Source organism: Sander vitreus, chromosome 6 (genome assembly GCF_031162955.1).
Source record: "Sander vitreus isolate 19-12246 chromosome 6, sanVit1, whole genome shotgun sequence".
Lineage (NCBI taxonomy): Eukaryota > Metazoa > Chordata > Actinopteri > Perciformes > Percidae > Sander > Sander vitreus.
In genome coordinates, this window is record NC_135860.1 from 32,832,856 (window position 1) to 32,977,034 (window position 144,179).

Consider the following 144,179-nt stretch of genomic DNA (forward strand, 5'->3'; position numbering starts at 1 on the left):
GGTGATGTCTGAATAAGCACTACACCTCCCGGAAAAGCAACACTTTTTCTGTTTTTGGCGCTTTTTTTGACGTTTAACGCTTCTTTTCACTACCATGTATAAACACCACTAACACCAACTTATTATCGCTAGTTTTACACTTATTTTTGGATACTATTTCGAAACATTTAATTTTTTTTCTTCAAATGCTTAAAAATTGAATAAAATACCCAAAGTTCAATGAAAGTAGAGATCCAATCTTTTGTTGTACTTACATGTTTTTGTGTACTCAAAATTAGGTAGTTAAAAGGAAACCCATATTTCTGATATAGAAATTTTGAAAACGGGTAAAATTTGACCCGAAGACAACACAAGGGTTTCTCACACATGAGATTTTACTGGGGCACAGCAGATCAACAGTGGGGCACGTGGCCCAGTAAAAGGGGTCTAGCACAACGCTAATACGTAGCCCAGTAAAAGCGGTCTAGCACAACGCTAATACGTAGCCCAGTAAAAGCGGTCTAGCACTACGCTAATACGTAGCCCAGTAAAAGGGGTCTAGCACTACGCTAATACGTAGCCCAGTAAAAGGGGTCTAAGCACAACGCTAATACGTAGCCCAGTGAAAGGGGTTTAGCACTACGCTAATACGCAGCCCAGTGAAAGGGGTTTAGCACTACGCTAATACGCAGCCCAGTAAAAGGGGTCTAGCACAACGCTAATACGTAGCCCAGTAAAAGGGGTCTAGCACTACGCTAATACGTAGCCCAGTAAAAAGGGTCTAGCACTACGCTAATACGTAGCCCAGTAAAAGGGGTTTAGCACTACGCTAATACGTAGCCCAGTAAAAGGGGTTTAGCACTACGCTAATACGTAGCCCAGTAAAAGGGGTCTAAGCACAACGCTAATACGTAGCCCAGTGAAAGGGGTTTAGCACTACGCTAATACGCAGCCCAGTGAAAGGGGTTTAGCACTACGCTAATACGCAGCCCAGTAAAAGGGGTTTAGCACTACGCTAATACGTAGCCCAGTAAAAGGGGTCTAGCACTACGCTAATACGTAGCCCAGTAAAAGGGGTCTAGCACTACGCTAATACGCAGCCCAGTAAAAGGGGTCTAGCACTACGCTAATACGTAGCCCAGTAAAAGGGGTCTAGCACTACGCTAATACGTAGCCCAGTAAAAGGGGTCTAGCACTACGCTAATACGTAGCCCAGTAAAAGGGGTCTAGCACTACGCTAATACGTAGCCCAGTAAAAGGGGTCTAGCGACGCCTAAGCACTACGCTAATAATCCGTACAATAGGTGGAAGCTCAAAAGGCCATTAAACAGCCTAACACAAACACTCACACATGCATACACAAATAATAAAATGGACATTTCTACATGATAAAAAAGCACAACTTTGTAATGGTTCATGAAAAAGTTAAACCTTTATTATAAGGCCATACATAACATTGTATGGACAAAGAGATGATAATTACAAAAGTAAAAACGTGGCTGGTTGTCAGTCCAGACTTTAGCACAGTGATACAGTGTCTGTGGTTAATGACCAGTAGGTCCAAATGTATTGAAAATAGGTCCTTTGTATAAATGAAATCTCTGTGTATTAGCACGCTAGGAAAAGAAACTAATATAAAAATAAGAACCAAAACTAACTTACAGTGTAATGTAGACTTTAAATGTAGGTTCAGAGTCAAAATACTTTTGCACCACCATGACGGAAACGACAAGAGCGTAACGACACTGCACTTGGGATCATTTTCACATTGAGATGACCGCGTGAGACCGGTTACACTGCAAAAATACAATAGTGATGAGCCAAATCATTATAAAATATTACAGCAATGCATATAATTATACCATTAATACAATGACAAAGTGGGCGGATAAGAGCAGATTGTTGGCGTTATCATTTACAACGCCCAGTGCCAACTTACGTTTACCCCGATTCACTCAACAGACCCCTTCTAACAGCGTCAAAGAACTGTTAAATGATATGCAGTCATACCATTGCTTTATGAAAAGAGGAGTTAAGGGAAATTGTGTCACTGAAGGGTTTGCTATGAGTAGACTTGCAGTGCCCTCTCTGGTCAACTTTTTTTATCTTTTGCACATGAGAAAGTTACACAGTTGACATGAACTAGACACATTTCATGAATATCTGAGATCTCCTCAATAAAATGCACAATTCCAGTACCCGTGTAACCCGTGTTTTTGTTCGTATCAACAAAAACGGTAGACCTGTCTTGAAACTTTTTAAAATGATCCAGGCAAGGAAAAAAAAAAAAAAGTAAATCTGAATCTACTCAAAAGAACATTATTCAGTGGGAGTGGTTTTGAAAAAGTGTCTTTCCAATCTCAACATCCAAAGTCATTCTGTTAATTATAAGCCCAACCCTGGCACATCACATTAGTTTCAGTCAAAAATCCATAATGGGTTTCACAGTTCATTGGATTTGGATGCAGATGACTTCCAATGATCATCCCAGTGTTACAACTTTGTTCAGCTGAGCCAGTGCCAATTCAGAATGTCTTCCAAATTCAAAGCTTCAAAGTCTTGGGGAGCCCTGACATGGTGTAATGGTGGACATGCTGGTCTTTTTCATTTTTGAAATGATCAGATAGGAATATTGCATACAATCAGAGATAAAAACATACATGTTTGGCACAAGCCAAGAGAGGGTAGCTGTCTGTCGTGTACAGTATTGGACCCAGATCAAATTCTGGTTAGTGAAGGATAGCTTTGTAAAAGAAATTAAATAAAATAAAATACAATTTGGAAAAAAAGAAGGCAGGTAGTTCCAGTAACACCCCTGCATAAAAACAATCAATAACTAAATTAGGCAGCATGAGGATTAATTGAAGTTGTACTGAAGATATTTGATCTAAAACATTATAAAATGTATAAGCCTGTCCTGAATCAGCCCCACCTGTCTCACTGAAAGACAGGTGAATCTATTACGCCTCCACACTGACCAACTCCGGGGGCATGGAGGACTTAGGATGTTTGCTTTCAAAGTGCTGCTTAAAGGTCTTCGGGTCAGGCATTTGTGTCTGAGAAAGTGTGGGAAAGAAAAAAAAAAGTGAAAAATTAGAAAATATATTTCAAAAAGTATATGAAAAGCACACTAATAAAAATGTTATGCATCCAGCAGAGTTCAGACCACTTACAGTGTACCCTCATAAAATGATATGTTTGCCCACATACACCAAAGGCGCCACAAAAGGTGGATCTCTGGGCCCGTATTTACCAAGCCTCTGAGGATTACTCACAAGAGCACTGCTAAGAACTGACTTAAGAGTAAAAAAAATTCTTGCTTTGCCAGACCTTCCTCCACAACACTGAGCTGCAGAGGAGGGTCTGGCTAAATCCACCGGAGTTTAGAATTCCAACATAAAGGAAGCGTAAAAAAAAATAGGACACAACGGGGCAATCCTGGAAGTGGAAGGTTGTGGATATAGACTAGTTTTCAAGCATCTCAGTTGTAATTTAAATGAAGTGTAGGACTATATCTTAAGTGTCAGTCTTAAAGTCTATTTTGCTGTCTTTTGCCCTGGGCCCGTATTTATCAAGCTTCTCAAAGTGCCATTTTAGTCTTAAGTGCTAAGAAGTGCCGAGTCAATACTTAGAAGTGTTCTTGTGAGTAATTCTTAGAAGCTTGATAAATACTGGCTCAGGTCCTTCACCACAGGGTCACTGGTGGTTTAAAAGAGATGTAGTACACCGCGTTAAGAAATGCCAAAGTGTTCATACTCTTTCAGAGCTGCTACCTTCAAAGGTGATGGGAGAGGCTGGTTGTCAATAATCGCTAAGGACAACAGATTACTTAATCAAAAAAATCAAATATTGCATTTACAGGTGACATAAGGTAGCCACCTTTTCTGGTGAGATTAATTACTAAAATGTAAAAGAGGCAGTAAAGCAAGAGTTTGCATATCAGTTAATATCCGTCCCAGCTGTTAATATAGAACTTTGCTGGCAACGCACTGAGACAAACAGTGCAACTCAGACAGCGGCGGAGGTAGGAATAAGCAGAAATGTGCAGAGAAGACTTCATGAAGCACTTAGGAGTTCTGCACATTTTCATACCTGCAATGTGCATCTGGACAATCACTGAAGACGGTGTGACTGCCAGACAGTCTCGGAAAGATAGAAAATGTGGCCAGAGCCTCCTCAACCAACTTTCTGAGAGGGCTTTTTAACACTTTCAGAGTGTCTAAAAGAGCATATACAAGAATTGGTTATAGTCCCCCAAAGATGACACAGGCAGGGAGCGGGACTACATTTCATACTTACACTACAGTCTCTTCATACACACAAGTGTCATTGCTGAGAACAATTTAATGTATCTCAGAACTGTAAGGCATGTGGCTCCTTTGCCTGCCCCTCTGTCTACTAATATATATATATTCTGACTTCATGGTTAAATGATATCAAACTCATAAAAGAATCATTTGATGTTCTGTTCTCCGCCTAAGCACATACCCGACACACAGTGCACGTGTAAACTAAAGCAGCCTTAGCTGCTGCCTTCTGGTCATGGCCTTTGCTCTTCTTGATGTCTGCCTGCTTTTTGGCATTCTTCTGCTGGGACTGGAACTTCTGGTGCCCACGGGCCATATCTGACGCTAGACCTGAAGAAATGACAAAAGAATTGGATCAGCACAACACCATGATGAAGGTGATGATGAGCCATAAACTGAGACACACAATCAAACCTAAAACCTTTTGAGAAGGTGTTAGAAAGGGAAATGGAAAGGACAGACGGATTGAAAGACGCGCTAAATGAAAACACAAAGCAGTTACACCAGTTGAAGCAACCTTGATGATTAACAATGTAAGAACAGCTGTCTAACAGGATCAATAGGCTTCAAAATGTGCAAGGCAGCAGTGGCTGTGAAACATCTTTAAGAACTAGGTTAATTGCTGCTTTTTTTGGGTCACAAGGATAAGGCAATTACATTAGAAATGTCCCCAGAGAAAATCAGACTGCAGATTTTCAAAGTTATTATAGACAGAATACTAGAACTAGGTCAGTGATATGGTTAAATGAACTTTGTTTTGAACTGATACTGGTGGGGGAGGGGCTGTTATTCCATCAATACACTGGGGTCAATCAGAAATCCCCAAAAGCTGGGTGTGAAAAGGAGAAACGTTACCCCTGAATCTCTTCACTTTTCCATTCCAAATGTAATCCACCCATAGGCAGTGTGCGTGCCGTCTCCGCCATGCATTGCTCTCATATGGCTAACTAACCTTTAGCAAGAGACGGTTTAGTATATTATAGAGGATCATTTCTTTAGCTAACGCTGTTTCTTTGTTAATTCCCTCTGCTAGCAAACAACAGAAACACGTCTAAACGCTGCTGTGTGGTGGGATGCGCTGAAACAGGGTAAAGAACCCATAAAAACATTCCGCAGAATTCCACAGATTTTCAATCTGGATCACCGCAGAAAACTGCAGATTCCGTTTGGGTCTACCCATAATTAAGATTTTATAAGCTGCCAAACTGAAAACAGAGCTTTTAGGAAGACCAAAGTGGATAGTCAAACGTGAAGGATCAGAAGGAAGAATGGGAAAACTGTGGGATCATCTAGTAGTAATGTTAGCCAACTTTTGCTAGCTACCGAGCCCGACGGTTGCAAAGGGATGCTGTGGAAGACAGGTCGTCTTAAGGAACACAAAACTCACATCTGTAAATACAGTTATAGAAGAAATATGACAGAAATTTAATTTCCTACTAATTAAGAGAGGCACACATTCTGTTAGACGGTTGCTATCGCGGTTACGTTAACGTTATAGAATAGTTTTGAGGAACACTAGCTACTTGTTTACAGTCTACGGGAACACATAACGTTAACTTTACAGACAATAGGAATGTTGATAGCTATTAGGCATTAAAAGTCATAATACACATTTTGTAAATGCCTTACCAGTGTAAATAAATATATTACTGAAGATAGCCACCAAAATAAAATTCAAGAAACGCTATGTTAAATTGTCTGGACCTTCCACAGCTTCCACTGGGTTTTCCTCACTTTGCTGGTGCGCATGCCCACGCCCGGCCCCACACTATGCTGCCTTCAAGTGTTGTCAGTGGTGGCGACCAAAGCGTTCACCCTGTCGGTGTCTGGTCGGTGTAGTTATATGGGTTGGATTGGAACATTTCTGACGGCACGTAAAGGCAGCATCAGTTCCATCCTCTCTTGCAAAAGAAAAGGCGTAAGGCCACTTACAGCTGAAAAAAATAATAAAATAAAAACTCAAATACAAATGTAACAAAGTTTATGAGCGTAAAGCCGCCCTTTACCTATACAAAACACGTTTTTAAAATAACGCGCAAAGCCAACCACATTTGTGGGTTACATTTGTGATTAACATTTTCTGTTTGCATGGTGCAAAATAAAATGCCTACCACAAGGTGTCACGGTACAGGCAACAATAAGGCCAAGTTTACCCAGATCACTACACTTACTTTCCCCCAACTACATATTAACACCTGTATGATACAGATAATATATTGTCCGTGGCATATTAGTCTCTGTAGCCGAATACAAACCCTAAAACTATAGGCATTCTTTTTTATTTTTACTGTGTGGTTATATCAATCATACAGTCTCATCATCAACTAAAGAGGAGAGGGGTTACTGACAGTAAAAATCCCTTTACCTCTGATTCATCTGCCAATTTCAGTCAAAAAGTCTTAAACCATGGCCCAACTGAGCGAAAAGAATGAATGTTGACCGACATTCACTACTTTCTTTCTCACTGGAACTTTCTAGCAGTAAGAAAACAGTTGGTACCTTAAATGCACCAGTGTTGTAATTTTCGGCGTGTCCACCTTTCACGCATTTCAAGCCACGCCCTTCCCCTCCGAACACCAATTGGGAAACGACTGTCACCTGTGTAGAAACATCTATCCAATCAGCAAGGCACCTTTCGTTTCCTTGTTTACTCTCCCTCTTCGGATGCTGCAGTAGCATACCCATCTCTGTAATTTACCAACTTCCCTTAATAGGATACAAACCTTGCGCGTGCAAGAAATGTAGTTTATTTATGTATTTATTTTGTCAGCGTATGCGCACATTTTACCTGCTGACGTCAAAGACATTCGAATATATTTTAGTACGCGAGGTTACAGAGGATTTCATTGGTTATTTTGACTGAGAGGTTAAATAGAGCCAGCCTCTTGCACGCCTAGTTTTCTCAGCCTCCCACACAAACTCAGCTGCACTAACTAGAAAGTCCAGTTTCTCAAGCAAGTCCTAGAAACACCAGAGAGTCCTGGAGGCACCATGGACCTCGACAGGTAAGACAAAGTCATCCATATTGCGATTAATAACTTCTAACTAAACTTCTAATTTCTATAGTTTATGATTTGATGAGGGGGTGGGGGTTGTTTTAAGTAGTGGTACTACCCATAGGTAGGCTACTGCCATCGACTGTATAAAATAGGATACTACAGATAAAAGTCCCTAAATGCACCACAGACACTGCAGAAATGACCAAAATTAATGTAATGGTAATATTATAGTGATTGTGTATTAGGAAAACCTTACTATAATCGGAGATCTAGTTAAGCTTCACTGTTTTTATGTGTATATTAAAATATTGAAGTTCTCTGTGAATATTAAAGAGTGTAGGCCTACTACTGTGTGGACTGTGTAATGTGTGTCCTTCTTGGCAGCTTCTTTTTGAATGATTCGTTCTTTAGGAAATAACTCATGTCAGCTTGACATGTTCAGAACTGAATTACTACATCTTTTGTTAATTAAATGTGACATACAGAGGTGAACTTACGTAAACACCCATCACATGGAGCAGGCAGATCCATTGAAGTTTGGTGAGAAACAGCCTGGGGCAGATTTGGTGGCTTGGCAGACGTAGCTTCTGTTAATGACGGATGGGTTTTACAGTAACGACGTGGCTTGTCTCTTTTCCATTGTCCTGTTGTCTTCTCAGTAAACGGCTGGTGGTGGTGGTACCAAATGAAGGGCTGGTGCACTCTCGTCGAACGGTCAGCAGCGATGATGAGGCGTGGAGGAGCTACCTGGAGAACCCACTGACCGCTGCCACTAAGGCCATGATGAGTATCAATGGAGATGAAGACAGTGCAGCAGCACTGGGACTGCTCTACGACTGTTACAAGGTGTGGAAAGCTTAACATTACAGTAGGGATGTAAGGATGCATTAAGTTCACTATCTCAGCACTATCTAAGCTCAGTATCGTGAGCTCTTAAATCGTGAACCGTATGGAATCGTGAGTTGTTTGGACCCATACATCCCTCCATTACAGCCAATATAATAAGTTGACTTTGCCCTAACCCTGTCAGGTTCCCAGAGAGAGGAGACGGGCCTCCAGCGATGTTAAACCCACAGACCCCTCTGCTATGGGGCCTGAAACCTGCGGGAGCTTGGAGATACTAGATCATCACCTTCATGCTCTCAGATCCATGCCTGTCAACCTTTCCCTAAACAACAACAACACCACTACAGAACATCAGGGCTCCAAGTATGGAGCGATCTGCTTGGCAGAAGGTGGTAAAGGTGGAGGTGGGGCGGCTCCGGCTGTGGTCAAGACAGAGGGCCAGATGTCCATGGGAGTGTCCTGCTCTGGGAGATCCTACCAAGGAGAACCCGGCGATCAGATACGGATGGTTTACCAGCAGAGCCACTATGATGTGTCCCACGCTGGGTACTTGAAAGATAAACGGAGAAGCACCCCAGACAACACATATGAGGACGCTGTCGAAGAAGAGGTGAGACTTGTTACACGGGGGGGTGGTCTTACGTCCTGCTTTGTAAACCTGGATCACATTTGTAGGATAGTTTTGCTTCATTAGTGGCAGTATCCAGCATTTCTCCTCCTGAAACACACAGTATCTATTCTTCTTTAACAGATGTATCACAAAAGTCCCTCCCTGGGAGTTGATGAGTTCCACAGCCTACCAATGTAAGTTAAAATTCACTGATATGTGAAAGCAGACTCTGTTTTTTTATTTATTTTTTTCCAAATGTGTGCACAGGATGTTTATTAGGTTTTAAAGGATGAGGCTTGCAATATTCTATATTCTATCTTCTAGACCAGGGGTGTCAAACTCAATTGCGCTAAGGGCAAGTCTGGAAAAAGAGAATCACAACAAAGGCCAGACATGTGAGAGTTTGATGTGCTTTTATTTCATCGAAAAAGTAAAATATCTCGTGACTCAATTATTGCATGTCTCATATAGTCTTCTCACTGACAGTCTGGTCCACATAAAGCCCTAAAAAAGTCAGCAAAAAAGTTCCAAAGCCGTCCCAGAATTTAGCAAATCGAGCAAAACAATGATTACATTTTTCACATTTTTACGCTCTTTCACAGCCTGAATATGCAAACTCTCTGCTTCTGGGGGAATTTCTGATGCTCAAAGTAGGCAAATTTGCCAAATTCTGCTTTGGGTGTCACGTAATCGCACGTTGAAAAACAGTTTTGCATGTTTTTGGTTTGGCGCACAACTAGGTGGGCCAAAATGTAATTGTGAACCTAAATTGATATGCGGGCCGGATTTGGCCCGCAGGTCTTGAGTTTGACACGCGTGTTCTAGACCAAAACCAAGTCTGCCTCTCAGTACTTTATGACTCCCCCAGCCTTTCTGGGGCGCTCAGCCCCAAGCCTATTCATTCCTACTGAACAATAACTATCTCTTAACCTGGGACACAAATACATAGATACATTTGTTTTAAAGACCCAGTCATTTCCTAACATAGCTGGGCACTGTAGTTTTTAGCAAATGTTACTCACAGGAGGGGGGGGGGGGGTGTGTGTGTGTGTGTGTGTGTGTGTGTGTGTGTGTGTGTGTGTGTGTGTGTGTGTGTGTGTGTGTGTGTGTGTGTGTGTGTGTGTGTGTGTGTGTGTGTGTGTGTGTGTGTGTGTGTGTGTGTGTGTGTGTGTGTGTGTGTGTGTGTGTGTGTGTGTGTGTGTGTGTGTGTGTCATTCATGTGTTTTATAATCGTGTGTGGACAATAATGGAGCTCATACACAATATCATCATTTAAAGCTGTGCTGTTGCATTTGGGAGTACGTGATAAATTAAATGAATCTCTTTGTTTAGAGGCATAAGAGTGCCATAAGAACCACTTCTTGCTTCAACTTCTTCTCATGCTCAATTTACACTCAACTACTTAGTCCAGTCAGAAAACCAGATCAAAAATGTATTCTGATTTAGTTTTCTTTTAATCAAAATGTTGTATATTGTGATAAAGTTTGCCCCACACATGCTTGTGTTCTTCCAGGGGCAGCTTCCAGTACAGTCTGGAGGCCAGCATGTCCCTGCGGCCACGGCAGGTAGAAGGACCCATGGCTTACCTGAACCGGGGCCAGTTCTATGCTTTGACACTGTCGAAGGCCGGCTTCAGATCGTCCGTAGATCAGCCCAGAGGCAAAGTGCGGGTGAGTGGACCGATGCCGTCACACGGGCCTGATGGGCGCCCATCCAGTAATGAGCAATGCACCATGGGAGGCTCTGAGCTGCAGCGGGACAGTATTGTACAGGTGAGGGAGAGGAGATAGTTCATGGAGAGGACGCTAGTGCAAGAGGTTGAGGGTTTTACATTTAGCTTATTGTTGCGTAGCGTGAAATCTTGTTACACTTAGAAATGTCACATTTGTATTTGATTCATTTCTACCTTGTTTTGTTAGCCTGATTATATTGTAATATATCTTGTGTATCGTTGCTTCTACTTCAGAGTGTTATCATGGTCGTCTTTGGGGAAGACAAGTGCAGAGACGAGCAGCTGAAGAATTGGAAATACTGGCACTCCCGCCAGCACACTGCCAAACAGAGAGTCCTGGACATTGGTAAGATGATTATTGTCGACAGGCCTGCCTGATCCATTAATGGCTTGATGGGGTTTGTGAGTAGAACAGGAAGAGGCCCAAATAAAAAATAAAAAAATGGCAATAAATACAGATATTTTGACACCTTAGCTCCACAAAACCATAGACTTTAAAAGGAGAGCAAGCAGGTGGCAAACCTGCAGGAGTCTCCTGGAGGATCCCGTCGCACAGTTTGAATAATAATAATTTGTCAATCCTTGATTCCCACAAGCACTGTGAACAGACAGCCAATGTGTCTGCATTTGCATAAACGTTAACAGGAGAAATAGGCGGAGGCCTGGACTGAAGCCATATCTTGCACGATCAGCAGGAGACAGGCCTCAACCTGTGGTTGAACGTCTCAGTGGAATGAGGCAGAGATGTCAGACACGGTGGTGCTTTTCTCTGTGGCAAGTTAATGCCAGTACCATGGTGAAATCCATAACCCAATGTATGCGGGTGAAAATAAGCCCATGTGATGACAACTTGAGTGTTTTTGGAGGTAACAATGGCCTTATGAGAATTTTTATTGATTTGTTGCAAAATTGTTTCACAGGTAAAAAGATGCCTGAATATGTGAATGATATTGATACATTATGTAGGATAAATTAAAAAGTTAATTTAAAAACAATTTATAGTATTAAATAAGTATTTATAAGTTGTTAGCAATAGCAATCCCACCAGACTCTCAGGTTTCTTTTAATCAACTGAAGTGTTTAAGGACCATGAGGTTAAGGTGTCCAATATTTCACAAAAAAGCAAAGATCAGAGAAAAGTTAAAAAAAAAACCTGATTGTTTAAAGAAATGCCATTAAACCAGGACATGTTTTCCTCCCATCCCCAAATGCTGTGTGGAGTAGCCAGACTCTCCTTTAGCTCGCTTTGGAGGAGGGTCTGGCAAAGCGAGACTATTGCCATGGTGATGTTAGTGGCTTAGTCTCAGAGACCGAGACGTCATGACCCAATCAGGCAGTGAAAAGTCGGCGTCGGTGTTGCCAAAGGTCTCCGTTTGCGTCCGTTGAGACTGCAACACAACCCCGCAGATTCCAAACCAAAACGGGTCAGAAGTGTTTCTTGAATTTCTCTAGGTTTAGGGGCTCGGAAACGCCAGAGCAGTGTGAATGTGAGGCGTAAACGCAGCAAAAGCTATTCGTTTTTAAACCAAAATGTAGCAATGTAAATGTAGCCTAACACTCACTGAAACGGTTTCCTCTAATCTTCACTTTACATGCAGCCGACTTCAAGGAGAGCTTCAGCACGATCGGGAACGTGGAAGAAATTGCCTACAACGCTGTCTCTTTCACATGGGATGTCAGTGAAGAAGCTAAGGTAAAAAAGCAACAGAAGATTGGGGGGGGGCGGATGCACTGTTTGAGACAAAGCAAGAATCGATTGATCTACAAGTGAGACAAGACAAATGAAATGGCTTTCCCCATTTATTCTCTTACTTTCACTTTCACACCCATATTTTTCTTTTCTTTTTGTGCAAAACGAAAGATTGCTTATTAAACCACACTAGAGCTCAGCAGTGACCGCCCACTTTTGTAGTGGCTCTGGTTCCCTATGTGTTTTTCCCCATTCAATTGTTCCATTGACGTTTTAAAAATTGCTTATATAAAGAGCTTTTTTTTTCGTCTGAAACCGAGCCAACCAGCTTTTACAGGAGCAGAAACCTTTCTTTCACAGCCTCGGAGATCAGACCACGACATTATGGCTAGATAATCAAAATCCTTTATGGAGAAAATCAATGGGATTTTTACTTTCTTTACTTTCAGCAAGGCCAGGCCCCTCCATCCACCCCCACCTCTTTGTCCTCTTGCTTTCTGTTGTTGGGTCATTATTTTATTTTCTGCCTGGTAAACATCCACATCTTTTCATTAACAACTGTTGGATGGATTATGATAAGATAATATAGACTTTATTGATCCCACACTGGGGAATTTCCCTTGATACAGCAGTTTAACAAGAAAATCACAACGGAATAAGGAAAACTCTCATTAAATAGAAAGATTATGTAAACTATAGAAAAAAATAAGGATAAGAGTAATAATAAAAGTAACATGTACACACTATTAACTATTAAAAAAGAAACCTGTATCACACATGCATGCATGCATGCATGCATAGAGATGAGATAAGGTGCCTTACGAGGTCGGAGTTGAACCCCGCGGCCGCTGCACCGAGGAGTAAACCTCTATATGTGCGCCTGTTCTACCAACTGAGCTAACCCAGCCACTTTGGGTCCTATTTTAACGATCTGAGCGCACGGCGTGAAGCGTCTGGCGCAGGTGCGTTTAGGGCGTGTGTCCAAATCCACTTTTACTAGTTTGATGGCGGAAAAAAGGGTCCGTGTGCCGGGAGCATGGTTCAAAAGGGTTGTCCTTAGTGTCTTCATTAATCAGAGGTGTGTTTTGGACGTAACATGCAATAAACCAATCAGAGATCATCTCCCATTCCCTTTAAAAGCCAGGCGCGTTTGGACCTTGGAGCATTGCTATTATGATGGAGGATTTGCACCGTAATATTTTTATTTGTAATCTTCTGCATGTTTGCGTGCTGCTGTGCGTCCCTGTGTGTGTAACAAGCATAGTGTGTGTGCGCTGTGCACAAGCCTAGGAGCATTTTACTAATGCTCTGTTAAAATAACAATGAAATGCTGCGTTGTTGACTTTAGACCAGGTTTTTGTTGGTCAAAGGCGCGATCACTTCCTGCTGCCTCAAGATAGCAATACTCCCAGAGTGCACCTGAACACACCTCCCTGTAAGACCAGCACGCCCAGAATGCACCTGAACACACCTCCCTGTAAGACCAGCACGCCCAGAGTGCACCTGAACACACCTCCCTGTAAGACCAGCAAAGATGGGCGCAGGTGCATTTGCTGTTTAAACGACGCGGGCGGTGGACGGGAAATTGACAACTGCGTCGGTCTTAAACTAGCAAAGACTTTTGCGTCAGGTTTCGGGCTGCGCTGTGCCTGGTGCAGGATAGGGGCCTCAGGGTGCAACAGTCTGCTGCTGAAGGAGCTGCTCAGGGAAGCCACAGTCTCATGCAGTGGGTGAGAGGTGTCGCCCATGATTGATCCCAGGATAGCCAACACCCACAGTTGTCATGAAGGGGGAATTTAGCTATAGAGACTAAACCGTTTTTTTGTAGCAGGCTGGGAACATGTTTATTTCTGCAATTAAGTTGGGCATTTTAACATGGGGCTCTATGGGGATTGACTCCCTTTTTGGAGCACGTGGCCACTTTATGAACTGCAGTTTCTGGCATTTTTGCGTTGGCTTCTTTATTCAGCCCTGGAGGTTGCCGCTTCATACCTGCAAAAACCAACCTAATGCCATTCTCGTCAGGTTAACCTGTACTTTTTGCTTAGTACTCTTAAGCAAATGCTTGCATGCTAACACGGTGACCTAAAATGCTAAACATGTTTTTCTATGACCTGCTATATATCGCCATTGTGATCATGTTGACATTAGCATTTCACTCAAAGCACTACAGTGCCTTATTACAGCCGAACAGAGGCGCTAGCACAGCTGTAGGGATAGTTCAAAAAGTATTGAGCTGAGGACCAACATGTTGTTAGCTTGTAATTGTTATGGGGGGAATAATTGCTCTTCTAAATGCCCCCATCCCCTCAATACAGTCCCTTAGTTATGTTGTTTAGACATGCGAAACGTTTTACTGATGTAATACATACAAGTGGACAGCAGCTCATAACACTGAACATTAATTAGGTCATTCTCTAATTGGTCTATATCCACGACGTTCCACTTCCGGCTAGACTATCTGTCCAATGTGAGTTTTCTCTCGCACGACTAAAACTACTTTTGAACGTAAACCTGTTCCACCAAAACAAGCTCCTTCCTGAGGCCATTTTGCAAGCGGCACCATGGCTCCGTCCGACGCTCAGCACCGCCCAAGACGATTTGTGATTGGTTTAAAGAAATGCCAATAAACCAGAGCACGTTATCCTCCCATTCCGGAATGCTGTGTGGACTATAGCCAGACCCTCGTCCGGGCAGCGCTGTGGAGGAAGCTCTGGCAATGCGAGACTATTTTCTTATTAATATTGCAGTATAAATTTCATCCACAATGCACTCATCTTGTCACGCTTAAAGAACCTCATTTCCAAAATCTCTGTATTTCTCTCAAGCCAAAGGGTGAAACATTCACCAGAATATGAATTACAACCCGAGGATTGAGTGCTCGGTGGGGAGCAGGTTGACTCTGGTTCTGTTGATGTGTGGCTACGCTGTCAAATACAAACGAGATGATTATTATAATAATAATAACCATTTATATAGCACCTTTTTAAAAACAAAGATTACAAAGTGCTTTGACAGACAAGCAGCCTTGCTGCTGCACACTGACTGTGCCTCCACACAGGACTGCTGGAAACAAGGTGGAGGTGGTTGGGAAAGAACACTGTTATTGTGAGGAAGGCTGTGGGCTCAGATGTCCCTGCTTCTCTCTCTCTCTCTCTCTCTCTCTCTCTCTCTCTCTCTCTGCATTGTGCCACCTAGAACTTTCGGTTCACAAACATAATTGGATGTCCAATCAGGCTCCAACGGGCTGACATACCAAAAACGGTCTTTTTGGTGCAAATGGATCAGTTATTTATTTAATTTTTTTTTTCCGCATGGCTCTGCTGTTGCCAAGCAACTGTCCTCATCGGCATTGTAATAGGAGTGTGAAATGTGTTGGTAGGGTAGATGAGCTGCCTCCTTGCAGCACGACTGCTGTTTTTGTTTTTGTTTGTGCCTGGTTGAGCGGATGGCACTGAACAGCCACTTACCAGTGCCCACTTTTCTCTTTTTAGGAAGGTATTTGAAAGCCTCCTACACACACACAAACACAAACACACACGCGCACTAGCAGCAACACGTCCAGTGCTTCTGGAGAAATTAAAACAGCTTGGCTTTGTGGAGGTGTGTAGGAGGCTCATTTGTGCTTCAGGCCTTTCCAGCCCTCACCTCTGCAGGTTCAGGCACGGTGCTGCGTAGTGGGGAAATTTGCTGTTAAGTTACGGTGAGGAATCTTACCGTTATCCATCTCTGTCGACCTGTTGCTCAGGCTGTCGGACCTGTTTATCTGGAAAATGCATCATCAGTTTATGTTGGTTTAGATGGTTTGACATCATCGTTAATCATGGGAATCTGATAAATGTGTGAAGATAACAAAAAAAACGTTAACAGCGTACACTTCATGGTTTAAAAGAGTTCTAGGATAGTACTGCGATTTGGGTGAGATTTTGTAAATTTGGTTTCTCTCTCTCAGCTTTTAAAAGATTGAGCAGCTCTGCTACATTATTTAGTTCCAGGAAAAGGTTATGTTGGAGTGAAGCCTCGCATTTCTAAAAGCTGTGGCACAGAGAGGTCTAGAACAATAATAAACCACCAGTCATTCACAATTTCAGCACAGGATACACACTCTCTTCTAAATCAGTATCATTCTCCTAGATTGGAAGCGTATTTGTCAGCATATGAAACATTTAACATCAGGAGCCCTGACTGAATTATTAAGACACATTTGGCTGAGTGTAGTTTCTGGCCTGTGAACTGCAGCTGTTGTGACTCATGAGCCTGTAACCCTCTCACTCATCACTGCATTATATATCATCATATCATTATCAGGTTGAGGTTCACTAGGGAACAAAGATCTTCCCCAGATCTAACAAAAGGAATTCACAGAAATACTTTTTAAGGTGTGGAAACCATTTTTGATATTACTTGACGATTTTTGTGTTTGCTGCTCTATGCTACGCCCTTAATCTGCGTGCGTGCGTGCATGCGTGCGTGCAGTGTACGACAGTTGAGAGAACAGTTTTTTTTTTTTCTTCACTCTCCCCAAAAACCCTCCCTGTTTTTTTCCGTGACTGTTATGAGAAAAATAAAGTATATTTAAAAAAAAAAAAAGACTAGATCTCCACTGGATCTGACTGGCTATAAAACTAACTGAACTGAAGACAGGCGAGTGGGTTCCCCTTGCTAAAATAAAGTAATACCTTTTTATTATCATCTTTTAAGTTACCAGTTATTGTTGTGATGCATTTCCTTGATTCTTTGCATATAAACCATCCAGCTACAAAACATTCTATACAACTAGTGAGATGGTTTTAGTTTGTAGAAAGGTGTCCGCTTTTCAAATAAGACCGAAGGACATTTTCTCATTGATCAATGATCTGTGTAATTTTTGGGTTAAAAAGAAAATAAAGTTTTTCATATTGGAAAGCTCCTGTTCTGACGCCCAGAGCCCTGCCAGATGATCTCCAGTACCCTGACCCTTCATTTTTTTATTAATCACCAGCCAACATGGCTGGTACATTTTTAAATATAGCGGCCAATCAGATTTTCCACTAGCCCAACTGTTACTAATTTCAACACATTTGAATAACTCAAGCCCCCCTACATTTCATCTCAGCCCCCCTAAAAATTATAATTAAAAAAAACACATCTATTCCAGAGCTTCAAGTTAGAGTTTGCGAAGTTGTCTGTTAGTGACAGAGGACAAACAATTACAGGTTCAAAGAAACCGGTTTAATATCCAGTCAAGGAAAGGGTTAACAGAAACATCGTCTTGGCCAATCGGAGGAGGTTGTGCCAGACTCCCGCCTTTTGGCCTTTGGCTGAGTCTCTATCTGATCTGTCAGAGGGAGAGCAGGAGTTTGGTTGTGTAGTTTAACGTTGGTAGTCCCCAGAGAAGAGGTTGGTCATTTCATGGAGCAGATTAGAACCCAAATTGAAACGTAATGTTAGAACATTGTGTCAAACTGGTCGTTATTACTGAGACTTATAAAGTGTCAGGTTTAGTTCCATCATAGTGTCAAAAAAACCGTTAGCTGACGTTGTTGCTCAGAGATTATCGGCTAATGAAATTAATGATTTAGTGGGGGGGGGGGGGTGGTAACACTTTTACAAGGCACTGTATCCGTGTCACATTCTCATTAGGGGCTGAGCCCCCCCTAAAGGTCTGATCCTAGAATCGCCCCTGTGAGGATCTACCTGTGTAATTTTTTTTTTTTAACCAAATCATAATTAGATTTTTTTTCAATTGAGTTGAGCTACTCAACAATCTTTCCATGTTCTGCAGAAGTTCCCCGTGGTCGCAAGTCACTGATGTATGGTGACGGTTTCATAATTCTCTCTCTCTCTCTCTCTCTCTCTGCTTAATGTAGGTGACAAAACTCCATAACATTGTCCCTGTCTCGTCTTATTTCTGTCTCCTAGGTCTTTATCTCCGTGAACTGTCTGAGCACAGACTTCTCCTCGCAGAAGGGCGTGAAGGGGATGCCTCTGATAATCCAGATCGACACCTACAGCTACAACAGCTGCAGCAGCCGCCCGATCCACAGGGCCTTCGCTCAGATCAAGGTCTTCTGCGATAAGGTGAGGATGGCCTGACCATGAGCAGACTTGAACAATTTATTTTTTTTAATTTTTTTTTGCTTTACTTTTACTTTCTCTTAACATATTCTGTGGTTTCTGTCCCATCTACCCCCTGTGTGCAGGGTTTCCGTGGGGTCTTAAAAAGTCTAAAAAAAAAGTCCTTAAGGCCTTAAAAACGTTCTAAATTCACTACGTGACGGTCTTAAAAAGGTCTCAAAAAGTCTTAAATATGACTTGGTAAAACCTGCAGAAACCCTGTGTGTGTTTCGCAGGGCGCTGAGAGGAAGCTCCGTGATGAGGAGAAGAAGCAGCTCAGGAAGAGGATAAAAGGTCAAAACCGTTTTTATTCTTCTTCAGTTTGGCTGAATATGAATTACTAGGGCTGGGTATCGTTCAAAAATGTTGGTTACCAATAACGTGACTTCGATACCGGTTCCTAAACGATACTTTTTTTTTTCGATTTCCAGTTTTTATAAAACAAAAAGAAATTGCATTACACACATTTACGGCACTAATCTTTTTATTTATTTTTCCGTTCCTACTACGTGAGCTCATTCTCTGCGTAACGTGGAGTTTTTCCTGTGTGGTCTCTACAACGTGTAACATTAGACAGCCAATCACAAGCATTATTTGATCTTGGTAGAAGCATGCTGCATGCTCATTGGCTCACTGATGAGACTTACTCCTTTTTCGATATTCAATACTTTTAGAGGCAATTCGGTCGGTGCCTAAAAAGTATTGAACTGGGTACCCAGCCCTATGAATTAAATAGACTCTGTGAACAGAAACAAGGTTACAAAGCACTGTCCAGGACACCATAAAATGTAATAGAAGAGCTCGGCAGGAGACTGAAAAAGACCGTATCGACTCTGTACTTGGAATGGTTGCCTGGCAACAGATGTTGAGTTCAACCTCTCTCTGGATTAGGGAAAAATTGCAGCTCGGGGCAGACGCCTCCCTTTAAGAGGGCTGATAACACACTGTTCAAAACCATGATAGACCTGGACGTCCAGCCTGTGCTCTTCATTCCTGACGTCCACTTTGGAAACCTGCAGAGAGCCGGGCAGGTGATGGACCCCTCCCTGTCTCATTGTCTAAAATATACACACACACACACACACACACACACACACACACACACACACACACTCCCTCACTCACAGGAAATGTGCAGGCATTGTCCAGTCTTGCAGTGTACCTAGTGTTGCCTGTTTCCTCCACTTGCAGGTGTTTGCTTTCAACACTGAAGAGGTGGACAGAGATGGGTGAGTATCACACGGTTATTATACGTACCTCTAGTTCAGGGGTCTTCAATGGTTTTTAGGCCAAGGACCCCTTAGCTGAAAAAGAGACAGAGCAGGAACCCCTTACTATATATTTTGCATAAAAATGAGTTGCACATTAAACTGGACTTACAATAATGTGTAGGGCAGCCTAAAGCCTCTACACATACCTTTTGTATGGTGCATACAAGCTAAGCTATTAAAATAAAAACGTATACATGGTTTTAATGTTAAACTGTGTGTGTGTAGTATTCTGGTGAAAAGGAAGTCACGTGTTGCTGAGGAAGATGTCTGTGCACCTCAGCCCAAGAAGTCCAAAGTGGAACTGGAAAGGAAAGGTTTGTAAATGTTGCTTTTTTTTCCCTCATGTTGGGTCTCATACCTTATTATTTAACTGAATGAATGCCCTCTCTATTCCACGACTCATCAGTCCTGCTCTATGTGAGGAAGGAGTGTGATGAAGTGTTTGATGCCTTAATGCTGCACACCCCAACCCTAAAAGCATTGATGGAGGCAGTGAGTATTAATGAAGTATTATAATATTGTTATTGAGCTTCTTTAGGCCGACCAGTAAGACAAACCTATTGCATCCATTGCGCTAAACAGGATTAGTCAACACCAGATCATTCATACAATTCTTTTGAAAGAGTGATGATACAGGTGGGGCCTCATGCTGCTTCAATGTGTTGAAATGCAGTTTGGTCACTGTGCTTCACAGATCTCGGAGAAATATGCAGTGCCTGTTGACAAGATGGCCAAAGTTTTCCAAAAAAGCAAGAAAGGGTGAGTCAAACTATTGAGAGTATGACACACAGTGGTGCTAAATGCTGACGTCTACATTGAGCAGGCATAATGTTTACCATGTTCGCCATCTTACTTTCGTGTTAGCATGCTAACATTTGCTAATTAGCACTAAACACAATGGAGAGCGTATGCGTCATAGATATATGCTCCCAGGTTCCTTTATTATCGCCAGCTTAATATCCTCTTAATGTGACCCATTAGGAGACCTTTCAAAGGGTTTTATGTTCAATGTACGTTTCCCTGGGTCAGTGTGTTGAAATCACCCACCTACAGCTTAAAGCCTGCTGATACATTATACTGAACCTACGCCCTCAAATTTGCGTTCTTGACTTTAGACATTAATATTTCCACTGAGCGGATTTTTACTTTCCATGTCCTTTCGTTCTTTTACAAATGGAAAATGACCAATCTCTTAGTTTTATATCAAGAACACAAGAACATAGAACCCTGGGAACACAGGGATGACCCGAACACAAAGTACAGCTGAGGCTGATGGGAATGTCATTACTTTTGCAGGTATTTGGTTATAAACCGCAGATGAAAGGTAATATCTATTTCAAGTCACCCCAAACCAGGCTTCAGGCAGGGAGGGGCTGTGTAGTTCATGTTGTAAAGTGTATGTTTTGCATGTTGTTTCAAAAAACAATTAAAAAGTGTTAATCATAGTAACCAGGGCACTCTGGTGTGTTAATGTGTTTGTTGGTCCTCAGGGTCCTGGTGAACATGGACGACAACATCATCCAGCACTACTCCAACGAGGACACGTTCATCCTGGCTATCGAGAGCTCTGCACAGTCCTTACGTGTCACTCTGTCAGAAATCTGACGGTTGCTAGCCACAGCACTGTATCCACCACAGTCACCATATTGACGCTTTAGCCATGCCATGGGTAGCAATTGTGAACATTTTGCTGGCGGTATTAGATGGTGGCGGCACCAAAATGTGTTCCTTGAGGTCTATGTGTGGCCTAAATACAGTAGGAGTCTCTGTTGTTGTCCTACATGGATCATTGGCTAAACTCCATCCCCCCCCAGGCAACATCCACAGCCACCTCACCTGCTGCAGAACCTGTTTACTACACATCCTGCTGCGGGAGGATTTCTTGCATTAGGAACACAGGCTTCATTTTTGAAAATGTATGGAAGTGTCCATATTTGTGGATCAGCGGGGGAACATGTTTGATATTTCCCGGCCCACTACCACTACCTTGTGAAATTCTTGACTAGCTGATTAACCAAACTAACTAAATAAAATGAAATAATAATGAACTTGTTAATACTACACTACTACCAGGAAAGAGGTATTTATCCAAGTTCCCACAAAGCATCCAGCCAGCTTGCTGTGCTTTCACAGAATGAACACAACACAGCACAGTATACAGTATAGTCTTATGGGATTGACAGCAGGGACTGCTGTTAGAGTATTCCTGGTACCTCTTCTAGTAGTGGAAGCTTTTAGATTACTTGTTCAGATGTGTGGAAGGCTTTCGCTTCAAAGCAAGTCACGCAACATCTTTGGCTGGCACTCAACAGTTCAAGTTAAAAAAATAAAATAAAAATAAAAATAGTTCTCATTTAATGAATTGTCTAATCTTTCTTAGTTGTCCATCTGTTTTTTTTTTTTTAATTGAATTGTATTTGTTTTTTACTGCATACTAAATGTTTCCAATCGGTGCCAGTGAAATACCAGTTATCACAGATTGTGATTACACGCTGGTGTCTCACGGTCTATAATTGCATCAGAGACCATTATGGAACACGAAAGTAAGTCTCCAGGATGCTTGTGCATGTGTTTTATTGCTTTCACTGTAGAGACTGGAGTCATTAGTATTTAGGGCATTAGTCTGAGGCTACTGCAAACCAACAGAGTTTAACAGTCTAATCGCTCACTGCCTGTGTTTACACCTGATTCCCTGACAGCTTCAGTAGCCTTCATTTGCCTCATGCACCAAAATGTACAGTCTTTTTTTTTTAAATGACTTAAATGTTTTCAATAAATATAGTTTTATATGCAGTCACGTGTGTCGCATTTTATTTTACCACATTCCAATGAGGCACCCTTTATCCAGATTATTGCAGCCCTATTCCATAACCTTTTCCATAAGGTAAGTGGCCATATGGTCTATCAGTCATTTTCTTTTTTTTGTCACAACCTGGAAACCCGAAAAGTTGTTTTATAAAAAGGTAACTTGGACCCTATGTTCCTATGTTTTTGTGTCTAAGTGACGGGAACAACAATCTTTGACATTGGTCCAGTATTAACCAAGATCGCTGCAGTTGGCAGCGGAGAAACAAGCTACAATGTAAGTTAATAGGACAATTGTCCAGCTTGTATTTACCTAGTGTCTGACAACATTATGGAAAGGATTCCTTCAGAGATGGTCCTTTAAAACCTCTTTGAGGCCTTTCTGTTTAACCAGAAACAGCTCTGAACTCACCAGACTCCATTTAAAGGTGCTCTAAGCGATGTGACGCGTTTTTTAGGCTACAACATGTTTTTGTCACATACAGCAAACATCCTCACTACCCGCTAGCTGCCTGTCCCCTGAACACACTGTAAAAAAAACATCTCCTCACTATCTGCTAGCTGCCTGTCCCCTGAACACACTGTAAAAAAAACATCTCCTCACTATCCGCTAGCTGCCTGTCCCCTGAACACATACACATATTTTGGCTCTATACACGCTAAAAGTATGTTTTTTTTTAAATGGAACCTGGTGGGTTTAGCGCTAGTGACCTCAGAGCTGTTTCTGGTTAAACAGGTTTTAAATAGGTATCTCTGTAGGGATCCTTTGCATAATGTTGTCAGACACTTAATAAATATAATAATAATCTGAGCCTGTCAGCAGCAACAACAGAACTTTTAATGGATGTAAATTGATGATGCACACTAGCCCCATAGGGTTACATTGCAGCCCGGTCTGCAGCTGCCGCTGGACCAATTTCAAAGATCCTATGAGTCATTTTCACACAAAAAACATAGGAAAATAGGGTCCAGGTTGAAAAAAAAACGAAATTACCCTTTAAGACCATGTCTTTTATACATTTTACACATTCCACCCCTGATCTAAAGCATTATTATTAAATAATGAATTCAATCTTAATAAAACCATTAGTATAGAAAGTGATACCTTGCCTTAGGCCTGCAACTAACGATTATTTTCATTCAATTAATCTGTTGATTATTTTCTCAATGACTGAAAATTGTGAAAAATGTCGATCAGAGTTTTCCAAAGCCCAAGATGACGTCCTCAAATGTCTTGTTTGTCCACAACTCAAAGATATTCAGTTTACTGTCACAGAGGAATGAAGACACTAGAACAATATTCATATTTAAAGTGCTCATATTATGCTCATTTTCAGGTTCATAATTGTATTTAAAAATTGTACTAGAAAAGGTTAATTTGGTTTAATTTTCAAAAAACACCATATATTTGTTGTACTGCACATTTCTGCAGCTCCTCTTTTCACCCTGTGTGTTGAGCTCTCTGTTTTAGCTACAGAGTGAGACATCTCACTTCTGTTCCATCTTTGTTGGGAGTCGCACATGCTCAGTACCTAGGTAAGGACTACTAGCCAGTCAGAAGCAGAGTATGAGGGTGTGCCCTGACAGTACCTAGGTAAGGACTACTAACCAGTCAGAAGCAGAGTATGAGGGCGTGCCCTGACAGTACCTAGGTAAGACCTACTAGCCAGTCAGAAGCAGAGTATGAGGGCGTGCCACGCTAGCAGCTAGGCGAGCATTATAACGTGTGTTCCAAAGTGACCACGTTTGTCTCTGAAGTAAAGGCTGGACTACAATAGAGCTGTTTGGAGCAGTTTGTGAACAGTGTTTTCTGTTGGAGATGGTGAGTCCCTTTGGGGTGGACTTTGGGCTTTTTCACTTTGTAAACCTATTACATGTACAAAAAAGATATTTAACACAATAAAGGAAAGGAGAAAGCCAAAAAGCAGAATATGAGCAGTTTAAGAAGCTGGAATCAGAAAATGTTTACTTTTTTAAAAAATAAACAATGACTCAAACCAATTAATCCATTATCAAAACAGTTGGTGTTCAATTTAGCAGTTGACAACTAATCTTTGCAGCTCTGATTTTGCCTCAGCTGGAGCCTTAGTTTAGCTGTACAACAGTGCTTAAAGTGACATTGTACTGAGTGATATGGTTTGGTCTGACAGCTCAGAGTTTCAGCATCCCGTCACCTCCAGAAGAATGAAGTATCGAAGATGCATTAAGAAATTTGAGCTATATCAATTTTCAGTTTTCACCGTGTTTCTCTCTGTAATCGAGGACGAAAGTACTGTACACAGACTGCAGCACAGTGTGTCCGGTCACGCTGATCTCATTTCAGAAAGTTGAACTGACAATTCTTCATTTAACATTACAGCTGGGAAAAATTGCTCTGAAGATGGTTTTGCAATGTTGGTCCAGCTCTTTCGATCCCGACTGAAATATCTATAATAACTATTGGCAGGATTGAGATGGAATTTTGTGCAGAGATTCTTGGTCCCCAGAGGATGAATCTTTGAATCCTTACCTTTCCTCCAGCGCAACCACAAGCTGGACATTTTGGGTTCAGAGTGAAATATATATCGGTACAAGACATTCACGTTTTCTATTTTTCATGTGGCGCTGTTATTAGGTCAAGATTTACTTAGTCCAATACTTTAGATTATGACCAAATTCCTGAAAAGGTAATGGTATTCCCATCAGATTCAGCTGTATTTTGTGCTAATTATCATAATGAAATATACTAACATGTAAAACTATCAGCGTTTTATTTGCCTGATAACTGATCAAGTTAATGAATTAAAAAGTGTTGTACTTTGGCTCGGCTCCAGCTCTGTCTGTCCCTCTGCTTCGGTTTCACTCCCCACTGAGTCTGACTTAATGGACAGTTCAACTGGATGATTATTGTGGTAAAACTTTTCTAACTAACGTTACTTTCATTTATGACCATTTTGGAGTTATGCACCAGATTTTAGCATTACTAAAACTAGAACCAAAAGAACTGATTTTTGAGGCCAATAAGCACAACAATATTCAAAAGTTTGAAAAATCAGATATCTGCCAATATTCATCCTTTTTCAAACATGCTTAGTCTCATACATAAGAACTCCTTAAATTTGTTTTTTTTTAAGAATTGTGGCCTGGATACTGATTGGGACATTTTATAGTTGAAAAACAAACTAGGTCAGTGTTATTACTCATTATGAACTATGTTAAAGGTCCCATGGCATGAACATTTCACTTTTTTTAACATTACTAAAGTTCCCCCAGCCTGCCTATGGTCCCCCAGTGGCTAGAAATGGTGATAGGTGTAAACCGAGCCCTGGGTATCCTGCTCTGGCTTTGAGAAAATGAAAGCTCAGATGGGCTGATCTGGAATCTTGCTCCTTATGAGGTCATAAGGAGCAAGATTACCTCCCCTTTCTCTGCTTTGCCCGTTCAGAGAATTTGGGCCTAAGGTCTATATAAAAGAGACTTCAGATACAGTATCAGGGGACCACTAAGGCCTATATAAGAGACTTCAGATACAGTATTAGGGGACCACTAAGGTCTATATAAAAGAGACTTCAGATACAGTATTAGGGGACCACTAAGGTCTATATAAAAGAGACTTCAGATACAGTATCAGGGGACCACTAAGGCCTATATAAAAGAGACTTCAGATACAGTATTAGGGGGACCACTAAGGTCTATATAAAAGAGACTTCAGATACAGTATTAGGGGACCACTAAGGTCTATATAAAAGAGACTTCAGATACAGTATTAGGGGACCACTAAGGTCTATATAAAAGAGACTTCAGATACAGTATTAGGGGACCACTAAGGTCTATATAAAAGAGACTTCAGATACAGTATTAGGGGACCACTAAGGTCTATATAAAAGCATCCAGAAAGCAGCATGTCATAGGACCTTTAAAACAAACATTATCGTTAACATTTCTGTGTTGATATTTCTCATTACTTATAGGCCGACACATACACGATAGAATAGATCTGCAATAAGTTCATATAGACTGAACTTTATGTTTACGCTGTCACTGAAACCACAATATTACAATTAACCACACACCACATTAATGCTTGCACACAATACATTGTAAATTTAATTCTTGCCTTTTAAAGTTGACCAAAAAACAGAATCCTGTGTTCCAAAACTGCAGTCACTAAATACAGGATACCATACAAAACCTACAAAATGCAACAATTACAAACGTTTTGTTCAACAGATAACAATTGTACAGTATAAATTTATACAATACTGCTTTGTTTTTATTTGGCACTTGACCACAAGATGCTATTTTGTGTTTTAACAGAAATGTTACACCTGATGTAGCTTTAAAAAACAGAAAGAAAAATCAACAAAAGAAATAATAAAAAATACAATAAAAGCAACAGATGGTGACAGTATCATTGCAGTAGTAGTTGTGATTCTCGGTTTTGTTTGTCTGCATCCTTTATTCTTTTTCACCAAAAAACAGCAGTTATTGAGAAAAACGCTTTTCTAATTGGAAAGTAACGCAATAACTGAAACATCTTTGCTCTGGCCTGGTGAGGGCTCAGGTACATTCGGGGCAGGGTCATACTGGTCCTGAACTTGTTCAACTTTCTTAAAAAACCTCAGTGAGAGCTTTTTTCCCCCCCTTCTCTTTTCTTTGACAGCTAAGCGAAGGAAAGAAATAGGGAAAGACAAAATTGTGAATCAAATCCTTCCGTTTGAATGTAATGCGAGTGTTCTCATCAGTGGGATGCCAGCACTCATACTGATGTGTGACTAATAGCACGTCACTCATTTTACGTAATACTGTAAACTGTGTATATGCTAGTTGATTGAAAGTGTAGAATTGGGACTGTTGCTAAATAATCCAGTCCTCTCTGTGTTTGGCCCTGTTACAGATACAATTGGATGGCAATTTAATCATTGAACTCAACTGAAACAGAAAAAAAGGCTCTCAGCTCTGACTACCAGCATCCCCATTAAACAGTGTGTCTTTATATGTATAGATTGTTGTGTGTGGTGGTGTTTTCCTCCATGAAGTTATCCACGCAAACCGTTCCATGTGTCAGCTTTGGCAGTCCACATGCTGTCAATAACACAGACTATTGGGAGCACTAACCATGACAACACTTACATACAGAAGCGAGCTCAGAGCTGGATGGGCAACCGGCCGTTGGGCCACTGATATCCATAAACATAACGTAAAACACGCACATGCACATAAGTCACATGCATACATGTTATTTAGTCTATGCACCCCTGCACCCAACCGTTCAACATGCAGCATTTAAAAACATCTAAAAGTGAACGCGAAGAAGCGTGTCTCTCTTCTTCACATTGTAAAATGTCTAAGATAGAAAGTGGTTTGCATGCTCGACATCACCCAATAGCTTCAATAAACATTTTTTTTAATTATTATTATTTCACATTTGTTATGAACTGAGCAATCGGAACTACCGGAATTTGCTTTACAAATTTAGGTGCACTTTTATATATCTACACTGTACTCAAATACTTTAAAAGACTAGTTTTCTATTTTTCCTTAAGCTAGAGCGCAGTAATACACTGCCACTCCAAAATGTCTGTTAAATTCTTACCGATATGAAAAACCACTGGGACAGGTGGTAGATGAAGGGATGCGTTTCATTCTCCGTTACATCAGTGAGACTTCACAAAATCCAACTACTGATTAGGGCACATATGCATAGTAGCATACAATGACATGTCATTTTGTCCCAGCACAAAATATGAAACGAGGTCTATCAAGTTTCTTGCAAAACACACAAACACACGTACACATTCTCACAGTAGAAAAGAGGAAACTAAAAGCAGTACTCGCTCTGAGTGAAGGACAAACTTCACAAGTCCTCTCTGTAGATTAAATAGTCTCACCTACAGTATGTCCTGTTATTCAACACCATCATGTCTCTCTCTCTCTCCTGTTGTCTCATGCACACACTCTGTCCACAGTATGATACACATTAGAGTGACGGAGGCTCTGTGTCTCCTGGCTGGAGCCTCGACGGGCACAAAGAGCCAAGCAAAGACACTGATACAGAGACTCCAGTTTATACTGTTTATATACAACCTACTCTAGACCTGCCTTATACGCTGACGTGCCTATAGGAGAACTGAGGGATCCTGGTCAACAACAATCAGTTGGGAGAGGGGGGAACTGGATGAGGGTTTGGGAACGTTTTCAGTTTGAGTCTTTGTTGGGGTTCGGGGGGATAATTTGGCTCCTGTGCTCATCTTTGATGTCCTCAGTGCATGTTGAAGGCCTGTCTTCTTCATAGTCATCATCAGCTTGTCATTCTTCATCGTCAGTCCGCTCCATGGTGGAGAGTTAAGGGCATTTGGAGTCCCCCGAAGAAGCACTGTGAGGAGACGGATGAGGGCAAACGTGTTGGTCATTATTATCAACATGTTGCATTTCATGCTTTGCAATTATGATAGAATATAAAAGAGAACGGGTCAAGACCTACAACGTCATCTGATGTATTTGTAACTTTGATAACACTTTGATATTACTACAGAAATGCAGCACATTTGATGTTATATTCATCTATTAAACACGTAAACACTTTTCAGTAGAAATTATAAATATAATTATATAATATAAACTAAATGCTATATACACATAGTGATATCGTACATTTTCTGGTACATCTACTGAAACAGGTGATGGATAAACACAACAAAACAGAAATGTGTGTTTTTGGCATGTCTAATGAAATAAATCTGACAAATAAATAAATACATGAGTACATTAACATTGATGCATATGAAAATCCAATATTACCATAACACGGTCCTTTTCATTCATTCGCAACATTGGCCATAGTGGACTAATACAACCAGAGACCTTACAGGGAGATACCATTGGTCACAATCTCTGACAGTGAAAAAACTAATCTAAATATCATCAGATCACCAAAACGGGCCGTCCTCCTTAGTGGCACTTAAAAGCCAATGCGTTTACGAAGGAATCAAGGTGCTAGTGACGCAATGGCTCCTGAATAGCTTTAATAATCACCAAACAGATCACATGTCAAAGGTCACATGCTGGCAGTCAATGGTGAAGCTGTAATGCTTCTTTATAAAAGGGGACACACACACACATTAAACGTTATCAGGGAAAGAAAATAACACCTCTAAAAACTATGAAAAAATGGACCCCTCTCTCCTTTTCCTAATGATGCTACAATAACCGAGAATAAAAACAAAACAACCTTGTAACTACTTCTTATGCTCCTTCCTAAACGTCGAGTTTAAACAAGAAAAACCTTTGTTAAGAGCAGTCACTGTGTCGGATCTTCCCAGATGAGCCTACAGTGCAGGAGGAGGCCATGTTCCTTCTGGATGCCCATACACAAAGATTCAGAGAGACCAAAGACATCTGCCAGGCGGTTGTTTGCCACCTTCCCTTCTGCTTTTCTGCATCATATTTCCATCTTAACTCCCGATTGATTTTCTGAATCACTTACTGCTGACAACATGAAGCAGACGACACACTCCACCCTTTCTGCCTGTCAGTTTAGACTTACAGTCATAGCCCAGTGCTTACGAAGTTCATCAAGTGCTGCTGCAACCTAGAGTTTAGAGTCACGAAACTAAAAAAATGATTGTTGAATTCACAAGACAGTAAACCTCTAAAAGTGTCAAACACCCATGGAAAGGAAACACAAATCCCTGGGTTTAATCTGTAGCAAAGCCTTTTGCATTTTAGGAGAATACTGAGGCTCTTTACAAGAGGCCCAACAAAGCCAGTTCTTCAGGAATTGACAAATCCTCCACACGGGGGCTATAAAGTTATAGTGTGTAGTTACTGCCGCCCCCATGAGGAATTCTAAGTAATGACAACACAATTGTGGCAGCTGATAGTCTTAATTAGCTTTGTAGCAACTCATTTGGCAATGGCTTGAATATAACGGATGTTCATTAATATCAAAAAGTTACGTACTACAGCTTTAAAAATAAGAAGCTCCTTCAGAGCACCTTCAACAACTTCTCCAAAATAACAGGCCAGCTCCTACAAAGTCTCCAATATCTGTCCATGAACTAAGTCACATAGCCAGTGATATTGTGGATGAGCCATCCCACATCCTGTACAGTGCCCACCTCAGCCTTCCTACTAATGGCATTTTTTACTGAAACTGGCTGGAACTCCAGCACGCTTTCATTAACTCTCACCTCGTCGAACTTGCTCCACTTTGCCATTTTCAAAAAGGTTAACTGGAGCTTTTACTACGAGTTGCATTGCAGGTGAAGATGCTGAATGTGAGCCTTACAGGTTGTGTTGATGCCTCGGCTTTAGAACTGTCCGGCGCTGCTGGGGTCACACTGCAACAGGCGGACGATGGAGGGGTCGCTCTTCGCTCCTTTAATGAACTCCTCCAGAGACAGCTTACCTAAAACATATACAGCATGGGCACAAAATGAATGACCTGCTATTTTAACAACAAGCAGACGTGACACTGCATTCCAACACATTACTGGGAGACAATGTTTCCATCTAATTGTCAAGAGAATTTTTAGCAAACTTTTAAAATGTCGCAAAAAAATTAAATGCTAATTAGAAGCGTTTCCATCAACTGGTTTAGAGCGAATAAACTAGACTACACAAAGTGTAGTTTGGTCACAAGTTGACGTTGAGAGAGGAAGCATTGGACAAGTTGGCCACCAGTGCAGAATCTAGGCTTGCGGCAGACATTTGGTGTCAGTGAGACAACCGTTCACGGCTGTGTATACGCGGTGTGCAGGGCCATACCATTCAAGCTGTTGAACCAATTATTCAATATACCCGATGTATCTGAGGCACAGGCTACAGTGCACCGTACCTCCACTACGCACCTTCTGCCACAAGTGTACTGCGCCCTGGATGGGACCAGTATCCCGATCCTTCACCCATCCGATGGATACTGGGACTATAGTCATGTGAGTTACATGTTCGCTACGTCACAACTTATTCGGCAAAGCTGTTTCCATCTCCCATTTGGCGCATTGACTCTTTTTCGAAAAAGGCAAAAAACACCTCAAGCGAGCGTAAAAGCGTTTTTATTTTTAATTTTGCCGTTTCCATCCACACTTTCTAATGCAATACTTTAAAATGCGCATAAAAATACGTTGATGGAAACATGACTATTATTAGCTGGTTTGCTCATTCTGCTGTGAAATGTGACTTCTCTGTTTTATAGGCTAGTAGGGCTGGGGCCATATGCTTTTGTCCAGATGTGATCTTTCACGATACATGGGTGTATTGCGATTTTCCTTTCCTTCTTTAACAAAAACAAAAGTTGAAGAATAACACACTTCTAGAGACAATATATCATGAGACATTTCTAAAAACTAATTGTTTTTCTAAAAAAGAATGAAAATCACATGTCAAGTCAGTCAGTCTGACATTTATTTATTTTGTAAAGAAGTACATAACACGGATTTTCTGCATTCTCTGCTTTCGGTCCGTTTTGCTGGAAACGGATATGATGTAGTCGTTGTCGGCCGTACCGTATAAACAGAAAATATTTAGGTGAACCATTGGTAAAAATAAAGTTATAAAAAATATTGATTCTAGGATTCTTTTTAATTTTAAACATCTTCGCAAAATCATACGAGAATCAGTTTTTTTTGTTTAGTTAGTTAGTGCAACTCATTGGTGAGCCAAGAGGTAAGAGGCCTTTTAAATGCCAGTTATGGGTTTTGAAAGATTTTTAATAAGATGGTAGCAAAATACACATTTCAAAGGGAATCACTTATGATTCTTTGGGATTGTTCTCACAACCTGAATCAGTGCATCCAAATTGTGTTCCGTTTCTCACCATCAGGTGGCGGTGTCGAGACATCTCCTCTCACCCTCATAACAGACTGCCTCGAGATGCCTCTGAACCACTCGCTAGCACTCGTGATTCTCGTTAGAAGAAGCAAAAAGAAAGACGGCACACTTCCATGTCCAGGTCAGCACTCTCCCTCTCACTTTGTGTTGCTGTCACTGTTCTCCCAGTTCCTCTTCCCTCCTCCTCTCTCTCTTCTCCTCATCCTCCTCCTCCTCGTACCCACACTACTCACTGATTCCTCACTGTCCATCCCTCTGTTCCTCCCATCTTGTTACTCTGTCTCCTGTGCTCAGGATTATCACTGGAGGGTTTGTGCTGTATGAATGCACTCTCTGAGTATCTACGGTACAATTGTGTGTCAGAGCCTGGATCGGTCCGAGGTTTTTGTGAATTATTCAGTGTGGTCTAGACCTACTCTATCTGTAAAGTGTCTCGCGATAACTCTTGTTATGATTTGATGCTACGAACACAATTGAATAAAACTGAATGTGACTGAAGTTTGTGTAAAAAAATCACAGGTCGGGTGTGACGTCTGTTGTCAGTGAACTGCTGCTTCAGCCTGAAGGGCTTTTACGAGTGCCTGGTTTGTACAATGACAACAGATGTCCGCCAGCTAACCAGGTGGCAGGGAGGAGCTGTTCAATACATTTGCAATTGAAATGCCTGTTGTGTCCCATTTCACTGAAACCAATAAATAAATAATAAACCAATTTTATCAAAAATATATTTTGGAGTTATGGTGGAGAAGCAAAAGGTCACAAGTTAGAAAGTATATTCAAATACCTGCTGTTTTTTCTCATCAGCATAATCATTGTTGACTTCTGTACAGATGTTTTTGGTTTTGTTATAGGTACACGCAGGCAGGCAGGACACGCAGACACACACACACACACACACACACACACACACACACACACACACACACCCAGCCATTTTCTTGACTCAAAAAGACCAACAAGGTGTTCTGAAGTAAGTTGACCATTTTGTCTTTACCATCAATCTACTGTTAAAGCACACCTATGTGAAACTACCCCCATTCAAAACAGCAGCAGACGAGGATAGCCTACCGTCTCTGTTGGTGTCCATCTGCCTGAAGATCTTCTCTGTCCTCTTCTCAGGTGTCGACTCGTCCTCAGGCATCTTCATCACAGAGGACACCATCTTATAGATTGCCTATAAAAGGGAAACAAGGGAGGTCATATAATTAGGCAATATTACACGAGAGGGTTTGATTTAACGTCTTGCGCCGAGGTCCGTAAAAGTCACTGAAGTGCCAATAATATGACGTTAAATCAAACCCTTGAGTGTGATATTGGGATTATACAACAACGGTTGCCAATAAAATGAAATTATTCATATTGTGGGGGAAATTCGCTCTCAAAATTAAAACAAAAAGCAACAGAGAGAATCTTCTAGTCCCTCCCTGTTTAGTCAGCCAGTCAACTTAAGCTAAAGTTAACTGAATAATTACCGCAAATATAAACACCAAATTGCTGTGCTAGCTCTATCCTGTTATAACTAAGATATCTGCTTTTTTTTCATGGATAGATTTATATACTATATTCACCCAGACCATAGTATAATCAATGATTAATCCATGGATCTCAAAACTGTTTATTTTCTAAACTGCAGGTATTGTAGCTGTTGCCTCTAGGAACATCACAACTCTGCAGGTGAACATGGCTATCTGACTCTATGTAACTACAGATGGGATTTTGCTACCATTCATCTTTTATTTTTAAATGCTGGATCTTGAACTCATCGCTTTAATGAATGTTAACTGGATGGAGCACACTGAGGTCTGAGGAGGAAGATTCACATGGACATCTTTAAAGACATTCTCTATAAACATTTTGTCTACCTCTGTGAAAAGCTCTCTCCTTTTCTAACAGCTGATATACAAGACCATTTAGATGGATCATTTTTAAAGGCCCCGGAATTTTCATTTAACTTCTTGGTGCGCTTTCACATCTATAGTTCGGTGGACTCGATTCGGGGGTGAAGTTGCAACATTGTTGCATTTTTCATTTGGTTCAGTTTGCTTTCACACTGCACTTTGTCAAACGCACCAAACACTGGAAACACACGTCACGCGATCGATGTCACTTGTTTATTGGACAGAATATCCGAAACTCGCCGACACCTTTCTGGTCTCAGAAATAATGGAGCAACACCACATTTATAACGTCTTGGGTTTTCTGCTTCTGCTTTAGTGTTTCTAATATTTTAGCAGAAGGGGAACAATGTGAGCAGCTGACAGACAGCAAGTGAAGGAGAGAGAGATGATTATGATGTCACACAGACTAACCAGCGATGTGTGGTCAGAACAGCTTATGAATCTGAAAGTTATCATCCCTTAAATCATATATAAGTCCATAAATTGTGTGCAAGGTTTCTGGTTCATGTCCCTTATTTGGGTCGGATCGCGTTCTCATCTGAATGAACTGAACTCTGGTTCCCTTGGAAGCGAACTGAGACCCCCGTTTTTAAGTGGACCAGAGTTTGTTTGTTTGATCCGCACCAGAGTTGGGATGAGCTTTCACACCAGCCCAAACGAAACGGACTATCCGACCAAACGCTCCAGGGTTTGTTTTAAACGGACCAAACGAGGCAGGTGTGAAAGCAACCTTACTCAGCAATGGGAGTCCTCAATTAACACACACTTATCTACCAAAGTTAGATCAGTTGTGGTTATTTCACATAGGGCATTTTGTGTATTTTTTTGTTTTGTCTGTGCTCTTATTGCTGGTTTGAGGTGGGCGGGACCCAGTTGAAAAAAAGGTGATGTCACGTACTTCTGTGCACCAATCAGTTTAGCTTAATCTAATCAAATCATAGTCACACAGTCAGATGAAGCAGATTGCTTAGATAATGGTTTTGTAAACATTTGCAAGAAAAACTTCATTCTGCCTTCATGAAAAATGTTGGTAACGCAGAGCCCAGCGGACCCTTGCGCACGCGGACAGTATCATTTCGGTTTCCATATATTGTAACTGATTAGGGCTGCACAATAGAAGGAAAATATGCGATAACGTTGTTGAATATCGTGATAACATAATTGCTTGCGACAGATATTAGTGTACTCAGTTCTGCCAAATTGCTTGTTGAATACAAAACATTGTTCCAACACAAAAGGCACCAATAAAAAAAGAATGATAATTACTTTTTGAAGTGCAGTTTTCTACTGATACTCTTTCATCTAACTCAAAAAAAATCCTTGAGGACAATATCGCAGACTTTCGCAATGTGTTTATTGCATAAGATGACATCGAGATGGCGATAAAAAAAAAGTTCTATTGTTACATTTTATATTGGTCAAGAAACTGTATTTAATATGGACTGGTCATTACACGGCTGATACCCCATCAGCTTAATTAGGTCAGTAGTCTCGCATTGCCAGACCTTCCTCCACAGCGCTGCGGAGGAGGGTCTGGCTAGTCCACACAGCATTCTGCGACGGGAGAAAAACGTGTTCTGGTTCATTGGAAATCTTTCAACTAACTAAGCACCGGACGGAGCAATGGTGCCTCTGCTGAATAGTCTCGGGAAGGAACTTGTTTTGGTGGAACAACAGAAAACTCAGATTGGACAGATAGTCTAGCTAGCTGTCTGGATTTACCCTGCAGAGATCTGAGGAGCAGTTAACCATAGTCCTCACAAATCCACCAGAGGTTAGAACGCCAACACAAAGAAACAGGAAGGGGACGGACATCTAGCCTAAAATGAGAAACATCCGGGCGGATCCTCTGGCGGCACCTGAACAATCCGGTAAATGACACGTCGTCGATATAGACAATAAGGTCAGTATCTGTGCAGATACCGGGCCGTCGAAACCCGGTCCAGACTACAGAGACTGCTTCACCGTTGTGCGATTATATTTTCATGGTTTAGGTAGGCAGGGGTGGAGAGAAACATATGCACATACACAACCCCTTACAGACTATTTATCAGTGTTGCGTTTCCCCTGCTCTCGGTTGCATTGCAGGCTGTTTGGCAGTAAACAGTGAAATCCCAGCCCACTCTCTCTGTCTCTAATAAGGAGGCAGATTTGAGGGGAATGGGAGCCGACATGTGAACAGAGGAGGGCTGATTGTGATTACAGTGCATTGAGAGCTTTGAATAGGTGCTGGTTATGCCTCCTATTACACAATAGCAGGGCGGCTCAGCTCCTTGGTCGTCGTAGAGCTGAGGAACAAGCAGTAGCCATGGTTAATATTAATTTCATCATATTCGTCTGTTATTAATCAAAATCCTTCAAACGGTTGTGTGTTTTGTATATTTAACCAATATTACATGATGGGGATTTAGCTGTTGGTCTAATCTAGAGCAATGCAGTGAATAAGCTTACATTTCTAAATCCTAAAACTACAAGCAACCAATAAAAAGTGAAACGATCTGGAGCTTATAGCCCTCTCAATATTCCAGACTACGCACAGTGCTGTGAACACAGTTAGAGCCAAAGAGAGACAGAGGAATATACTTATTCCTTTGTGCCATATCAAAAACACATCAATGAGTCACACTGTTGCACTGGGCAACACCTTCCTTCATTACCATGAACACACACACACACACACACACACACACACACACACACACACACACACACACACACACACCCCTAAGGAATAACATAATTCTTCATCAAATTCTTATCTTTTTCAAACATTAATTGTATGTAAGAAGGAAATTACAAATAATTATGTATCCACTAAAATAGACACAATGCATGATCAGTTATATTTCAAATACAAATCATGCTATATTACAACTTTAAAAAACACTTTCTCTAGTAACGTTCTTTGTAAAACAGCTGGTTTCTGTTACTATTATTGATGTGTGTTTACCACAAAAGCAATATTTTGTACTATTGCAAACTGTTGCATCTGGGTCATCGTATTTAGTAGAGTTTGAGAGCAACATATGATGGATAGGCGCACAGGATAGTGGGATAGATATCATGTGACTCAAGAGAGAGTGATGATGAATGGCAGCCAAACATCTTTTCGCAATTATAACATGGTGGAACGGAGAGCTTCGCTTGGCAGCGCCTGGGGTCTGTTAGGTGGCAAATTTAATTGTGGATTAGCCGTGGTCAAAACAATCATACTAAAATAACTTAGTGTGTTGAACATTGTTTAGTCACGAAGCATTAGCTTAGTTTCCGGAAGTGCTAGTGCTAGTGTAGCTGGTAACTTAAGGGAAAGTTTACCAATTTTCTGTGTACTGCTGTACATGCAGATGAATGGCGCCAGTACCCAGAGGTCTGCGTTTACCCGCCGGTAAATCTCCGCTGGATGACTCGCTTAAGAGGGGTTGAAAATCAGGACTTTTCCTCTTTAGCGTTTAGCTTAGCACCATTGCAAACATAAACAACACTGGCTTGGCCATGTAATCCTCCTTAGCTCCAACCTCTCGTCCAACCATCGTCACGTCCGGTTTTTAAAAAAACCAAGATGGCAAGGCTTCAAAATGGCAGTCCACAAACCAATGGGTGACGTCACTGCTGGTACGTCCATTATTTTTTACAGTCTATGGGATAATGTAAGCACACAACTAAGCAAATATATATAACTATAGTTGTTTTTAGACATTGTAATGCAGAAACATTACATATTATATCTTTAACTATATATGTGTGACTCTTTTTTTTTTATTAAAGATTTATGTCTTCATTAGGAACCAATAGGCTTGGGTCTGAGTGCCACAGACAGGATTGGGAAGTCAGAAAGTATTGAGAAACGAACTAACACACTTTAGTCATTTCATGGGATTTGTTGATAGTTTAAAATAACACCAGTCTTATCCTTTACCACAGCTGGTCAGCTGGTGTATCCACTTGTTAGAATCAGAGTCAGGTTTACTGCCAAGTAGGTTTTCACATACAAGGACTTTGCCCTGGTGTTTTGGTGCATAATAATACATATACTAAGAGCAAACAAAAATGAAAGTACTGCAAAAGTCAAGAAACAAATATAAAATAGAAAGATGTTAAGACTTATTTGCACCGACAGAGCCAGCTGAGCACTGTTTGAGTCGCCCTGCAGTAATAAGCACACATACTGTACACAACATGTACACAGTGCCTCGCCTCACCCTCACACAAAAGATGAATACGTTTCCTACGGCGACCCTATCCGCCTGAGCAGTAATATCTTCATCTAACCTGCTATTCTGTTCAATCTCACTGAATTACCAGTATGAATGCTCTCCTTTTTTGTCCGTCGAGATGAACTTCCCTCTGTGCCAGTCTGCTCTGCTGATAGTACGCGATTTCAGATGAAAGGTAGACAGAGGTTAGATATCAACTATTGGTGAGTGCATGAGACACTTTTATCTTTCTCCCAGAGTTCAGATTTAGTCATTATCTGAAGAAGATGATCCATCTGGCTGTGATCCATCTCATTCAATTACTCCCATAGCAAGGCTAATTATGGGCATCACCAGCATTTACACACTCTCTGCAGGAGAGAACATTAGCTAGCTGGAGTGAGCCGCAGCTCTCACTCACTACATGGAGATTTGTGAATAGAGAACCTGAAGACCACTGTGGCGGGAATGACAGGATCTTGGGTGAAGCATTTAAAGGTGATGGTCACAATAATACCGATGTGGTGGACAATATCCCTTACAGAGAGAATAAATTGGATAATACTGACGCAATAAAAATGACGTCAAATCATGACCAAAAGAGCTATATGACACTTCTAAAGATTTGTTCATTCTTCAACACGGATGCAGGGGCAAACTCACACGTGTATCTATACATACTACAATCGGGGGTCTGTTCGCAGATGCATTCCAAATGTGAGCACTAAAGCAATATGGCATTCTCATAAAAGCAACAGAAACATCTTTACTGTATATTGTTTTATTTGGTAATAAGTAAAAGTCAAACACTGAAAATGGCTTGTGTGACCGCTTGATGATAATAGGACCAAGGATGGGGAAAACAGTACACACTAGGGTTTAGGGCTGCAGCTATGGATTATTTTAGTAATCGATTATTCTACCGATTATTCCATCGATTAATCGAGTAATCGAATAAGAAATACTTATAACTATATTTATATAGTAAATATTTATTATTGCTGTGTACTAAAAAAAAGGAAACCGGTACTCTAGGAAGCTCTGCTACTTCTGCTACTTGGGCGGTGTGATTTGCTTTGCAGCAAGCCTTTCTGAGAATATAGTTCCCGGTTTGTTTACGGTTAGAAGATGGCTGTGTCTGATGTTACGTTGTTTTTTGTACACGCTGTGACTCTATAAATCACAACGTGTAAATAGGAACATGTTGGCGTTATTTTGTCACTTACTGGGAGCAGTAGGCTAGTTGGAACCAGTTACCTGCAGGTTCTGTGCTAGACTAAGCTACTGGTGGAACCGTCAGACAGCGTTACAACGCGCACGGACACGAGAAGGGTATGTATCGACTTGTCTAACTCTGGGGGTTACGGTGAATAAGCTAAAGTCCCAATAAGTCAGCGTGTTCCTTTAACATCTGCGACATACACAGAAATATGCTAAACAATGACAAATGCACTTACACTCATTCCCTCATTAAGGCAGAACTATCAAGTTTTCAACACTCCTTTTATGACTTTTAACTAATGAGCCCGACATGAGCGACTGATTCATAGCTTTCTGTTCTTTTGTCCTTGGGAACTTTTAATGGAAAGTGGGCAGAGGGTTTATGTCGTCTAGTGACTCACTGCGGTCTTGAGGTAGGAAGGCTACTTTAAGTCAGGCTTTATAGATTCATATTAAGATTGGCCATAGCTACCATGAAATGAATCAGATAAATTGTCTTGATCAACTAAAATACAGATACTCTAGTCTATATCGACGTCGTTTCATTTCTGGGATTGTTCGGGTGCTGCTGGAAATTCCGCCATATGTCCCTAATTTTCAGGGGGGGAGGAATAAATAAATGTCAAAACTATACATAAATAAAACACAGTGAGATACATGCAGATTGCAAATGCAGGAGCACCCTCAATGTTTTTAGTGGTCACGTTCACTTGCTCAGACCAACTGGCATATGGCTACATTTATTGGTTTAAATTCATCTGACGCTGCACATAACTGACTTTGGGGCTTTTGTACACACAAATCGACCCAATTTCTTTTATTTGTTTGTTTGATAATATTCTGACATAAATACATAATTCATATTTTCAAACATGCAGAGGAGGAGATTCTGTGTGTGTGTGAAGACTCAACCCATTCCCACCCTGCCACCCACCCAAACACACCGGTCTGATCCCCAGTAAGGAGGAGACACTGTGGTGTTGAGTGACTGATGGAGGGTTGCATGAAACAGCTACGGAGTTTACGTTGCTATGGACGCAGTGTTCCAACCGTATAGGCGGAAATGGACTATATTTTTTAGCGGAAGCAATACAATAGTTGTTTCCGGTTTCTTGTAAAAGTTTCTCTGTTCACACAACTGAAGACTTTTAATGTGACATTTTCCAAAATGTTTTGTTGTGAAAAAACAACAACACATGTTTAAGATGATATTCATTGCATTAAATCAGGTACTGCCATCGCCCTAGAGTATTTGCTGCAACTTCATCAAGTGCAACACACGAAGAAGTCAGTCAACTTCCTGGTCAGACAAATCATGTTTTAAATTTCTGATTTTGGATTCCCAATTGAATATGAAAACACCAAATGATACACTGATAGAGCTTCCTCCCTGCATGGAGCACAGCTGTATGTCCTCCTGTTCTTAAAATGCCAGCAATGTTTTTCCTAGTCTCATAAAGAGTGTGTTATGGATACAGGGGCAAAACTGTTAATATAAATGTTAAACAATCCCTGCTCTGGCTAATATTACAGTTAGTGTGTGTTTGTGTGTGATGTGTCCAGAACTGACTGCCTCACAGTCATAGACGCTACCATGTGATACAGAAACTTTGTTCCTGTTAGTGGAAGTTTCTGTCCTGTTTTTGCATTTTACTGTGTTTTAGACACTGAGATATTTTATTAGACATAGATATGCAGTTTTAATATGTGGTATTTGTATATGAAGCTGAGCACGGTGTGTCCATCCGCCTCCATGCACACTCACCTGAACAATCTCCAGCATCTCAGATTTACTGATGTACCCATTTCCATCCAGGTCGTACATACTGAATGCCCATTTCAACTTCTGCTCCAGCTTGCCACGTGACGTCACACTTAGTGCGATGATAAACTCCCGAAAGTCTATTGTCCCGTCGCCGTTAGCGTCGAATGTGCGAAAGACATGCTCGGCAAACTTGGAAGCGTCTCCGTAGGGGAAGAAGTTACCGTAGATCTTCTTGAACTCCTCCATGGAGAGGTTCCCGCTGGGGCAGTCCCTCAGGAAGCCCTTGTACCACTCCTGGATCTCATGCTCGGTGAAGTCAGTGCTCTCCAGGAGGTCCTGCATCACCTCAGGACGGAGCTTGCTGTTCTGCTTCCCCATGTCTGTCGGTCCGCTCAATTACTCGGTTCACAGCTGGGAGAGAGAGGGAGGTGAGAAGGTTTGGTTTTAGGATAGGAGAAACACCAACAGACAATTTAAAGTTCAATGTAGTACCCAATTCAATACTTTTTAGGCACCGACCGAATTGCCTCTAAAAGTATCGAAAAACGCCTTGTCATTTAATACCCAATTTCAATCCCTAAGGCAGAGATCTTCAACAGGGGGTCCGGGACCCCAAGGGGGTCCTCAGAGTTACTGCAGGGGGGCCACCAAATTATTAATTTTCGCCGCCAGTTTTGTTGTTATTACTTAGAATTCCTCATGGTGGAGACAGAAACTATGCACTATATCTTTAAAAAACATTGAAGACCCCTGCCCCAAAGGAATAGATCTCATCTGAGTCAGTGAGCCAATAAGCATGCTTCTACAAAGATCTAACAATGTCTATGATTGGCTTTCTAACAATACTATATATATATATATATATATATATATATATATATATATATATATATACACACACACACACACACACAGACCACGCAGGAAAAACTCTACGTTACACAGAGATGGGGCTCATGTACTAGGAGCTGAAAAAGAAATGAAAAGATTTGTGCCGTAATGTGTAATTTCTTTTTGTTAAAATGGATTTTCATAAAATTGGTATCGGAAAAAAAGATACCAGAGCCCTGGATTTTTAAAAGGTAAACAACTCACGCTGTTACTGCTCGTTTATGACTATGTTAAATGAACAGTGCAAACGTTTGTCAGGCTCCATGATCAATGCTTATGTAATCAGTTTAACATGCATTTAGAGTTTCAGTGTGCACAGCTGGGTGACAGCTGATTAAGGTGGCAGACTGATGGCTCTGGGATGGAAAGTGCATCATCATACTGTTACTCTTACAATACTTCAGAGAAAAATCACCAACATGTATGCTGAGCCTCATTTTATGTTTCCCTGCAGTAAACGTTACTCAAAGTAGCAATGAAGGCATTTCATTAGATTTTTTTGTGGTTACAACTTATTACCATGGGTCGTACAGTCAGTCCTTTGAAAAACATGTTTTGTGTTACATAATGACTATTGAATTCTATTTTTTTTTAAAGGGGAGATCAGTAATTGGTTCCACTATGGGGTGTTGGTCTTTAAAGGCCTGAATCCAATGTATGCATCTACGGAAGAGGATTAGGGCCACGTGTGAACATTTTATTGAGACTTTAATCTCAGAATTCTGACTTTAAACTCACAACTCAAATACAGTTTTTCCACATGTGGCCCAAATCCTCTTCTGTATGCATCAGTTAAATAACCACCAGACTAAGCCAAAAACACAGCTGCTGTGTCCTCAAGTGGCTTCCGAGGTATGAACCAAAAATGTAATCAACCCTTCTTTTCAGACTTTAAACTTTACGTTTATCAGGACTAAAAATCACTCTCCTTTCACAAACTGTTGGAACTTTTCCATGGAAAACAGTGTACTGTGTGCCATATGCCCAACACGGGCTTAATTAGTCTCTCAACAAACATCATTCAGATTCATAAACTCTTGATAAACAATGTCTCGATTCTTTTCCTGGAAAAGTGTCATGTGTGTAGTGTAGATCTTTATGAACATGATAAAAGCGTTATAATCCCTGTTTGCAGACGATTTCAATGTTCATGTAATAAAACACCTTAATGAACAGATGTTACATTTACTGTATTTATGTTTGACTAGAAACTATTAAATGTTCCATAGAGCCATTGCTCTAGTTAGTTTATGACAGAAAGGACCGACATTGATGAGTAGTGTAATGAAATCATTCTAATCATATCTGTTTTTCAAATCTATGCTTCTAGAAGTAACAAGTAAAGCCTGATATGTATATGGACCCATCATGTTTAATTGATCCTAACTGTTATTATTTCACAAAGCCACTTTTACCCCATAGACTGTTTCATTTCATAATGCCTCTATTTTTTAATCACATCTTTGTTCACCAAGACAAACTGGCTGTTGCTTCAGGCTGAATAAGACAACAGCTGGTCATTTAGAAAAATAGTAATGTGAAATAAAAAAGGCTCTCGCAAGAGTTTGAAATAACACATTTTGAAATAAAACTGCTCAATTAAATAAAAATGTATATACGGTAATTAAAACCAGACTAAATAATATTTCATAATTCAAATGATATTGGGTTATTTCACAATGTCTTTAGTACATAAATTGTCTATTTATCTGCATGATTATTTATCTCTTATATATTTATTTAATAGTGGTCCACAGACATTATCTCTCCAGAGACAAAGACAGAGGTAGGAGATACATGAACAAACAGATGGAGTGTCAGAGTTAGATGGGGAAATAGTGGCAGTCGGGGAAAAAGTAGTCTCGCTTTGCCAGACCTTCCTCCACAGCGCTGTGGAGGAAGGTCTGGCGAGTCCACACAGCATTTTGGGATGGGAGAAAAACGTCCTCTGGTTTATTGGCATTTCATTAAACCAAATCACAATCATGTTGGGTGGCTCTAAGCATGTCGCTAAAAAATAGTCTCAGGAAGGAACTAGTTTTGGTGGAACGTGTACGTTTAAAAGTAGTTTTAGTCGTGCAACAGAAAACTCAGATTGGACAGATAGTCTAGCTAGCTGTCTGGATTTACCCTGCAGAGATCTGAGGAGCAGTTAACCATAGTCCTCAGAAATCCACCAGAGGTTAGAACGCCAACACAGAGACAGAGGAAGGTAACGGAACATCCAGCCGAAAAGTGTGACAGAAGTGGAACATCGTGGATATAGACTAGGCAAAAAGTGATGAGAGCCACAGTGGAAGAGTTCTGAGTCTATTTTATATCTTCCCCTTTGGTGACACAAACAGGAAGTGGCTTGCCCTGGTCTCAGTGAGATTGTGCTCATAATGCAGTAAACATGTTCTTTTTGTGTATCTGAGTATAAACTGTACATGCTAATATTTTAGCATGTGTCATAAGCCTTAATGCAAAATACAATTCTAAGAACCAAACATGTTGGAAATGATTTGTAATTTCCCTAACATACTTTATCTCGTATGTGTTAGATTGTATGTATCTATGTCCACTATGTATTCAGCCCGGTGCAATGCCCTGTTAGCCTTAATATGGCCTTCACTCTGAAAAGTCTCAGGAAATGAGTCACTTGTGTACTCAAAACTACCTAGCAAGGTCCTTGAATATAACTACGCTATAGGAAACCATAGGAAATGAAAACAACTGCTGAAGGCTTATTTCTCACATCCTTAGCAGGTTATCTACAGTGTCTGGTTGACTACTACAATCTCATAGAAAGAAATAAGAAAAAGAGTAAATCTACCAACATCAAGTCAAATCATGGCAGATACTAAAAAAGACCTCCTACACTCAAGGTTTAACCAAGGCTACTGAGTAGATATTCCACAATGTAAGCAAGGATATTTAAGAAGTGATAACTTATCAGAGTATTGAATTATCTACTGTCAGAGTGCCCTAAAACACTGTAATCACCAGTCAGGCGGTTAATGCTACAGAACAGCGTCTACATGTCTTTTGGTAAAAATTATGATCAAAATGGCTCTGATGTCTTGGTGGGACAGAATCATAATCAAGAGGAGCAATCGCTTCTTGAGTGGCACACAAATTAATGGGAGAATGATATTTGTAGGGAATTATGTTTGACATTCTCCTTTGTTTACACACTGAGCACAGCAAAGAACTGCTTAGCATTTAAACAGCAACATATTGAAACATGTGAGAAGGGAAGATAACACAGAAGTAGACAGCAAAATGTAACAAGCCGCACATATATCAATAAACACAAGCTAACCTGGAGACTAGAATCCAGAGTAACAGAAGGGAAAACAGTCTCAGGTCCATGTGGAGGTTAACCCAGATGATCACACACGGCAAGATGCTTACTGTAATCCTAACGTAAAACCTAGGATGTTTACAAAAGTTTAGCAAGGCTAACGCTGGGTTTTCACAGGCAGCTTTTTTTCAACCGTCCGATCGTTTATAGATCTTGACATTTCTGTTCGCACTTAAAGGCAGCTTCATTTCACTGAGAAAGAAAGAAAGAAGGAAAGAAAGAAAGAAAAAGAGACAGAGTTACTTTGTGCTGGAGCTTGTTGCAGGAACAGTCAGCTGTTAGGGAAACTCATGGTTGGTAAAGTGCTTGTGTTTCGTTTTTTACCCTCATAGTTTTTCTAAATGTTCTTGTGGCAGCGATAGAGGCAGTGAGGTTTACCGTTTACTGTATGGGACTCTCACACCGCCTCAAAATGGACTGACAATGGTATGAATTTAGCAGGCCTTTTAGTTGTTCAATGAATCTAATCTAATTTAAAAATGTAAAGAGTTAAAAGAGTAAAACACTTAAAACCACAAATGTCAACCTCATGGTGGCACTACTGGAAAACACAAGTGATTACTAAAGTCAGAGGGGTTCATCCTTTGGGGAACATAAATCTGTATAAACTTTCATGGCAATCCGTCTAATGGTTGTAGTTTTTTTTAGACCATAAATAACGTGGTAGACCGATCAATCCACGTTGACATGCAGCTAACACGGCTAAAAGCACAAACAATTTGCAAACCTAAATGTGGATGCAAAGCTTGTTCAGAATAAGAAACATTGTTTCCATGCACATAATATTCCGGTTTTTGCCATTATTCTGAAAAAGACGATATTCCGACTAAGCTGTTTACATGGCTAATGAAAGTGAATATTCCACTAATACTCCCGTTTACATGCAGCCGTGCAAAATATGATTTTTTCAAAGTTTACCAGCAGTGGTGAACTTGTTGGACTGTACGAACACAGTGTCCCTCTTTCATTCCTTCAACCAGCTTCTTAAAGATAATTTTTGGGGCATTTTAGGCTTTATTTGACAGGACAACTGAAGACATGAAAGGGGAGAGAGGGGAGAATGACATGCAGCAAAGGGCCGCAGGTCGGAGTCAAACCCGGACCCGCTGCGTCGAGGAGTAAACCTCTGTATATGTGCGCCCGCTCTACCAACTGAGCAATCCGGGCGCCCCTTCAGCCAGCTTCTTGAAAAGGTCGGTGTAGTGATGTGTGCGCATATCCAAAAACCTGTTGATATCCAACTTTGATAATGTTTAAAAGTAGCTGTGGTTCTCCTTCTTATCAGGTCTGCAGCCTTGCAAACTGTTGGCTGGACAGCAACCATAGCAACGCAGCCTGCGGTAAAAACCCAGATTGAGACACATATTCCGAATGCGCTGCAGAAGAATGCCTCTAAAACCTGAATAATGCTGGAATATCTAGTCTCACAACACGATATCGATATAATATCGATATATTGCCCAGCTCTAATTAATTCAAAGACCTTTGGGTGAGTTTGTTTTGGGCACGAGTAGTCCTCTGTCTTATAACACTACATAACGGAAGGTTTGGTTTTGAAAGTTTAAAAAACTCTGACTTTATGCCAATTACCGCATTGACTACCGTTTAAAGTGCTACTACAGCAACTGACCCTCAGAGTGATTACACTTCAGTCTGTCACCAGGCTCCTCACTAAGGGAATCCATAGCCATGACCCTGTCTCAGGCAACTAAGGATGCTGCTGGCAACCCACTTATGGGATGACATGGATTTTTGTTTAGCAGCTCTCAAGGCTGCTGCACGCTTCAGTGTGCTGTTCAGAATGTCAGATAGTGTTGGAAGGCTGCTTTCTCACAGCTGGGCTGGGAGGAGTGGTAAATCTAAACATTTACTCTCCAAAAACTGACAGTCTCTGCTCACTTTCCACATCAACGGGCCAGGTAGGATCAGATGAGATAATAGGAGAAGTGTCAACTGGTTCACAAATTTAGTTCTGTTTATTCACACAGCTACTTTGACCACCATATCAATCACTTTTATCCAAATTTAGCTGGGAACTCCAAGTCTGAAGAGGGGGTTTTGAGGGCCTTTTTGAATGCTGACAGTGTGGTTGGTTAGGAAGTGAGTTCCACAGAGAGGGGACGGTGACTGAAAACGACCTGTCACCCCAGGTTCTGCACTTGGTCCTGGAGATTTGCAGAAGGTTGTTATCAGCAGACCGGAGGCTTGGCCCAGACCTCTCCAGTCGCCTCTCTGTCAGCTCCACAAAATGTATGCTGAATTGTCTATTTCAGGGGTCTTCAACGTTTGTCAGACCAAGGACCCCTCAGTTAAAAAAGAGATGGAGTAAGGACCCCTTACAACATATTTTGTATAAATATATGAGTGTAAAATATAAATTGCATATTAAACTGGGCCTACAATAACGTGTAGGGCTAAAGCCTTTATACATACCTTTTTACGGTGCATACAACACTAAGCTATTAAAATAATAATAGTTGATATATTTATAGCCTACATCACGTTTCAATGTTAAAATGTGGCAAAGTGAATCCTTAACTGTATCTGTGGATGGCTACCTTATGGCTATCTACCTATAAGCACGTAACCTATCATCAATGTTGTGTAAATAAATAAAACAATTATCTTTACAAATAATATGTTGGATTCAAATAATTTTTTTTAAACTAGCTTACAATAATTTGGTGCCCCCCCTGCAGCAACTCTGAGGACCCCCTTTTTTTGTTGAAGATCTCTGGTCTATTTTACAAATATTAGTTGTGCTTGAGGTTGACGTTGGACGGCATGTGGCTATGAGTTGCTCATCAAGATAGGGAAATAAAATTGCCAACTGGCCGGTCAAGGTTTTCAAATGTAGACTATCAGCTACGACCTATGGCTACGATCCCGACTACGTGGACAAGCAAGACCATCACCATCTCTACATCAGAGGGGGCACTGAGGAAAGAGTATTTGAACGTCCACTGGGATCTTCTCTACTGGCTAACCAGTGTGCAGGCGTTATACGGTGAACACAAAGTAAAGCGGAGGCTGATGGGAATGTCATTGCAATCCATCCAACAGCTGTCAAGACGTTTCAATCAAAACCGAAAATGTCAACCTTAGTGGCATCCTCTGATCACAAATGTCTGTACAAAATGTCATGGCAATCCATCCAACAGTAGTTGAGATACTTCGGTCAGGAACAAAGTGGTGGACGGACTGACCGACATTTCCATCCATGGACACACACACAGCTAGCGTGGATTTAAAAAAGACATGAAAGGTGGAGGTAACTCTGAAAGCCCTTTACTATGAAGTAGCTACTGGAAGTGCTGCAAAGGAGAAAATCAAGAGACTTTAACGTGTCAGTCTGTTACATATAAATGGTAAGGAAAAGGAAAGTCTATGGCAATGGAGAAACAGAGGCACTTATCTATCTAACAAATAGTAACAACAGTTGAGATATAACATTCCCAGTGACCGCTATGTTCTACAACTTTAATAACTAAATAAAGTTATGAATAAAGAATTTACTCATTTGCGTGACTTTGTGTTCATAATCCCACACCAGCTTTTTGTGCAACCTCAAATTTCAGCTATAGTTCAGAAAAGGTAAGAGCAACTGGGCTGTGCAATGTGATTGGCCGATTGATTCGTAAAAAGTAGTTTGTTTGAAGCAGGCAGATGCTTCCACTGTTCCCGTCTCTCATCCACTCACATTTCCTCCCTTGAAGCCAGCTGCAGAACCATTTGGATGCTGATTATCATTCAAATCAAACGTGCGGACAGAAGCGGATGGGGATTCAGATTCAAATAGAGCTTGTTCAAATAGAGTTTCCATTGCTCGGGTTCACATTCAGATTATGAGAAGCTAACCACTTCACACACACAGGCTCACCAGTTAAGCTGCTGGACAAAACAATATCTATGCAAAACACATAGGCTCTCTATGATGAAAGGCTGTGAAGACTGTGATGATGTTAATTCTGTATAAATACATTTATGAGAAGGCTCTGACACTATTAGGAGAGAGGTATGGAGACTGAAGCAGTGAGAGAGGCGGACGAGACATGAATCAGGATGAAAACAGAAAGAGACAGTATATCTCCATTTTAACCTATTCAAGTTATACATACTCCTTGTTTCGTATTCTCTCCGACACGTCATCTTTTCCCGTCTTCATGCTTTTCAGCTGCCGTTCATCCGTCCCACTTACAAGTCAACGAATATTTCCGTCTTTCTACTATCCTATTCATAAACTCTTTGTCTCTCTTCCACTTTGCCCGTACCTTATTTCCATACTCTTCATCCTGTTTTATGTCACCCTACACATGAATAATTTACTCTCTTATGAAGCAATTTCACTGCAGTTACCATAGTAATAGGGCTGCACAATATTGTTTTTTTTTTATCGTCATTGCAATATCAACTTGCGCAATATACATATCGCAAAAGGCTAAAACGTATCGCAACAGACACTCAGATTTTTTGTGCGAGTTGAAAGAAAATATCAGCCGAAAACTGCACATAAAAATGTAACTGTCATTCTTTTTTAAAGTGGTGCCTTTTATGTTCAATTTGTTCAATGAAAAAATGTTGGAAATGATTTCCTTTATTTGTTTTAAATTCAACAAGCGATTGTTGCAATTAGCAGAATACTAAGAACAGCAGAAATGCAGAATTGAGCACACTTTAATACCCGTTTATTTATCGCAAGTAATATCGTTATCGTGATATTCAACAACGTCATCGCATATCGCATATTTTCCTCGTATCGTGCAGCCCTACATAGTAACATTCAGCAAAATCTTACAGCCATTGATGAGCTTTCTGGCTGAGTGCGCTGCATACATATACGCATTGGGACAGAGGCTACCAACAGTCAAATACACAGAGTCGTTGACTGCAGGATGTGTGTGCCCATGTGTGTATTTGTGGTTTGTGTGGGTGCAGGTATGTGGGGTTAGTAGCAAGCAGCCAACTTTGATCAACAGTTATATAAACTCAAAGATATCAAAAATCCTTTCTATGAACCAGGGTGTCAAATAATGATAATAATGTAGACTTAAAACCTTACAGCAGTCTAGTCTGCATGTATCCTTCATTTGAAGCAGCTACTCCAGACCATTCTTTTTACATCGATAAATTAAATTAATACTTATCAAAAAAAGACACCTGCCACCGGGCCGAACAACTTTTCTGGGGGAAACCCTGGAGACGGAATGGGGTGACAGAGTTTTTCTGCTGTTAAGCTGGCAGCGGATGTAGTAACAGAGCCGAACCGACATTTGTGTGAAAAGGATAGCCGGCATTTGCGCCGTTATTCCCACTCGCCATTCTGTATAAAAGGTTTGGAGATGGAATGGCTAGACAGAGTTGTTCTGCCATTAAGCTGAGACCTCATTCAAAGGTTCTTTCAAACACAGCTGGGAAGTGAAGTATTCTTACAGTTACTGAGAAATGGAAGTTATATGAATGTATATACAATTAGCATAATAAATATATCTTTGCTTCCATCCGTAAAGCGTAAACTCTGGTAACATGAAACTAGCACTTCTGACTTGACCAATGATCCACCTTTGTGTGGTAAATCCTCACTTTGGAAAGCTCCCTTTCAATTCCTGGAGTACTTTGCATTACAGGGTGCTAATATATAATTTGGCACGGCTTTGCATCAAAATGTTGACAGCCAATATATCCATACATGGCACTTATTAATTTGGTTCATCTCTCTACTCACTACAAATATTTTTTTAATGGAAACCCAAATTCGTTTTGGGATGAAACCCCCAAATAATATACAGTAAGTGCTAAGCACACAAAGGGACTGTGATGTGAGAAATGGGAAGGGGGACTGTCTTTTTGTGTGTAAAGAAACATTTGTACATTTGGTTTTTCTTAGTGCAAGGCAGCAGCTTGAGTCTCCAAAACAATGGACAGCAGGAACAGCAGAACAATAGAGATGGGAGTGGGAATGTGAGACAGAGGAGGACAAAGACATAGACACAAAAATAGAAATTAAAATAAGAAAACGCCTACATCTACCTACATCCTACTACTACTAAGAGACACCACTCTGTTCTCTCTTTTCCTGTCAGAGCAGGAAAACCTAAAGACAATTCAAGCCATTTGTTTAAGGCTAATTAACCAACAATTTACCTGTTTTATGCTTTCTTTCTTTTTGGTAATAGTGCAGTCTGACTGAAGCACAATAAGGGCTTTTTCCCATCCACATTTTAAGCTAAAATCAGTCTGGTTCTAAAAAGGAGAAACCTCTCCCCTCAAATGTCCTGACACTGACACTGGAAGGCGAGGTGGGAAAACACAAAGACAGGCATTGGCAGAAGGCCAGGCAGCAGCTGGATAAAGGGTGATCCAAGTGGGGGGCAGATGAGTTTGTACTTGGGCTAAAGCTAACTTTTCTAGGATCTGACTCGAGTCTTCCCTTGTTCTTTTGTAGCCAAGCTGACCATACATGTGCAAGCTCTTTGCCATCAAATCAACACCATACCTGGTGAGACAGTGAGACAGCACATAAGCAGCATTTGAATTCTTGTCGGATTGATTAGGGTTGCTAGCTGGTTAGCTTGATGCTGCCCACATTCCATATTTTCAGCCCTTATACGTTTAAATGGCCTCTTTAGCCTTCACTAGGTTGCTATGGTAACATACCTGGTAGGAGGAAAGGGAGGAGGCAACAACCACACATTGTGCCTATTGATTCAGGAGAAAAAGAGTGAACCAATGACTTCCCCAAGTCACTTTCATAATCAACTTAAGGGTTATGTAATTTCATCTATGTAGCCACAGTGCAGAGATCTGTCACTGTGCCTGTACAACTATGTGTTATTATCGACATCAGAGGTATTGAATAAGGATATAACAGCTTTACTGTTTATTCTGGCTTGCTTATAAGTATTATATATGTAAATGTGTAAAGATCATGGATAACAGTGGATGAAGCAACTTCTCAGCTGAGTCAGATTGGACAACAGTTTTTAGTGGACTGTTATGAGAATCAGCTTGGATTGCATGCCTGTAAGGAATCTGTTCTTTTTTACTTCCCTTTTCGTCCAACAGAAAAGGAGGTTGTGTCTAATTTGTTTGGTTCCCTGTCTGTGGTGCCCTGGTGGGAGTTCTCTGTCTGGATCATTGGACCTGGTTAATTGGCTGGATGACTAACTCATGGGTTTCAACGGGGGGAGGGGGGAGGAGGAGATGTCTGTCTGCCTGGTATTAAAGTTATTATGGTTCTGTGCTAACTTTAAAAGCTTCAGGATAAACCCCAGGGGTGATGACGGTATGAAACTGCTTGCCTAGCAGTGCCTAGCAGTGCCTAACAGTGCCTAGCAGTGCCTAACAGTGCCTAGCAGTGCCTAGCAGTGCCTAGCAGTGCGTAACAGTGCCTAGCAGTGCGTAACAGTGCGTGACAGTGCCTAGCAGTGCCTAGCAGTGCGTAACAGTGCCTAGCAGTGCCTAGCAGTGCGTAACAGTGCGTAACAGTGCGTAACAGTGCCTAGCAGTGCCTAGCAGTGCGTAACGGTACCTAACGGTACCTAACAGTGCCTAGCAGTACCTAACAGTGCCTAGCAGTACCTAACAGTGCCTAGCAGTGCCTAGCAGTGCCTGACTTTTTGCTAGAAGCTAACAATGTAGCTATGGCTGAACTTTGGCCTACTTTAGAATATACAAATGTTCTCACTAAGAACCTGTGAACCACAGTCCAAAACTGGCAGTTTGATTTTCTGTGTACTGAACTTTTACCTAAAGTAAACTTCTTTGACTTTTATGCACATCGTGTCTTTTTTTAAATATTAGTTTTTCTAAAATTATACTTAAAAGAAAATCCCAATATATCGAAATATATTGCAATATATTGAATCGTGACCCATGTATCGTGATACGTATCGTATCGCCAGATTCTTGCCAATACACAGCCCTAATAAACCCTGCATAGTCCGACTACTGCTTAAATGTCATGCAAGCCCAGCCCCCATTATTGCATTTGTGCTGTACCTATCCAGTCTACAATGGCAAATTATAAATTACCACTCAAAATGATACTACATCACCGCCTCGTGTCGGAAAGACCTTGATCTGGCTAGCGGGTGTTGGAAGCGAGTAAAAGAAAAGACTCAACTTATTTTAAATTAATATTATTCTGTTTTAAACACAGCTGTTTGCAAAATGCATACTGACGAGGTAATGCATCCATTTGTGGGTAAGTAGGATTAATAACTGTAATATGATGATGGTAAAACAAGGTAAACTTGGTTTTAGCTAACGTAAATTTATATATTGATGTACAACCACGTCGCACATTTTATTTCATAAATACAATGAATATTATTCGTACCTGTATAGGTGGAAGAGGGCCAATTTAGGATCGGTTGAATGGCCGACCAAGGTTGACTCATATTTTCGCCTGTGCTCTATCACTTTCCTTGTTTAGCTTTTTTTTGGTTCTTCGGTCAATTCTACCGTTTTTCTCTTTGAAAAAAGTACATTTTACAAAAATCTCCTCCTGCTTTCTTTTAACTTGCTAACCTACTACTCAATACATAAACATAGTCTATTCCGCTCTCCATGTCTGTTTTCTCAGGGATCAGACCTGGGGACAGGCATTAAGAAAACCTATAAAGAGATAGGCAATCTTCTCGCTGATGGTCTTGTTTGCTTATATAGGTCATATAAAGGCATCTTTCATAACCAGTTAAAAACATCTGTGTAGCTGCTTTAAATGCTTAATACACAAACTGCTGCTTGTTTCGGTTGTGCTTTGTTTGTTCAAAGTGAATTTTCCATAAAACCGATGATAAAAAATAACTGCTTTCTACGTACAAATTTCAATTAGCATGTAAAAGGTGAAGTGGGATGGCTGTAAAATGTGCTGAACTATAACTGATAAAACTGTTTGCAGAGCAACTATAAGAGCAGCTGGAGAATGTACTGTTACAGAATAAGGGCGAGGTATATCATGTCCAACAGTGTATGCATTATGAGAGACAGAGTAGTAAGACAGTAAGAACGGTGAAAAAAAGAGAAAAGGGAAAGACAAAAATTTGACTCCGGCAGCGCTTGAGATGGTTCTGACTGAAGAATGCCCCTGGGGATGCAACAAAGCTCGCTCTGCTTCCTGTGGTCAAACAAATAAATATAGAAACAGGATAGAACATCACAGAAAATAAGTTCTATCACAGTGGAGGTCAGGGGTCAGGATGAACCCCAGAAACTAGGAAGTGTCGAACAGTAAAAATGTTTTGGAGTGTTAGGATGACTCAGTATATATAGACTGGTAAGCAGTTTGAATCATTTTATGTGTTGTACAAAGGAAAGTCAGAATCTGCAACTGATTAATGTAAATATAATTAGGTTTAGAATAAGAATAGAATTAGATTAGCTTAATTCCATACAACTGTAATTCGATCTATAGCCAAGTCTGTACACTTCTTCTCTCACAGAAACAATCAAACCACGCTAAAGCCAATAGAGAAGTAGTTTTGGCCAATCAGCTTTTTCTGCCAGAGCCTCCCACGATTGGAACACCACCTTAAGAAACATAGAAACTGTGTCAACTACCAGTCCTTCTCAATAACATTAGGAGCCTGGTTTATTAGAAACCAAACTTGTGAACACTAGAACAGTAAGGTGTTATTTGTTGTCTTAATTGTCATTATTATGCTTAATATAGTCTATAGCGATGAGGTTTCATTTCCGGCATTGGAACTTGTTTGGTGGAACATGTGTACGTTCAAAAGTAGTTTTAGTCGTGCAACAGAAAACTCAGATTGGACAGATAGTCTAGCTAGCTGTCTGGATTTACCCTGCAGAGATCTGAGGAGCAGTTAACCATAGTCCTCACAAATCCACCAGAGTTTAGAACGCCAACACAAAGGAAGGAGGAAGGTAAAGGACATCCGGCCAAAAGAAGAACATACGGCTGAATTTCCGGCAGCACAGGAGCAATCCTGGAAATGGAACGTTGTGGATATAGACTACTGTGTAGATAACTAATCTAAGAGTATGAAAGCATTTTTAAACAGTGAAGTTCTAACACAGCATTTGCCACGTGTGCAACAGATATTCAAAACCAGGGAAGCACTTATCTGTGTGGGATTAAAGTATCTCTATCTGTGTGAACAGCTGCCACAACATACAAGCATACAACACCATATCCCGTCTCTACGTTAGCATATTCATTTCTGACAGATCACAATAAATGCACAGCTTCAGAAAGCAATTTCCATGCAGATATTGCATTTGAGTCATTTCTTAGTGACAATTTAGTGATAGCCCTCTCCTCCTATTGCCTCACACACCCCGTAAGGCATGCACCTTGACTGACCAAAATCTGTGCAGGCACTGAGGAATAAGGAGAAGTATCTGTGATATATCCACTCCTAGCTGCCACACTGTCATTTGCAACACTTCCTTTGGGAAATAATTCACATGCTATATTGTGAATAATTCAAGAGCTTCCATATTGGCTGAGAGCTGCTTCTGTGCTCCATGTGAATAGTAGAAAGAACAGCTACTTTCAAAATAATGTCATCAGCAGTTGGACATTTTCAAGTATCAAATCAGAATTCTTATGAAACACATTTCATCATTCCCGGTGTCTTCTATGTACTGACCCAAAAGCATTATTTAATACCAAGGCATGCTATTTTTGCTCAACTATAAATTTTCTATTAGTTATTCCCAAAAGTGATCCAATTTGATATTGGAATAAGTTAGGCGTGAATAATTAAACTATTAAAGCCGTAATCTATGATGAGTGTACAGTGTCCAGCGCCAAATGTCCCTTCATAAAGTTCATGGTCTACATCTGGACAGTGATCCTCGACTGGGCTTGGACAAGCACCAAACACGTCCAGGCCCAGTGAGTACACATACTAAATGGTTTTGCAAAAGGATTCTTTATACAATGCAACGTCATCTCGCAACAGACTGCGCTGACAATATAGGCAAGTGCTTAATTTCTACTGCTTACCTTAAAATTGTTAAGACGCAGGATTACACGATTCATTGTAAAATCCTTCCTCATATTATCATAAATCACTGCACAGTGTTTTAATAAGCCTTTACACTAGAGCTGGGTGATATGGAGAAAATCAAATATCCCGATATGTTCTGACCAAATACATCGATGTTGATATTGCGGCGATATTGTGGGGTGGACTACTGGTGCTTTCACAACATATTTACACAGTGAGATTTGACAAATAATAATCAGTAATATATAATGGATATAATGACTAGGGTGGGTAAAGGCAAATACAGCTACAACAGTCTGGTAATTTCAGAAAATGACATCACTGTACTGTACTGCAGCCTTTAAAAAACAGAAAAAGACATGTCATATTACGATATCCAAAGAGATATCTAGATATAGTCTCATATATGGTCTCTCATATATGGATATTTTTATGAAAAATGATTTATTACCCAGCCCTACTTCAAACTCATGGATAGCAGCCACTTGCAGCTTCGAACACAGAGCTGCCTGTTTTCAGTCAAAATGCCCACTAAGGAGCCTTTGATAAATGCCATTACATTTACAAGAGTTCTTTCACTAAACATTATTAAGCATAATGTTGTTTTTGACAAATAGATCTAAAGTGTGCATTTTAAATTAAATTTGGAAAAGAATAATGTGGTTGTGGCTATATATCTGTATACCACTACAGAGTCCAAAGTACTGTAATGGCTGACAATGAAATCAGATGTGGGTGACTTCCTGCTTCCTGTAAAACGTTTAAAGAATCATGTTAATATTCTCTCATTTCCGAAACACATTACTACAACCACTGAAATATCTTGAATACTGTGGTATCATATTTCACTAACAAACAACAGCAGAGACACGGCAACAAATGAAAGTTGCAACACATAGCTGAATTTCTACTTTGTTTAAATTGGATAAATATCCAGCTTCCTTTTATCTGTGTAGCCAGGTAAAAAAGTAGTATTAAAAGTATTAAAATCACTAAGATATTGACTATCATTCGGATCTATCTCATTTTTATTGTCCAACAACATTATCACAAGTGAGTGAACTGCAATTATAAAGTGTCTGTCTAATTAAAATTAAAAAAAAAAGCTAATAAAGTAAACCTTGTTACGTTGTTGTAACAATCTTGATGATCCTTTGATTCACAAACTGTGAGTAGTGACGTGTGGTTTTCTGACTCAAAAAACTCCTTTGTGTAAAGACAGAAACATTCTCAGTGATGGCAGCTTTTTTTTTTTTGCAGTACAAAGTACCACCAACAAGTACACTCTAGAAAGTAACAGCTTACTGAAAAAAGAACTCCTGCTTTTTGTCTCTTGTGCCCAGCATGACATGACAACGTGTGTGAATTCCTTTCTGTGGGTAAAAATAGAACATCTGTTTCCCATAGTTCCCCTAAACCGATGCTATGGGAGCTTATAGGCCAAGGCTATACTTTAGGTCGGGGCAATCTCTAAAAGCATTCTGCACCTCATTGGGGATGGTTTTCAGTTGAATGACCTATGGCTGCTTTCTAAAGAAGCCTATTAGAGAATGACAAGAGTGCGGCTGACCAGCTGTCCCTCGAAACCACCACTTAAATGTGTCTGTCTGCAAGCTCTCACTCCGCTTGTAAGTCACAGAGACGAATGCTTTCACAGGGGATGAAGAGTGACATCATTTATGCTGTGCTGCTCTGGGTAACACTTGTTTAAAGTTATTGCTATTTTATGGTATATTCTATAATAGGGCTGCACGATATGAGAAACATATCTTATTGCGATTATTTTGACTGATATTGTGAGTGATATATATGATTCAAGATGATGAGTTTTGTATCATTAATCCCCTTTTTTATTGACAAATATTAAAATAAAATAAAATACTGATTATATCAAGGATATGTACAAAACAAAGACTTTTTTCTTACGTCTGTAGGATTGGATTTGTAGGCCGGGACGTCTCTGCAGCACCACAATACTTCATTCAGAATGGTTTGACACATATTTTGCCTTTGATAAATATTATTGGGAGTGACATAGATATAAAACATATATATCTATGGGGAGTGAGGTGGAGACTGCAAGATCAAAGAGTGGTCAGCATAAACTGCTTCTGTGTGTTTTATCCCATGTCTCCATTGCTGTGTTTGCTGGATGGATGACATGGTGAAGGCGGGAAAAGTCATGTCTTCCTTTACAGCAATTGGGATTGGGCATCGAGAATCGGTTCCAACTTGGAATCGTTTCAAAAATTGCAATACCAATGGAATCGTTTGGAAAATTTGGTTTAGAATCCGATCATCATTTAACGTGCAAGTTTCGGTTTCCGTAGCGGCCATCGTACTTCCAGGCGCTTGTTGTGTTGCAGCCACGGAGCACAGGAAGCTGCGCTCTAAAGTGTGGCTTTATTTTATTTTTAAAAAGCCCGGTAAAACTGTAAATCACTAGCCTGGTTAACACCAGACCCACTCTCAGTTGTAACTGAGAGTGGGTCTGGGAAAGGTTCATTGACAGTTCATTTCCAAAAGGGGCGTCACCAACGGACGCCGCTCAAATGCCTCTTAGCGCATTGGATAGTCCAACCAATCAGACCAACGATCCGGGTGACGCTGCGCTTCGGTAGCCTTCATGTTGAATGTAAACAAAAAGCTGCTCGCCGTCGCTGCTGTGATTGGTGTAAAGTCCGCCTCGGCGGTTGTGATTGGTGCCTCGATTTTGGGGACATTGGAAATGGGCTTGAATGGGCTCTTCGCCAGACTGACTTGCAGAGCAAATCGCAAATTGGCCGGAAGTTCGTCAGGGTTTACCCAGGCTAGTAAATCACCATTGAACTCAAAGAATCTGAATCGAGAATCGATGAGAACCGGAATCGAAAGAAAGAATCGGTATTGGAATAAGAATTGTTAAAATCAAAACGATGCCCAAGCCTAACAGCAACGGAAGACAACTTAGTCTGATGACTGTATTACACATCCATCTAGTATGGTGGTACAATGACAGTCAATGAGTAACTATTATCTAGAACTACCACAACAGCTCGGCAGAGAAATGTCAGTTTCCCCTTCTTTTAGTTCTGACCTTTAAAGGGAGTGCAGTAGTGAAATATGTCACAGTCATCTAAGCACAGTAACCACGGTGACCGACCTTTCCACACTTGAGTCTAATGTGTGTTTTAACACCTGCTCCTTCAGCTGAGTTGGGAAGTTACACTGCACAAACACATTTTGAGATTTGAGTGTAACATAATCAGTAACACACTATTCAACAGAGTGGCCATTGCCATTGTTGAATATACATATATTCATGCAAAACTACACAGGAGATCTCACACAGTTCTCAAACCCAGTGTGTCAAGTACCTTTTGCCTAACTGTGGCATCCAATTCACTTCAGTGAAGTTTGTGTTTCCCATTTGAGAGCAGGAGCTCAAACATAAATGGCACTCTCTTTGAGTGTGTTTATGTCAACAAGCCCACATTTTAAAACATTTTCCAGTTCAAATTAAATCCATATGCTACACAAAACTGTAAATGATACTAGAAAACTCTCCACTCCATTAAATAAACTCTGGAGTTTTTGGCACTGTATATTATTTTGTTTGTTTTGATGAGTATGTCGGGTCCTACCAACACATACTGGCCAGCTGCAGAATGAATGGAGAACAACCAAAACTTATAAGAGCCTATTGCTGAGACCATCACACACTCACACACACACAAAGGAGTTTTCTACAGCCTATAATCACTTACCACAATCACTACACTTACCAGTGTAGATGGAATGTCAGTAGTTCAATTTTGACATATCAAATTGATGACCACCCTAAACAACAAACAATCAGAATCAATCTCTTTCTCTGAATAATAACAGTTAAAAACATCAAAGACAAAGCCCTACGCTGCTTGATACCGTCTCCTGGTTTGCTCCAGCACCTAGAGCAGCTATTATTGAACACCTGATAAAAGAGTGAGAGGAATCCAGGCAGGGAACACATCTAACTGTTTTTTGTAAAACACTAAAACATAGTAGCGTGGATGTAGCCCTAAACTCTTTCTATTTCTCTCCGTTTCTGTCTCCGGCTCAGGTCATAAATCAACAGTTACATAAACTGCTTTCAAGTTAGTTTCCACCAGTGTTATATGAGACTCCCTTAAGTACAAAACAGGATGTTATAGAAGCCTGGTTCATACAGTTCAGCTGGTTCATACAGTTCAGCTATGTGTAGCAGAATTAAACTTGTTTTCTTCAGGGTCTTTTTTCTTAAACGGATGTGGGCAAAATACATCAAACAAAAATACAAGTGTCTTTGTGTATGTGTGGGCTCTGTAGCAGAAGAATACTAGGAGGGAGTCAAGTCACCTTTTCCATGATATAACTATCTTAGATTAATTTTGACTTTGATTTAGAACCTAATGCAACAATGGATTCCCATCTGTTCCACAAAGAAACACACGTTACACTCACATGGACATGCAGAAAACCCTGCATTCATATGTTTAGAACAGACACACACTTATTCATGCAAGTAACTGGCACCCTGCTTTCACCCACCTGCAAACACACAGATACATGCTGACAAACTTACACAAATATACCCTGATCTAGTATGTGCAGAGTTCTGACAAGTTAACTGTAGAGCAGACAAAAGACATTGGCAGCACTGGAACTAATCACCTTTAAAAAGGTCCCATGGCATGAAAATTTCACTTTATGAGTTTTTTTTAACATTACTAAAGTTCCCCCAGCCTGCCTATGGCCCCCCAGTGGCTAGAAATGGCGATAGGTGTAAACCAAGCCCTGGGTATCCTGCTCTGCCTTTGAGAAAATGAAAGCTCAGATGGGCTGATCTGGAATCTTGCTCCTTATGAGGTCATAAGGAGCCAGGTTACCTCCCCTTTCTCTGCTTTGCCCCCCCCAGAGAATTTGGCCCACCCATGAGAGAGAGACATCATGGCTTTCAAACAAGCAAAGTGGCAGTTGGTCAAGGCCACACCCCCCCCTCCACCTTGCCCCCCCCTCCCCCCTCTCTCCTCCTCAATAGCTACAGACACAGAAATGGCACATCCTAAGGAAAGCTCATTGTGGGACTGGCTCTAGTGGCTGTAATTCTGCACCAAAGCTGAATTTCAGGAAAGAGACTTCAGATACAGTATTAGAGGACCACTAAGGTCTATATAAAAGAGACTTCAGATACAGTATTAGGGGACCACTAAGGTCTATATAAAAGAGACTTCAGATACAGTATTAGGGGACCACTAAGGTCTATATAAAAGAGACTTCAGATACAGTATTAGGGGACCACTAAGGTCTATATAAAAGAGACTTCAGATACAGTATTAGGGGGACCACTAAGGTCTATATAAAAGAGACTTCAGATACAGTATTAGGGGACCACTAAGGTCTATATAAAAGAGACTTCAGATACAGTATTAGAGGGACCACTAAGGTCTATATAAAGAGACTTCAGATACAGTATTAGGGGACCACTAAGGTCTATATAAAAGAGACTTCAGATACAGTATTAGGGGACCACTAAGGTCTATATAAAAGAGACTTCAGATACAGTATTAGGGGACCACTAAGGTCTATATAAAAGAGACTTCCAGATACAGTATTAGAGGGACCACTAAGGTCTATATAAAAGAGACTTCAGATACAGTATTAGGGGACCACTAAGGTCTATATAAAGAGACTTCAGATACAGTATTAGGGGACCACTAAGGTCTATATAAAAGAGACTTCAGATACAGTATTAGGGGACCACTAAGGTCTATATAAAAGAGACTTCAGATACAGTATTAGGGGACCACTAAGGTCTATATAAAAGAGACTTCAGATACAGTATTAGGGGACCACTAAGGTCTATATAAAAGAGACTTCAGATACAGTATTAGGGGACCACTAAGGTCTATATAAAAGAGACTTCAGATACAGTATTAGGGGACCACTAAGGCCTAAATAAAAGCATCCAAAGAGCATCATGGGACCTTTAACAAATGACAATGCATTACATTGTTATTCTGTAAAATTGTACTCTCTGCTCTTTTATACTTTTGGATTTCTTGGGTTGTGACTAGGGGTGTAAGAAAAAAATGGATACGCTTGAGTATCACGATATTTTATTTAGCAATACTATATTGATTTTCAAAAACGCAATATTGATTATTTTTTTTAGTTTACGTGCAAAAATACGTAAACGTTTATGTTGTGTTTAATCCCCCTAATGTCTAAAATCCAAATATATCGCCTTACGCACAGTATCGAAATATATTGCAATATATTGAATCGTGACCCTGGTATCGTATCGCCAGATTCTTGCCAATACACAGCCCTAGTTGTGACGGTATTGATGTTGGTCTCACCACAGTGATAGGACAGTGCACCTCAGGCCGTTTTATAATTTTACCTTTATCCGATAATGACAGTACAGACAGGAAATGAGGGGAGAGAGAGAGAGAGAGAGAGAGAGAGAGAGAGAGAGAGAGAGGAATGTAATTAACAAAGGTCACTGGCAGGAAGAAAATCGGTCACGTTGTGATTAGAACTGTAACAATTCCCAATTTTGCTGTATGATTGTCTCAGAAATAATTGCGATTAACAATATTTTATTTTTCGACAAAAATGTGTCTTTTTTTTTTTGGTCAATTTGTTTCCGCGTATATTTAACATCACTAACAATTAATTGAACAGTAGACAATTTTCATAACACGAAGTGTGTACTGGGTCTGGATTTACTTGCAGTTTGGTCCGGAGTTTGAAAAGTGCTGGTGTATAGGGTTAAGTGCCAACAACTTACAATTGAAATAATAAAAATATATAGTCCGACCAATAATCACTTATATAATTACAATTTGGCATATCTAAAACAAGATCAACAACTACCAGTCATACGCTTAAGACCTTAGCTAATGTTAGCAAATAATTGCAGTTAAACAAAGAAACCACGATTACGTAAAAATATTGACAATTAGACAATTATGTAATAATTGTTACAGGCCTGGTTGTGGTTATATAGTGTGTGTCTTAACCATTAAGTCTGACACAGTTAACCACCATTCTTAATCACATCATCCAAAATGCATTGATTTGGGGGTAAAATAATAAAAGTTTTGTTTTATGTGTGCCAAACACCTGCACCCTTGCCGACTGTGTTGCTTATATACACTGACGTTTGCCTAACTTAGTCTCATTTTTTTATGTAGCAAGATGTAAGCAGTTGCTAACATTGACATTAAGGCAGCTGTACCTGCTTCACAATTATAGACTAACTAACTTATAGTTTGTGTTGTGTTGGCTTTTAGTTGCAGGACGGATGAGAAAACTGATGCGTTTGATGCCGTAAATGTTGCCTAGTTGTTATGAGTAGGGCTGAGTAATAGTTTAAAAAAAAAAAAAACGTGTACCGATACCAATACCGTGACTTCGATACCGATTCCTAAACAATACTTTTTTCTATACCAATTTTATTAAACAAAAAGAAATTACAACATTACGACAAATCTTTTTATTTCTTTTCAGCTCCTACTATGCCTCATCTCTGTGCTTAACGTAGTTTTTCCTGCGTGCCTCTACGACATGTAACGTTAGACAGCCAATCACAAACATTGTTAGATCTTGGTAGAAGCATGCTGCATGCTCATTGGCTCACTGACTCTGATGAGGTTTACTCCTAAGGGATTGAAATTGGGTATTGAATGATGACGCAATACTTTAGAGGCAATTCGGTCGGTGCCTAAAAAGTATTGAATTCGGTACCCAGCCCTAGTTACGAGGACAATAATGAGCTCAACCCTGCAGATTACCGTATCAATCCCAGCCCTATGGAATACAGAGGTGTAAAACCAATAAAGTGATAAAACCCCAAAGAGAAAAGCTGGAAAGAAAATCAGACCTGTGCCTGGTGTGTGTTCTGCGTAAATGAAATCCACTGAACAAAATGAGCAAATACCATGGAAACCATCTCAGTCATGCCATTACCTCTGTTCTAATATGAGTATGTGAATGTGTGTGTGTTGAGTTAGTGTGAAATGAAAGAGTCGGTTTCAAGTATCAAATGAAAATTTCCAGTAAAAGTTAATTGCTTATATCCATAATCACTGTGCGTGTAAGCATGTACCTTTTTCTACATTGTTCTAAGTATAAAGATGGTTTCACACACATAACGATTCCTCTGAATAACAGACGGTTCATTCATCGCCTTTTGACATAAAATAAAAATGTCATCGTGTCAATACAGCACCAAGATAACAGCTAAGATGCCATCAGTGATCATCTAGCTGCCACACCACCATAGCTGTTTTAATACTAAGCATTTACCAATACAAGATTATGATAGTCTGAAAAATGTGTACTAATTTACAGTTGTATTATATTTAGCCACCTCCTGTAGGATGGTAAAAATCTTGCTGGAAAACATTCAACAGCACACACACGAGTCAAGAGAATAATCCACTGCTGCAGGATGTCAGATAAAGCTACTGGCTGTATGCTAGAGGGTTTGTGTGTGTGTGTGTGTGTGTGTGTGTGTTTGTCAGTGGCTCTTTCTGCATGGTAACTGCTGCCAACATATCCAGCTCATAAACACATTAGATGTGACATTAGATAACAGTGCGCTTGGAAGTATTATTTTGTTAGACGGACATGAAGACAGACCTTTTCTGTCTCTAAACTCAAAATGGCTCCTCGTGGTATTCATGCAGCTCATTTCACAACAGTAAGACACTTGTGAATGATGTGCCCTTAGGCTTATAGGACTGCAGGAACTGCTTTACACGGACAATTTACACTGAAGGAAGACTAATAGCTTGCACAAACTAATGAATGTCAAAATTCATGTTACTTTTAGTCTGCTTCTGAAATCTGTTCTGGGATTCTCAGTAAATGAAAAATATCCAGATGAATCTTTTACATTTAGATCATTTAAAGCAGGAGTATTCACCATTTGCAAGAGTTTAACAAAAATAAGTGCAGGATCAACACTATTGAATTACTCCCTAAAGTATATTGTATATCTGCCTTTATGTAACCTAATGCTATTCACTGATAAAAAAATGTGTATTCAAATAGGTCATGTAAGGTATTATGTCACAGCAACCTCCAAACCAAACCGTGAATCCAATCTAATCAGCACAGCAAATGCAAATCTGTGTCCTAATCGGAGCATTTAATTGGATGGAGTCAGTAGATATCTGCAACTAGAATACTTTAGACAGTGACCTGTTACATGCCCTTGGCTTGTCTCCACTTTGTTGTTGGAGGAGGGAGGCACTGCTGAGGAGGGAATGAGAGGAAGAGATAAAGTCTCACAGCAGAGGAGTTCTAGAGAACTAGAGAGAGGAGGAGGAGGAGGAGAGAGTCTGGAGTATTGTAGGGAGATCCAAACCACTTGTTATGCACATTTCCCTTTCTTTCCACTCGATCTGGGCTAAATTGGGCTGGCATGCTATTGTTTGAGGCACACAGGGAGGGGTGTGTGTGTGTGTGTGTGTGTGTGTGTGTGTGTGTGTGGGGGGGGTTCTTGACAAGCTAGACACACACACACACACACACGACAATTCTTAAAAAACTAAAAAAACACTTTTGAAAAATGTCCTCATCTCACCCCATTACTGGATTTCTTTAGAAAAACAAAATATCACAGCTAACCTTGAGACTGTGTAAGAGTTACATTTTTGCAGCGCATACCTCTGAGGCTTTCCCATCCCCTCTGAGGGGGGCAGGTGGCAGCTGCCTCCCCCCCCGCCTCTGGCTCTCTGGCAGACAGAGCCAGCAGCTCCAGCCCACACTACTGCCTCTAACATTAGCAACGCTTTGAGAGGAAAAGCCATGTGGAGCTGCCCATCACTTTCAACTACACAACACATAACACACTCATCCACCGTAACGATCATGCTCGCCTTCTCTCTCTCTCTTCTATCAGACACTCACTTCCTGCAGAGGGTTTGAAAACAGATCTGGCTGTGTGTGCTGAGAAAGAAAAGCAACTTGTCTTCGAGATCACACCCTGATCTCTTGAAAACCTCAAACACACACTACATTACTAAAGTTTCGCCAAATGATTAAAGGGGGACAAAAAGAGTTTCCCGACGCACACAGAGCCTCATTCCCTCTCAGGAATTCATCTAAAAGACAACTTCCCTTCTGCACAAGTATGTGACTCAAACGCATGAGGTCAAAGCTCTCCTTCATCCAGCTTTAATTTACTGCACACCCCTCTCAGCGCAACCACTAGCTGCTAAAGCACACAATACACACACAAAGAGAAAACACAGGAAGCTTACCTCACTTTGTATCAACGTACAAGCCGTTCAGCAGTCCATCACCCAGCACTTTCTCTCAAGACTAAGTTTGTGGAAGCAGCAGTGGCAGCAGAAGCAACAGGCGAGAATAAAGAAGAGCACCAGAAAGAAACAAAGATGAGAGCAAGAGAGAGAGGGGGAACAGCAGAGGGAGGGGGGGGGGAGGAGAAGAAGACAGACTTAGCGACTGAGACGGAGTGACTGAAAGACTACCAGAGAGTCCTAGTGTGAGCAGGAGGTTTGTTAAAAGCCCACAAACTAACTCGCCCCTCTGCTCGCCTGCCTCTCCAGCTTGACGTCAGCGCAGTCACATGACCTCACTCTGGTGTGGAGGGGAAATGAAAGGGGAGGGGAGACACACAGAGAGAGAAAAAGAAAGAGAGACGGAGAAGCCTGTGTTGCCGTGGTAACAGGCACACTGCACCGCAATGATTTCAATAGGTCATCTGACACATGCAAGCACACAGATTCTTACATACAGAGAAGCCGGTAAAAGACTGTCAGAGCTGCAGATGGACTAATCTAGAAAAGGTGAACCGAGTGAAGGAGCAACAGAGATAAAAGGAGAAATACAATTAGAAACTGATACAAAGTGGTTCAAATTTCCAATGTTTTTCCCCCCAGTTCACAGAAACAAATGCAATTAAAAAAGGAATGCTCACCATACAAACTGCACTTTTGAACTTGTGCTTTCACTCCTTTACCAAAATAAGCTTGTAATAATATTCTGCTCTTGTTTGTTTTTACTACAATTTATGACCTTATCTTTTCAGTTTACATATATTAAGGTTTTTCAAAAGAAAACAACATTCCATATATTTGTTATGCTTTGGTTCTAAAGAGCTTATGTTATCAGAACACAACTTTAGTTATTAGAAAAGGGTCTTCTATCTATGTTGTCACTCTGATGTGCCCAAGAATAGTTCATTCCTTCAGGACTCCAGTGATTTGTTCAAAACATGACTAATAAAATTTCTTTTTATTTCTTAATAAATAATTTCTGTATGGAGAAGAATTGACTAATACACTAAATAACCTTCATTACTTCAGGGAAGTGGGGAATACAGTAGCTCCAGTTTCAATTGCGTTTTTATTTCATTTGTATAATACTTTAGACAAGCTTAAGCACACCACACTCTGATTAACAGCCAATAAACAACAATAACAAGACAATGGTGCCAATCAACAGTGGGGATGTGGGTATGATTACAACGTCATGTCTCATTAGCAGAGTAGAGACATTGTTTTACTGTCAAAGTTAATGATGCACATCAGCCTGGACTCTTTCAGGCAGCAGTGTTTGGCAGGAAGATGTCACAAACTTCTGTCTTCACACAATAACAGACTGCCCCTCAACTAGAGGGGTAGACTAGACTACTGCAGAGGCTGCAAGACTCTGATGTGAGCACAACGTACAATATGTCATTTTCTCCCGCTAGGGGTCTCTTAACCATGGAAACCATGGATGTAAACACAAACTTTTGATGATGTTGTGAAGCTGCGTGGGATCACGGGAGTTGCTGTCTTCATTGTTAACCACCATTGTCAATTAAAATGTCTCTGGACCAGAGACATCTGTTGGCCCCTATGGCGGCTTGATTTTGGCTAGATGCGGGCACCTGTGGTCTGTTCCCCGACTAAACATTAAACTGTTGGTTATTGCCGTAGCATTGTTAGCACCAGGCAGTAGTGCTAACCTTAGTAGTCGCTGACTAAGGGGCTAACTGTAGCTGTGTCCCCGGGGCTGTTGTCGGCTATCATTCCAACTGAAGTCTCTTAGTGCCGGGGAGAAAGGGCAGACGGACCTGATGCGTTAGCTGGCTAGCATTAGATTAATCAAACTACACATACAGCTGATGTTACATGGCCAATTTAATCGTGGGTTAGTCCAGCGCTGTTAACCGTGGAAAACAATCATACTAAAAATAACTTTATGACCGTGTTGAATGTTGTTGTAGCCTATAACATTACCGTACAGTTTAGCCTCCAAGCATTAGCATGAGCCCCTTGTCAACATAGGACATCGTAGTAAGCTGGATGGATATTGAAATATCATACAATTATGTCTCTACTGTATTACTGTGTTGCAAAGTGGCATGTACATATAAAGCATTATGCTGTGTGGCAGAAAGAAATGATGTATTACTGTTACTGAGTATAATTCTTTGACATTGTATGATTTCCAATTACTCTCAAAGTATCATCTGGTGTTTTCACAACCTTCTACCTGTGAAAGTGCCCTGGAACGGCAGTCAAACCCGTAACTTACTACCCGTGAACTCGTACCAGATCGTTGTACTCCCAGTTACAGTTTTTGACGTCACACACCCATAAACAACAATGGCGACCCCTGTTGATGCTGTACAGACGCCTGTGATTAATGATGAGAAATAGAAATAAATAGACATAAATAGGCAACGTAAAGTAATTCCGCACATTGTAATCAAAACAATACACATACGATTGTGTACTACTACAGGCTATGTTTATTAAATGAAGCCCAAAATATGTCGCCGACTAGAAATCGCTAGTATCAGCTAGCGCTAGCTAACATCAACAGTAGGTAGCCACTAGCTAACGCTAGCTAGAAGGGTTTGTCGTGACTTTGCCTGGAACGCTAACAAGACGTGAGTCGTGACTTTAAGTCGTAACTTACAGGCTAAAAATTGTGTCTGGAACGCAGCATTAGAGCAACTAGAATAGCCAAAGGTTATATGACGCTATGGACAGGCGACTAAAACTAAATGGTCCATGTCACTGAATTAAAATTACAGATTTCGCTGGGTTTAAACACTGTCTGAAACATTTGGGATAATGTAAGTATACCACCGTTGTGGTGTCGTATGCTGAATATGAAGCTACAGCCAGCAGCCGTTTAGCTTAGCTTAACATACAGACTGGAAACAGAGGGAAACAGCTACCATGGCTCTGTCCACAGGAAACAAATTCACCTGCCAACACTTCTGAAGCTCATTAAGTAACACATTATACAGTATGTAGGAGCAACAAGGCTACCTCGCAGTGACTTCTGTCCCTTTAAAGCAAAGATACTGCAATAGTGCCGCAATAAAGGTCTGCCGTTATGCTGGCTTTGTTTATTCACACAGAACCAAGCAAAGGCGTCATGAGGCCCCAGTCTGTGATTACACATAGCATGCCGGCATTAAGGTAGAAAAGAGGGGTGACGTGTAACACAACTGCGTCGGCGGCTACTTTGTGTGAGCCGATCGGCACCGTTAAATCAACGACGCTTTATGTTTTATTTAATTTCAATTGTCAGTAAAGAGCGCCTGAATGTGTGAGTGTGTGTGTTTGAGAGAAGGAGAGACAGAGTGGAAGAGAAGGAGGACTACTTCACGCAATGTTTCTGTAAGTTATTAATAACTTTGGCTACTCGGAACGCTGCTTTGTCACTTTTTGAGCTGCCTGTGGGTTGACCCGTGCATCGTACTGCATGTAGTCCCTCCGTGCTGGCTGTCCCACACAGACGTCGGTCTACACCGTCGCCCCATTCCACCTTGTAACTTTCACACAGATGGCAAGGCAGCTTAAAGGTGCAACAATCCCGCCGTGAAGAGACTGTGGGAAAGGAGCTTACAAGACTCCAGTCACTTCTCAGAGCCAAAAATAGAAAAATAAAATAGTTGCCCTGTAAAACCCAAACCTGTTTTGACACTGTGGTTTAAGTACAAATTAAAAAAACTGGACAGAAAGTGTTACTTAGTGAGCTTTCGAGGTGTCTGTAGGCAGATTTTGTTACATTCAATTGTAAATGTAATGTAATGGACTTAGCACTTTACATGGTATAGGAACTGTTCACCATTCACAAACATGTATACAGTGTGGCCGATGCTGCCATACAATGTGCCACCTGCTCATCAGATAAACGTTCACACACAAACACACATTCACACACCAATGGCGCAGCATCAGGAGCAATTCAGGGTTCAGTGTCTTGCCCAAGGACACTTCAACACGTAGCGCCAAAGCCGCCCACATTTGTGGTAAGCTAAGCTAATGGGCTGCTGGCATTTGCATATTTTCTAAAATGTCAAACTACTCCTTTACAATGATGCTTATTAAGTTGAGTACAGTACAGTAAATATTGTGGTACTGATAGTGTTGCAGTTTTTTGTTTCTGTAAAACATAATGTCTTTTGTGGTTTTCATCTATTTATTTCATTATTTTATACAGGGTTTTTTCCTGGCTCAGAATGGGCCTTTTGGGGAGGGGGGGGGGAGGGGTGTAGAAAGCATGCATCAGTCCGCCTACAGTAAAGAAAATGAGTCTATGTTACCATATCTGATAGAAGTCTATGCATTTACCTGTTATTTCTGACAATTTGATAAACAAAAATGTATATTATGCTGGAGTAAATAAAACCCTAATTAAAAAAAAATAATATTTAAATAAATCACCAGGACAGTCCGGTACAGCCTGACTCTGGAGATAAAACAGATTAGCTCTCATATTCAAATTTATGTTCTGCTTATTTAATGCTTGTTTGGTAAACTGCTCTGAAACACATTTAGAGAGGATTTGAATCGCTATTTTTAACTCTCAATTCTTATCATTTTGGTGCTGGGGATTTTCCTTTGGGGCTGGCTAAAACCTCTTTGGTGGGCGCCACAAATTCCTCTATGCAGAAAAAACCCTGTTATAACAAAAAAAAACAAAAAAAACAACAACAACAACAACAACAACAAGCTTCATCTTTTGTCAATACTCCTGGTAAAGTGAAGGGTGTTACCGCTGATACTCTTGCCCTTCAGGGCCCTGAAGGGAACGTCTCCCTGTGCTTCCCGACCATGGTCTGGGAGCCTGAAACAGGAAAGGTGGAACAAGCCATACTGGGCACCACGCGTTTTAGAACTGCATTTTGTGTAACATGTTGTTTGTGAGAATTCACACAACAAAGTTGTAAAAAAAAAGAAATACTGGGAACCAAGCAATCGTCCCGTATTGAACTGGCAAGCAATGGTTCATTAAATTAGAGCAGGTGACCGTCTTGGTGCACACACAGTAACATACAGCCAGGGTTGTAATGTAACAAAGTACAAATACTTCGTTACTGAATTTGTTTTACGTATCTGTGCTTTACTTCGTTATTTATATTTATGGAGACTTTTACTTTTACTCCACTACATTACCTAAATAAAATGTTTACTTTTACTATTACACTACATTTCTCACTGCAAAAAAAGTGATGGTGGTGATAAAGATAACGTTTAACACCTGTGGCGGTATTTGCAAGAAACGTTTTCGTATGTTGGAGTGAAAGATTCTCCCTTACAAAAAAGAAAGAAGTTTGTTTTTCTCTTTGCTGATGTCAGCTCACTCAAAATATGCAGCATTTGATCTTTTCACTTGGTAGCCACAATAAAGTTCATAATCAAAGTTATTTTTTACTTTTGCTTCTAATATTTAACTACATTTAATATCAGGAAATTACTTTTGATACTTAAGTACAGTAAATATCAGATACTTGAAGACTTTTACTCGAGTAATATTCTAAAAGGTGACTTCTACCAAAGTCATTTTCTGCTAAGATACTTGTACTTTTACTCAAGTATTGCTTTTAAGTACTTTATACAAGACTGCATACAGCAACTCACTATGTTCAGAACGTATACACACTCATTTGTTGAGGTGTCTCCTCACTTCCACTTCCAAAATGTTGTGTGCATTGTCATGTTTATCTGGGGCAGGGTGTGAGTATCAGACAAAGACTGAGGGTGTGCTTTGTGGAAAGACAAACTATTTACCCTCCTTACCCCCATCCTCCACTGACCCAAGCTTTGGGCTGATTACATCTGAATAGCATCTGCTGGCCAGTTGAATGGAGCGCAGAGGGGCCCAGATTAAGGGTGGGGTAGTGCGGAGGGTGGGGCGAGGTCAGCCAAGTGAAAACCACCCCCCAATTGACTGCTGTTATTATGAGTATATATGGCTGAGTGAGAGGCACACGGATAGAGACACAAGATGAAATGTCACACAGGACTGAGAATCGACACAGTGCAGGGAAAAGTCATTTAGTAAAGCCTGCAGCTATATTTGACTGCAAAGATCCTGCTGAGGAGGGAAGCAGCGAGGGAGTGAAGCCAACAGCAAAGCACAACAAGATCAGATGATGTAAGACACTAAAATGAGAGTCTGATTGGAACGTGGGTAAATTGGTTGAGGGATAAATTATTTGGACTAAAGCCTGAGTCCTGGGATAAGTGGGCTTACTGGTGATGACTTGAGGTGAATGCATGGTATTGAAGAATAAGCTTGGGTGAAGCACAGTCCACCATGTTGAAAAAGCCCGAGTTGTACCAGTATACGCTGTTTTATATGGTCTGCCTTTGAGGGCCAGATGAGATGCTGGTCACCATAATGAAGGGTTGGGGGATGATAAAGGGGACATATTTGTTGGTACAGTACAGGAGATAAAAACAGCAGAAAAGCAGACAAATTATTGCATTTACAGGTCACACTTCTGCACTGCATGATCCATATTATTAAACCATCTGCTGATCTGGCCAATCACTGTGGAAAGTGGGCATGACTGTCACAGTTTCAATTTTGAAACCCCCCCCCACAAGGATTTCGTACTATAGACCGCCTTTTCTGACCCTTTGAAGGGGCTTTTTCACTACTTTTTAGGCTCTCTGCACAGCACTTTCATCAGAAGCATGTTACCAGCTTCTTTGTGCGTGTGTTAGGATGTAGGGTGGGTAACCGGCACTAGAGGGAATTCCTCCCTCCTGAAGACTCAGGAAGCAACAGCATGGGCGGAAGAGAAAACAACTTCTCTTTCCAAGGCAAACGCTTTAGAAGTTGTTCCTTTAGAAGAGGAAACTGCTCACACTGTGTCACTGTTAGAAACTCGCTTCTAAATAACTCCATTATTGTCTGCAGTAAGTTTCTAAAATTAGCTGAGGGTGAAAAAAGTCAAGTATGAAACAACAGACTCACAGATTTCTGAAACTGCAAATGAACCCAAAACAAACAATACTGAGAGATGGCAAATGTATGCTTATGGTAATGTTATGAAAGTTGTTATTGGGCAGTGAAAAAAAGAAACGAAAATGAATGTATCGGAGCTGTCAGCTGCTGGGCTGGAGGTATTAGATAAATTAATTATAAATGAATAATTCAAATTGGATAATCAGCTGTCAGGGAGGGAAGGCCTAAAACTCTCAGCAAGGTTTGAGTGTCTTATCCAACAAAGTAATGAAAGCACAGAGGAACACACACACACACACACACACACACACACACACACACACACACAGTATTTTTGTGTCCCAATTGGAATGCTATAGTACCTGCACCATCCTGTACAGTGAGTTTTGATAATTGTGATTATATGCTATGATACAGGCATTATGTGAGTGGTTTTAAGTTGATATAAACAGATTTTTTTTTTCTGTGACCTAAGCTTCTGATCCCCCGCATATCCTGCGTTCTTTTAGAGATCTTTTTTTAGATGCACTCAAGTCCATCAACAGTTCAGGTCATCAACCGATTCTGAACAAGCGACGACAACAATGGCAGAAGGTTTTTGAAGCAACACTAGAGAACTTTTCCCACTTCGGTCCCCCCCTACAGGTTGTCTCATTCGGACTACAGCTCGCGCTACCCGATCTGGCAAACTTGCATAATGTAATGTAATGGACAATTCTGCTTCCAACCTGTAGGGGGACCGAAGCAGGAAAAGTTCTTTACTTTTGCTTTAAAGAGGTACTGTCTATGCTAATCTATCATGGTGCTGTTGCCACGGTTTCTGCTGTGATGTGAACATTAACAATATGTTAAAAACCTTTCTTATCATTGTAAAGTTCCGGGAAAAGTGAAAGTCTGGTGTAGGTGTCCAATGCTGTGTTTCCTAAATATGCTGAGGAAGTCGTCGGCGTGAGCGTCTGTCGCCCTAGTTTTTGCGGTGCGTCAGACACCCTTGCTACACGTTGACCCTCGGCCTCTTTTTCTTCTTTTGGCTAAAACATTTTACATTTTAATGTTCTTTCTGAAAAAACACAAAGGTTTTAACTATTGGAATATCTATTTTTGTACATTATGTCCATAAGAGGGCAGACAAATGTGATACATAACTACTTGTGTAGGTATATTTATTTCAACATAAATATTTCTTTTAAATATACCTACAAATAACGTAAAACTCAATATAAAGACTATAGACCTCTCTTCCTCTGCACTGTAGTTGGTACCAGACTGAGCCGCCTAGCGAACATGCTAGCTAACTAGCCAGCAACTAGTTTAACAAATTAATGTTTGATTCACAATTATCACATCATAGGAAAGCACACTGCTATCCCCAGATGAGTGACAACTTTGGTTGGCTCATTTTCTGTAACCAGTGTCGAATGAGAGCATGTTGGGTGGAATTAGCTAATTAGCTAACTAGCCAGCTGGCCGCAGCGGGCTGCTTGGTCCCTCTGCTTCCCCACTGCAGGGAGACTTCTTTGCAGAGAGAACGGATGACAGGCTGGGAGATGGACAATCTGGTTAGCCATCTCCCGGTTTTCGCTTTCGTCCTGGCGGGGAGTAAAGCAGAGAGAATGTAGGCTCTTTGCTGCTGCTGACTGAATAGCAAATTAGAGCGTGTCGTTAGAGCAGGGGTCTTCAACATGTTTTAGGCCAAGGACCCCTTAGCTGAGAGAGAGACGGAGCAGGGACCTACATATTGTATAAAATCGAGTTGCAAATGAAACTGGGCCTACAATAACGTGTAGGGAGGCCTAAAGCCTACATTTTTATACAATACAAAAGGTATTTAAAGAATAATTGACCATATATTTATACATCATGTTTTAATGATAAAAATACATGTAGGACAGTGAATCCTTTAAGCTTATCTGTAAAAAAATAAATAAATAAATAAATAATAATAACTTGGGTCCCCCTGCAGTAACTCTAAGGACCCCCTAAGGGTCCTGGACCCCATGTTGAAGATCTCTGTATTAGAGCAACAGTCTATACAGTCCCTCCAGGATTTCGCGATCGCAATAATTCACGTGAATTCAACCAATCACCGTGAATTTGGTGCGACTCGCAATTTTGACCAATCACCGCAAATTTGACCAATAACCGGAGTTTCCCGTGACTTCAACCAATCCCAGCAGTCCCACGTGCTAGACTTTGCGTCAGTATAACGTGACTCTGAGAGCCACTGACCAAGCAGGAGTGAGAACGGGGATGACGTAACACACGGACGTCGCCAAATTCATTTCCTTGTTTCTGATATGAAGACGAGACGTGTGTGACTCCAACGTCTCACATTTACCAACAAAACATACAGCGAAAGACCGTGCACAACATTTCAGACTGTCCTGTCAACCCATTTTAACATCAATGTACGCTGTAACGTTTTATCATTCTAAAGTCGCTGAAAGGTGCTGCTGTTTCAATCCTGTCGGCTCTCTAACAGCGGGCGGGGCTGCTGCTCAGTTCCCCCCGCGACTGACGCGTGCACACACACACAAACGCACACAATCACACACGGTGGATGCAGGAAAAACCGGAGATGAGACACACAATGACATAAATTGAGGACAGCTACGCTTATCATTGTAAGTGCAATGATAAGTTAAAGTCCAATAAGTAGTTTATCAAACTGTATGAATGTGTGTCCCAGACCAGGATAGGAAATGAACTAACAATGTAAAGATCAACAAGCCACTGACAGATATGTTCAGATTTGATTCATTCAATAAATTATTATTTTTTGTCTTAAATACCAACATTTACAGCATCCTGAGCTTTTTTGGTTACTGAGAAATCTCTGCCTAGAGTAATTTTATTCTCCCCAAAACAAGTTTCCTTTTTATTTTTAAAGAACCATACAAAAACTTTCACTGTCTCGCAACTTCATTGCAACAGAAACACAAAAGACATCGCAAACTTTTATCGCAATATTTTACAAAAGCTCCCGCAAAATCTGACATTTTGGGCCGCAACAATCTCAAAAAAAAGGCCGCAAAATCCTGGAGGAACTGTGTATATATCTGGTTTCCCTTTCAGAATGACAAATAGATCACGGCTGCTGGTATGCCGAGTTATTTAAAAACTTGGCGGGCAGACAGGGGAGTGAATTCATCTCCCACACACCATATGGTTATCAATATAGCAATGCACTCCTGAGAGGAGCGAGAGAGAGGGAAAAGGACATCCACACCCCCACCAGATATGTAAATGTGCAGCCATACATAAACTCACATACTGTAGGGAACCTTGTTTAAAGAAGCTGCACTGTACAACCCAGTCCACTACTTGTGACAGCACACTTGTTTATCCCCTAGCAGCTGTACTCAGAGACACTGACAAACAGCAGCTGTCCTCGTAGCTCTATCAGTACAGTATAGGTTAGTTAACAACTCACTTAAATGAGTAGACAACATGGTTTGAAAACAAATCTCCTCCTGGTGTGTTATGTAACTGCAGTACATGAGGTGGGCGAGCCGATGCACCTCGCTGAACAAGCTAATCCAATGTACCACGCCGCTTGCCAAAACAAATGACGAAAGCATCCCTTTGTTGTGTAATAAAGCAGGTTGTGATAATGTAAATTGAATGAAAGAAAGGAACCATTTGTCAATTAAGAGTGTAATAGTTTGCAATGGAAAGGAAAAACATTAATATCCACATTTTTATTAGAATGTTGAAATAGCTGCACATGTTAAAGAGATGCACTGAATTGACATTATAAGTGGTGTTAAAATAACAACTGTGATGGGAAATTACACGACATTCATCGTAGCTGGTGCTACAGTATCAACACTGTAAAATGAGTAAAAATGTAATAAAAAAAGATGTATGCATTCTTAACCCTTGTGTTGTCTTCCTGACGACCATGCAACTTTTTTCTATTTAAAATGAAAAGTTTTTTTTTTCCAACTTTTTGGTCATCTTTTCTCGCGTTCCATGTTTTTGTCACTTTTTTTTCGACATTCTTTTATCATTTTTTTTCTTCAAATGCCATAAAATTGATTAAAACACCCAAATTCAATAAAAGTAGTGAACCGATCATTCATTTTACTTGTGAAGCGCGTTGTAGGAAACCATTCACGTTATTCTTTTTTATTTTGGTTGAAAATACCCAAATTTCTGATTTAGAAACTTTTTGAAAATGGGTTAAATTTGACCCGAGGACACCAGGAGGCTTAGGTGTATTTTTAGATCTTACTCAAATATCTTCTGAATGACATCCTTTGATCCAAATCCAGGAATAGAATATTTACTAAAGTTGTAAACCAAAATGAGGTCTGCCCACAGAGAAGAAATGCATGTTTCTAAACTCCAATACACAAAATGGATGTATAGCTATTCCCCCTATTCCTACACACCTGACCGAGGGAAGGAGATGATGAAAATCACAGGAAGAGAAAAGATGGACTAACCAACCAAGCTCACATATCCTACTCTTCATGTTTTTGTTCACTTTGAAATGGCATGATTAATTGTATAACCTTAGCCAACTTGCTTTGGCCATATGAACTTTGGTGATGCCAAAACAGAAAAAATTATTTATATTTAGAGAGAGACATAGTGTGGATACATTGCCCACTGTCATCCTCCATATTCCGCTTCATACTGGTTTTGCGTCACCCATGTTTGACCCTCCTGGTTAGACAACCTGTTAAATTGTAGGAATACGTCCAAGTTATCAGAGCTCTGGGCAGTTGGAAGACTGTTTTCTGTTGAAAGTGGTGACCGCGACATTTTGCATAAAGGATTTGTTGGGAAGTGATTAACTGAGGCGTTCTGGCAGAAGAGAGTGGAATAAAAGCAGTTGATGCAAGTGAAAAGGCAAAGATGAAAATGTATTTTAGCATTAGAAGTATGACTGTTTAATGGAAGAAATTATGTATCTACTATGTATTTGAACAGGTGCAGAACATCTATTCATTCCAAATGTATTAAATCAGCACTTATGGCCATGACTTGAATTACATCTGCCTGAATGCCATTAAACAACAACAGTGGTTAAAAAAAGGGCCATCGTGACAGGATGCTGCCCTGCAAACTATTCTGTATCTCTCCTGTTAGTGTTTTGTGGGTAGTCAGAATAATACAATTTCAACAGCAAAAAGGATAGTTACAATACAACCTTCACAACTGGGATCTGCCAGGGATTAAAGCTGGGAACAGACCTTCCATAGACAGACTTTCTTAGTCTTGACTGTCAAAGTAAAACACATTGGACAACAGATTAACTGTGATAAGAGCAATATCACACAGCAACCACTGAAAAAAGTCTACAACCAAGGAACCCCAGTTCCTTGTGTTCGTAATGTTCCAGTTTAGCGATGATGGGTCATGGGTATTTGGTGTTGATTCGCGATCCGAGACATTGAACACGGTGGAAGGTGATGTGGTCTACGGTGTTGGGTTGGAGTTTATGTTGGGTTTTCCTGAAGTACTTTATGAGTGTTTCGGGGTTGTTGGATGGGTGTTCGGGAATGCCAGAGAAAATCACAGTTGTCGCATGCTTCTGGTTTGGAGGTTTCTTTCATGTTTTATTTTCTTTCGAGTCCATTCTTTTCGCCGACCGTTTCAACGGTGAATTTGAGGCTCAACAGGAGGTCTTTATTTCTTTGTGCAGTGTGCCCAGTAAATCAAGTTTGTTGTTGATGGAGTGTGTCGGGAGTTATCCATATCCATTTTGCACTGGCTGTAGTGGTGGTTGATGAATGCTTCCAGGTCTGCTAAATCCTCCAGTATATGAAAATTGTATTCAAACTGTTTTCTATGGCCTGAGATGTGGATTAGTGTGTTTATTTAGTATGAACATACAGGTGCTGGTCATATAATTAGAATATCATGGAAAAGTTTATTTATTCCAGTAATTCCATTCAAAAAGTGAAACTTGTATAATGTATACATTCATTCCACACAGACTGATATATTTTAAGTGTTTATTTCTTTTAATTTTGATGATTAGAACTGACAACTAATGAAAACCCCAAATTCAGTATCTCAGAAAATTAGAATATTGTGACAAGGTTGAATATTGAAGACACCTGGTGCCACACTCTAATCAGCTAATTAACTCAAAACACCTGCAAAGGCCTTTAAATGGTCTCTCAGTCTAGTTCTGTAGGCTACACAATCATGGGGAAGACTGCTGACTGGACAGCTGTCCAAAAGATGACCATTGACACCTCGCACAAGGAGGGCAAGACACAAAAGGTCATTGCTAAAGAGGCTGGCTGTTCACAGAGCTCTGTGTCCAAGCACATTAATAGAGAGGTGAAGGGAAGGAAAAGATGTGGTAGAAAAAAAGTGTACAAGCAATAGGGATAACCGCACCCTGGAGAGGATTGTGAAACAAAACCCTTTCAAAAATGTGGGGGGAAATTCACAAAGAGTGGACTGCAGCTGGAGTCAGTGCTTCAAGAACCACCACGCACAGACGTAAGCAAGACCTGGGTTTCAGCTGTCCCATTCCTTGTGTCAAGCCACTCCTGAACAAGACACAGCGTCAGAAGCGTCTCACCTGGGCTAAAGACAAAAAGGACTGGACTGCTGCTGAGTGGTCCAAAGTTATGTTCTCTGATGAAAGTACATTTTGCATTTCCTTTGGAAATCAAGGTCCCAGAGTCTGGAGGAAGAGAGGAGAGGCACAGAATCCACGTTGCTTGAAGTCCAGTGTAAAGTTTCCACAGTCAGTGATGGTTTGGGGTGCCATGTCATCTGCTGGTGTTGGTCCACTGTGTTTTCTGAGGTCCAGGGTCAACGCAGCTGTCTACCAGGAAGTTTTAGAGCACTTCATGCTTCCTGCTGCTGACCAACTTTATGGAGATGGTGATTTCATTTTCCAACAGGACTTGGCACCTGCACACAGTGCCAAAGCTACCAGTACCTGGTTTAAGGACCATGGTATCCCTGTTCTTAATTGGCCAGCAAACTCGCCTGACCTTAACCCTATAGAAAATCTATGGGGTATTGTGAAGAGGAAGATGCGATACGCCAGACCCAACAATGCAGAAGAGCTGAAGGCCACTATCAGAGCAACCTGGGCTCTCATAACACCTGAGCAGTGCCACAGACTGATAGACTCCATGCCACGCAGCATTGCTGCAGTCATTCAGGCAAAAGGAGCCCCAACTAAGTATTGAGTGCTGTACATGTTCATACTTTTCAGTTGGCCAACATTTCTGAAAATCTTTTTTGTATTGGTCTTAAGTAATATTCTAATTTTCTGAGATACTGAATTTGGGATTTTCATTAGTTGTCAGTTCTAATCATCACCATTAAAAGAAATTAACATTTGAAATACATCACTCTGTGTGTGATGAATGAATATAATATACAAATTTCACTTTTTGAATGGAATTACTGACATAAATCAACTTTTTCATGATATTCTAATTATATAACCAGCACCTGTAGTCCAAAAGTCACTGATCTGTTATTTCATTGGCCAGGCACCGCCATGTTGGAACTCACACCCTGGTGTATTTTCATTGCCATTAGTGTAGTCTTGCTTTGCCAGACCTTCCTCCACAGCGCTGCAGAGGAAGGTCTGGCTTGTCCACACAGCAATCCGGGATGGGAGAAAAACTTAGCATTTCTTTAAACCAATCACAATCCTCTTGGGCGGTGCAAAGCGCCGAGCGGAGCCACAGTGTCGCTGCAAAATAGTCTCAGGAAGGAACTTGTTTGGTGGAACATGTGTACGTTCAAAAGTAGTTTTAGTCGTGCAACAGAAAACTCAGATTGGACAGATAGTCTAGCTAGCTGTCTGGATTTACCCTGCAGAGATCTGAGGAGCAGTTAACTATAGTCCTCACAAATCCACCGCAGTTTAGAATTACATCACAAAGAAAGAGGAAGGAAATGGACATCCGAAAAGAATGACATCCAGCAGAATTGCCCTCAGAATGAGAGCAATCCCGTCGTGGATATAGACTACCATAAGTGCAACCACCAGTAACTGTTGTGACAAACCATCATACTAAATACATAGTGTAATGATTCAGAAATACTCTTTTTTTCATCTTTTTAGGCTAGTTTTGTTTATTGGTCTCACACATGATTTATTGAGTCATAAAAATCAAACATGTTAAAAATAATCTTAATGGACACTTGAACAAACAACAAACACTTTCTCATCAGGGAAGTCTTGCAGCATTACTGTATGTCTCACTCTTCTCTTTTGGTAATAATTATATCATTGTATATGACTCAACCTTTGACGCATCTATATTTCTTTACAATCCAGAGTGGTGAGAAGAACACTTTTTACAGAAGTTATCTATTTAATCCAATTTATAGAGGAAACGGTAAATTGGGAATGAAAAAAAAGGTTTGTTTTACAATCTGCAAGGTGTCTCAAGAGTTACTCAACAGCATTACAACCCACTCCATCCTCTGTGATTCAGGAGCTATAAACAGAAGCTAGAAGAAAAGACCGATGACCAATCTGTCCCATCTATTCTTCTTTATGGCAAACGGCAGGCTCGATTGCAGAGAGAGGATTAACCAGAGCCCACAGTCTCAGTGTCTCCTATCAGAAAGCAGCAGGTTGGGAGTCAGGAGCAAGAAAAAGACACAAACACCTCCCCTATGAGGCAGGCACACACACACACACACACACTTCGAAATTTCTAATTGTCTCCCTCTGCACAATTTTAATTGTGTTGAAATATGCTACAGTGGTGTTCTGATATTTCTTTCTATTAAAACATCGAGATGCCATATATGAAGACAGGTCTCCGCGGTTACGTTATTTTTGTCTAGCGGAAACTGTGCGGGAGTAACTCTACCTCCGGTACAGGAGGTGGCGCTCTGCCAACACACAACTGGCTTTTTATTCCGGTTGACCTACGTCAAAATGACCCCGAGCGGCCACTAAATGTTTCATTCACACATTCTTGTCACAGCATAGGAAAGCACAGTGCTCTCGCCAGATGGCTGACAACTTGTTCGGCTCATTATATCTGTTACCAGTGTCGGGTGGAATTATCAAGCTAACTTCGTTAGCTAACTAACGTTAACGTTAGCCAGCGGGGGGGCAGCTTGGTCCCTCAGCATTTTTGCCGAGACAACGTTGACAGCGCCGGAGATGGACAATTTGTTTAGTCATCTCCAGATGTCTGCTGCTGCCTCGGCGGGGAGTAAAACCATGGATGTACTAAGAGAACAGGATACAGCGCCCCGTTCATTCCAATTAGAGTTGCTCAAAAGCGCATAAAGCAGTCATGGAGCTCGGATCTTGCGCGTTGACTGGCCCACGACGTCACGATGGACATGCGCACTAGCAACAGTTTGTTTGTGTTGTCGTAGCAACGGTAGCAACATGCTCATTCATGAGCTTCTCTCGTGTCACTTACAAGTGGCGAACTCATAAACTCACCGTTTCATTGTATAAAATATTCACTAACGTTAAACATTGTGTTTTCGTTGTTCCTGATCGTTTACATGCTTATCTAAATAAACGATGGATGTATTTAGACTACCAAGGAGATGTAATCATTATGTCGTGCTACTAGCTAGTGCTAGCTACTAAGGTTAGCCTGCAGTTTGGTGAACAGAGCTTCTCTTAATAACATCCATGGCTTCATCTCTCATCCACGTTACAGGCTTTACAGCATACATACCATGGATGTATTAATAGAACCATTATTACAGCTACAGGACCTCGGGAGAACAGTCATATGAGCATGCGCAGTGCAGTCTGCTCGCGTCCATTATGCGTGTTCATCATGCCTAGTTAGGAAAAGTCTTTCTGGGCCAGAGGGGTGCAATTCCACCGTTATCAGCTAAGCCCATGGTTGCTTTAAGACATGGCGCTGTTCCCTGGGGGATTGAGTAAAACAGATGGCCCGCTGATTCAGTGAACGCTGTTTTGCTGTTTTGCAGCAATTAACAGCACCGACGGATTATTTCCGGAGTGGGGAGGGGCAGCTGGAGTATGCGCAGATGTTTAACCCGATCTTACTCCGGTTAAGGTGTGTATATATGAAGGAATACCCCGGTTACTAAAGGAGTTCTCTAGGTCTGTTAACCGGGGTATGAGAACTCTGATTTTAACTGGGGTAAGGTGTTTACATGGCGTTTGAGAAATCGGAGTATTGCCTTAACCCGAATATAATCGTTTTTTTAAACTGCATGTAAACACACTGAGAGTCTCTGGGGCTCAGCCGGCCACAGCTGCAAAATCTCTTCTACTTCTGTCCACCAGTGACGAAAGAATGTCAGCGCCATTTTCGCTGGATATTGTTGCTGATGACAGCTGTCATGGGGCTGTATGTGTGTTACTGCATGTTTACTGCAAAAAAGGCGAGTGGATCATCTCTACATCTTACTTGGTAAATTAAGGATTTATTTAGACAAAAACAGAGTTGCTGATTGTTTGAACAGTGGAAAGACCTAACTAAGACACATTTGGTGAGTTTTTTTTCTTTTCTGTCCAATTTGAATGAAGTGTGTGGGAGAACTCCTTTCATTGGTAGGTAGAAGTTCGATGATTGGTTAAATCCAGCACATCAAAAACAAATTCCATGTGGACTTTTTAATTTATTTATTTTTCTGAAATAGTCATACGCCAGAAATCTGGCACCAGGCCCGAGTACTTAAGCCCTGCGTTAGTTAGAGCTGCGTTCCTCTCATATGATTGGTAGGTGAAATCAATTGACTTGAAAATAGTAAACCGCATGCAAGTTCCCAATTTTTTATTTTTTTTTTCCCTCACGGCCGCAAGCCGGAGATCCGGCACGGTGCCAGAATACTTTAAAGCCCTGGGTGGCTGGCAACCCACTCCATATTTCGTTACATAAATCAAAATATAGAGTGATTACTCGCCCATGGCCAGTCTGCCGTTGGGTATCCACAGCCTGCCTATACTTGGTCCGGATGGCTTTCAGCTTTGAGGATATCTGACTTTTACAGATAGCGTCTTTCTTGTGTGGATATGACGTCCCTCCAGGTACAGGATACTGCTGAAGAAATTCGGTCCATATGTCTATATATTTTGACTGGCAGGACTCCCAGTCCACGCCCTGTTGTTCCACCTCCTCGTCTGTCCAGACTAAATTGTCAGCTTTCATGTTTTGGTTTTCCCTTCAGATCGTTTCCGTCGTAAACATAGCCTTAATCTTAACCTTTTTTCCTTCCCTTTCTTCACCTGCTTGTAGCTATATTAGTGACATTAGTACTACTATGTTTCGCAATTAATGAAACAATACTTTGTCAAAATCAATCCAGCTTCATCCACAGCCAGTGTATTACTTTGTTTTTATTTCCTTTTAAAATGTTTATTATACAGTGGACACAAAGGAAAATTCCTTAAGGCCCAGAAAACACAGAGCCGACGGCCAAATGTCGGCAGAAAAGGCAGTTGGACTGATCAGTCTCCCCAAATTGGTCAAAAAAGTGCCTCGGAACACACCAAAGCGACGAGACGTAATATGTCTCCATAACAGCAGGCGGAGCTAATCTGTATTGGTGCCCAAACGCATCACGTGGGTCTTGTTTCTCCAGAAATTCAAAGCCAGACTGTCATGGCGGCTTGTTCAGAATACGATCTCATATTGTCCTAAAATAGTTCACTGAAACGTGTTTCTGAAAACATTTGAAGAGAGAAATAGGCCGTGCAGTTGCTGAATCTGTCTTCATTTCAGATCAACAAAGGTCAGTTTAAAAGATTTTCGTCAGATTTTGAGAGACTCTAGTTACGCTCATTCAGCTCCCCGTTTCCGGGTTAGCTCTCCACCAATCAGATGGGTCATTTGAGTCGGACTGCCGGCAGTGCCCGCCCCGCCGATTATACATGTCAAATCAGCCAAAATGAAGGACGACGGCCCCTCGGACGGACGACGGCACGGAACACACCAAACAGAGTCACTGACCACGCCAGACTCGTCAGACGGCCGATTATCAGCTCTGTGTGTCCGGGCCTTTACATGCAAAAACCTAATTGGCAATAAACCTTATTCTGATTCTGATGCATTACAAATATATAGATAGGGAGAAAGAAAATAAGTCAAAAGAAGCTATTAATAGAAAGATCACAGTAGATTCATGAATATATTAGAATAATCATTGACACCTGTAGATAGATTCATTCATTCATTGGTGTCTGAGGGGACTGGATTAAATTTGGCGACCCTTGAGACAATCACTGCCCACAGCATCTTCCGACCACACAGCCAACGAAGCGCCACCGACGGTGGTGTGATTTGAGACTATTGTGCCCACATCTTTGCAGAGACTGGAGCATCCTGGATTGGTTACACCTGACGCAAAGGAGTCCGGTAGGACGAGGGGAGGCGGACTGTTTACATCGGTGATGCTTATTGCTCAAAGTCAAAGCTGATGGACAATATTTAGAGACTAAAACTGCATGTTGTTGTACTGTACTGTGTTGTACAATGACATTAAATGAACCTCGATCCTCATTTGACAGGTGTAGTACAGAGTGAAGTTTGAAGTGAATAATAGTTCGTCATGGAAAGGATCTCTTCTGGGCAATCAGTCTTTCTCTGACTGACTGGATTAGAGAAAAAGTGTGTAGCATTAGCTAGCATGTTAGCATTTTTCAGTTTTCGCTTTCATCTTTTCATTAATAAATAGGCCTACCTGTCGGGATCACTGGGAAACCTAAAAGGTAGCTCTGGATTCTCACATATAAGTCCAGTGTTTCCCATACATACATTAGGTTCTACTTGGGTGCCCCACTCAGGTAGATAAAATCCTGAATTCCATTTTTTATCCAATCAATGCATTTTTATAGCGCACACAGACCAGCGGCCTCCAGCCCCTCCCCCTCGTGAAGTCTCGCGCTGTGTGCAAGGCACAGCATTAATGCTGCACTTCAGGCTCAGAGGCTATCAGTAGTAGTATGCTGCTGGTGGTCTTGCCGTAGGATTAACTGTACTAATAAACTGTAGAAACGCAGCGGCCACACCGCTGTGAAAGCTCCCTCAACGTCATTTATTAGAGTCTAGTTGTTTACTCTCTCCGCGACAGTCTCTTCCGCTCGAGCTTATCTTTATAATGGAGCTAACTGGAGCTAACCGCTAACCGGAGCTAACCCTTGCTAACCGAGATTAAAACACTTCAAAAAACAAAATGATCTAACAAACAAAATGAACAATAATTAAGATTAGTCTTATATGATTTAACACAAGAAAGGAGGAGACAGTGTTAAGATTTATAATAAGATTACTTTCTGTATGGATCATAGTATAGTTTTAAGGTTAAGTTGTTAATACATCAGGTATTTTTTATCTGCTGAATCATAACATTTGATAAACCAACCAGGTTTAATTGACAAAGCACATCATAGGTAGCCTGGCTGCGCCCTCCTACGTACTTCCGCTCAATTTTCATTTTCCTTCACTACTCCGTCTGGGTTTGCGGTACATTCTTGGGTTTTCTCCGGCCAAATATTTGGCTGTCCAATCAGCGAACAGAGGGAGTGGCTGAGAACGATGACGTTGAGGACGTGCGCTGGAAATATGCGAGCGAAGCCATTCGGTCCGTTGTGGCAACGCTGCCGAAAATCCAGAAGTTAAACCCCGAGCAAGAACAGTATTTGCTGAGTTTTGTTGGTGGCCATGATGTTGTGGCCCTCCTCCCCATGGGGTTCGGGAAAAGTTTGATTTTCCAGCTCGCTCTGCTAGTGGTGAAGGAGTGGCTAAGGCGAACGCTAGCGATGCTAAGCCGACGTCACGACCAAACGTTAGCGATTGGTTATGGCAATCCAGAATGGCTCTGGGCAGATCCAATAGTTTTAAACTTCAACAGAGGAAGTTAACACTTGTCAATGGAGAGTGGCCAGACTCTCTGTACAAATGAAATGGACCAGAGTCTGGTAGGACCAGGCTAGATCAAAGGCTACAATCTGTAGCCTATCTGTATCACATTTTTGTCTGATTTGTTTAATATATGAATAGTTATTTCTTTCCAAATTATCTGTTAATGTTATGTAGTTTTCAATAAATAGTTCATAAACCTTCATTTGACTAGTTTATTACTGAACCCAGCCATCACAAACCGGGCCGTCACATCCTGCGCCACCCACCACCACCACAAGTAAATTTGCAACCTTTGGGAAACACTTTTACTTTGACATTAGTCAGGGCAGCATTCAGTCCAAAATGACAGCTGCGCTTACTTGTGGCTATTGCGCAAAAACAACATGAGTGTCGCCTCTTATTATTTTAACCTCTTCTCTTCTAACCATCCTACCCTGCAGGCCTGTGTGTGTGTGTGTGTGTGTGTGTGTGTGTGTGTGTGTGTGTGTGTGTGTGTGTGTATATATGTGATTATGGTTGTCAACTTACAGGGAGCATGTGTGTATCAAAGAGCAAAGGATGTTCAGGCAATGTATCTCTTTTAACACAGACACACACATATTTGTCTCTGATTTATGACTGTGTGAGTGTGTATGTGTGACTGTGTGTAATGGCCTGTGTTTAGGGGAAGCTGGGGGCCTGGGAACTGTGTGGAAATCACATTGGGCTTCTTCTGGCTCATCTCAGAGTCATGGGAAACAACACTGACCAAAAACAACAGGGATTGTGCACGCTGCAGCTTGACCACCCGCCATTATACTGTTTGGACTGGACATCATACACCAACTTCTGCCATAGATAATAGTCCTTTAAACTAATCTGTAGCTTTAAATTGTTTTCTGCAGCTTACTTACTGGTGGGAAATATGAACAAAATCAGGCTCAATAATTATGCATCAATAATTAAGTAGTCTCGCATTGCCAGACCTTCCTCCACAACGCTGCGGAGGAGGGTCTGGCGAGTCCACACAGCATTCTGGGATGGGAGAAAAATGTGCTCTGGTTTATTGGCATTTCTTTAAACCAATCACAATCGTCATGGGCGGCGCTAAGTGCTGCACGGAGCCCTGGTGCCTCTGCTAAATATCCTCAGGAAGGAACCTCTTTTGGTGGAACGTGTACGTTCAAAAGTAGTTTTAGTCGTGCAACAGAAAACTCAGATTGGACAGATAGTCTAGCTAGCTGTCTGGATTTACCCTGCAGAGATCTGAGGAGCAGTTAACTATAGTCCTCAGAAATCCACCAGAGTTTAAAATTCCAACACAAAGAAAGGTAAGGTAACCGGCCGGCCGAAAAAAAGGACATACAGCGGAATTTCTGGCGGCAACGGGGCAATCCCAGAAGTGGAACGTCGTGAATATTCAAGATTCAAAAAGCTTTATTGTCTAATATCTTGCCATGTTAGAAAATGCTCTTTTGATTGAAGGAAGAGTGTGTGTGTGATGTGTCAGTGGCATGAGTTTTGTATATGTATTGCATTGGGAATGAAGGATTTGATGACTTTTTAGCCAGAGGCACTCTGAACCTTCTTCCTGATGGTAATAGCTCAAAGCTTTGGTGGAGTGGGTGGGAGGCATGCTGGATGATGAAGTTGGATTTTCTTTCCACTGCTTGTATATAAAGATCAGATGGCTGTTTTTTGTGGAATGCCTATGATCTTAACGGCTTGCCGGGCTATCCTAGCCAGCTTTCTCCTGCATTTGTTTGGTAGGAAGCTGTACCAAGATGTGATGTTGAAAGCGATGACAGACTCTATCAGTGACTGGTATACTCTAGATAGAATGTCCTGTCTCACTTCAAATCCTTTAAGCCTTCTGAGGAGACACATGCGCTGTTGGGCCTTTTTGTAAATTGTGTCAACATGCAGGGTGAAGGTGTGAAGGTGTATAGACTTATAATTAAGCAAACTTTTTACAACATATCATTGAACTCATACTTGTCCCCAAACATGATCCAGGTGAAAGTTTTTTTGTGATTTACTAGAACTAAATATGCTAATTAAAAAAATGAAAGGATGAAGAATTAATGACTCTCTGAAGACATTTATTGTTGTAAATGTGAGTTAAAAGGCAGATAGATGAAAATATGGATTCACTTCTTTGTAAATGTGTTAATAGCTGTTCAGAACAGCCACAGTGAATGCGGGGAAGAAATAAAGACAGTCGCGTTCTTGTATACAGGCGCCCACTGTCTTGGGAGCTACTGTCTTTCTAAACTCTCTTTTTAATAAACTGTCTGTATACTTACAAAGTTCTCATTGCTTTGGTTAACATTTAGGGACCCTCATTATGCTACCGTTGAAGCGTGGTGATATTTTGAGCCTTTTTAGTGGTATAAATAGCGATTTGTTTTTACTTTCCCTGTGCCCCGAATTCTAGCGTTGTAAGCTAATCAGCGGTCTGCGCTAGCTTGTTTCAAGCTACAAACACATTCGATTAGCATGAAAACATGTCCCAGAGAACGACAGAGTGGGTACACATCTGTTATTAACCCCTAGGTTCGTTTGCGCTGGAATTGTCCTTTAAGGAAATGTAGCTTGTGTGCATGCTACTGCACTACTTAAAGCTAAGCTAAGCTTCTGAAAAGCTTTTGGATTGAGAAAACAGCGATGCTATGTAGTTAAACTAGTAACACCGCTGTAGCGCTGCTACTGCCAACAATGCTTGCAATACAAGTTGAATTTAGCTCCGTCACGCCGTCAGTGCAGTTGCTGATGTACGCTACTTTTTAAATTTTCCAGAATGTGTCCTGATGACAAATGCGGTTTCAGGCGGTTTGCATACAATCAAACCAATTCAAGCTCGTACCCCAGAACGGTAAAACTGGAAACTGACCCAACTCTAGAACTGAGTCATTTCATAATAATTACCCTTCAATATTCTTTTTTAAAATAACAAGCTACATGACCTGCTCTTTGCAAGTGCAAGTGTGTTTTTCAGCAATGACAATACAAGCCAATGTCATAAAAGGTTTTTCCTGTTGGGTGCCTGGAGAAGGTGAAAGCACGAAGAAAGCGAACAGCTCCTAAGGTTCCTGTCTTCTCTTCTAGCAGTGAACAGCTTGATAACACAAACTCTGCCGGCAAACTAAAAATGTGTGCATGTGTGTGAGAGGGAGTTTGTGTGTGTGTTTAAGTGCAACAACACCATTATACAACATTTTGCTTACTTGTAAGACATACACACTCTATCTCTCTCTCTCACACACAATACATTTTGTTTTCAGTGAATATTAAAACATTATTCAAATTTGCACATTGATTTATTTGTGGCAGCCTCCCACAATATCAGTATTGACTGCCACATATTGATTTTTCTATTTACACACACACACACACACACACACACACACACACACACACACACACCTGTGAATAGCCGAGAAAACGGCGGGCCGAGTTAGTGCATAGATCAATCCTAAGTTCCCGAATGGTTAGTATAATGAACACCTCTGCGCAAATTTGTCCAAAACGGATGCATTCAAGTTAACTCTGGTAACTTAGTCTATCTATGTTCTTAACACAACAGCGTAAATCTAACAGACCCAATTCTTCAAATAAGTTATTATGTTGTTATGTAAGCAGCCTAGCTAGTAAGGGTGAGTAAGCTTTAAGTTAATGCGGGGACACAGCTGGATTGTCGAGGTTAGCGTGCTGCTAGCTAGCGCAGCTATATGTACAGAACCCTGAGAAGGGGCCTCTGTAACAGCCCCAACTACGTTTTCCAAACATGAGGTATTGCTGCTGTGGCTTTCCCAGAATAGTTAGTCAGTCAGTGGGAAGGTTTTGCACTTTGGAAGACAAATAGACGGACATTTTTATCATGTGATAACAACACTTTTTAGTATTTCAATTATTCGGGAGCTTCTCAATAAATATCTTAAAATAAGTTTGCTGATATGGGAGCAAACATTTATCTTGTCTTTTCAGTGATAAAATGACTCAACTTTACTTCTGCATCTTACAACCAAACACTAAGGTGGTAGAGAAGAGGGAGAGGGATTACTGCCTGAAAAAAAGCTAGGATGTGTACCATGGATATTAGTCAATCCATCAAAACAACTACTCCCTCAATATCAAATCAAAGGGCATTATTTCCCGTCGTTCGGTGGGAGCTGGTTTGGCTCATGGCAATTCTAATTTGGCATGCTAATATAGATTTATTTTAGATTTTTTTTTTTACCGATAGCCAACCCTCGTTAACCGATCAACAATTAACTGATAAGCAGGCAACAAGTCCCACATACTTTCCTTGCTCCGTGTCCGGGGACAGCTGCAGACTTGTACTGGTAGCGCAGCTATGATGTTCCCTGCATTGTTGTGAACACATGCAGCCCCTCACCTCGAACCGCTTGTGCGTCCATGCATCCGTGCGACCGACGAGTCTGCAGCTGTCCGAGCCCGTCTCCACCGCATCCACCTGCAAGGTTGTCAGCCGTGTGTAGGACGGCCGATTTAACCCGCCAGTCCTTATCCATATAGTGGCATGAGTCACGTAGCTCCCTGCTGTGAGCACCGTCCGGCAGAGAGCCACAAACTTAGCAGAAAAAAAGAGCTTAAAATGCAACTTGCTAGTGAGAGTTTGCACTAGCAAGTTAACTAGCAGTTAAGCAATTGTTTGTATAGCCTAGATTTTCTTTTACAATGCAAAAAACTTGTTTTTACTTTATTTTTGTTTTAACAATATTGTTTTTAAACAGTTTAACTGATAGTATGAATCGGTCAAAATTCTTGTTGTCGGTTACCAGGTAATCATTACCATCCCTAATTTTAATAGCCCCATGAGTGAAAGCATGACTACTAGTGTTTATGTACATTCATGCCCTCACTCTCATTCATACATTCATGCCTGCTCTCTTAAGCGTGATTTATGCTACTGGTTCTACTCCATAAACATCATGAAATCAAGGAGAGAGTTAACTTTTCCTGCTCCAGATTTCCCACCGTGGTCAGAAAGAACAGGGGAGACACTTTGTTTCTCTCACTATGACTCTAGAGTCGAAGATAATCACCATCACTCTCTCACTCGCTCTACCACACACATGCCGGCCCTGCTATAAAAGAGATGGATGCACACACCAACGCACAAGTATAAACTTCAGGAAACTTACATAGGCTACGGTGAAAGCGCTGCGTGGAGCCTCCGAACAACCATAAATCAAGCATTACAATCATACATGTGTAGACACCACAGAATGTCCTGGTCTCGAGATTTTCACACACCATTTGTGAAACTAAACACATACTACAGACCTAGAAGTTGGCCCATCTGAAGACTGTATATGGAATGCCATTTCTGGCCCAATAACAAAAAGGAGAGGAAAAACAGAAAAATACAACTAAAAATAGAATTACTTTTCTAAAAAAAATCATGAAGGAGCTCAGCTTTTGTTCTCTGGCTAGAAATCATATTCAATGCAATTACATCACCTCAAAACCATTTAAGCAATAGCCAAGCAAATAGTATTATTAGGAGGTTATTTTTGTAATCAGACAACAGCCTCATTCTAAAATGATTTAGAATAACTAACATTCAACCTTGCTCTTAGCACATTAGAAATGATCTTTAAACCCGCATAATAATGTGGATTCTTCATTTATTCCATTTGGTTTTTTGTGTGAAGACGATGTCATTTTTCAGTTTCTAAAAAGGTCTAAGGAAGTGGTCAGCTCCCCTGGGGAGGCACATGGTTTCAGTCTTAGGGAGAGGAGGGAAAGACAGAATGGAAATAAATGAAGTGAGAGACAGAGAAGCAGAGGGTTTGGAGAGCTCAGGTTGTCTTTGAACAAAATGTGACAACAGGGAGACCACAGCCTTTTCTGTGATGCCATGGCAACAGGTTCCATGGTGGCTAAGAAAAAGCAGCTAGAATCAGGTGTAAAAACGAGAACAATATTCAACTCAGAGAAAGCGATCAAGGATTTAAAAAAAACAACCTATGTGTGCATTCATGCAAAACATCAAACACCAGCAGCAGTGTCAAATGAGCAGGAAGACTGTAATTCAAGGGATTAACGTTAACATTTCATTTGCAGCAAGCTCCTGCACTCTATTTCTGTTATATTCATGAGGATGAAACACCCTTCTATATGACCAAACATCATTGATACCAACAGATGAACAATGACATTATGTAATTCAATATTTAAGCAATGAGCCACCACAATACATTTAAGTGTCATAAAGTTATTTTCCCGATCCCATTCATTTTATTCTCATTTCTCATTTTTTTACTTGCATGATTTTTTTATATCGGTATTTGTATGAGCATTGTTGGAGGGAGCATGAGATTTTCATCGCCAATGACTGCTTCTCTGTAATTGTTGTGCCTATGACAATAAATGACTTGAAAACCACTTCTGCCATGCCACCATCACAGGCTCTGATCACGGTAGCTCACATTTTGGTGCGGCACAGGGATGCTAACCATATGGAAATAAGGCATACGAGTGGTGTACTTTATGAAAATTAAGAAATTTTCACCACAAAACAAAATGACCACTTCCCACTCCTGCAGCTACCAGCAGCTCTGACTCTGCATACACATGCAGGTCATTGTTTTGGACAGATATTTCACACTATTGTGTGAGAGAGCCCAAACCACATAACCCTGTTAAACTCTCCATAGTGATCTGTTGTCTGAAATGTGAGCAATGAAATGTGGTCAGCTTTGGCAATAAGCACAGGAGTTGTTTCATAATATCTCTATTTTTTAACACTGTCTCTCTCTGACCTAGTGGTTCTAAGGACTTTGATTATCCTTGAAGTAATCTACCTGCTCAAACAGGTGCGCCACACGAGCTGGTCCTAGATCCCAAGCAGTGGGCGGTACATTAAATTACCCTGGACTGAATTTTGCAACAACAAAAAAAGATGGTATGAGTCTTGTTTGTCACAGAGTAATAACTAGCATGATGGAATTTCACCCGGCCAATGTAATATCTCAGGAATGGATATATACTGAAATGGTAAAAAGGTATTAAAAACAACCAAGCAAAGCACAGAAAGAAAAACAGAGAAAGACTTAACATTGTTTTGCTAATCTCTTCGGACACCAGCCCAGGCAGTGTGGGTGTCTGGACCAGACACGCATGCTTGCTCATTCGCTCATCTGCTCAAAAAAACTGGGCTGCGGCTGCAATGTGTTGTCTTCCTACCATATTTGCTGTGGTATACTCCCACATGTAACCCCCTCCTCTTATTCACTCTCTCTCACGCTCCCCTTCTTGCACTAGACCGGCTGTCACGGTTTCCAGCCCACTCATTATCGTTCCTCTCTCATGTAACTGTCGTTTCAAGAAGCTTTCATCCTACCTCTCCTCTACAGCACGCTGGGTGGCAAACTGGAACATTACATAAAGACAATGTGGGCCCAATTCATGTGTGTGTTTTTGTGCAGATGTGTGCATTTACTTGTTTGTATTCATATGTCAATTATAACCATACATGTGGTTTAAAGTGTCTTTACTCTAACTTTCAGTTTGTGTTGATTCTAGCGGCCGCTTTGGACTAAAGCGATAGTGTTTTTACCACACTTGCTGTCGTAAAGGTCTTTTCTTTACAGTGCTGTGTTGCCTAGGCCTGCACGATATTGGAAAAAACTGACATTGCGATATTTTTTTCCCCTGCGATATGAAAAACAGACAAATTTTTACAAGAGGACATAAATAACCTTATTTAGAAATACTAAATCATTCATTCATCAACTACTGGGGTGATTTTGTAGGGGAGAGCATCTACAAAGAAAATAAAAATGAAAAAGGAAATATGTGAACCAGTCTTTGTTGAACTTTAATGCTTTACAAAAACCAAAGCAAGTAGGCGCTGTGACTACTCTTCTGAAGTGATTTAGGAGAGGGAAATTAGGAAGAAATACACTGGTTGACTGACATGACACCATTGTATTCATATAATATCAATCCAGGCTAAAGTGAATGATATTAATAATGCATGCATGTTGCTTCCTCTGCTTTCAGGTTGTGGTCAACTGGCGGGGCCTGCTTTTGTTGTTTGATAAATTGATTAAAATACTGTGTATCCAAGAGCACTTAGATCAGTGTAAATGACGTTATATCAGAAACAGACTGCTGTTGTAGATTAGTGTTACGTTTCCAGCGTCGCAGCTCCGAACCATAACGTTAGTTGGGACAGACGCCTTGTTTCTTTAGGCTAACTATGTTAGCTTTAGCCTGGCTGGTAGCAGCTTTCTGCGGTGAAAAATGGCCGGGAGATGTCGTGATTACGCTGCATTAATCAGGTGATTTAGTTTGTCTTTGCAGCGAACATCAAACACTGACTACTGTAATTTCACTACCCATGGAAAAGCATGTGTATCACTGTGTCAGCGGCAGCTGCTGCTTACGGTACTTTTGTACACACGGGAGAGCCTCACTTCCCATAACAACCCCCCCCCCCGTCGGACTAACGTTACGTCACATGACCACCTGTCTTAAAGGGGAAGCGTCGAAATGTATGACCTGTTAGAATGTGTTACTGTAAAGCAGTCCTGCCTGTCGTAACTCATTCTGTGACTTTGCGGGGGGGAAATAAAAAATAAATAAATAAATCACCTTTTCACCGTTAGTCTCGTTTGCTGTTACAGGCCATTTATGATCATCAGATGAAAAATTATAGTTTCAGAAACATTAAAAAAGTTAAAATATAGTAACTTTAAATTAAACAAACTGTATAAACAAGACGAACGAGACCAAACAAGTGCTGTGTTTTGTAACAACCTACAAAAAGGTATGCAGTACCCAGGTATATTGCATTCTGGCAGAAATTCATTACTTCTGTTTTCCTGCAGAGAGCTCACAGAAGATTTCCAGAAGTGTTATTATTGCTCTTGAAGAGGCACCCACCTCTGTGACATCAACCCCACTCAAAAGGGTCTCTCAAAGGCTTTAGAATATTTAAAATAGACTATATAAAATAGAGTATTTTTGTAATCCTCCTTTATCTAATACATGTTTTATACAGCAGGCAAACTGTCACACCGTCCGGATAGAAAGGTACAGACAGAGCTGTATTAAAGCTATAGTGTGCAGTTTGTCGCCCCCATAAGGAATTTTAAGTAATGACAACAACACTGTCGGCGCATCAACATGCAGTAGTAAGGGTGTCACCAAAATGAAGTCACAATCTTGAATTTCGAATAAAAAAAATTGAATCGTTGATACTGCCACGCCCCCATGTCACGTCTGGTCGGCTTGTCAAGCGGGAAAAAACGCGTAAATGCGAGTCAGTCAACCTCCTGTAACTTAGCTAGAGCCAGTCAAAAGTTACCATGGCAACTGCGGATGCAGGAGACCCATCGACAAAACTTAAGCCCCCTCCTCTTTCACTGAAGGCGCCGGTGTGGAAGTATTTTGGATTTCCAGTGAGTTATGTTGACAACGTTCGCGTTGTCGACAAAAAAAAAACAAACACAGTTTGCAAGCTCTGCTATGTGCGTGTACCATATTCTGTGTGTTTACCATTGCACATTAGCCTAGCAGCTAGCAGATATTCCTTCTGCTTATAGCTTTATCCCAACAAAACCACACGGTTGAATTTCAGCCTGCATGAACGTTTTGTAGCCTAAACAGAGCAGCTTATATTGGTTATATTAGATGGAGAGCAACAAGTTAGGGGACTGCTCTCTGACTGCTCAGCCGCTCTGAGGCGAAGCGTCTGCCCTCCCTCGGCATTGTCGGCAAACTTTATTGATAAATTGTCAAGTTTCCAATTGACTGAAGATAGGTTATGGTTACATTATGTTGTTAATAAATGTTTTACATTTGACAATGTAGTGTGGTACATTGCAAAGGTCAGATATTATATTGCATAAAAGTCTAGTCTAAAAATAAATAATAATGTAAAAATCGAGAATCGAATCGTGACCTTAGAATCGAACATTTTTCCGAATCGAGGATTTGGAGAAACCTATGCAGTAGCAATAATTCCTACTCCTAATACGTTACAAAACCCATTACTAACCTGTTCGAGAGCAGTAAGGTGACATCTGTGTCTGACCTTAGTCCCTTTTTTTTTTTTTTTTTTTAAGCACTCTCCAACTAGGAAAAGCCACACATTTCGTGGACCCTTCTTTGGGTTTTCAGTCATGCCTTCACCTGTTGCAGCAGACCTCTTCGTCTCCAAAGCGGAACGCTGCTGTTGTCCTTTCTCACTGGAACATAGCCAACCCAAGAAATACAGAGAGTTTTGTAGAGCTTAATTAGCTTTGTATCAACTCAGGGTATTCAGTATTACTGATAAATGCTTTGGTAATAAATACAGAAACTACAATCTGCCGTCTTATTTTAGCTCACAGACACATTTTAATTGAATGGTGCTTAACAAATGCACATTCAGAAATGTAAACAAAGTATTATTACGGTCAATGTACTGTATTATTGCCTTTGCCTCATACAGGGTGTTTTTGTTAACACTGAAATAGCAATCATATCTAAAGTGATTAAACTCCCATGGAAAGAGTATCTAACTAATACAGTGTGGGAAATATGGAGTCAGAAAGAGAAGAGCTCACTTACACAAGCTCTATTTGATTTTACGAGGTTAGTTATATATTTAGCAGCTTGTATGTATTTGGTTTAAGAAGCAGTCTCCGCTCTGCTGACACTACCTTTCTCGAAGGTAGTGAGAAGAGAGCTAACTCCTTATGGCTATGCAGCATTTTCCTCGCTAATGTAAGGTCTTTAGCAAACAAAATGGACTTTGGCTGCGGATCACCACTCGTAGATGTATTATGGACTGCAACATCATGGTTTTCACGGAAACATTGTAACAACAGCGCTGTAAGTGTAGATCACAGCGTTATGCAGTTGACTAATCACTCATGGACCATCCCCCTCTCACACACATTGGCCAACTCTGGCAGACTTGCTCGCTCCTCCTTTTTCAACATAAAATAAAAAAAAATAACAGTCACCAATTTTACAGGTCGCACATGTGCGAGTATCTGTAAAAAAATACTCGCACTATCTCAAAAAATGGTTGGAGTCTGGAGCCCTGCAACTCATTTGGCAATGGCTTGAATGTAACACACGAATCCCGCATTATAGCTTTAGGCACAAATTACATGGGGAGAAGTTATGGGATGGAAGTTAGGATCATTAAACACTACTTTTGAAACTATTTTCTCTCCATATTATTTGTGCTGCTCTGTCTGTACCTTCCTATCAGGACCGTGTGATTTATTTTTGCATCTTATTATGCTTTCACACTTGCTAGAATCAATTGCTCATCATAGATATATCGAATGTCTTCAGTGAATGTTTACCGATGACTTTACCGAGTTAAGGGGTTAAAATCACAGGCATTCCAGGGCTCTAAAAATCCCTCCGAAGTCAATTGTAAAGCCAGGTCTTCACCCTTGTGAGAGGCATTCCAGCCACCACAGCATTCTCACATCGTGAGAAAGCCCTGTACTAATTCAGGACATGCCCACAGACTCCTGGCCAGCCAGGGAGTGAAGTCAAAGCCTGTCAGTGAGGCTTAGCAACTCCTCTCACATCTCCCAACACAACCTGCAGCTATTGATGCCAACCCTTCTGATAATCTGTCTGGCCTTGGCAGTGGGGTGTCACTGTGGAACTGGTGAGGTAATGGAGTGTGTTTTAACAGTGTTATATGTCAATACAATTTTTAGCACTTCAGATTAAAAATGCATACTTGTAAGTAGGAAAGGTAACGAAACTCGGTATTAAACAGGCCCTGGGGCTAAAGTCCGTAGTGTTGACAAGCTCCGACGTTACCAGCTCTTTTATCTGTACTTTTTAACGTTTTGGTGTCATTTATCATCACGCTGCAGCCTCCCCTGCTCTCTGTGTCGGGGCTGAGCTCCTCCACATAGCCTACGCAGAGACACAGACGCTCTTGGGCGTCAGATTTAGAGAATATAGTACCCCTAAAGAGTCTTGCCGGACTATTGAGATTTGTATTTGAGTACCCCTGATTTACAGGTATCGAGTACCAATACCCAGCCCTATCGCTGAATTTCGTTGTAATAGGTAGGTAGCAAGACCGGCAGCGGAGCCTTTGTCGCCAGCAACTGCTCTTTCGAACAACCAATAACAGACTGCTAAATGGTGGCAATGTCTGGGGGTGTTCTGTGGGGGTGGGTCTTTGCTCGTCCCCGACTCTGGCTGCTTAAAGTAGAGATGGCGAATTTATTGCTGTTGAATACATATAAGGGACCGAGCTGTCTGCCTGCCTGTCTACAGTGGTGCGTGTCTTTGTGTTTGTATTTGTCATTACGCCAACATATGTGTGCATTCTGTTTCTTCTAAACTGTGTATTAGTCTATCTCAGTCTATGTATGGCATGGAGACCAAGTAGGCCTCAGAGTGAAATTTAGCAGCTGTTGTAGAAGATAACACACACATCCAATGTTAGCAACAAGTTAAAAACAACTACTGTTGCTGTTTACTTTATTCTGCCAATGATCATTTATTATGGAGAAAAAAATCAAAAGGAATTTTATAGAAGCAGATTGTTTCATGTCTAGTAACTAGGAACACAGTCTCCTAGCTATCTGGACAGGGAGCTGAGGCTGATCTCATTCGATTATTCCCTCAGTGTGGACATGGACAACAGTAAATATGCATAATGAAAGTCTTTCAGTCAATCGTGGCTAAATATTCATCTTTTAATGGGAAACTTGCACTGTGTGTTTGAAGCCACATTACGGAGCAGGCAGAATGACATACAGACAAAGAGAGATCACTGTGAAACAGAGCTAAGATCGGGCTAAAAAAAAATCAAGCCCGACTCTACCCGAGCACGTTGTGTCCGAGCCCGGCCCATCCCGACACATTAACTGTAATTATGAGCCCGAGCCCGATTTAATCCCGACATTTTTTTTAATACGTGGCCCATTATAACTGACGTTCTCAACTACAATTCAGAGTTGTTTGAACTGCAGAAATCTGTTTAGAAGGGGTATGCTTGGAGAAGTAACAAAAGAGGTTGTTGAAGGCTGACTATCATCTTTTCTACCATGACGATCCTGCTTCATGTGTCTGTTCATCGTCCCCGTTTTTTCGCTGTCATAGGCGAGCAGCGTGCCGCACTTAATGCACTCGACAAAGCCAACACATGTTGTCACTGCCCACGACTTGTTTAAAATGGTTCCATACCTCTGACTTTCCTCCAAACTTGCTCAAAGGTAGGCTAATTCTCCTGTTTTTCTTTTTTTCTTTACATCTTCAAGCTCCATGTTGCACTTAAGCCACACCATACCACAGCACAGCAGACCCGGTGTGATGCGTGCGAGTGGAGGAGTCGCTGCACATGATTATGGCATAGCTTTCTCCCCACCCAATTAGGCTAATGAAGTAATGTTTAAAAAAAACACAAATGCTTGACCCCACGGGCCGGGTCGGGTCCAGTTCGGGCTTGGGCAGAAAATCTAACCTCTACTGTGAAATGCCACAGCTGCTGCCCATTAACTCAGTTCATAAATGGATTCACCACAGTATGTTGCCTACTGGGGTAGAAGTTCCATACTGACTGAGCACCTGGGTGATGTTGACAGAGGTGTCTACCAAAAAAAGTCCAGTAGGCCTAGATGCATTTGAGAATGGGGTCATTTACTTTGCCTCTGACCATATAGTGTATCTTTGGAATACCCGTTTCACAAAAGAGGTCTTCAAGCACTGCTAACACGCAGATCGCAAATGGTGCTAGCATCCCATTTCACAAATTGCAGGAAAATCAGTACTTCTCACATGCTTATGCATGTGTTGCAAATATGGTGTTTCTTTCAATTAGTTAAACATGTCAAAATGAATGTAAGAGATAATTATCTCATGTTAAAAGTTACAGCTGGGCGCCGGCCAAGATGTGACTTCTATGTTATCTCTTTAGATCTATATTCTATAGCTGATTTTCACAAAGCTGAATAAGAAGTTTTCATTTGCTTTTGCCAAAGCTGCACTGGGTAGAATTAAAAAATGCCAACATTTTAAGTAGCATGAGAACTCTTCCTGCAGCTCTCCCTTTCCCCTCTTTGTCACACAGAAAATGCATACGCAGAACAGCCAACAGCGTTCGCTCTCTCTCTGGTCTCCCATGACCAGGGCCACGTTCAGCCCAGACAAAACGTAGCAACACGGTTTTTTTTTTAACTGAAACGGTGGTGCGTTGAACACCCTGTTGTGTAGGCAAGCGCTCTGTCTTTTTACGAGTTTACAGACTCGTCTCTGCTGATGGGTATTCACCTGTGACACAGCCAATAAACGAGAGCCACACCCACCAAATGAGAGAAAACATATCTCAAAGCAGTTGCACACCGTTTCACACCGTTCCAAGGAAACATGTTGTTCAACCAGGAAACCGTAGCAAAACGGTGCACACCGTTTTGAGATTGAACGTGCCCCAGTGTTGCCAACTTGGCGACTTTTTCGCTAGCTTTAGGAACTTTTCAGACCCTCTTATTTGGACTTTATTTCTAAAAAGCGACTAGCGGACATTAGACCATCAGGGGAAAAGTGAGATTATTTATTTTATTTTATATTTTATAATTGATTTCCATGCATGCTTCTAAGAGTCATGTGATGATCCCCCCCCACTCTATGAGTGTCTCTTGATATTTTTTCCTGCAGCTGTTTAGGAGGCAGCCCGAGTGGCAGAGGTGTGGCAGGACGATCAGCCACACTTGAACCCACTCCTCCTGATTGCCCTCCTGATTCCTATTTAAGATGGATGAAGTTGAAGTTAATTGGCTCTGGCTCTCTGTCCACACAGCCAGCAGGGTTTGGGTTGTCTTTTGGGTTCTGTTTTGCTTTCCACACACTCACCTCCACCCATGCACTCACTACACTACCAATGAAATACATGCTTTATTCTGAAATACATGTTTTATTCTATTTTGAAGTAATATTTAATTTGGGTTAAATAAATTGGTTTTAATTTAATCCTTAAAAAGGTACACTGTGTAGTGTTTTAAGTATTGTATTAGCTAAAATCAAGTCTTAAATATGATATCATAAATATGTCCTTAGCTCTGGGGAGTTTACTCCCCGGAGTCCTTATGTTTCTTTTTCCCAGCATATTTCGTTGGATTAGGATGGCACCAAGATCTTGGTTGCAGCTGTTGCCGTGGTCCTGCTATGCTCTACGGTGCCCTGCTGTGTCCTGCTGAACCTGCTACGTCCAGCCATGCCCTGCTGTGCCATGCTACATCCTGCCCTGCTATGACATGAACTACTACGACTACCATTTGTAGTCACTGTTCCATTATCTTTATTGTAACTATTATTGCCACTGTTCATCACACCCCCAACCGGCACCGTCAGACACCGTTCCTCGCCACTGTCGCACTATGCTTGCTCTTGGGGGAATTACTGGAATTGTTGGGTCTTTGTAAATTATAGAGTGTGGTCTAGACCTACTCTATCTGTAAAGTGTCTCGAGATAACTCCCATTATGATTTGATACTATAAATAAAATTGAATTGGTGTAAAATGACCTCTGCCAATGTTCTGACTTATCCTCGTAAGCAAAGAATTTCTTATCTGTATTTACACTGGAGGGGTAAGTCCAAGGAGGCTTCCATGTCGTTCCGCCACTTTGAAAAACTCCAATCGCTGAGACGGACATAGAGCACTAGCCTACCTGTCTAGCTAATCCACAACGCGTTTTCGTTCTGAGCCAGCGTCACGTGACTGAAACCAGCTGAAACGGAGAAGGAGATCAGTGAGAGGCGCTTGTCACTGTCCTTTAGTTCATAATGGAGGGTCATACTTAGCCGAGCCGCAGAGAAGGAATCCTCGTCACCAAAAAAGCGAAGAAATCGGAAGACGTGTTGTCATAGCTTCTTGGTACATAACGGCTACTGTAGTTGCAACACGCATTTGAAAGAGCGAGGCGCTAGAGAGCACTATTCGTTTGAATGCAAAATACAATTTCACCGCTAGATGGGAGAAATTCCTACACAATGTACCTTTAATTATGTGTGGTCTCCCTTGTTTAAGTCATAACTCTGAGCTGGTTCATGACAGCAATCACAGGCCACGGCTCTTCTGCCAACAGCACAGGTCTCTTTCTCCTCTACTCTTTACTCGCCGTGCAGCAGGCAGTCTGCCGGCATAGCCACTAAGTGTTATGCAAAGGATACGTAACGACAGCACCATTATGCAAATGAGCATATGGCGTCATCTAGCGACTTTTGGAGCTAGTGCTAGCTACTTTAAGTGGAAAAGAGTTGGTAAAACTGCCAGTGACTGATAGATTTTCTGAATACAGATCCAAGAGGAGTTTATCTAGTTATCTAGTTTGCTCTTAGACAACTTCAATTACAATATGCTGAAAGATTATTATGGAATCTGCTTATTTACAGAAGTCTTGTTTGTTTTCATGTGATGGAAGTATGTCCAACATTCACTCTCCTTTTAACTCTGTTTTGCTTTCCACAAACTTCTGAAAAACATACTATATATGACTCTTTATCTGCTAAATGCTCCACTATGTGGAACATTTTTTGTGGGTTTATAACCATTAGTGACCCCTTTAACATACAAACACTTGTATATATACACTGCAGCAGTTAGCAGGTAATACTAATGCTGTGTGACAAAATAATCTCAAATAGCTTTTTTTGGAGCTTTAAACTGCATGTTCTTCATCAGTGAATGAAGCTGGCCCATTTGCTGATGAAGACAGTGTTATGTGGTTGAAAGCTTTGGAAAGCTGTTAAGTGGACCTTTGATTTGAGATATTTTGTTTTGTTTGTTCAAAGTAAAGAGATAACTCCCATGCTCAAGCAGTAGGGTTATATTGAGTGAAACATGTACTGGCTAGGTCTACGTGTTACACCATAAACCAAATAGAAAAAAACATTTTATCATTCCAATTCCCATGGGATTCAGCATGTTTTGTGGTGTTTTTAGAAAACTTGGACTCCAGGACAATGGAAGTTAGAGTGTCTTTAGCTTCTATACTGTGACGTATTTTCTACTGAAACTGAATATTTGAGCGGTTTGTGGCATTTGATTGGACCGCTTAAAAGTGGGCAGGCTAGAGTTTAGCGCAGTTCTGAGGACTGTTGGCTCCACACCAACTTCCCTCACCCGCTGTTGCTGTTAGATCAGGAGGACGAAAGAGGAAAGGAAAACCTTGCTGATTTTCAAACTGCTCTGTCACTGCAGCGCAATTGTGTCAGATGCAGGATAGTGTCGCAATAATTTTATCTGTATCATCTTTTAGTCTAATTTGTTTAATATGTAAATAGTTATTTATTTCTAAAAGTATCTGATAATGTTATGAAGTCATTGATTTCACCTTTGTTTGACTAGTTTATTACTGAACCCAGCCATCACGCGCCTCGCCTTCACATCCTGCGCCACCTACCACAAGTAAATTCTCAAACTGTGGGAAACACTGTGTCAACACTGTCACAACCACTTCTGCAGGACTGGCCTTCCTCTTTTTTGCATGGCTGTGAACTGTGAGTGCCGACATGGCCTCTGCACACCTCTTTGAGGGCCTGGAGCATGCCCTCTTTAACCTTCTTAGGAACAGAACACAATCCCGGGAGAAGGAGGCAGGTGTCTGGCTGGGCCCCCCCAGCAACAGCACATCAGATGGCGCGCCTTTTTGTTAGCCCCTGCGGTGGTAGGAGGGCCCCCTCAGCCCCCCTGGCGTCACACTGAGGGCAAAGGGTTTCTTAGCTCACGTACCTCTCAGCTCAAGCGGCTTGCTCTGACCCTGGGCGCTCGCCTGTGGTGGTTGGGGCTGCCGCTTGGGATGTGATACACCGGGCGGGCCATGGCTTGTGCAAACATCTGCCTGGGTGCCGGCAATCTTTTGGGTAGACACAGTTGTAGTGCTTCACCTTCTCTTTTCCTTGCAACAGTGCTGCATCGTGGCTACCGCTGGGTCGAACAAGCCTTTCGGGTCCACAGAGGAGCTGAGTCTTTTCCTTCTGCGACAGACTGGAAAGATTCAACCATCTAGCTCTCTCTTGAGTTACCATCAGGGCTATTGCTCCTCCAGAGGCTTGGACATCGCATCTGTGGAAGTGCAGGCAGAGGTCCGGTACCACGCACAGTTCCTCGCACATGGGCTGGGGTGGGCGATGTGGACATGTTGTCTTCTAATTCAGCCTGGTAGGCCATCCGTGCCTTCACAGACATAGCCACCGCCTTGTAGCCCTTTTCAGTCAGAAATGACTGAAAACAATTTGCTTTGGAGTGCAGAGTGGGGCCCACAGATGTCATTTTCTTCCATGTCAGTCCAGTCCAACGCTGACCATGCCTGGACGGGGTTTTTGGCAGAGAAGGGGTTGCTCCATGAGCGGGTTTCCTCCTCAGGTGCTCAGGAAAAACCGGTAGCAGCTGTTTTGCCGAGGGCTTGACCTTAGGCAGCCTTTTCCCCTTGTAGCAGGCTGGGATGCTAACGCGGCTTGGGCATGTTGTGACCCTAGGCACGCTGAGCATACAGAATGGGTGTCCGCATGTGCACGCCCTGGTCGATAGCTTGCCCTTATCCATGGTGAGGTAAGGTCAGGTTCCGACATCGTTTAGGCTCCGGTAAGCAGCTAATAGAGCTGTAACACGAGTAGCTACTGTTTGGAGACAGCCCAGCTACTAAACTCAGATGGCTTCGCAGCGTTTTAGGTAGCGTTCGTCAACCGAGTGTTTAGCTCGCTCTGTGAACTGTTATTCTAGCCTGTAAGCTACACGTGCCGTCCGAGAGTTAACTTCTAGAAGCAATAAGAGGTTTTAGACTAAGGAGGATACGTTACGTAAAGCACTTATAGCAGGAGGAAGTCCCTCCTTCGGTGGCAGACGTCATGTCTGTCTGTCAGGACTGGCGTGGTGTGATATAGCTTCTGGGGACAGCGCGGCGAGCGTGTCCCACAGTGAGATACTGAAACATCTGTTGAAATGCTCAAAATTGTATTTTCTTTTACATATATTTGGCATAGAACAAGAGATAGATGAACAATTAACATAGGGACATAGGATTAACAATGAGAAAATGCATTTTTTACTTAACTTTAAACAGCCAAATGCACTACACAATCTACTGAAAGCCTGATTGCGTATGAGAGAACAGAAATGTGGCTCCATTCAGGCTCTAAAGCCCATCACCACATGTTAGACACCGGCAGTTGGTCTCTGTCTTTCTATCTGACCTTAATTGAGGGAAGTCCTGCCTGCCTGCCTGCAGACAGACAGACAGAGTTGAGTTATAACAACCAGCTGGTGTGTACAGCTGACATTTGAATTCAAGAGGCTGCAGAGGGATGGGGTTTACTAGGCATACCAACAGAAGGGTGCGGTAAAGGATGCTGCATTGATCAAGAGAAAATCCTCAAAAAAAGTACGATCAAATGTAAGAAGATGCTAGTGTAAAACTGTAAGATCAACAAAGCGAACCCATATAAGATATGTTCACACAGAAACCTTTCTTGCATCATCTGCTCCAACAGTCAACAGATAACATCTGTATGGTCACCCAACAACGTATGTATCTATGGATGCAAATTCACAACAGAGTAGGGATGCAACGATTGTAGATTTTGTTGGTACGATTATAGTCTGATGAATAATCATAGTTTCACAGTTATCATGATTATTATGCATTCATTCATTTTACTACTAATGTATAAAATCACATGAACACTCTAGATTTGAATGTGTTATTTATTGCTGGCGTTTTAAACGGAAATAGCACAGTAACAGTTTTGAAAATGATTATATGATCAATCATCAACCTTTTTATTTAAATTCATCTGAAAAGATTAGATCTAGAGGTGAATCAGTCACAACACAAACAAAGGCCAAGTTGGCAACAATAGTGCTGTCCTTCGGGCCCTCAAAAAGCTACAAAAGGCCCTGCTAGCTGGTGTTTCTAAAAGTTGGAGGAGCTGCCGGACAAGATGCAGCTGTCACAGGGAGATGTGCAGCATGTTGCCAAAGACAAAATGCGATAGAGAGATCTCTTTGCAGCCTTATGTCCCATAGGGGATGATGAAGAGAAAGTAAGTAACGTTAAGTGGTAACGTCAGTGACATGTTTGAGCTGTTGCAGATTTTTGACTCGTACGAACGGAACGTTATAATGTTATCGCCAGTGCACTCACAGTAAATGCAAACGGCGGCTGATACCGACTTGTTAGATACCGTTAAATGTAAAGTTACCGTTAACATTAAACGTTGACAAGCTAACAAACAATTAACAACAACAACAACGTTACCAAACATTAAAGTCGCTAGCAAGCTTACCAACTTAGGTTGAAATCCCCGTTGCAGCTGCAGCTGTCCTGAGGTCAGGGGCTGGAGCTGCTTTTTTTTTTTCCCTCGCAGTTTGCTTACTTGATGTCACGTTAAAAAATTGCAGCAGTATCCCACCAAGAGACGCGGTTGTACACCACTCTGACAGTCAATACTTGCAGTGACCGGCATCTGATGTGCCGTGTGTGTGCGCACACTCAGTGAAATCGGTTGACCGCTTCATCTCTACAACATGATTTTACAGTCCACATACCATAGAGCTATTAGGAGGCTTAATTCACTGTCTAGCCAACTAGACAATTAAATTAGCATGTATTTGTGTTACTGCCAACAGGGTACAACTGTAAACTGTTGTGTCATGTCACAAAGACAAACAGACTGGTGATAACACTTGCACTTAGTGACTGGCTTGAATTTCTCCCTGTGGTCCCCTTAAATAAAATAATTAGGTAAAGGCTATATCCACGATTTATCGATTATATACAAATACATTTGTTTAAGAGAGCAACATTGCTTTATCACACTGAAAAACATTGAAGAAACAGGTGAAAAAGGGAAAAAAGCTAACGTGACAAAGACTGTCACAAGTGTATTGGACTCTAAACCACAATAATGCAAATACATAGTATAAGCCACCAGAGCCTGTGTGTGCCACAGACTGCAGAGATTTTACTAGTCTATCATCACATTTAATGTCCGCCATTGTTATGATCCAACACATCAGACACGCTGGCAGTGTGTAGCTGTGATGACTCACAGGTCAGAGAATGGCATCTGACCAGTCCCAGGGCCAGGTGTCATCAGTCAGTCATCTATGGACTGCAGGCTCACTCTGACACACATGAGACATGATGGGTACATTTCACTCTAGGTAATCCCTCTATACACTATGTTGCATAAAATGAAACAAGATCCATTAACTATGATGAAATTATACCATATTACATGATAACAACCCTAAAGGGAAAATTCAACACCTTTTATGTTGATGTCCAATCAGTGTTGATTGTAAATATAGTCAATTAAAGCAATGAAATCCTCAGTGTGTGCCTTAGAGTATACGGCCAAAGAAATGCAGCGTGGAAAGGGAGAGGGGAGAATATGGCTGCTGGGGAGCCTCCAGAACCTAGTCGCGTATGGCTGCAGCCTGAAGACCTCCCGTCTCATGCCCTCCCAGCTGGTGCCATCCCCGAGATTCTACTTCTCAAAATAAAAGCTTGCGTCTGGTCCGCTTGAATGTATGGAAAATGATTACATGATGAATCATCAACCTTTTTATTTAAATTCATCTGAAAAGATTAGAGACTAGAGGTGAATCAGTCACAACACAAACAAAGGCCAAGTTGGCAACAATGGTGCTGTCCTTAAGAAGAAGTTGGCCCAGAAAGCTACAAACGGCCCTGCTAGCTGGTGTTTCTAAAAGTTGGAGGAGCTGCTGGACAAGATGTACCTGTCATAGGCCATGGTCACAGGGAGCTGTGCATGTTGCCAAGGAATAAATGCGATGAAGAGATCTCTTTGCAGCCTTATGTCCCATAGGGGATAAAGGGGAGTAAGTAAGTAATGTTAAGTAGGGTTGGGTACCGAACCCGGTATTTTTACTGGTACCGACCGAATCACGTCGGTACTACAGAGTATTGGTTCACGTAAAATCAAACGGTGCCAAATTTCGGTACCTGAGAGTAAGCGCAAGCTTATCTGTCCTGTCTGCATGTTGACAGAGAGCAGAGGTCCGACACACACACACACGTACCCGCACCCACAGAGGTGCGGACGGAGCAAACTACGTCGGCTCTGCAGTTTTGTTGAAGTCACAGAGAGTCACGGCAATGCCGATAAGGGGATAGGGGTTTCAAGTGTGGTTACAGTTTTTCAAAACTTCACGCAGACACCTTTCACCGTGATATGATATTAATGGCAAGCCGAAAGCAGTCGCGGTGCTGTTCTTGACATTACACTTCCTCTGAGACAAGCAGGCACAACAGTGGTTTTTATGCCTTTTTTTTTTGTTTAATTTCTGTCAGTGTAAAATATTCTAAATAAATAACATAATGTTCTAAGTAAATAGGTTTGGAATTATTTTTACAACTGAAATAATTTTTTTGTAATTACAGAGGAAAAGTACCGAAAAACCTTTGGGTACCGGGAACCGAATTGAGAGGGAGTTAGATTTTTAAGTGGCATGTGGCACGTGCCACAGGCATGTACTTCTGGTACTTCCATATGCCAATTGCGATTGCGTGTGAACTGACGCTGTAGCGAGTAGTATGAAAGGGCAAAAATCTGTTTAAGTATGTTGGTCGGGGTGGAGGATGGGTAAAATACAGGACTTTCACCCAGGAGAGCAGGGATTGAGTCCCACGTGTGACTGTGTCCAGCGATTTTCCTTTTCACGTTTGTCGTTTTCCTAACCCTAACCCCGTTATTCTTTTCGTAAACCCAACCAGTTGTTCTTTTCCTAAACCCTAACCTAACTCCATTCTTCTTTTACTAATCCCAACTGTTTTTTTGGTAAAGCCAACCCAACCTCGTTCTTCTTTTCCTAATCCTGACCATTTCTTCTTCTCCTGAACGCAACGTTTTAACAAAATCTTACGTTACAAGTTATATTTTAACTTAAGTTATATTGTACGTCTTACGGTGAAGAACCAAGTTATATTTTAACGTTATTAGTTATGTTTTAGGTCTTACGGTGAAGAACATGCCACTTCTGGTGGCACATGCCACTTAAAAATCTCCTACTGACCAAATTTCAGGTACCGGTATCGGTAGTGGTATTGGTTCAGATGCGAAAGGTACCCAACCCTAATGTTAAGTGGCAACGTCAGTGACATGTTTGAACTGTTGCTGTCGCCAGTGCACTCACCTGCTGCTGACTTGTTAGCTGTTAACTGTAACGTTAACATTAAACAGGCTAATGTTAGCTAACTGGTAACGTTAACAAGCTAACAAACACTTCACATTAACAAACACTTAACAACGTTAAGGTCCAATATGTAATATATTTACTGTAATAAATCCAAAAATGACCCCAATGCGTCATCAGATATTAAGGAAGCATGCAGTGCAGTCTAGCTATCTGAGGCTCACGCTAATGCTAAACTAGCATCCTGAACAGAAGCAGCTGCACGATTAACTTCAGAGAGCAGGACTAATTAAACATGCTTCCAACTAAATCAACACAAAAGTGAGTGTATTAGCGACAGTCTCCTGCTCCATTATAAATGCATTTTAGCAGTGGCAGTAAATGGGCAGATGAAGTTGAAGCGACAGTAATGTTCGTCCCCAGAACATCCGTCCAGTTGAGCCAATGTTAGCTAAAGTGAAAAACACATTAAGTCCATCATGTCGATTAGGTCTGCAGACCTTAATATATTAACTCCTAACATAGCCCACTCTCAAACATAGTTCATGTCAGTGGTTAAAACGGTTTTCTATTGAAAAAAGTCCAACGTATTTCATAAGTTAAGACGTCCAACTATTGATTACAGAAATTGCTTAAAATTTGCATCCCTAGTGCTAGGCCTTCTCCTGAAGGCAGTTGGCAGAACATCATGTTGCCTTGTTCAAGATGTCACCACCGTGTCCGTGGGAAGCATGAGGCTGACAGTTGATGATCCTGTTTGATCTCAGCCACTAAGCCACTCGTGTTTAGCAGAGCAGAGACACGTGGGAATAATCCCAGTGCTCTGTACACTGAGGGTGGGTGGGATGCTGTGATATTTGTCTGCACACGAGTGCTTCAAGGATATTTCATGCCTAGACATGTACATTAAAGTGAGTTATTTTTCTTCTTCACAGGAAATCATGGAAATGTAGTTTCAGCATTTGTTCCTAAGTTTGTTTTATATGGAGCCGTTTGTCGAAAGGCACATACCATGTGACTGTGACGTCCTGGGTTCAGATCTGGCCTGTGTTTCATGTTGTCCTCCTCAAGTTCTCTCAACCTCTCCAGTCTCAATATTTAACAGTAACTGCCAATAAGCAGACTTGCTACATAAGTCAAAACAAATGTAGAAACTGTTTCCCACACAAAGAAAAGCAAACAACCATTGCCTTTCACTACACACTTTATGGTAACTTTAAGATTTAGGATTCAATCCAGATTCAGATCCAGTCTCTTTAAGCCCACCTCCCGACAAAGCCCAGTCTGCTCTGATTGGCCAGAGTGTTCCTAGAATCTGAGCTACGCCGCAGCCTCCACTGTTGTTTAACTATTAAGTAATGGCAGGAGTTGTCATGAAAGCCTTATTTTCCTTACTCCACGGCACACAGTCTACTTAGCTAATCAGCTGTTAATATGTGATAGTGCCGGTTTATATCACACTCGGTGTGTGCTCAGAGTGTTTATATGTTAAAGTTAACTTTTATAATATAGTGTAGGAGGTTATTGTGAAGTGAATCTCAGTGTCTGTGCTCTGTAGACTGTGCATTTAACCACCTCGTGATTTTTTTCAACGCTTCATGACTGTAGCCTACTTGTAACATTGGTAACAGCAACAGCTAATATTGTGCACTGTAAGTTTATAGCTGCTGCTTTTAGTTCACTTAGTAACTAGACTGGAGTCCCCAAAATTGGGGAGAATTTAACAAATTGGCCGCCAAGACGACAACGTTTACTGCCGTTAGCATGTAGCTACTTTAGTTAGCAGTGGACACTAATAGAATATAGCAGCACTTTCTACAGTCAGTAATCACAGATTAAGGCTTTTTAACCAAATACTACATAACCGGGAATGTTTAGGAGTAATGTGACCCGGAATTAGGGAGAATATAACAACACTGGCACTTGACAAAACATCAAGATGACATTTCATGCCGTTAGCATGTAGCTACATGTGACAATGTTAACACCACCGCAGTAGCTTAGTAAAAAAACACTCCAGTCCTGCCTACCTGGAGCAGATGACCAATCATAGAAGGCCGGCTTAGAGTTGCGTAGCACTTACCTGAGAGTAGAAAAAAAATGTTGAAACCAGAGCGTTCAGAACAGTTGGAAATCTGAATGTTTTAGCTCACAGGGGTTTCACTAAAATACGTTTACCTCATTATTTGTTTTGGCCACGTTACAATGAAAATCCAACATTATATCATTGTAGATGTGACAGAAAATACAAACAAAGCTTAATATATCCCCTTTAATAATAATTAGGGCTGTAGTCAACCAAAGGAAGTCACGGTTGACTGAAATTCGACATACTCTTCAGTCGGGGGTGTCTGCACGCTATCTCTAGATTAAGTAAATCAGCTACAGAGCACTGAGTTCACACTACCTGGCAGCATTGTGTGTCCACCTTACTTTTGTAATTATTTGCAATGGGCGCACCTTGTTTTTAAACTATGCTACAAATGCCAGCAGCATGACGCGGTGCTGAGCATCTATTCTGCACTAAGTGCTGCACGTTTGGCGTTTTTCCCTGGTCACTGAGCTGGAACATTTTTCATGTGGGTGCTGAACATCATCAGAGGAGACATTAATATTGTTGACCACATTGAGCGGCAGGTCTTTGATTTTTTATGCGCTGCGTGCCATTTTGTTGAGACGGTTACAGTCTTGTGCTGAAGTGTTTCCATACCACAGTTATTCCCAAGATGAGAATACTCTCGACCCCTCAACGATAAAATTGCATCATAACTTGAGATGGAAAACTTTTTCAGTTGTCTTAACTTGTAATTAACTAATTATTGTACCAGGTCAGATTAGATGTATATTCCCTCCATTTGTTATGGGTCTGCCCCTGGATCATGGAATATCTACACAGAGAGGCATCCAGGGGGCATCCTAATCAAATACACGAACCACAAAGCACCAGAGTGCAGCACAGTCATTTAAGTGGCACCGAAATGAGACCCCGAAATCTGTGTTGTTATGCGGTCCGGTAGATACCGGTCGTTTGGGTTTCAGTACTAGGAAAATATTAGGAAAGAAGCCAGTCTATCATAGGGGTGGCACTAAACAGACATCACACACCTGTAGACCTTAAAAGCACACCTTAAAAGCTTTAGTTAACAGTGTTAACTAAAGCTTTTACTAACAAATGCAGTGTATCAATCATGGTAAGTAGTTGCTGACAGAAGGCAATGTTATGAAATGAAGTATAGGCATGATCAATGTAAATGTTGCGACAAAAGTAATCACTGCTGCCCTAATTATGATCCATTCACAGTAGTGAAATCAAACTTTTACAATGGCTGTTCTCTGGGATGCCCCAGAGAATCTCTAATGTATGCAGCTGTTTTATAATACCACGGTTGATGTCTAAACACTGATGAGATATGTTCACACGCCTGCACTTATGTACAGTATCTCATATCTACAGACTATAGCTATAAAACATCGGCAATAATTAGTTCAATTGCTGTAGTTCTGTCACTCACCAGGTGGAACGTGTGGACGCCTGCAGCCCAGGTAAGTGGTTTCAGACAGCTGGGTCACTCCGTCTAGTGTTTGGCTTTATGTGTCCTTCCTTATCCACCAATGACCTAAAAGTCAACAGCACCTGAGGAAAGATGAAAAGAGAAATTCTTTAACTTCAGTTTTACCGCCAGACTTGATGTCACACTGGTATTCAACTGACCAGCAAAACAATCAGTGTTTCTGCACTTACTGTGTTTAAAATGTGAATATGTACTGTAGTGTATACGTTTGTGTTTGTATCTATAAATGCGTGTCGACAAACGTGCTTTAATGAGTAGGTCAGTGGGTGGCTGTATATCACTGACTGAGGTCCAGACGTGTAGCCTGCGTGTATCAGGGTCACTGACCTGCAGACCCAACTTCAGAGTTCATTCATGGGGTCAGAGGAAACACTGACTGAGGGCAAAGTTTAGAGTATGTTACTGTACGGCCGGCTCTTATCACTGCCTCCGTTTATTTGCGCCATTGAAGTTGCTCAGACGCTCACTGACTACTCTACTCCACGCTTTCTAAGGTTATTTAGTACAGCTGGCAAAAAAAATAAATCACAAGCACGAGAAACATTTAACAAAAGATAATTTAGAAGATAACACCAGAAATAGCCAAGCTGGTAATGCACTGCAAGGTTAAATGGCCAACTGGATTTGCAATGAAACCTATTGTAGAAGTTCATTCACCCTGTGTAATCCATATGTAAAAAGAGTTTAAACCCTAGTGTTGAATAAAGCCAACTAATTTAAAAAGTGGGATAGTACATGTATTAAGTCTAAGTACACTCTTGTACTCTTATCTGTGCACAAACATCCCAGGCCTGACCGGAAGCCTGTACTATCGCAGTAACTATGAATCCACCAGACCACCAGAGCCGGGCGAAGGCACCCTCCTCCACTGTTTTTTTCCTTCTTCTTCCTAAAAATGAAATGCATTACTTAAAAAAACAAACTGAAACAGCTAAGTATCATTCATTTGTGGCTCAGTTTAACGAAATTTACTTTGCATATCCATCAGGGGGGTGCTACCACTGCTTTCTTGTTATCGATCCACCAACCAACACTTGCTTCATACTGCTACCAGATGTTCTACACTTATTTCACATATAAAACATGTAATCATACGCTACCCTCCCATCTCACTATCTCCTCTGTCGGGGCTTAGACAGTTGAGATTGGTTAAACCTACATTGTGTCATTTTTTTTTGTTGATTTTTAGCAAAAAAAAAAAAAAAACTTTGCTCTTTCACAAATGTGTGCTCATTCATGTGTAATTACTTCCACCAACTAATCAAAGTATTCTCGTAAGCGTAGAATCTGCCATTCAGAATCATTCAGAATGCGTACGAGCGAGTCGCTCAATGGCAGCAGCCATGTTGCGCCTCCATCTTTAAAATACGTTAGCCAAAGAGGGACATACCTCCACCTTTCGCGCTTTTACACTCAGTGGCACCGTGACGAATGCCAGGGAGGGGGAGAAGATTACTTGCGACTGCCAGCCGATTTGAAAGCCTGTTGAAAATGGAGGATCGCACCTATTCTCTAGGACATGTAACAGAGTCGCCAAGGAAGTTAAAAAGAGAATTAAAATGACAACGCGACAGGCAAAGCAACAAGACCAAAGTTAATACTGGAGTGGCTTTTCCAAGATGGAAAGAGATCATAAGGAGCAAGGATTTTAAAAAGGGACGCCAAAGTTGCCTGCTTTCTTCTCGACAGGTAATACTGCCTATTTGTGTAAATTCAAAGTTTCATAGTTGCTGGGCTAACTACAGCATGGTTGTGCATAACGTCGTGATTTCCCTGGCAGACAACGCACGTCATGCAGTTGTAACACAGACAGCTAGAACAGCTGCGTGTAAACGATGGCAATACTAAGAGCTCATTTCGGGTTCGGCCACCGTAGGAGTTAGAACGCGCTCGGAATGGGGGGGGGCTAGAAAGTAATATTCAGTTGGTTGTCATATATAATTTCACCGCTAGATGGGAGAAATTCTTACACAATGGAGCTTTAAAGCAATACAAACAAGCCAGAGCATTTCCCCCCTATGCCAGTATAGATAGGTGGTGTAGCCAGACCATACCAGATTAAAGCCCAACCAATACTGGATTTTTGAGGCTGATACTAATATCAATATTTGGGGGGGAAAACTCCAATAACAATATATCAACCAATTTGTTTAAGCATACCAACACATAACATACAAAAAAATCTTTTTAGAAAATAAAATTAATAAAAAAATTTGAAGAATTGTGATCAAGATACATAATAAGAGGGACATTTTACAGTTGCTTTCTGGTGGAAACGTTTAATGGTGAAACTGTTTCTAAATTACCGTAAACCCAGTTTGGCATTTTGTTAGTTATCGACTAGTCTATATCCACGACGTTCTACTTCTGGGATTGCTCCGGTGCCGCCAGAAAATCCGTATTTCGGATTTCACTCGTTAAGGACGCATGTCTGTCCCCTTCCTCTGTCTCTGTGTTGGCGTTCTAACCTCTGGTGGATTTGTGAGGACTATGGTTAACTGCTCCTCAGATCTCTGCAGGGTAAATCCAGACAGCTAGCTAGACCATCTGTCCAATCTGAGTTTTCTGTTGCACGACTAAATCTACTTTTAAACGTACACTCCAGTCAATTAACTTCCGGGGGGCGCGGCTCTGTAGCGACCTGGGCTCGTGCTACGGTTGACTTGCAGGGGTGTGATGAATACACTAGCACTTTTTGCACTTCGCACTTTAATTATTACAGTTCATTCTTAGGATGTTTTGTTGTCTGTGCTGTCATGTGTGTCCTTCTTTTGTGTCCTACGACGCTTTGTTTATCTTATTTTTATGTTGATTTTATAATGTTTTTTTTCATGTTTGTGTTGTGAAGCAACAGATTGTTAGACTGGGTAAACCCAGCCCGATCTGCCAGCAATTTTATTTCTCCTGCAGCTCAGGCTGGAAACCTGTATTATCTAGCCTGCTTCCGTTACAAATCTGCGGGGACCAATCACAAACTGGCTTATCCACCTGGTGCGCTATTGGCTGGTTTAACACGATGACGATAGAGAAGCGACCAAGCAGCTTCTTGTTTACATTCAACATGGCGGCCACCGAAGCGCAGCAACCCGTTGATGCCGCTGCTACGTCACCCGGATCGTTGGTCTGATTGGCTGAAGGACTATCCAATCGCGCCCAGAGTCATTTGAACTATGCCCGTTGATCACGCCTCGTGCAGTAGAAAATACAGAGCAGACTCCCCAGACTAATGTTCAATCTTAAAAGATTGAGCTTGACTAACAGATTGTAGCACTATGTCCAAGACAAATTTCCCCTTGTGGACAATAAAGTGTATTCTATCTATTCTACGTGTTCCACCAAATCGAGTTCCTTCCGGGCCTATTTTGCAGCAGCACCGTGGCTTTTCTCCGGCGCTTAGCACCGCCCAAGACGATTGTGATTGGTTTAAAGAAATGCCAATAAACCAGAGAACGTTTTTTTTCCCATCCCCGAATGCTATGAGGAGTAGCAAGACCCTCCTCAAGGATGCTTTGGAGGAGGGTCAGGCAAAGCGAGAGTAGTTATCATCAGACATACACACAGATATCAATTTTCTTGCAAGAAGCTTATATTGGCCGACATGTTGGAGTGGCTGATTTATCATTCTAGCTCTAGTATACAGTACTTAATGTAATACACACAATGCATTCTAATCTAAGCAGTTCATGCCATTGCATAACAATTGATGAATTTATCTAACAATATAATATAAATATATAAAAAAAAGTGGTTAAACAGAGTTTAGGTTTGTATATTCTATATTTTACTTGATTATGGCCGAACCTTTAGTTGTCAGTTGTATCTTGGCCATAAGTGAGAAATCTCTGTAATGCAGGGATTTGCAAAATCTCTTAAGGGGGTGCATTTAACCAGACTACACTTCAGTTCAAATGTTGGGAATTCCTGATTTACATATGTTAAAAACAACAAAACAAACCTAAACTAATGGATATATTATATTGACCTAAACCCTTCTAAACTTTCTGCCCCAGGCACAGGAAACAGTTTATGAGCTTAAGAGATTCTGTTGTTGTAGTTTGTATCCGCCCAAAGCACAACCTACGAACATCTTAAAGAGCATTTGTAAATACGCAACAATGAGAGCATAATACATGTTGATAAATATGACCGACGTAGTAAGAGTGGATGGAACAAAAGCCCGCGGAACATTAAAACCGTGTGGCATCAACACGGAGCCAAAGAAAGAAGTGGGGTTACTCTACAAAGATCAACTAGCATAGACAGCTATAATGCTATGGTTTTGGATACGCCAAAGAAACGCTACAACTAACTTATGTTGACCTAAGCTGCAACACAAAAACGGAATAAGTAGCGTTAGCTAGCTAAACGTTTTATAAACGATAACGTTAGTGTTAGCGTTTGTGAAGGATATTTTATGAGACTGCTTACATTTTAACCAGGTAAGTTAAAAGAAGATGCACTAACCTAACAGTTACATTTTTACCATAGCGTAACATAGCTAACGTTATATTTTAAGTCAAGGTATGTAAAAAGAAACAGCCAATAAGAGCTATACATGCTATAAATGCCGTAAATAGATAACCTCAAACAGGAGACGTACCACTTAAATGAGAAATGTCACCAGAGGTGGCTTCTTAATCTGCCGGTAACTCGGTAAATTGCAGAGCAACACTCAGAAACACATGTATCCCCAACAAGTGTCAGTGTAGCTAGATAGCTAGTTAGATCAAAGATAGGATTTAAAGAAGATGGGCTACGTGAGAGGAAAACTGGCTCATCTTCCGGTCTGCAAAATGATGTCTGTCATGACGCATGCGCCGTCGGACGAGTCATAACTAGACTCTGGGCATAACGTTTGCCATTCGACATTTTATAAAACATGACACAAATGGTAGTTGTTTTTACAAAACTCGACATTTTATTTCTCCACCCTGGAAGCAACAGGCTATTTGAAATCCGCGTCTGCGTGCATTTGTGGTATCGAAAAAAGAGCAGAGTGAGAGTTCTGTCTTATTTCTCTTCTCTAGCCACCTCGAGCTGAATTACATTATAATTTCGTAAGACTCGACCGTCATCTAGTGGACAACTGGGAAGGTATGGCGTTTTAACCTATACCACGTTAATGACTTAACTTTTGGTAAGTGTAGTAGGGTACTGGTGAAAGTATACCACAGTTTATCTTCTGATCTAACTTGGCCAATGTTGGTGTACACGCCTCTTTACTAATACAGTTTTCCTGTCTTTGGCATAGCCTGTCGTTATAGGACTTTTCTTCTTGCCAAATTTCCAGGATTTTCCAGTATTTGTTAGAAAGAAAAAGCTCTGTCTGAACTACAGTTACATTAACTACAAGCACTACAAAATGATGTATATGTGTGTGTATATATATATATATATATATATATATATATATATATGTATATATATATATGTATATGTATATATATATGTATATGTATATATATATATATATATATATATGTATATGTATATATATATGTATATGTATAGCAATATAGCAATACCCCAACACTCATTGTGTGTCTGATGCAGGACTTTTGTACTGTATCAGCTAGTGTTTGTTATTTAGCATTGAACATATTTTATGCATGGTTTGATTATTGAAAGGGCCTGCCGGGCAAAGGCTCAGGGGCCTAAGGGGTCAGGGGGCCAGAGCCTCTGTTAACATTTCTTAATAAAAAGTAACAGAGCTCAGTTGGGTTTGTCCTGATCATATTATATTACTCCGGTAACACTTTACTTGACAGTATCGACATAATCGTGACATGACACTGTCATAACTAGGACATGACACTGTCATAAACGTTTATGACTTCTGTCATTAAGTGTCATTCGGTTTTTGTTATGACAAGTTGACATTGATTGGGTTGTCTTGATTATGACAAGTTGACATTAATCAAAGTGACATTACCAGAAGTTGTCTTGGTCATGACAAGTTGACATTAAATTAGTTTGGGATGACTTTGTAATGACAACTTGACATTAACCAGGATGACATTACCAGAGGATGTAATTGTCATAATAACTTGACATAAACAGAAAATCCACCTCTTTTTGCAATCATGACATGTTGACATAAGGATTATTAAAATTAGATGTGCAAGGTTAGAGACCATTTCTATCACTTGGTCAGATAGATGTGTGACAGGATATTTCACAAAACCGGCTGTCATTACACTATTATGACAGTGTAATGGATCGATTCAAGTAAAGTGGTACCATTTTGATTTGTCATTAAGATATCATGGATAAGACTTGCTGTCATGACAACATTATGACAGTGTAACTAATAAATATTTTGACCTCAAGTGGTACAATTTTGATTTTTCATTAAGATATCATGAAGGATAAGATGTCTTAAGAAGTGCCATCACACACCAAATTACCTTCCTAACACTCTATCATGTGATGTAAAAATCTGTGTTGACAGTATGGTTATGTAGTCGATATCAGTGTGAATTTGGACCAGAACCAAAAGAAGACTAGATTGTTAAAAGCCAGATAATTGAACGTCAATAAAGAGACTAGAAAACCATGATAAAGTTTGAGAAGTGTATTAATATACACAGAAATATGGCATACATACAGATAAACACAGGTATGAACAATAACAACTGAAATAATAAAGTGTGCACATAAATTAAACCCTTTTCAGTTCTATGAGCTCAATTGTTCTTTGATGACAAGAGTTCAGATATGGGGCCCATATGAGTTTGGTTTCTGTTTGTCCTTCCACCATGAAGAAGGAATCCAGGGCAATCTGTATAAGTTCAGAGTCTCAATCCTGTAGCTCGCCACCCAGCCAACTGAACTGGGAAGACTCTGGGATCTGAAGAGTCAATGTGATCCAATCTCCCTCTCTGGACCAGACCTCCCCTGCGTAGCGTTTATCAAATCTCCACCTCCTCCACCTGTAGATAAGGCCAAATCATTTCTCTCAATTACTATTCAGTAATACAATCAATTGCTTAGGCTACGATGAAAATAAAATTCAGTTAACCCATATTGAAATGTCTAAATCTCTATTCAGTTGTAGTACAACCGTTCTTAAATGTCTTCTCTTAGGTATCAAAAGTATATAAATCCCTTTCAGGTATCAAAAGCAAATTTATATTAATAGGCAACCTTTATACAAAAAAAAAGAAAATTCTAATTCAAGTGTATGGGACCTTAGTGACACCTAGTGACCACTATCCTAAATATAATTGCATAAATTGCATGTAAACATCTCTCAAATTGTATTATTTTCCCATAACTTCAGCTACAGTGTTGTAATTTAGAGGCATTAAGACATGCGTGCTTATTTATCCCTCCCTGCACCGGTAACAGTAGAAAGAATGCACTAAAGATTAGTCTCTTTGAGTTACTTCACCATAAACTCCAGTTAAACAATTAAACTCACAATTTGTACTAACATTCATTAAAGAAAATACCCACAGCTAGCAATAGTGTTGAAAAGCAACATTACTTTCCATAACCAATAGATAGAATAGAATCATTAGCCTTTTCACAGGCAATATGCAGTACTCCGCTAGGCTTTTGTGGCTAATCACCCTATTAGCATATGGATTTCTCGGCAACGTCATCACTGCTTGCGCACGCAACCGGGGGGCAGAAAGAAGACGTGTTTTGTGTAGCTAGTAGTAGTAGCAGCATAGCGTAAGTCAAAATGCCAAGGAGTTGTTGCGTGGTTAATTGTGCAAACAGAGCCAGTGATGGGTGCCTGATATTTAACATACCTAGTGGGGAAGGATGCTTTTGCCAATAACCTCCGCCGGTTTTTGGCTTGAAGCCATAAGAAGGGCAGATTAGGGTCATATGCAAGAGTCAGGCTCCCATTGTATCAATCAGAAAAGTTGCAGCTTGTTCAGTTGTTCAGCTAAGTGATAGCTACCTGTCAGGGCTGGAGTACTCGAGTCCGGACCATAGACAGTTAAAGGTCCGGACTCGAGACAAGTTTAGACTGTTAGCTAAAGCTACGCCGATGTTTTGCTAACGTTAGCGCAACAGCGTTAGCCTAGTTGCTAGGTAAATATTATGACTGCCTTCGGAGTTTTTTAAATCTACGTCCACGTTGTCAACATAAGCCATGTGGCGTTAGTGCTCCTTTTGTACCATACTTTTATTGAATGAAATATTAAGCTTCGCTCCTACGAGATGGGTGGGTTTTTATTACGTTACACACAAAGCTAACTGGCTATAATTAGCCTGTATGTATGCTAGCGGACATTAGCTAACGTTGCAGAGAAAGCTGCAGTAGACTTTCGGCAAGCTAACCAGGACAGTGTTGGCGCCCTCTTGCCCACAATCAACCTCTAAAACCAGTCAACCTGCTGTGTTGTTTTGAAATGGAGACACGCATATCGTACCTTTTCCCAGAAATCCTGGCCATTATTTTAAGGCATAAACCAACCATAGGGGTACACTCAGGGGTAATCCTGCTGCTAACATTGGCTATTACATTAGCCTAAAATGATAATTATAGCCATACATATATATCACAGTAACACTGCAAAATTAAAGACAAACAGATCCAACTAAAATCACGTTTTATTGAGTCAGCAGTTATATACAAACAATAAGGAAAGCTTCAATACTTAAGGTTGTTGCAGTAGCGGACCAGCTCACCAATCTGGCTTTCTGCCCCTGGTATGCGCACGCACCCTGTAATGTTTGGAAACAGGAAACCCGTGTATACAGCACGTTAGCTAACCCATTAGCTTTGCACTATTAGCACCGATTAGCACTGCCTTTAACTCTGTGACGACAGTGGATTCAGGCACAGCTCTCTTTCGCTCATAGCCAGTATTAGATAGTATTTAGTATGTAGAATTGATGTATTTCACTATGTCGTTCTTTTTTATCTTACTGAGTGAATAACGGAAGCCTCCTACGTTCCGATGCAGACGCCTAACGTAGCCTAGTTGATAGCTGATTGGTCAGCTCACGGACCCAAGTTCACCCATTAGCTTATTTACAAGCCCATCAAAGCTAACAACAAAATAAGTGAAAGTTAAATCATTTTCCACTATTTTCTCCCATAGCTTTTACCAACTACTTTTGACCACATTTTAAAAACTTGGAAAACAAAATGTCTCAAAATAAAATAAAATAATATAGGAGTGTCATTATTAAGCCCGGACTACACATGACAACCAGTTTTGTGAAATATCCTGTCACACATCTATCTGACCAAATGATAGAATTGGTCTCTAACCTTGCACATCTAATTTTAATAATCATTATGTCAACATGTCATGAATACCAAAAGAGGTGGATTTTCTGTTTATGTCAAGTTGTCATGACAAAGACATCCTCTGGTAATGTCATCCTGGTTAATGTCAAGTTGTCATAATCAAGACAACCCAAACAATGTCAACTTGTCATGACAAAAACCGAATGACACTTAATGACAGAAGTCATAAACGTTCATGACTTGTTTATAAGGTTTATGACACGTTCATGACAGTGTCAAGTCATAGTTATGACAATGTCACGTTTATGTCGATACTGTCAAGTAAAGTGTTACCATTACGCCTGATTCGTATCATTAAGGAGTCTTAATATTGAGTATCTGCTAGTCAAATTGAACCCAATAATTGTTTTTTTTATTCTATACTTTCATTTTGTGTTTATGTCATGTTGATTTTGTAAATACAAGGCATGGTATTGTGTATTACACCAGCAGGTGGTGCTCAGGTGCTGTGCTTTACGTTATGTTCCCATGTTCTGCATGTCACTTCATCTTATACAAGTTGACCTGCCAAAATAGAGTAAGAAGAATTAATTAAATAATGCATGCATTCATTTTATTGTATTGCATCCATCCTGTTCTGCAGACATTTGTCTTTGCATATAGTCAGTTAGAATTACTGTAATAGTTGCCTAAGACCAATTTAGCTGCACATGTATGTCCATAGATTTTGCACAACATACATACAATACAATACAATACAATACATACATACAAAACAGTTAAAAATGTTGTCACTCGTGTGTGTGTGTGTGTGTGTGTGTGTGTGTGTGTGTGTGTGTGTGTGTGTGTGTGTGTGCGTGCGTGTCGATGAGAGGCATTTTGTACCTCAGATATTGCTGATACGTCACTGGTCTCTACTTTGGTAAAGCATGTTACCCCATATAACCCCTGCCTCTGTTTAGATCAAAATAACGATGCTTATTGATCTCTGGCACTTTTTTAAAACACCAACCACACTGCTTTGGATCAGCATTTTGACATAGTGAGAGCCCCCCACTTCACCCATGCATCAGTCAGATCTGTCTATAAATCTGCTCTCACTTTAATGAGTAGAGAGGTAATCAACAAGAAGTGATGCCAGGCGTGGTAATAAATTCTGCAGGAATACTAATTGGGGTTTTGAAGGGTCAGAGGACTGTGCCTGTAACATAAACCACTCTGTCACATGCTTCTCACCTTGTGCTTTTTTCATCTTAAGTACCAAGGTGTGTTCCATCACAGCATTGAATGAATTAAATTTTTTTATTTTATGATACAAAATATATATTTTTTGAATGAATCTGATGTATGTTAAATGTTTAAAGTCTGTTGGGATTTTCGTGAACACAAAACATGAATGTGCTAATTTCATATATATGAGCGGATCTTTTACCAACTAGTTATCATGGAACATATCTGTGCTGCTTGATGGTTTAATTGAAACATTGTCTTTAGAGGAAAGAATGTGGCTGTGAAATGTAAAGATGTCATCATTCATTGTGCAGAGCCACAACAAATCCACTTTTTGTTCAGCTGAATCTTAATTACTGTTAATCACAATTAACTAGCCAATACAGTATATAGAATGACTGGACAATTGAGGGCCAAATGGCCATTCTTTACCTCAACAAAACCCACAAAAGGAAGGCGGAGAATTCTATAATAAGTAGGGCTTGGTGATCAGAGGAGAGCCTCGAAATGGCCCAAAAACAAAAGAATGCGTCCAGAGGGGAGGATTACATTTATCAGGACTGCGAAGCTGCCATGCAGACAGAGACGGGATCAGAGAAGGATAACGCACAGAAAACAGGCTTAGTGAAAAGGGAAAGAAAAGCGGAGGCAATCTGAATAATAAAAGAGTAAATGTGTAAAATCAAAAAAATAAAAATAAAAAATAAAAAAAAGTTTTTAATTATTCCGGTTGTATTTTGGAACAGAGAAATTGCTAATTATGTCAACAATGATTCCGTAAAATTGTTATCTGCAGAAAAGATGTGCTCATGCTTTTTACGCGGTGCAGCATTTTTAAATGAATTAATTAGGCGATCACAGTAATTACTGTTTATATTGTTGTTAATGAGCCCAAAGGCAAGCGAGCTGCACTCATCCAAATTACACTCATGAGGCACGGAGCCAAGAAGAGGTCCAAACCAGAGTGCCGCGTGTTGAACATTCATTGAGTCTTCCTCGTGAAGAGATACACAAGAGCGTACTGAATTACACTGTAACCTTCCGTTTCCTTTTGACCACGCATCTTTCCCATTCATGTAAACATTTGATATTATTATATTATTTGTAATTAATAAAAATACAGCTTCTAAAATTGGTCTCAAATGTATTAAGCCCAACACAGTACTACTGATCTGCTCTGCAGTTTATGCTAAAAACAGAGACCTTAGGTCACAATCACTGCCATTTTGCTAATTTTTCCATTTCACTTTTTCTCTTTCTCAGCTTCTCCCCCGTCTGTCAAATTGGTCTGGCATTTACTGTCTGCATCTGAAGCACAATAGCACAGCATTATAATGGAAAAGGTCTTATTGTTAATATGATAATTCCATCAGGTGCTGTAATCAGGTTTCTGAGTGAGTGACGCACACAGATCCCTGCCTAAGAAATGTCTGTCCCTTTTGTTGATTATTAGTGAAAATGTCAAACAGTACAGTGGTATTAGAGTGTGTAGTTTGCAAGGAAGCCAAAGCACTTTAGCCCTACAGTCACACACATTAGATGGGGATCAATAAAGTATCTATCTATCTATCTATCTATCTATCTATCTATCTATCTATCTATCTATCTATCTATCTCTCTATCTATCTATCTATCTATCTATCTATCTATCTCTCTATCTATCTATCTATCTATCTATCTATCTATCTATCTATCTATCTATCTATCTATCTATCTATCTATCTGTCTGTCTATCTATCTATCTATCTATCTATAGACAGTGTGGTGATAAATGAATAACACTTCTCAATTCAGGCTTTTTTTCCTAACCCTCTTTCTTTCTTTCTTTCTTTCTTTCTTTCTTTCTTTCCCCAAATCTCCCCTCTTATCAGCAATTTCTAAACAGAAAAAAATACAGTTACAACACTCTAATACATGGTAAGCAGGTAGTAAGGAACTGTATGAAAACTCTAAATCTTTCACTTAAAAGAAGAAGCAAGAACCTCTCGAGCATTAATAATAATAATAGATTTTTTTTGGACCCTCCCCTTGAGCTCCTCCTTATATCGTAAATCAATGTAGCAATATGAGGCTCTTTTCACCACCAATGACTCAAAGAGGAAAAGCATGAAGAATGTGACATGGTGGATGGTAAATGGAATAAACACAAATAACAAGCAACGCATGATGCTGAACTTTATTTACATTATAGGCTAACTTTATACCACATATTTCATATATTTCATTTCAATGCTGGCAGAGATAACAAAGGCAATTAATCATTAATATGCATTTATGCATATGAGTACATATTATAATATCAGTGTGCATTTTGTGATGGGGCAAAGGAACTCCTGTTGTCCTGCATATTTTCTGCATCTTTCTCTTTTATTTTACTATTAACCTTTCAAGAAAAGGCTCAAATAAGAAATAAATCTGGGGAAGGACCCTTCCCTCTCCCTAAGCATTTAAGTTTGTTTGAGTTTGTTTTAATTTATTAGCATTACGCTCACAGTTAACTGAATAGAGGCAGAATTGACATGAATACAAATAGAAATATATCTATACATGATCTTACATCATGAAAACCTAAACCTATATATGTATCTATATACACACATGCATCCATACATTTATACTTACATTTACACATTTACAAATACAACCAAACAAACCAACAGAATAAACCATCCATCTTTTGTTCCATTCAGTCTTTCCAGCAAAAATAAATATATAATCCTCATCCTTTTCTGATTACTTTCTCAACTAATCTCTGAATGTTATGGCCCATAAAATTTCATAAAGCAGCAAAAATGCCTGTCACAACTTCCCAAAACCCAAAGACACTGTTTATTATCACGTAAGACAAAGAGAAGCACCGAACCCTCCCAGTTGGTAGCTGATACTGTAGGGACACTGTCAGAAAATATGACTGAATAATAATGAAGTGACAATCAAAGAATTAAGTATTAATTGACCAATTGATTGACCAATTGATCGGTAACACTTTACAATAAGGTACACACAAAAATAAGTAGTTAATAATTAGTCTCTTTCAAAAACAGTAACTAATCATTAACTACCTATTTTTTTATGTACCTTATTGTAAAGTGTTACCAATTGATCCACCCCCGCCCATGCAGATGGTGATGTGTGTGTGTGTATGTGTGTGTGTGTGTGTGTGTGTGTGTGTGTGTGTGTGTGTGTGTGTGTGTGTGTGTGTGTGGGTGTGTAAGTGTGAAAGAGAGAGACAGTGAGAAGTGAGAAAGAAAAAAGAGAGTTAGAGAGAGAGAGAGACAGCGAGAGAGAGAGACAGAGAGAGAGACAGAGAGAGAGAGAGAGACAGAGAGAGAGAGAGAGAGAGAGAGAGAGAGAGAGAGAGAGAGAGAGAGAGAGAGAGAGAGAGAGAGACAGACAGAGAGAGAGAGAGAGAGAGAGAGAGAGAGAGAGAGAGAGAGAGAGAGAGCGAGAGAGAATATGTTGCACCAGTGTTTCTGGGGGGGTCATTCAGATTTGATGAAGTCTTCCTGCTTCCTGCTGTAAAAAACAGGGATCTTTCCGTTGCCTTGGTAACCACCATGTTACCCCCTGCCTTGGACACACACACACACACACACACACACACAGAGAAAAATGACACAACTTAGATAGTGCCGGCTGCTCTAAAGCTGACTGAGGTGTTGTAAAATGAGCATGAAAGCAACAATTCAAATGGTCGCATAAAAAAAACCCAGAGAAGGAAAAAATGATGAAAATCATACAGTACACCTGTGACCTGTTGCACAGCCAACAGTTGATTGAGAAACAAAAGAACAAACAACAGCCTGGGTGTTGGCGGCAATGAACTACTTAGGTTGTGCTCTAGCAGAAGAAAAGAAGGAAAATGAAGCCTAATTTTTCATCTAGAATCAAATCCAACGTAACAAAACCATATTAGTCAGATATATATAGTCAGATTACTAGCTCTTTAATTTCACATCTTTGCATCTTAGGTATGACAGAAAACTCCCACCTTACCTGTCATAGTTACCACATCATTCATGTGTGCTCAACTCATGATAAATACAATTTTTCCAATAGCAATTGAAGGCAGCCAAGGATTAACCAAGACCAGGGGAAATACCAAGGGGGTAAGCGTCTGTCAACAACGCGTAGATCCTATGGCGCCATTTTGATGCTAACAAGCTATCACCCCCCGTTAGCATCCCATTGACTGCCATTCATTTTGACGTCACTTTGACAGAGAATACCTTTACATCTGAAGCGTTTAAAGACTCTATTTGTCCGTTGTTTATTTCTAAAGAAACACGACAATGTATAAAAGGCTCTATTACCTTGTACCTCACGTTATGGCTCCGTAGAAGACGTTTTTATAAAAATAGGCTAACGATGGTGTCATAACCACGAGACTTACTGTCGCATAGTAGAGGAATTACCGTATAGTACAGGAGAAGCTCTCAGGCAGTTTGGACTTACATTAGCTGTTTAAGTTTAATTACTAATGTTAACTATCATTTTAGTGATCAATAATTAGCCTGTGTCTATGTTATCTCCTTACATATACCTACGCTCTCCGTCTCTGCTAGATTGGGAATGATTGAGATTTCTCTTGGCACAGCTACCAGAAGACTTCCAACTTTCAGACAGGTTGCTCACGTCACATTTACGTTCATTTACTCTCAGTTGGAGGCTGCTCAGTAACGCTCAGCGGAAAAGTGCTTCTAATATCCTTCACTGGTCTCCGTCCAGAGCAACGGGATCTGTTGGTCCATTCTATATTCTGTCTATGGGAAATACATGTGTGTGTGAGCAGAAGCTTCAATTGTTCAGACAGAAGTTTAATTGTGGAACAGGGACATTGTTTTTTGTCTCATTTGTCCCATTTTGTGTTCCGTACAGAATTCTCACACAAATAATTGCACACATGAAGCAAAGGCAAATGATACATGAGTGAGCTGTTTTCAGTTGGCTGTCTGAGAAGAAGGTGTAAGCAGAGCTGATCCCAGCCTGTGTGTTCGGGCTGAGCGCCGGGCAGCTGCAGAACTCACATGAGAACAACACCAATCACCAGCTCTGATTGAGACGCTGCCTCAAACTGTTCTGACTGGGACCAGATGGGGTACAGAATCTTATTTACAGGGTCACACACACACACACACACACACACACACACACACACACACACACACACACACACACACACACACACACACACACACATACATACAAAGCTTCTGGAGATTCACAAAAACACACATTTGAGCAAGTAGGCTGCTTACCTGCAACTATACACCTACATGCATACACAGACATTAATACATGTTCTTATACACACCTGAGACATAAAAGAAAAAGAATGATGTGTGTTGTGTGCGTTCTTTGTGCGTTTAATCTCTCTTAATTAATAGTCATTTACATTGTTTCCCCACCAGCTGTGTATGTATTGCAGGAGGCACACACGCTGATAAAGAGCCAGGACAATTACAACATGTTGCTGTCCTAACCTGAGGAAAACTGCGGCTCGGCACGTTTGCAATGCTGGAAAAAACTGTGTGAATGACTGACTGAACAAAATGCTGCACTGCAAGCAGGAGTTCTTCAAACTAACCGGAAATACTGCACGTCTGCAAAAATAACATTATTCATGACAATAATAATAGAAATATATACAGATGTACTCAAAATAAACCAAGATAATACAAACAGGAAATGCATAAGCTTGCAAATCTCATATTTAAATCAATAAAAAGATGAAAATTGTAGAAGGAAAATGTATTTGCTGAATGCAGAGGTGCCATTTCCACATATTAAGAAACATTGTGTGCAATTATTTTCATATTGCATATTAATAACTCCCCTTACATTCCCTCTCAGTCTCTCTCTCTCTCCCTCTCTCTCTCTCTCTCTCCCTCTCTCTCTCTCTCTCTCTCTCTCGCTCTCTCTCTCTCTCCCTCTCCCTCTCTCCCTCTCCCTCTCTCTCTCCCTCTCTCCTCTCCCTCTCTCTCTCTCTCTCTCCCTCTCTCTCTCTCCCTCTCTCTCTCTCTCTCTCTCTCTCTCTCGCTCTCTCTCTCTCTCTCTCTCTCTCTCTCTCTCTCTCTCTCTCTCTCTCTCTCTCTCTCTCTCTCTCTCTCTCTCTCTCTCTCTCTCTCTCTCTCTCTCTCTCTCTCTCTCCTCTCCCTCTCCCTCTCTCTCTCTCTCTCCCTCTCTCTCTCTCTCTCTCTCTCTCTCTCTCTCTCCCTCCCTCTCTCTCTCTCTCTCTCTCTCTCTCTCTCTCTCTCTCTCTCTCTCTCTCCCTCTCTCAGACGTTTATCTAAATAAATGCTCTCTAATTAATGTGTCTGGCAGCCTAATTGTTCTTTGAGGGTGATATATTCCTATGATGAAAGCCAGAGAAGGTCAATTTTAACAGAGACACGTGGGAGAGAACAGGACAAGCACAGACTGTTTGTGTGTGTCTGTGTTTACCTGTGTGCATATGCAGTACACTACAGTCAGACTAAATTAGAACTATGAGGATTTGGACTTTGAAGAGGATGAGGGAAGCTTGGTGAGAATTGGGATGGGGTAGGAGGATCTTTTGCACGGACAAAATGGAAAGTGCGAATACATGCCGTAAAATTAATTGACGAATGGAGATTACGTGACTACTTGTTCCCATTCAGACATTGATGAGGAGGAAATAGTAGACATTGGCAAGGACTGTGTGGGTGATCATCTACACACACACAACTACTACGTATGATGAGTACAATTTCAACTTTAAAACGTTTTGACTACACAGAGAACAAATGCTATGAGACTGATTCAAACCACTTTAACAATACCATCAACAAATTCAAATTCAACTCTCAACTTTATTTTGTCCCCTGAGGGCAATTGGTTTTGCAGCAAAGTACAATACATGAAAAACAATTGTGAGTATTACACAGATGAACAATTCAACAGTAATATGAAAAGGTGCACTATCCATCCAAAACTGGTCCAATTCTGTAGGTTCTGTCCTGGTTTACTAGGACAAATCTTGTTTTAAAAAGTCATCAAAAGCAGGCCGGTTAGCTCAGATGGTTTGAGTGTAGTGCTAATAATGCTAAGCACGGCCAGACACTTTATTGGTACAATAAGCTCAAAACCTTATGCCCAAGATCATCTATATCCTCCTTTTGTTTGCACTAATGGGCCATTAACGCAACATAAGTCTCAATCTCTATAGCGCTGCTTTCCATGTCTATAGTAGCAAGGACAAAAACATATGCAGTCCCTACAAACCATACACAGCCAAGTAGCCCATCCAAAAATGGCCCAAGTTTGCTCGTTCGGGCCTGTTTTATTTTTGGAATTTTTATTTTTTTGAAATGACAAAAAATCAGGCAGGTTAGCTCAGATGGTTCTAATAACGCCAAGGTCATGGGTTGATCCCCATACTGGCCAGACATGTTCATTTAGCACATTATTGTGTCTGCAATTGCACTGTACATCTGAAAAAATAGAGATAGTTGAAAGGTATTAATCTCAGCAAAGGCAAATATTAGGGACAATGTGTAATTTAATTCCATTAACTGACATGGAAGCGGCCTGTCTACCATTTAAGCTATTTACTTCCACAAAAGGTAATTGGCCAGCGAAAGTGTTCCTTTTTTGGAAATGTTAGCTCTCTGCTACTTTGCAGCTAAACCATGGCAATTCATACTTGTGAAAAAAGTTTTGTTTGATAAGACCACGTGGCCTAATGGACAAGGTGTCTGACTTCGGATCAGAAGATTGAGGGTTCGAGTCCCTTCGTGGTTGAAAGCTTCTCCGTTAACTCAGAAAACAGCGTGGAAGCAGGTTTGATGTTGAGTTGGACAAATCACTTACTGCTCATTGGTGTTTCAGCTTTAATCCAAATTCTCAGATAGTTTGAGGTGTATTGCTCTGCTTAAAAAAAATTTATTCCAATAACTTTTACAGGTGAAGTCTGCAGTCTACCGTTTAAGCTAATTTCCCTCCGCAAACGCCAAGCTGCTAGGTGGTCACACCTGATTGACCATCCAAAACTGGTCCAATTCTGTAGGTTCTGTACAGGTTTACTGGAACAAATCTTGTTTTAAAAAGTCATCAAAAGCAGGCGGGTTAGCTCAGATGGTTTGAGTGTAGTGCTGATAATGCTAAGCACGGCCAGACACTTTATTTGTACAATAAGCTCAAAACCTTATGCCCAAGATCATCTATATCCTCCTTTTGTTTGCACTACTGGGCCATTAACGCAACATAAGTCTCAATCTCTATAGCGCTGCTTTCCATGTCTATAGTAGCAAGGACAAAAACATATGCAGTCCCTACAAACCATACACAGCCAGGTAGCCCATCCAAAAACTGACCCAATTTTGCTCGTTTGGGCCTGTTTCATTTTTGGAATTTTTTTTTTTATTTTTTTTTATTTTATTTTTTTTGTTTAAATGACAAAAACTCAGGCAGGTTAGCTCAGATGGTTAGAGCGTGGTGCTAATAACGCCAAGGTCATGGGTTCGATCCCCATACTGGCAAGACATGTTCGTTCAGCACATTATTGTGTCTGCAATTGCACTGTACATCTCAAAAATAGAGATAGTTGAAAGGTATTCTGCTCAGCAAAGGCAAATATTAGGGACACTTTAGGGAGTACAATAACCGCTAAACGTTACGCCCAAGATCATCTATATCCTCCATTTGTTTGCACTAATGGGCCATTAATGCAACATAAGTCTCAATCTCTATAGCGCTGCTTTCCATGTCTATAGTAGCAAGGACAAAAACATATGCGGTCCCTACAAACCATACACAGCCAGGTAGCCCATCCAAAACTCATCCAAAACTCTGTAGGTACTGTCCTGGTTTACTGGAACAAATCTTGTTTTAAAAAGTCATCAAAAGCAGGCCGGTTAGCTCAGATGGTTTGAGTGTAGTGCTAATAATGCTAAGCACGGCCAGACACTTTATTGGTACAATAACCGCTAAACGTTACGCCCAAGATCATCTATATCCTCCTTTTGTTTGCACTAATGGGCCATTAACGCAACATAAGTCTCAATCTCTATAGCGCTGCTTTCCATGTCTATAGTAGCAAGGACAAAAACATATGCAGTCCCTACAAACCATACACAGCCAGGTAGTCCATCCATCTTCATCCGCTTATCCGAGGGTCGGGTCGCGGGGTAGCAGCTCCAGCAGGGGACCCCAAACTTCCCTTTCCGGGCCACATTAACCAGCTCCGACTGGGGATCCCGAGGCGTTCCCAGGCCAGGTTAGAGATATAATCCCTCCACCTAGTCCTGGGTCTCCCCCGAGGCCTCCTCCCAGCTGGGACGTGCCTGGAACACCTCCCTAGGGAGGCGCCCAGGGGCATCCTTACCAGATGCCCGAACCACCTCAACTGGCTCCTTTCGGCGCAAAGGAGCAGCGGCTCTACTCCGAGCTCCTCACGGATAACTGAGCTTCTCACCCTATCTCTAAGGAGACGCCAGCTACCCTCCTGAGGAAACCCATTTCGACCGCTTGTACCCTGGATCTTGTTCTTTCGGTCATGACCCAGCCTTCATGACCATAGGTGAGGGTAGGAACAAAAACTGACCGGTAGATTGAGAGCTTTGCCTTCTGGCTCAGCTCTCTTTTCGTCTAACGGTGCGATAAATTGAATGTAATACCGCACCTGCTGTGCCGATTCTCCGACCAATCTCCCGCTCCATTGTCCCCTCACTCGCCAGCCAGGTAGCCCATCGAAAACTCATCCAAAACTCTGTAGGTACTGTCCTGGTTTACTGGAACAAATCTTGTTTTAAAAAGTCATCAAAATCAGGCCGGTTTGCTCAGATGGTTTGAGTGTAGTGCTAACAATGCTACGCACCGCCAGACACTTTAGGGGTACAATAACTGCAAAACCCTACGCCCAAGATCATCTATATCCTCCTTTTGTTTGCACTAATGGGCCATTAACGCAACATAAGTCTTAATCTCTATAGCCCTTCTTTCCATGTCTCTAGTAGCAAGGACAAAAATATATGCAGTCCCTACAAACCATACACAGCCAGGTAGCCCATCCAAAACTGGCCCAATTTTGCTCGTTCGGGCCTGTTTTATTTTTGGGATTTTTGTTGTTGTTGAAATGACTAAAAATCAGGCTGGTTAGCTCAGATGGTTAGAGGGTGGTGCTAATGGGTTCAATCCCCATACTGGCCAGACGTGTTCGTTCAGCACATTGTTGTGTTAGCACTAGCACTGTATATCTAAAAAAAAACGATAGTTGAAAGGTATTCTGCTCACCAAAGGCAAATATTAGGAACAATGTGTAATTTAATTCTGTCAAAACTTCTTTTTTTGGGGCTACATATGTGTGTGATGTGTGTTACAGATCATACAACACAGCATTGGATCACAGGTTTAGTCTGCTTTGTAATGTATGTCACACAGCATGCCGTCCAGGTAAAACTATTAAGTGCATAGATTGTAAACGCATATGTAAATCGAAGCACTGTTTTGAACAACATAAAAGGCTGGATGCAAAACATGGACTCATTCTGTGCGGCAGATGTAAATATTGTGAGGCATGTCATATGACATACAGTCAGGTCCATAAATATTGGGACATCGACACAATTCTAATCTTTTTGGCTCTATACACCACCACAATGGAGTTGAAATGAAACGAACAATATGTGCTTTAACTGCAGACTTTCAGCTTTAATTTGAGGGTATTTACATCCAAATCAGGTGAACGGTGTAGGAATTACAACAGTTTGTATATGTGCCTCCCATTTTTAAGGGACCAAGAGTAATGGGACAGATTAACAATCATAAATCAAACTTTCACTTTTTAATACTTGGTTGCAAATCCTTTGCAATCAATTACAGCCTGAAGTCTGGAATGCATAGACATCACCAGACGCTGGGTTTCATCCCTGGTGATGCTCTGCCAGGCCTCTACTGCAACTGTCTTCAGTTCCTGCTTGTTCTTGGGGCATTTTCCCTTCAGTTTTGTCTTCAGCAAGTGAAATGCATGCTCAATCGGATTCAGGTCAGGTGATTGACTTGGCCATTGCATAACATTCCACTTCTTTCCCTTAAAAAACTCTTTGGTTTGCTTTCGCAGTATGCTTCGGGTCATTGTCCATCTGCACTGTGAAGCGCCGTCCAATGAGTTCTGAAGCATTTGGCTGAATATGAGCAGATAATATTGCCCGAAACACTTCAGAATTCATCCTGCTGCTTTTGTCAGCAGTCACATCATCAATAAATACAAGAGAACCAGTTCCATTGGCAGACATACATGCCCACGCCATGACACTACCACCACCATACTTCACTGATGAGGTGGTATGCTTTGGATCATGAGCAGTTCCTTTCCTTCTCCATACTCTTCTCTTCCCATCACTCTGGTACAAGTTGATCTTTGTCTCATCTGTCCATAGGATGTTGTTCCAGAAATGTGAAGGCTTTTTAGATGTTGTTTGGCAAACTCTAATCTGGCCTTCCTGTTTTTTGAGGCTCACCAATGGTTTACATCTTGTAGTGAACCCTCTGTATTCACTCTGGTGAAGTCTTCTCTTGATTGTTGACTTTGACACACATACACCTACCTCCTGGAGAGTGTTCTTGATCTGGCCAACTGTTGTGAAGGGTGTTTTCTTCACCAGGGAAAGTATTCTTCGGTCATCCACCACAGTTGTTTTCCGTGGTCTTCCGGGTCTTTTGGTGTTGCTGAGCTCACCGGTGCGTTCTTTCTTTTTAAGAATGTTTCCCAAACATGTTGATTTGGCCACACCTAATGTTTTTTGCTATCTCTCTGATGGGTTTGTTTAGATTTTTTCAGCCTAATGATGGCTTGCTTCACTGATAGTGACAGCTCTTTGGATCTCATATTGAGAGTTGACAGCAACAGATTCCAAATGCAAATAGCACACTTGAAATGAACTCTGGACCTTTTATCTGCTCCTTGTAAATGGGATAATGAGGGAATAACACACACCTGGCCATGGAACAGCTGAGCAGCCAATTGTCCCATTACTTTTGGTCCCTTAAAAAGTGGGAGGCACATATACAAACTGTTGTAATTCCTACACCGTTCACCTGATTTGGATGTAAATACCCTCAAATTAAAGCTGAAAGTCTGCAGTTAAAGCACATCTTGTTCATTTCATTTCAACTCCATTGTGGTGGTGTATAGAGCCAAAAAGATTAGAATTGTGTCGATGTCCCAATATTTATGGACCTGACTGTATAGGGTGGCTAAAAAGCCTCACGTATGTAGAGCTCCAAAATGCACACATTGTAGAGAACCGAAAAATGACACAATGCATGAATGCTATATACAACCCCTAAAAAACGCTAAACATAGTGACAAATACATCTTTTACGATTTCGAGACTAGATACCACGATGGCCGCCATGAGGCTAATTTCGTATGCAGTATGACTATGGAAGGCAAAAAATACTGCTTCGAAACAACAAAATGTGTGGCATTATTCGTCAATCATTACAGACAGCCGGCCTATAAAGGTTTTACCTTTATAGCCCACAATGCATCAGGTATTGACAGCTATCTTGTGCTCGAATACATGGTGAATCAAAGCATATGTCCAAGGATTACCATGCGCGGTTCGAGGGTGATTATGATGCTTGATGCTACTCGCAATCAACGATGGATCGACTCATTCAGTTTTCTCCCGATGGCTCTAGCTAAAACACCCACTGCTATGGGCTTTTCAGATGTACTCAAGGGATATTTTACGCACCGCTTCAATACACGGCAGAATGAGCAATACATCGGTCCATACCCACATCCGTCCCTCTATGGGTATGACACCATGTCTGATGACGCTAAGAGGGCGTCGGAGTGGTACATGACAGTTTGTGACACTAGATTTGACTTTCGAGCGGAATTGATTCGCTATTGTGTTAACGATGTGGCTGTATTACATAAAGCATGCACAATATACAGAGATGCTTTCAAAGAATGTACATCGTTAGACCCCTTTGCATTCGCCACCCTGGCCTCATCATGCATGGGCGTGTTTAAAACCCTTTTCATTCCCAAAGATACCGTGGCGTTGACATACGAGGGATCGTATATTAGGCAAAACAAAGCCTATTCGGACAGAACATTGAAATTCAACACGCTGTTAACAGAGGGGGAAAAAGCATTTGGGGCATTCTTTGTCGATGGATACTGTGCAGCCACAAATACGTGTTATGAATTTAATGGCTGCTTCTTTCACGGATGTAATAAGTGCTATGCACAAGCTGAAATCAATCCTGTCACAAAAAAAAAACTGAATTACGCAGAGCATTTTGTGACAGAATAGCTGCGCTAAAAACTGTGTATGGTCTAACAGTGGTGGTGAAGTGGGAATGTGATTGGAAACGGGATGTGTGCAATAATCAGGACGTTAAGGCTATCATGGCCACATATGAAAAGCCAGAACGTCTCAACCCTCGAGAAGCCCTCTTCGGAGGACGAACGAATGCAATGAAGTTGTATCACAAGACAGAGGTTGATGAAAAAATCAGATACTATGATTTCACAAGTTTGTACCCAACTGTCCAGGCAAAACGAGACTACCCCATTGGGCACCCTCAAATAATCCACACTGATTTTGACGACATAAAAACATACTTTGGTATTGTAAAATGTACTGTGTCACCCCCCAGAGGCCTGTATCATCCGGTTCTGCCCTATCGATGCCACGGTAAATTGATGTTCCTTCTGTGTGGAACGTGTGCCGAGCAGATGAATCAGGCAACCCCATGTAACCATAGCGAACATGAGAGACAATTGTTGGGAGTGTTAGTAACGTTTGAACTAAACAAAGCCTTGGAGAAAGGATATCGAGTAGTCACCATCAGCGAGGTATGACATTTTCCAGAAAAATCGGATCAGCTTTTTAAAGGCTATGTTAAAACATTTCTCAAGCTCTAGCAGCAGGCTTCTGGATACCCAGGGCATATCAAAACGGAAGATGAGAAACAAAAGTACATCGAGGACTACTATGTCCGCGAGGGTATCTGTCTGGACCCTGCCAAGGTAAGTGTTAACAAGGCAGTCAGAAGTATCCAGAAACTCTTGCTTGATAGTCTTTGGGGTGAATTTGCTATGCGTAATAACATGCCAAATGTTGAGCTCATAACAGACCCAGAGCACTTTACACAACTCATGTTCAGCGATGCTTTTGATGTTCGACAGTTCTCATTTATTTCGCTAGAGATGGCGGTAGTGCAGTGGCGACATGCTGAGAGTCAAGCTTCCAGTGTAAAAGACGTTAATGTCTTCATAGGGGCTATGACTACAGCTTACGCACATCTCGAACTTTATGAACTGCTCGATAAACTGCAGGAGCGCATTCTCTACTGTGATATGGATAGCATCATATTCACCACCAGAGGTGATGAGTGGATACCTGAGCTAGGCCCCTTTCTGGGAAATTTAATGGACGAGCTTAACTCCTCACTGCTCTGCGGTGATCCCAACGAGGACTATATAACTGAGTTTGTTTCTGGCGGGCCAAAATGCTACGCATATCAGACCGTCCAAGGACATACACAGGTGAAATGCAAAGGCATAACTCTCAATGCACAGAATGCCCAAAATGTCACACACCAGTCATTAATAGGTTTGGTACAATCATTTGTGACCAATCAGCACGCCACAGACCATCTGTCCACAACTATAGACACTATAACACGGGACAAATAGCAGTTTCATCTCAAAAACACTACAGTGACCAAAAAGGTACAGGTTGTTTACAATAAACGACGTGTGCTCAATGACTACACAACCCTGCCTTATGGCCACTAATAATATCAACAATAACCAGCTGATTTTCTATTTTACATATTGGTTGTTTATATTTTTTTAATACTAATTTTTACATTATTTACCTATTGACTGTGGCTGTGACAAAAGAAAATGTTTTTTCCTACTGTGAAAACCTAAAAAATACGGTTAGTTTTTATCGTCAAGTTGCCAGAGACATTTAATGATTGTATTTGCCTATTTTCTATTTTCTGTTTTACATATTGGTTGTTTTTATTTTTTAATACTATTTTTGACATTATTTTCCTATTGACTGTGGCTGTGACACAAGAAAATGTCTTTCCCTACTGTGAAAACCTAAAAAGACATTATTGACTGTAAAACTGTGATAATATTGACTGTCTTTCTCTATTTGATTTTTTCAAAACTAATCATGTATTTTCCCTATTGTGTCTAATTGTTTTCCGTGTATAGCTCTCTTTTTAAAAAGTTTGAATAAAAACTATTACAGAAATTGGTAAGACAATTATTTTCACGTTTTTATTAGCTAAACAAAATACTATTACACAACACTTTTTACCTATATGTTGCACATGCACATTGCACACATTTAAACTGTTGATCGTGGCACACATCGGGGTGTATTTTGTTAACAAAATGACTGACCATGGTATCGTTACAGACAAGATTAGTACCATACATGTTCAACAGTTTTGTATAAGACATTTTTTTTGTCTGTATATTACATAAAAAGAACACACAATGCTGTCCACAGGTTGTCGAATAGTTATTTTGCCACCCCAGAGTGGTACATCTCCACACAATTTTTTAAGAGGAACTGGCTGATTTCTGGCAGAAAAACAGTCGGACTGTGTCCAAAGCTATCAAAAAACAAGCCCTGTTTGTTTTCGGTAAGGTATATAGCCAGCCAATGTTGACCTGGTTTATCACTTGTGTCTGTGTTTACCACTAACATTGCGGGTAGTTTGGCAGTTGATCACAGGGCATGACGCCTAAGAAATTTATTTCCTCATTCATTCTTTTTCTAAGCACACTGTTAAGCTCCATTGTATTCATACTAATAATGATCCATCAGTGATACATTTCCTCCCCTGCCACCATCGGGTTCCAAATTGAAACAGAAGAATGTGTAACCATCACCGAAATCTGATCGTGTTATGGCTAATGATCTGTCCTTCAAATGATGCCCTGTTGATTCCACCATCTGATAATATTTGCAACAATATTGTCCTCTTTGAAAATGTGGTTGAAAAGGTCAGGCAGGGTGAGGTTGTCCGTCAGCGTATAGGGCTATAAATTCTACATCATAGTGTCCGAAATTAAATGGGTTACGTGCATACGAACCGGTGTATGATTCATTGGCAACGAAAGCTATAACTACGAATTTAGGTATCTGCCCTATGAATACATTTTCTTGGTTATACACTCTCGTACCTGTCGGTATGGAGAATGTTTTTATGGCTACTCTGTCAATAGAATATTTTGCATTTGTATGTTGTAGAGCTCTACTATGGGCTAGTCTCACAGTCGGAGCCACTGATATCTTTTTTATAAACAGACTGGCAGACATTATTTTCAAAGTGAATTGAACATTTCCTGGGGTCATTAGTGCAAAGTCATCTTTTGACCGGATGAATTTAAGTGAAATGTCCACACCATTTAGCAGCAGTTTTTCTTGAAAGAACAAGTTGGCATGTACTGGCGATATTAATTCCACAATACGACTTTCACCAGTTTAGGCCCCCCGTTGCTCTAACCCCAAATTATCGCCTGTAATAGATGTATCGTCCATTTTTCCACCCGTGTCTTTACAGAATAGTCCAGTGCTGAACTGTGTATCTAGCGTGTCTCTTCCATAGTTTAGCAAACATTCAATAATTCCTCCGTATGGGTACGTATTTGAAGACTGTGTAATCAATCTATCGCCCATCATTAAATATCTACTTGGGAAAAAAGACCATCCAGGGTAGTTTATAAACCCCACGTCAGCTGCATTAGCCAGCAACGTGCCGTCAGGATTTGTAATCCTTACACGTGTGTACAGATATGAATCGTTCATGTCAAGGTAATCTACTCCACTAGCTGATATGAAAAATTCTATAGGTCCACTGTCTGTTAGAGTGGACATGGGCGGTATTTCTAGGAAAGTTGATTTTTCGATAGATGTCTGTGTGTACGGTACGGTAAACAGGTCCAATTCTGTCTTCACACACTCTTCCGACTGATTATGAATGAACGCCATGATTACTTCCTAAGATTAATTTAGAATATGTCTTTTGCTAAGACCAGAGAGCGTAGGGTCAGAGCTCTGTGTCTTCTGGAAGCTGTCTTCTTTTTGATGACTCTTCGTTTTTTGGTTGTGGTTTTACGTTTTCTAGATACCGCCTGGTTACGCCCACATACTGAGGGACTTCTTCTTAACGGTTTGCGACTGTATACCATGAGACCATTTACCTGCTGTCTGCTTGTTATGGTATTTCGAACATTAGATACAACATCCCCAATAATACCCGTGGCAGCAGTTTTCAGATGCGGTTTGGCTAGATTAAACCCCTTTTTTAAAAGGGGGACAGCCATATGGAACAGATTTCTGAACAGCCCTCCTAAACCATTCCCATATTGGATACTGGAACCTATGTAACCTGGGAGTTCTCCACCTGCCTGGTTCATATAGTAGGCTGCATATTGCCCATCATCTGAGGTGTATGCTTTCCGCATCATTTTATTGCTGCTTCACGGGTCTAAAATGTAGTTTGACAATGACTTTTCCGTATGAGAAGGGAATGTGTTTGTTCTGATCGTCGCGTAAATCTATTTGAATGTCCGTAATAGTTGAGCGTGACAGCGATGTGTAATGCGGTGTATCGTAACTCATAGTGGGTATGCGACGGCTCTCATCAGAGATATTTATACACCGGAGTAGTGGGACATGGCTATCACCGACTAATTGGTAGTCCACTATGTCGCTATAAATAAATATATTATAGCAGTCTGCAGGTCTGGGGGCTACACATTTAACACGTGGGTTGGAATCTATTTCGAACACAGCGTCTGGAATGAAGCCAAGAATGTCGGCCACACGGCCTGTAAATGCTAAATGATACCCTGCACCGCCAGTAAAGTAAACCCTATTTGTAATATTGTTGTAGCTCATGGTTATGTCAGCTGTTCCTATACTAGACATGCATTTCATATTATACTCTTTAACAATGCTAGCCACAAAATTATAACAACCGACTGCTAGTTCTATTCTATATGTATGTTTTAGTTTTTGTGTCAAAAATTTCAACCTCAGCATCATCTGTGGTAAAATTATTCCAAATCCTGGGGTACTGTATCTCTATGAGGCCTACCTCGTAGGGCTGCTGGAATATTAACGGTTTTGCCAATTTTGTTCTGAACTGCCATGTCTTATTGTTTGGATAAACTAGGGCTAAGGCATTGCTGGGGAGCGTAACAAAAAAAACTCTTATTCATTATACCTACACCTTTCATTACCGAATCAGAATGACTAGTTTATGTGTTTGTCATGTGAGCTTTATCTCACATCAACTATGTCTTTTTTGGCAACCCATGAATTGAATTTATCAGGCCACCATAACCATTTCACCAGGACTAGATTTTACGCCCTACTTTCTTGCTATCAATTATTTTCTCTATTTTAAACACGTTGTTTTTGTCTACAGTTAAGGGTTGTAACTCTGCCTCATAAAATGTTCCAGTCAATGACTCCCCATCAGTGTCTTTTAGTATATAAACAGGGGGTGTCCTTCCAACACATTTAGCTACTGTAAAAAAATCATCTATAAAACGTTGCTGATAACCTTTCCTAAAAACACCCCTATGTTTTGACAACCTGACGGTATCGCCCTGCTGAAATTTAAAAGCAAACTTTCTGGGGTGTTTCAGTTTGTATAGATTGTTAAAGACTGTTTTCTCATTGTCTTTATTCACTGCAGACGGTGCCATTTTTATTGTCCTATGGTGTGAATCGTTGTAAGCTCTCACCAGATCTTGCACAACATCAATATATCTACGTGCGTTAACAGCTGTTCAATATCTCCACATGCGTGTCTTAAAAGATCGATTGAAACGCTCCACTACACTTGCCTTTGTCTCGTTTGATGTAGAGAAATTATGTATTTTATATTGAGTCATCAATCTTTGAAAGTCCTTATTATAGCTATTGTAACTGTTATAACTCTTTTCACTCGTCTGTTTGAAGTTTCATAGACACCCGCCCTTGACACAATATTTCTTTAAAGGCACTTGTTACGGTGGGGCCAGATTTGTCTTTAAGACATCTGGCCCATGTGTACTTAGAAAACACATCGATACAGGTTAAAACACACCGAACGTTATCGTTTTCCTTTGAATATTCAGACATATCGACCAGATCGGCCTGAAATTATTTATCAATACTATTAACTAACACTCTGTTCCCTCAACGCCGGAGCGTGTAGAGTATGGGCATCCTGACGCAACAGAAACTTTTAGGTATTGCTGGAGCCAGCCCTGTACATTCTTTGACTGCATTGTGAAGCTTATGCACCCCACCTACAGATGAAGTCTTTAGTCTACCTTTTAAGCTAATTTCTCTCCACAAACGCCAAGCTGCTAGTTGGTCACACCTGATTGACCATCCAAAACTGGTCCAATTCTGTAGGTTCTGTACAGGTTTACTGGAACAAATCTTGTTTTAAAAAGTCATCAAAAGCAGGCCGGTTAGCTCAGATGGTTCGAGTGTAGTGA

The 144,179-nt window shown here is 40.9% G+C and overlaps 3 protein-coding genes and 2 non-coding genes across 11 annotated transcripts; 3 read left to right on the forward strand and 2 right to left on the reverse strand.

Annotated features, from left to right (window-relative positions):
• Positions 1 to 1,392: 1,392 nt before the first annotated feature.
• Positions 1,393 to 6,760, reverse strand: LOC144520120 (zinc finger protein 706). 2 transcript variants are annotated; one of them, XM_078253805.1, is made up of 3 exons: positions 6,652 to 6,760; positions 4,468 to 4,616; positions 1,393 to 3,035 (listed from the first exon to the last, which is right to left on the reverse strand). In XM_078253805.1, exons 2-3 carry the CDS (start codon positions 4,600 to 4,602, stop codon positions 2,940 to 2,942), a joined length of 231 nt encoding a protein of 76 aa, XP_078109931.1. In that variant the 5' UTR covers positions 4,603 to 4,616; positions 6,652 to 6,760; the 3' UTR covers positions 1,393 to 2,939. The 2 variants fall into 2 exon arrangements, with proteins under 2 accessions (XP_078109931.1, XP_078109930.1); XM_078253804.1 differs by lacking the exon at positions 6,652 to 6,760 and adding an exon at positions 5,916 to 6,077.
• A 201-nt stretch (positions 6,761 to 6,961) lies between these two features.
• On the forward strand, positions 6,962 to 22,323 carry LOC144520119 (grainyhead-like protein 2 homolog). 3 transcript variants are annotated; one of them, XM_078253802.1, is made up of 16 exons: positions 6,962 to 7,291; positions 7,945 to 8,131; positions 8,316 to 8,741; positions 8,883 to 8,935; positions 10,255 to 10,513; positions 10,708 to 10,819; positions 12,072 to 12,166; positions 18,065 to 18,223; positions 18,496 to 18,553; positions 19,151 to 19,290; positions 19,451 to 19,488; positions 19,756 to 19,844; positions 19,937 to 20,022; positions 20,225 to 20,289; positions 20,827 to 20,854; positions 21,021 to 21,097. In XM_078253802.1, exons 1-15 carry the CDS (start codon positions 7,278 to 7,280, stop codon positions 20,849 to 20,851), a joined length of 1,806 nt encoding a protein of 601 aa, XP_078109928.1. In that variant the 5' UTR covers positions 6,962 to 7,277; the 3' UTR covers positions 20,852 to 20,854; positions 21,021 to 21,097. The 3 variants fall into 3 exon arrangements, with proteins under 3 accessions (XP_078109928.1, XP_078109929.1, XP_078109927.1); XM_078253803.1 differs by lacking the exon at positions 20,827 to 20,854 and having other exon boundaries at positions 6,963 to 7,291; positions 10,255 to 10,411; positions 21,021 to 22,323; XM_078253801.1 differs by lacking the exon at positions 20,827 to 20,854 and having other exon boundaries at positions 6,964 to 7,291; positions 21,021 to 22,323.
• Positions 22,324 to 26,395: 4,072 nt separating this feature from the next.
• Positions 26,396 to 118,933, reverse strand: ncalda (neurocalcin delta a). Of its 4 annotated transcripts, XM_078253808.1 has the most exons (7): positions 118,820 to 118,933; positions 114,160 to 114,281; positions 112,678 to 112,730; positions 41,223 to 41,633; positions 33,214 to 33,319; positions 30,605 to 30,724; positions 26,396 to 28,690 (listed from the first exon to the last, which is right to left on the reverse strand). In XM_078253808.1, exons 4-6 carry the CDS (start codon positions 41,598 to 41,600, stop codon positions 30,627 to 30,629), a joined length of 582 nt encoding a protein of 193 aa, XP_078109934.1. In that variant the 5' UTR covers positions 41,601 to 41,633; positions 112,678 to 112,730; positions 114,160 to 114,281; positions 118,820 to 118,933; the 3' UTR covers positions 26,396 to 28,690; positions 30,605 to 30,626. The 4 variants fall into 4 exon arrangements, with proteins under 4 accessions (XP_078109934.1, XP_078109933.1, XP_078109936.1 ...); XM_078253807.1 differs by lacking the exon at positions 112,678 to 112,730; XM_078253810.1 differs by lacking the exons at positions 112,678 to 112,730; positions 114,160 to 114,281; positions 118,820 to 118,933 and adding an exon at positions 66,721 to 67,005.
• Positions 118,934 to 132,357: 13,424 nt separating this feature from the next.
• trnar-ucg (transfer RNA arginine (anticodon UCG)) lies at positions 132,358 to 132,430 on the forward strand. The gene has a single exon. It is a non-coding gene; the product is annotated as a tRNA-Arg (tRNA).
• Positions 132,431 to 133,094: 664 nt separating this feature from the next.
• Positions 133,095 to 133,172, forward strand: trnai-aau (transfer RNA isoleucine (anticodon AAU)). The gene has a single exon. It is a non-coding gene; the product is annotated as a tRNA-Ile (tRNA).
• Positions 133,173 to 144,179: the final 11,007 nt, after the last annotated feature.

Excerpts from the sequence above, each read along its gene's own strand:
- ncalda (XM_078253807.1), bottom strand. The coding sequence starts at position 41,600 with ATGGGGAAGCAGAACAGCAAGCTCCGTCCTGAGGTGATGCAGGACCTC. Across the intron at positions 33,320-41,222 it reads AGATGCTGGAGATTGTTCAG|GCAATCTATAAGATGGTGTC; the intron begins GTGAGTGTGCAT and ends TCCCTTTTATAG. Across the intron at positions 30,725-33,213 it reads GATGGACACCAACAGAGACG|GTAAGCTGTCTCTGGAGGAG; the intron begins GTAGGCTATCCT and ends TATATGTTTTAG.
- LOC144520119 (XM_078253801.1), top strand. Across the intron at positions 8,742-8,882 it reads AGGACGCTGTCGAAGAAGAG|ATGTATCACAAAAGTCCCTC; the intron begins GTGAGACTTGTT and ends CTTCTTTAACAG. Across the intron at positions 19,291-19,450 it reads ACCTGCAGAGAGCCGGGCAG|GTGTTTGCTTTCAACACTGA; the intron begins GTGATGGACCCC and ends CTCCACTTGCAG.
- LOC144520120 (XM_078253805.1), bottom strand. The coding sequence starts at position 4,602 with ATGGCCCGTGGGCACCAGAAGTTCCAGTCCCAGCAGAAGAATGCCAAA. Across the intron at positions 3,036-4,467 it reads ACACGTGCACTGTGTGTCGG|ACACAAATGCCTGACCCGAA; the intron begins GTATGTGCTTAG and ends ACACTTTCTCAG.